This window comes from Rhipicephalus microplus, chromosome 3 (genome assembly GCF_043290135.1).
Source record: "Rhipicephalus microplus isolate Deutch F79 chromosome 3, USDA_Rmic, whole genome shotgun sequence".
Classification (NCBI taxonomy): domain Eukaryota; kingdom Metazoa; phylum Arthropoda; class Arachnida; order Ixodida; family Ixodidae; genus Rhipicephalus; species Rhipicephalus microplus.
Genome location: NC_134702.1, coordinates 16,220,213 through 16,356,078, shown reverse-complemented (window position 1 = coordinate 16,356,078; position 135,866 = coordinate 16,220,213). Strand labels below are relative to the sequence as shown.

Genomic DNA, 135,866 nt, shown 5'->3' with positions numbered 1-135,866 from the left:
CACCACGACATGGCGAACGACCCGGGCGACATAGCCAGTGTCGGCCGCCGGAGCCAATTTCGACAAACTTCCAGCGTGGTCGGGGACGACGATGCAGCCAACCCCGCCCACCTGAAGCAATGTCAACTGCTGCAGCTAGCCTCACGCACATGAACATTGTCGTGTGGCCCATCGACAATGCTTGCAGTCATGGCCGAGTGTGACGACGAAGACCGAAACTGGCACTCTGGCACAGACGCGCATGCTAGGCGAGCGAGGAAGAAGAGGCAGAATAAGAACAGCTGGCCCAGGATCGGGTGTTGTCTCTTGTTCTCTGTCTCGCTCATCACAATATATATATATATATATATATATATATATATATATATATATATATATATATATATATATATATATATATATATATATCATCATCATCATCATCAGCCTGACTACGTCCACTGCAGGACAAAGGCCTCTCCCATGTTCCGCCAGTTAACCCGGTCCTGTGCTTGCTGCTGCCAATTTATACCCGCAAACTTCTTAATCTCATCTGCCCACCTAACCTTCTGTCTCCCCCTAACCCGCTTCCCTTCTCTGGGAATCCAGTTAGTTACCCTTAATGACCAGCGGTTATCCTGTCTACGCGCTACATGCCCGGCCCATGTCCATTTCCTCTTCTTTATTTCAACTATGATATCCTTAACCCCTGTTTGTACCCTAATCCACTTTGCTCTCTTCTTGTCTCTTAAGGTTACACCTACCATTTTTCTTTCCATTGCTCGCTGCGTCGTCCTCAATTTAAGCTGAACCCTCTTTGTAAGTCTCCAGGTTTCTGCTCCGTAGCTAAGTACCGGCAAGATACAGCTGTTATATACCTTCCTCTTGAGGGATAGTGGCAATCTACCTGTCATAATTTGAGAGTGCTTGCCAAATGTGCTCCACCCCATTCTTATTCTTCTAGTTACTTCAATCTCGTGGTTAGGCTCTGCGGTTATTACCTGCCCTAAGTAGACATAGTCTTTTACAACTTCAAGTGCACTATTACCTATCTCGAAGCGCTGCTCCTTTCCGAGGTTGTTGTACATTACTTTCGTTTTCTGCAGATTAATTTTAAGACCCACCTTTCTGCTCTCCTTGTCTAACTCCGTAATCATGAGTTGCAATTCGTCCCCTGAGTTACGCAGCAATGCAATGTCATCGGCGAAGCGCAGGTTACTAAGGTATTCTCCATTAACTCTTATCCCTAACTGTTCCCATTCTAGGCTTCTGAAAACCTCCTGTAAGCACGCGGTAAATAGCATTGGGGAGATTGTGTCCCCCTGCCTTACACCCTTTTTGATTGGTATTCTGTTGCTTTCTTTATGAAGCACTATGGTAGCAGTTGATCCCTTGTAGATTTCTTCCAGAATGTTTATATATACTTCATCTACGCCCTGATTCCGCAGTGTCTGCATGACGGCTGATATTTCTACTGAATCAAACGCCTTCTCGTAATCTATGAAGGCTATGTATAGTGGTTGGTTATACTCTGAGCATTTCTCTATTACCTGATTGATAGTATGAATGTGGTCAATTGTTGAGTAGCCTGTTCGAAATCCTGCTTGTTCCTTTGGTTGATTGAATTCTAATGTTTTCTTTACTCTGTTAGCAATTACCTTTGTAAATAGCTTGTATACTACAGAGAGCAAGCTGATCGGCCTGTAATTATTCAAGTCCTTGTCATCTCCTTTCTTATGTATTAAGATGATGTTAGCGTTCTTCCAAGACTCTGGTACCCTTCCCGTCAGGAGACGCCTCGTAAACAGGGTGGCTAGTTTTTCTAACACAATCTGTCCTCCATCTTTCAGCAGATCTGATGTTACCTGATCCTCACCAGCAGCTTTGCCTCTTTGCATGCTCCCCAAAGCTTTTCTGACTTCTTCTATCATTACTGGTGAGGTGTCATCTGGGTTACTGCTAGTTCTTATAGTATTAAGGTCGTGGTTGTCTCGGCTACTGTACAGATCTCTGTAAAACTCCTCCGCTATTTTAACTATCCTATCCATATTGGTAGTTATTTTGCCTTCTTTGTCCCTTAGTGCATACATCCGACTTTTTCCTATCCCAAGTTTCCTCTTCACTGCTTTGACGCTTCCTCCGTTTTTCAGAGCGTGTTCAATTCTCTCCATGTTACACCTTCTTACATCGCATACTTAACGTCTATTAATCAACTTCGAAAGCTCTGTCAGTTCTATTTTGTCTGTTGTACTTGACACTTTCATGCTTTGACGCTTCTTAATTAGGTTCTTCGTTTCCTGGGAAAGCTTGCCAGTGTCCTGTCTAACTACCCTGCCTCCAACTTCCACTGCACACTCCGTAATGATACTCGTCAGATTATCATTCATTGTATCTACGCTAAGGTTGGTTTCCTCACTAAGAGCCGAGTACCTGTTCTGCAGCGACACTCTGAATTCCTGTACTTTCCCTCTCAGTGCTAGCTCATTGATTGGCTTCTTGCGTATCAGTTTCTGTCGTTCCTTCTTCAAGTCTAGGCGAATTCGAGACCGTACCATTCTATGGTCACTGCATCGTACCTTGCCAACCACTTCCACATCCTGCACGATTCCTGGGTGTGCAGTCATTATAAAGTCTATTTCGTTCTTATTTTTTTGCCATTAGGGCTCCTCCATGTCCACTTGCGGTTTTCTCGTTTTCGGTAGAAGGTATTCAAAATCCGCAAATTATTGCGTTCTGCGAATTCTACTAGTAGCTCTCCCCTGGCGTTTCTAGTGCCGATGCCATAATCTCCTACTTCCTGGTCTCCAGCCTGCTTCTTCCCTACCTTTGCATTAAAGTCGCCCATCACTATAGTATACTGTGTTTTTACCTTACTCATTGCCGATTCCACGTCTTCATATAAGCTTTCAACTGAAGCGTCATCATGGCTGGATGTAGGCGCGTAAGCCTGTACTACCTTCATCTTGTTTCTTTTATTCAGTTTAATTACAACACCTACCACCCTTTCATTAATGCTATAGTATTCCTCTATGTTGCCAGCTATGTTTCTGTGAATTAGGAGCCCCACTCCCAGTTCTCTTCTGTCTGCTAAGCCCCGATAGCAAAGGACGTGCCCATTTTGTAGCACAGTATAGGCCTCATCTGTCCTCCTAACCTCACTGAGCCCTATTATATCCCATTTAACACCCTCTAGCTCCTCGAATAGTACAGCTAGACTTCCCTCACTAGATAAGGTTCTAGCGTTAAACGTTGCCAAGTTCAGGTTCCAATGGTGGCCTGTAGTCCAGAGATTCTTAGCACCCTCTGCTGCGTTGCAGATCTGACCGCCGCCATGGTCAGTTGCTTCGCAGCTGCTGGGGACTGAGGGCCGTGAGTTATTTGACGTATGCATGTGGGAGGTAGTGGCCAGATACTGCACCAGGGTGGCCAATCCTTCTCTGGTGAGGGAGTGCGTTCCCGGCGGTGGTTACCGGTGAGGCCGCACCCCAGGCCTCTTAATGCAGTTCCATCAACACGCGGATTTTTTTTTTCCAGTTGGGAACTGCGCGGCACCGGGATTTGAACCACGGACCTCTTGCATGCGAGGCGGATGCTCTAACCACTACGCCATCGCCGCACGATATATATATATATATATATATATATATATATATATATATATATATATATATATATATATATATATATATATATATACTGCATTTAAGATGGCTGCATTTAAAATGAAGGTGAAACTGCTGTGGGCCCGTGTGTTGGGTGCACGTAAAACCCCAGGCGGTCAAAATTTCCGGATTCCTCAACTATGGCGTCTCTCATAACAACGTGGTGGCTTTAGGACGTTAAACCCCACATATCAATCGATTAGTACACTGCAAGACGAATGCCTCCCCCAATGATGTCCTGCTTACCCTATTGTCATTGGGTCGTGACCTGAACAAAGGGGGCAGGCTGTAGGTAGAAGAGAAACTGTTTATTTGGGCCGAACCTGTGGCCGGTAAAGTTACCGTCACATTACTGCGATACATAGTGGCACTGATAGCGGCGAACGGAACGTCGGCTGTCGATGAACCGACAAGCGGTGAAGCGCGTAGGCATTTATACACGTGCCGTTGAATATTTTATAGCGTTATCGCTGGCTGCCACGTAGTTTTGTGAATAATCTGCAGTGTTTGCGAAGTGGGCGTAATTTTAACAAAACAATCTACTACAGCTCTGAGGCTTCACGAACACTGCAGACGCGGTTTGCGCTGAGGATTACTGACAGTGCAATGGAGCGGTAACACATCTTAGAAAGGAATGGGGCACTACTCTGTGTGAGCCGATTTTATATTTATTTGTTGAACGTCTTTCGTCACTCCATCTCACCCTGCTTTTCTCGACTGCGCTTTCCATCCCCTTGGTAGCCATTCCGCTTCTATACTCTCCATTGGCTATCCGTCCCAGCACAGCTGCGTTTTTCTCACTCGATGTAAACAAGGATATCCGCCACTCCTGTTCCCTGACCCATTCTGCCGTCCTCTGGTCTCTCAATCTTACTGCTATGAATTTTATTTCCACTCCGTGCTACGTAGTCCTCGACTTTATTCGTCTAGTGAACCCGTACCGTTGAAATAATTGGCCACACCTCAATCCTTCACAAAGGCTATGCAACAAGCGTCAGGCTAAGCACGTAATGTCACAAAACAAGGAGTGTCATACTCTTTCCTTTTTCTATTACCGCGGCCTCGCAAGGTCACTTCGTTAGCATGCGCATACAATGAACGCCCGCAGGAAGAGGTCAACCTTGGAAGCCCTTAGCAACTGCCGGTTGACGTCTTTCGTTTGCGGAGCACGTGACCGACGTCTGTTCCTAAGCCACCTCGTCCGTCATTGTCGGAAGCGTCTCAAGATACCGAGAAACGCACTGCAAGTGACAGCGCAGACGGAATTGCACGGTAAAAAGCGGCGAGTATTTGACGGTGGCACCAATTATTAGCGTCTTCGTCTCATAGATTTCTCGACGTCCTAACAGTGGCAAAAAAGAGGAAAGAAAAATATTTTGCGAGGTGATTCGCACTAACAGTGCGTCTTTGTTTTCTACCTGCATAACCGACCTGTACTACTTGCTTTCTTGCATATTGTATGGGACCGGCCACCAGCCACGTTAGGCTATCGACCCAAAGAATTTTTGTATACGTAATTTTCTGTCCATGAAAATGAAGTTACATTGATTGATTGATTGATATGTGCTATCGTACAATGCGGTAACGTTTGCGAGCTGTAGCATACTTCACCGACTATGATTACGACTGCTCAAAGCATGAGTATACTTGCTTTCTCACTTTACGTGTTCAAGTGGATTGCCGTTCATCCAACCACCGAAGTGTTCAGAAGCCACAAATATGTTTGAACCATCAATGACTATCAGGGATACATTTGTCTTTTGCTTCTTCTTTACTATAATCTAAGCCAACCCCTTCTGGAGGAGTCATAAATGATGGTATTTGCAGGAGCTACCTCCACCTAATGTAAGTAGTCCTGACAACATATATTCAATCAACATATATGACAACATATATTTAATATATATATATATATATATATATATATATATATATATATATTGAATCAAAGTCAGCAGAAGTCACGGTGGACTTACGCAAGCAAATGTGGCTGACGGAAAAATGACCAATATGATGGAGGACATTTCATACTAGAGAAGAGAAGAAACGATGAAACAAGGGGAATACGACTTGAGAAGCTCTAAATTTAAACTAACGTGTTTTTTTTCTAAGAAATCGCCGCCTCTCCATCCTTCTAATCATATCGCAAAAAAAAAAAAAAACGCTAGGCCTGCACGGAACGCCTTGTACTGCCACAGCGAAAACTTTGAGAACGGCCTTTCGTATAACCCCCTTTTTTAACACTCTTTCGGTACCTGCTGCTAGCATACTTGCTGGGTACCCACTACGCCATTAATCATTGTGTAGCAGGCAGCCATTCATTATGTTATCCTTCGACATTTTTCGGAGAAGCTTGGTACCCGATGCACACTTTAAAGAAATTTTGTGCATTTTGTTTGTGGTGCTGATGACGAAGAATTATGCCATCATTTTTTCTAATCCCCGCAATCTCACACAGTGGGCATGCATCACAGTTAATGGGTGGGCAAGATCAAGCTTTTGCAAAGAGTTCGAGCATTCGGCGGCCCACTCGTTGCTCAATTCGCATTATGTGACACCTGATTGTCCATATGCTGTTGTAAGAGGCTTTATTACTCATACTAACGCGTTTTTTTCCCGACATCAAGCCTGCCTAAGACCAGTTTTCAAAGGAGTTCGAAGCACCGGCATGGCTCGATAGTTTGGTGAGGCCCTACCAATTCTTTGATTACCCCTTGAAGTCGCCGTGCTAGTACTTTCATTAAAATTTTGTAATCACAATTAGTTAGTGATATAGGTCTATACAAAGAAACTGATTTTAACTTCTCCGAGTGTTCTGTCTCAGGTATCAAAGCTGTATGTGCTTCACTAAAGGACCTAGGGAGGCCATTAAGTTTATCTGGTTAAGCCATCTGCGAGTACTTGGGATAAGTAATTTTTAAACTCCTTATAAAACGAAGCACAAAGCCCGTCCGGCCCCGGAGATTTACCAGGATTCATTTTATCTATAGCCCTTTCTACTTCCGTTGGCATTATAGATAGCTCTAAAGCTGATTTGGTGTCATCTGACAACTTCGGCATTCTGCTAAGAAACTCTTGCTTAAATGCCTCTGAATCAATGGGCGTGGCAGCGAAGAGTCCCTCGTAGTGTTTGCCAAGCGCTCGTCCTATGTTCTCATTGTCTGAAACTTCGATACCGTTGACTTCAATGGCATCTATATGATTTCGTCTAGCATGACTCTTCTCTAATCCAAGCGCTCGCTTCGTCGGGCGATCATCCACAGTCATTGATGTTGCTCTGGCTCGCACTAGCGCTCCGCGATAGCGTTCCTCCTCATATACCTCTATCCTCTGTTTGATACTCCGCAAATCGTCAACATATACTCCAGGTTTTTCACATTCAAGAGCTGTTAGTCTCTCAAGTGTTCGTCTAAGCTCTTTGTCATTCTTCTTAGATTCAAAAGATAAAACGCTAGATCTCTCAATTGCTTTCACTTTGATTCGCTGCTTGAATAGCTCCCATTATTCTCCTATTTTGTCGCCACACTCTATGTTAATATTACTTATTTCTTTAATAACTGATGCGCTAAACGACTCATCTTTTAAGAGGTTAGAGTTCATTTTCCACTGTTCCCAAGAAAACGCGTTCCTTTCTTTTTTTGACCCGATATTGCATTTTACAAGACAGTGATCAGAAAAGAAAACAGGGACAACATAACTGCTACACTGGGCTATCGCATCTGCAGTAAGGTAAAGTCGATCCAATCGCGCATTACTTGTGCCCTGAAAGTGGGTATACTTCACATTTCGGGAGCTATACAGACACTCCGCTACATCTACTAATTCGTGTTCAATAATCACCTGTGCCAGGACATCACTGCTTCTGTCTTTAACGTTGCGACTGCTTGATCTATCACTTTCATTCAAGACACAGTTGAAATCACCCACCAATAAGAGTTTCCTACCAGTACACATATGTTGTCGTAAATTGAAAAAAAAAAAACCCGATCTTTCCTGGCCAATACTTGGAACATAAACACATATAATGCGTCATTCAGTGTCACAATAAACAATATCACACCATACTACTCGGCCTGACGAGCAAGAAAAGACATTTTCTATGACTAATCCTGGCAGTTTTCTAACAAAAAGAACACATACCCCAGACGTGCCTATGGCCTGGCTCACAGTGGCAAAATACCGTGATGTAAACTTCAGCACCATGCTCCCAGTCTCCTCCTCGCCTTCAACTTTCGTCTCCTGCACTGCAAGTACATCCAGATTTTCTTCCAACAACAACCGATAGACTTGGCTTTGCTTCTTCTTTGAAGCCAAGCCCCTAACATTCAGCGTGGCAAAGCTAAATGATACTAGAGGCGCCATTTCAACCATGTGGAGGAGTTTTAGGCCCGGAGCATGGCGCTTACCTTGCACGTCTAGCGCTACGCTAGACGCCTCCAGGACCGGCCGACCGCCCGGTTTCACTGCACAGTAGAATTGATTTGTTCACAGCTTTCTTGTCCGTGGTGCCAGCAGCTCTTGCTCTAATGCTGGTGCGTCTGCCAGTCGGCGTCTTTGCCGGTGGTTCTTCCACGCTACTAGCACTGTTCTTGTCTCCCGTCTTCACAGGTTTTTCCAATGGTCTTTTAATGGCCGGTACGGCACCGCTAGGCCAAGAGACGCAGCTGGCGTTGCACGCGTTTCCGCCCATCTTCATGTCCAAATCAACGCTACAAGAGGCTCCATCGACTACTTGGCCTTGATCCGACGCGTGGGCAGACGCTCCGGTTACTTCCCTGCCTGCGTCTGTCACTGCATTGTCAGCTGTCTCGGTCGATACAACTGCAGAACCTGGTCGAGTGTCCACAGGTGCCGGTGTAGATTTGTCCACTGGGGGGGGGGGGGCGCTGCGAGCGCTCGATGGTGATGGACGCACTCCACATCGCCTCCGTAGATTTTCTGCTATTTCTGCGGACATCCACCCTGGCACCCCTGAAACTTGGGTTTATCGTCACCGCCAAGTTCTCCGCTTCGCCTAGACATCACCTTCGTCCAGGTGGGCCCAGTTTTGACAACTTGAGGGACGTCCTTCACTCCCGGCTGTAACGCCGCCTCGCTAAGGGCTCTCAGCCCGGCGATGGCGGCCGCTAACGTGGTTACGGGCTATGATCCTACGTCAAGCCAAGTACTGTCCATGGAGATTTCATCCTCCGTAAACACTATGCCATCAGAAGACGAGTACCTCGACGACATGGTGAGACTGTGGCAGCGCAAGCAAGCGAAATCGAAGTCTGCGTCTCAACAACAACGAGACGCCACAGCTGGCCGCCATTCCCCAGCCTTGCAAGAAACGCCGGCGCGCCATCCCTCCGGTGGTTCGCCTACCTCTGCTCCGTCCTTGCAGCCAGCGAAGCAACGCAAGTGGCGTCCGCGTCAGACTCCTCGCCTCTCTCGCGACGACTACATCGTAGTGGTGAAACCTCGCGTTCCCTGCGAGCTACGCACATTCGTCCCGGCTGATCGCGCGGGCGACGTCATCCGCAGCTACCTCGGCGACCGGATTACCACGCAAATTCAAGTGTGGCCGATCTGGGAACAAAACATCTTGGTCTGTAGCACCACCATATTGTCAATGGCACAGCGACTCCTCGGGGACTTCCAGCTGCAAGTGGGGGATCAGCAGCTGCCCGTTCGAGGCCACGCCAAGGCACCAGGGGATACATGCAAGGGCGTAATCAACATAAACCGTGCTGAAAGCCTGGAGAAGGTAAAGTCAGAACTGCATTGGCCTCGAGGTACTATCCTCGCGGTCCGCAAACTCGGAGATTCCGCGGCGGCGGTGGTGACTTTCGAGGGCACGAAGTTACCCCACTTCCTCTTCTACCACTGCGTGGCGACGTATATCCGCGCCTACAAGAAAACGGTCCCTGTTTGCACCAAGTGTGGTACCATCGGTCATCGACCACCTCAGTGTCCTCACCCCGCTCCAACCCAGTGTGCCAAATGTGGAATCCCCGCACCTGCAGGTCTCAATGCCCACGACTGCCACCCCAAGTGCCTCCTCTGCCACGGCGCCCTCGAGACTGGGACCAGTGGCTGCACGGCAAAATACCGGAAACGCAAGCAGCCCTCAACATCTCCTCGAGGGAACACCTCATATTCGTCACAACCAGACAGCAGCACCAACCCGCATCAGTCGGCTCCACCACTCCACGCCGACACTCAGGCATTCCCACCGCTCGAAGCACCAGCGGTGGTACCTCAGGTGAGCAGTTGGGCAGGGAATACTGCTTCTAAGCCTCTCTCACCTCCTTCTGTCAATCCTCCTTCTCCCGAACTTGCGGCCCTTCGCCAGCAAGTTGCGGCACTTCAAAGTCAAAATTCTCATTTAACTAAACAACTCGAACTCTTAAATAAGCGACTTCAACCCCAACAACAGTGTACTGCAAGACCATCTGGTATTGCCGCCTCTCTCCAGGCGGCTACGCCAGCTACGTCCAAGCTTAGTCCTTGCGCTAAGTCTACTCCCAATAAACCGCCGGTTCAAGCAGCCATGTGAACTCCAGCACTCGGAACCGGTGCCGCATCGACTCCAGAAGCTCTTGAGGCTCCTGGGGCACCTCAGGTTCTCTTGCCCGCTAACCAAACTCTCCCCAGCGAGGAGCGCGCCCCGCGCATAGAGGAACGCCTTACGCGCGTCGAAGCTTCGATTAATCACATCCTCACCAGCTTCTCTGTCCAACGCATAGTAGTAGAGGTTACCCAGGCAATTCAAGCCTGGGCAATCGCCCAGTTTCAACCCAAGGCATCGCGTTCCCGCTCCTGCTCGGTGAGCAGTGAGGGTGCAGCTCCACGGCGTCGTCGTAAGGTGGCTACCACCACCCCGCCGTCGGACAATCCGGCCTCCGTGCCCCTCCCTGCCTCTGAAGGCTCCGAGCGGGACATGGAGGACCAAATATAAAACCTAAGACAGTCACGATGGCTACCAACCGTACGTCCCGTTCAAATATTGCGTCTAAATTTGGAGATCATACAGTGGAACCCTGGAGGCTTCGGGAACAGGCCAAAGCGTTCACATCTTTCCCTTTTCCTCAGCTCACTTGGCTCTCAGCCGGCCGTCTTGGCACTCCAAGAATCTGGCCCTGCTCCATCCCTTTCTGGATACTGCTCCTATGTAGGCGGCACCACCACATGCCTCCTCGTGCATAAAGCTTACACGGCGATACAGATTGATCTCGATCTGGATCTTCCTTACGACTACTGCATGATATCAGTGCTGTCTCAGCAGAGGGGCCAACCATCAAAACATATCCTAAACGTGTAATGTCCCCCTCGCCTTGCGAGGGCTTCGTTTGCGCATCTCTTCCATCGGGCGCTGCGTATAGCGGCCCGACAACCACTGGTGATTGTCGGGGACTTTAATGCCCCCAGCCCTCACTGGGGTTACCACTACGAGAAGGCCCGGGGCAGAGAGCTCAAGGAGCTCATTTCCTCGCTGAGCCTCACGCTTCTTACCGATCCGGCACAACCCACACGTTCCGGCAACTCGGTCACGCGAGACACATGCCCTGACCTCTCCCTCACCCGTCACATCCGCGATGCTACATGGGAAAATTTAGGCGAAACCCTAGGCAGCGATCACTTTTTACTCCGCATTTCGTTCACACCGCGGCAGAAAATGCGCCAACACTGGGGCCAAGCCCGTCTCACCGATTGGACTCAGTTCAGAATGCAACCATTCCCCGCCGTCCTCTCCTCGACCGAATATGCAGCGTAGGCATCATACGGCCTCCATATGAAACAAGCGAACACTCGCACCCTTGCAACCTCTAATTTGACTCCTGCAATCGATCCACACCTCCTACATCTTTGGCACGCTCGCCGCGGGCTCGTAAGGCGCTGGAAACGCAACAAACTTAATCGGAAACTTCGCGCTCGCATTGAGGCGCTCACTGAAGAGGCGGCCGCATACTCTGCACAACTTTCCGATGCTAACTGGGCAGACACCTGTTCGAAGGCTGCAAACCAGATGAGCTCTAAGAGCGCGTGGCGACTCTTTCGAAGCCTTCTCGATCTCTCCACCACCACACCAGGGGAGAAACACAACGCCAGCTCCGCCGTGCTCTGCATGCATGCCTTTCAGGGCACTACGGATCAACTCGCGCGAGAACTTTGTAACCGCTACATCTGCCGCACAATTGATCCCGCAGGCCCAGCATATACGTATTCCGGCGCCCCTAACACCGACCTCGACGCCCCATACACGCTTTCCGATTTACGATTTGCACTCACGAAAATGCGACGGGGCACGGCCCCTGGACGCGACGGAATCACAGTATCGCTCCTGGCAAATCTTCCCGACCAAGCACACCTCTCGTTACTCCACCTTATAAATTCGATATGGGACGGCTCTCCGCTTCCAACGGAATGGACCACATCGGTCGTGACATTCATACCCAAATCGGCAAAGTCCGTTAGTATCGAGGCACTGAGACCCATCTCACTTACGTCTTGCGCAGGCAAACTCATGGAAACCATGGTTCGCGAACGCCTTTCAGCCTACTTGGAGGCCAGGAGGACCTTTGCCGACACGATGTTTGGCTTTCGCCCGCATCTGTCGGCGCAGGACGTCCTGCTCCAGCTTCAACACGATATCATAGAGCCGACTACTATGCGCCATAACGATAAAGCCGTGCTCGCTCTCGATCTCCGCGGTGCGTTCGACAACGTCAAACACAGCACTATACTGACTAACCTGTCTACCACAAACTGTGGGCAGAACACTTTCAACTACATTCGCGCCTTTCTATCACATCGCACCACCTTCATTCGCCTCAATTCTACCGAACACGGCCCGTACTTATTAGGCACACGGGGTACACCTCAAGGGGCAGTCCTGTCTCCTCTGCTTTTTAACCTGGCGATGATGAACCTCCCCTCTGTTCTAAGCGAGGTCGAGGGAATACAACACGCACTATATGCGGACGATATCACAATCTGGACCAACACCGGCTCCTTAGCGCAAATCGAAGAACGCCTGCAAAAGGCTGCCCTTCTGGTTGACACCTACGCTGGTTCATGCGGCCTGGAGCGCTCTCCAGCTAAATCGGCTCTTCTTTCAGTCTCTCCGCTACCGCCGCCTCAAATTTTTCTTCCGTCCGGGCCCGTCCCGTCAGTTCAAAATATTCGGGTTCTTGGCCTTCACCTCACATCGTCCTTGGATCCCAAGGGCACAATAGCAGGCCTCAGACGCACCAGCGAACAGGTGAGCCGCATGATACGGCGAGTGTCTACCAAGCACAGCGGCCTCTGTGGGTCTCAGTCCCTTGATTGGCCCACGCGTTTGTGGCCAGTCGCGTCCTCTACGCCTTGCCTTACCTTCGCCCGCGTCGTCGACACAAGCACCAGCTGGACGTCCTTCTTCGTTCAGTATATAAACGCGCTCTGGACCTACCTATTGCAACTTCCAACAGCCGATTCGCGGCTCTGGGGGTACACAACACCTTTGCAGAGATGCTCATCGCGTTAACCAAATCAATTGACTGTCGCAGACGCCTTCAGGGCGCCGTCTTCTACACAGACTTGGCCTTAACCCAATATCTGACCAAGACCCTCTGCAGCCGGTACCAGAGCTCTGGCGTCAAAAGCTATGGGTGGAACCTCTACCCCGTAATATGAACCTTGACCTCCATCGAGAACTGGCTAACCTCCCTGTCCTTCCTCATTTATTCCTCCTCCTCCTCCTTGACCTCCATCCTGGCCGTAGACAAGCACGCGCCGCGGCCCTTCATACGCGACACTCCGATCGTCCTGGTGTTTTCTACGTGGACGTCTCGGGTCCCTCTCCCTCGGGTCACTTCACGGCGGCCGTGATTACAGAGGGCAAACACGTCGATGGCCTCTCCTTTCGAGCAGACACAGTAACGCACGCTGAAGAGGTTGCCATAGCTTTGGCCGCCTCTCACCCTGCCTCACGCACCATCCTGACGGACTCACGCTCGGCCTGTTCTCAGTACCTTCAGGGTTCCATTGCCCCGCTGGCGGCTCGCCTACTACAGGTAGCTTCTTGGCGCTTTAACCCTCATCCCATTCGTATAGTCTGGACCCCAGGCCACTCGGGCCTGCCCAGCAACGAGGCGCAAATGCCGCTGCCCGCGCTTCTCCTATCCGGGCCGTTGCCCCTCCATGTCCCGAGACGGAATCTGGCAACACCAACCTGACGCGCTTTCGCGAAAATTTGGCTTATTACCGGGCTTCGCCCCGCCTCTACCCGGACCCCGCACGCTGTTTGGAGAAAGCGGACGAACGACTGCTACGCCGCCTGCAGACGAACACCTTTATCAGTCCGGCGGTCGCCAGGCACTTTTTGCCGGAAATCAATGGCACCTGCTCAACCTGTCATGTCCTCGCCGACACATATCACGTCGTAGCATCGTGCCCAGTTAATCCCGTCCCTTTTTCATCCCCTTTCCCTATCCCAACTAGAGAGGCTTGGGAGGAGCACCTGCTCGGCTGCTCTACCTTGGCTGCGCAACGCTCCTTGGTGGAGCGCGCACGGGCAGCTTCCAGCTCCACTGGCGTCCCGGAATAGGGTCTGGCCACTCTAGCACGCCGATGGGCCACGTCGGCACTCTCTAGTAGACTTTTTCTGAAATAAATGTTTTTTACCACCACCACCACCATCGTCCACTGATGTTGCAGATGTGCAGTTCAAATTTGCTGCGACTCCGCAACCTTCAGCCACGTCCTCCGCGTCTGGCACGTCCATAATGTGTTCCGACGCCTCCTCGGCCTCCGCTGACGCGGTCACTGCGGCGTACGAACGGACGCATTCCGCGTCCCCGTGCCCGAAACGCCGGCAGAGAGAGCACCGTGGCACCTTACACTCGCGACGCACATGTCCTGTTCCGCTGCAACGCAGGCATTGCATAGGCCAACCTGGGGCAACCACTAAGGCTAATCACCGGCGACTCGTATATGATGAGGCAGGTCCTCAACTTTCATACCACTTTTCAGCTTAATGAAAACAGTGCGGGTCGTAGAATTCTTCTCATTTACTCCTTCCACATGCCAGCGTTCTCGGGTCACTTCTGTAACTTTCCAGAACGCTGCCAACGCCGTGCGGACATCTTCGTCCGAAACGCCGTGTAACAGCCAGTGAAGCCGCAGCCTCACCTTCTGCTCCTGAGGGTCGATAGCGAGGCAGCGGCGTCCCTTGACCTGGAGTTCTTTCAGTTCAGTCAACCTCTTCGTCACCTCCTGGCTGGTAAAGGTGACGGCCCACACATGGTTGATCTGGTAGGCGCCCAATGCAATTACGTCGGGAAGCAGTCGTTCCTTGTCCAGGGCATCCCGGAAATCTTCGACCTTGAAAGGCCTCACTCGAATATCACCGTGCAAAAACACTGTGTTCAAAACAATACGCCCTGTTGGCAGATTCGGCAAGATGATCTTAAAATCCTTGTCACTTTCGTCTGTTCTCCTGTTTCGTCTGTAATCCTGGGACGCTCCATTGTGACCAATATACACAAGATGCGCTGCGTGCTCGAGTGTAGCGATGCCAATCAAGTAGGGGTAGCCATTCTACAGATTGATCTCGAGAAAGCTTTTGATTGTGTTTCCCACAACCTTCTGCTTGCCATGCTTGACCATGTCAACGTTGGTTTTGTAATCAGAGATGGAGTATCTATGGCATACCGGAACTGCACGACCCGACAGGTAATCAATAAGACGCTAGGAGATACAATTAACATAAAGCGTTCTGTCCTTTAGGGCTGCCCGCTGAGTCCCCTACTTTTCAGTTTATATATAGAATCGCTGTGCTTAGCAATAAATCAAAACAGTTGCATTCGTGGCTTTAGATTACAAGAATCCGAAGTTAAAATTTTGGCATATGCCAACGATGTGGCTGTTTGTTGTATCGATCAAGATAGTGTTACCACTACCATCAGTGTGGTTAAAAGGTTCGGCAATGCAACTGGCAGTCTAGTAAACTGGGGAAAGTGTCTGGGTTTCTGGCATGGAGAGTGGTCGTCAAGACCAGACTATTTTTCCAATGTTAAATGGGTGACCACACCTGTCAAGTACCTTGGGGTGCCACTGGAATTTTATAAAGATAATGAGAACTACTGGCAAGAACAAGCGAAAGAAATCCGGACGAAAGCCAACAGATGCAACGGTAATCATCTGTCAGTGTTTTCTAGGGCGACTGTCTGTAATCTTTTCTTTGCCTCAAAACTTTGGTATGTGATGCAAGTATTGCATTGTTCAAGGGCAAACATACAGAAGGTCCATCGCATCTTCGCAGTGTTCGTGTGGGCTTCGAACTGGGAGAAATGCAGTCGAACTGTTTCGAAAAGTGAAACACGGAGGGTTGGGTTTAACACATCTTTTCATACGCCAAGTCGTAAATAGGTTCTTTTTTTTTCACTACACAAGGGACCCTTTCTTATGTACAGTGTGCCAAATGAGACTGATGCGGGCTTTACCTGGATATGTGGTTAGCACGAATGACATGACCGGTGCTGTGCGCGGGTATCTTAAGGAGGTTATTCTAAGTGTACGGTTTTTATGTGTTAGATTTTCCAATAAATATTTGTTTTCAGTGACTCGAAAGAAGTTGTACAAAGATGTATGTGATGTTGTTTTACCTGAACCCCTGTACCGTGCCATGTACGCTAGAGGTGAAGGGAAAGATGTGCTTAAACGAGTGAAGAGAATGCAAGTGGGTCCTGCCACGAAGTCTTTCTTTTTCAAGCTGCACACAGGTACATTATCTGTCAGGACATTTGAAGCAGACCGTGGTTTTTACTCACCTTGGGGGACGAATTGCCTTATCTGTGAAAAACCGGAAACTATTGACCATGTTTTCTTACATTGTTGGGAGGGAGTATATTTTTGGGATGTACTTCAAAGGACGTTACAGGAAGAATTACCTTTAAATTCATATGGTATAAGATTTCTGCCAATAGTGGACGAAGAGGGAATGTCTTTTGATTTGATTATGCTATGTGGACTTCACTGTTTATGGCGGGCCCGTATGGCGGGTTTCTATCGCGATCAGGATGCACGGCCTGCACGAATGTATTTCCGTGAATGTATGGCCAAGTTTGTTGAACTGCAGAAAACTCAGGAGATTTTACCTGAGTGGTTGTCGAGGGTAGAGCCCTTGGCAGAACTTAGGGAATTTTAATTTCTGTCGGACTGTTACTGCTTGTTTTTGTTGTGCTTGTGGTTTGATGTACGCACCTATAAACAGGCAATAAAGCAAAAAAAAAAAACCGGCATGGCTCGATGGTTGAGTACTGGGCTGACATGCAGGGGAGCCGGGTTCAAATCTCATAGTGTCCTTGGTATTTTTATTTACAGAGTTTTTTTTTCTTTCGTGCGATAGCGGTTACGGACACCAATGGCGGCGGCGGACAACTACGGCGCACCCATAGCAGCTTTCGCTGTAAAAAATATGCGTCATCACGCAAGAACAACCCATCGCTCTCTTGTGATTAGATTTGATTGGTAAATAGGCGTTCATTTGTGAGAATGAACTTCAGTTTGAAGTTAGCGCTCTCCTAACCTTCGTGTTCCTTCATGTGTCGTTGTTTTGTCGCTCATCTTGTTGAACTATGAAGACCTACGAGCTCGCTAAAATTTCAGTTCTTAGATAATATTTGATTTTATACTAGTGTAAAATGAAATAGATATAAAAGAATGTTCGAACTGTGGCATGATTGCGTACATCTGGTTAAAGCTTCGACTTATGAGACTTCCAGTGATCACTTATATGTGCGTATGGTCGACCTTTTTTGTTTTTGTTTTGCGCAGAGTATTGAAAATTTCGCGGACTGAGAGAAGGGCCGCATTATCGGTCACAAGGGAGGACAGTGCCCACTGTTTACTTCAAGCGACTGTCCTGACACTGAAGATTTCATGTTCATGTTCAACAGCTCCCGTTGTGTTGTTGTTCATGCCTTCATTTGTAACCAATTGTTTCCATTGCATCTATTGCATCGTTGTACCTTTGTATTCATTGTATGATGACATTCCATCCCGTTCTTTTGTACATGCATGCCACGTCTGCCATGTATATTGTAGTAATTATGTGCTTAATACAGCATAGTGCTGCACAACTTGTGTGTGAGCCCTTATTAGTGAAAAAGTATGAGTTTCTTTTTTGTAGCTGGTGTAAATAAAGGAGTTGTAAGCTACCGACTTTGTTGGAAATTAATGGTAGCCAAGTGAGAGGCGAGAGAGACGCAGTATAGATGAATTACCATATGGCTACATTCCTCAGGCGAAAGCGATTAGTCCCAGTGGTGTTAAAAAAACTTGCATATAATGAATTTTTTAGCAATTGGATTGGATTGGATTTGATAAACATTTATTTGGTCCTCCGAAACACAGATCACTGTGTTGCGGGCAGCTCCCACGTGGGGACTGAGATGCCGAGCTCCTCAGCCACCTCGCGGGCTTGGTGGACAGCCCAGAGCTGATCTGCCAAGGACGTGCTGCGGATTGCCGCCTCCCATCTGGCAGAGGTGATGTTCGATAAATGAGCGAATTCGGTACACTGCCAGAGCATGTGTCCTAATGAAGCTATTTCCCCACAATGTGGACAAAGATTACTTGGGTATAGGTCAGGGTACATGATGTGTAACATTTTCAAAGTAGGGTACATCCGCGTTTGCAAAGGATGAAGGAAGGAGCACAAACTGTGCGAAGCTTTACTCGCGCAAAGTGGCTAAAAGATGAATTAATTCCAACTACGCCGGCTAGGAGTGTTGCTTTATTAAATTTGACCATTGTTAGTGCACCCATGACGTTCCTAGAAACTTACGTTAGCTTGATTACACTCAACAACAAGATTGCAGATTTTAAAAATACAACACTTGTCGGGATATAACGTCTCAAAACCACAATATGATCGTGAGGGACGCCGTTGCGGAGAGTTACGGAAATTTCTGTCATAAGGTGTTCTTTGACACGCACCAAAATCTACGTACTTACAATGAGCTCTACCACTTTGCCTCCACCAAATTGCAGTCGCCGTGGCCAGGATTAGGCTAAACGTCTTTTTTTTTTTTTACAATCTCGCATGAACAGCACAACGAAGAGATTTGGTAGTAAGCTTTTTTCCGTCTGTCAGATATTATAATCCGCCAGCTGAGTGACGGAAGTTGAGAAGTTCGTACTAACCATTCTTCGCCGTACAAGTCACTAACTAGCCGACGGCAATGCAGACGGAGCCCGTTTGACTTCCCACAATAGAATGACGAAAGGCCGTCTGCAGTCACTGTCAAGACGCGAGTAAGTGGCGTACGTGTTAGCTCGCGAAGTTGCTCGTGACTTCCAAGTATGCAAACTGATCCGGTATCCCGCTGCTATTTCTCCTCCTTTTCTGCCAAAGATTCCACTGCTAACCGCCGCACGTCGCTTGCTGCTTCCAAGCATGAAGAAACTTTTTTTTTACGTTACGCAAGCTTACTTCGTGCAGAGCGTTCTCAGCCCACAGCAGAGTGCTTCGGAGCTCGAAGTGGTACGGATGCCGTCGAAGATCGTACTCCGGACGCCCACCACAGAAAATGCGAAGAAGGTCGTGGCTGGGGCCCTTAAAATATGGAGACAGATCGCGATGGTCCTGGTTCCTCTTTTCCTGCTGCCTTTGATTTTCCTCGAAGATGCTCAGGTATGACGTTGCGGAAGTCGTACGCTAAATGAACCAGCGCCCTTCACGCGCAAACTGCCTCAGGGCAGCGCCATCGCAGAATGTTGCTGTTAATTAGAGATGCAAGTATCGATAAGGGGTGCACAGCAGAGGCAGCGATGATTATCTTTGTACAAGCTAGGTTAGTCTGAGAGAACAGCCAGCCATTTGGTGGGCATGAACGTCTCTTTTCACGCATGGTGTACTTCACCTTGCGTCCCTTAAGCTAGTTACTCATGGAGAAGTCAGAATAGCCTGAGAGGCTTTCTTGGGTACAATGCCCCTCGGCAAAGGGAAGGCTATCCTTCGGGAGAAGAATTTCTTTCTCATGCACTGAGCAGTAAAAATCTTCTAATTTCTGAGAAGTCAAAAATCTTCCTAATTTCAAGAGCATAAATGCGTCTCTGCAGCGTCTGATTAAGTACTTTTTACCATAGGTCGGCACTCTGAGGGACTACTCACTCATACTCACTCACCACAATTTTTTCAGCCTTCATCCTCACTCACGTTCATACTCACGTCTACTCCCACTCATAGGCCCTCACTCACGTTCATACTCACTCCTTCTCACACTCAAAGTACTCACTCACGTTCATACTTCTTGTCACACTCAGAGTACTCACTCACGTTCATACTCACTCCTACTCACACTCATGAGTACTCACTCACGTTCAAACTCACTTCTACTCACACTGAAAGTACTCATTCACGTTCATACTCACTCTTACTCATACTCATGAGAACTCACTCACGTTCATACTCACTTATACTCCTACTGAGAGTACTCACTCACGTTCATACTCCCTCCTACTCACACTTATGAGGACTCACTCACGTTCAAACTTACGCCAACTCACACTCTAGGCCCTCACTCACGTTCATACTCACGACTACTCACACTGATGAGTACTCACTCATTTCATACTCGCGACTACTCACACTTGTGAGTACTCACTCACATTCCCACTCACGCCAGCTAGCACTCATAGGACCTCACTCACGTTCATACTCACGACAACTCACACTGATGAGTACTCACTCATGTTCATACTCACGCCTACTTACAGTCACTCACGTTCATACTCACGCCTACTCACACTCATTGTTCATGGCTCACGTTCATACTCACGACTACTCACATTCTTAGAGAAACACGGACTGCTGGGCGAGTTGGTAATTCATATTAACTGAGGTGCGCGAAAAATTGAAGTACAGAAGGAAGACTCCTCGAGACAGCGCGCCGTGTCCTGGTGTCTCCTTTTTGTACTTCAATTTTTCGTGCACCTCAATTGAGACTCATAGTTACTCACTCACCTTCATACTCACGCCTGCTCAAGATCATAGGCCCTCACTCACCTCCGCACTCACATAAGAATTCACCTTCATATTTACGCCTACCCATACTCAGGCGCACTCACCCACGTACTTTTACATTCACATACTCGTCATCCTCACAGCAGGACAAAGGCCTCTCCCCTGTTCCGCCAGTCAACTCGGTCCTTTGCTTGCTGTTGCCACTTCATACCCGCAAACTTCCTAATCTCATCTGCCCACCAAACTATGTCTCCCCTTTTCCCGCTTTCCTTCTCTTGGAATCTACAAAATAACCGACAGAAAACGAAAGTAATGAACAACAACCTCGAAAGAAAACAGCACTTCGAGATAGGTGGCAGTGCACAAGTTGGAAAATGTATATACGTCTACTTAGGCCAGGTAGTACCTGGAGAGCCGAGCCACGAGACTGAAGTAACTAGAAGAATAAGAGTGGGGTGGAGAAGATTCGGCAAGCATTCTCAGCTCATGGCTGGTAGATTGTCACTATCCCCTCAAGACGAAGGTATATAACAGCTGCATCTTGCCGGTACTTACCTGCTGAGCAAAAACCTGGAGGCTTACGCAAAGGGTTCAGCTTAAATTGAGGACGACGCAGAGAGCGATGGAAAGGAAAATAGTAGTTGTAACCTTAAGAGTCAAGAAGAGAGCAGAGTGGATCAGAACGAACCGGGGTAAAGGATATCATAGTTGAAATCAAGAAGAAGAAACGGACATGGGCCGGGCATGTAGCACGTAGGCAGGATAACTGCTGGTCATTAAGCATAACTGACCGGATTTCCAGAGAAAGCAAACGGGTTAGGGGGAGACAGTAAGTTAGGTGGGCAGATGAGATTAGGAAGTTCGCGGGTACATAATGGCAGCAGCAAGCACAGGACGGAGTTGAGTGGCGGATCATGGGAGAGACCTTTGTTCTGCAGTGGACGTTGTCAGGCCGATGATGAATATTAACATTGAGGTAGCGTTACGTGTACTCAGGTTACTCAAGAAACAATCGAGCTGAACAATTGTCGCTTTCTTTAAGGGTAGGTAGGCTCCACAAAAAGGCAATGACTCAGCGCAATTACGACGCACCTGCACATTCATTTGTGTGCCATGACGCGTAGGAGACGCTGAGACATCGTTTAGAATCTCAGTAATGTGTTACAAGCACTCAAAACGCGCTTTCGTAGGCTACGACGCACGCGCGCGAAACAGAGACGCTCTCGACAGCTTCAGTATACTACACGGCCGCCGCTATGATTACCCGCCAGAACCCAAGACGTTGCCATGCCATCCGGCTCGGCCACTTCGTTTGTTCCACTGCCCTATATAGCCCCTTCTGACTGCACTAGCGGGACAGGCGGGCGCCGGGGCCTCGCCGCCACGTCGGCGCCGCGGCGCCGCGGCCACCCCGGCCGCACGGCCACTGGTAGGTGTTCTGTGGCCCGGCGCGACCGTCGAGACGGCGCCTCCCCTCTGCCTCGCCTTCAGATGGAATTCGTTGCGTACGGCAGTTTTGCATTCGAGAAATTGTGCGCATCTTCGGAGATGTTTTCCTTCCTCTGTGGGTCGCGCTCACGCGGAGACTTCGTTGGCTCCGTGCCCGCACTGACGATTGCAGGGGGCCTTATTTATGGATCTGCGGACGCGGTTAACGTTCTTTGGCAGTGTGCGTACGCAGGGTTATCGCGGACAGCCGAATGAAACGGTAATTAACGAGTTGCGTTATGTGTGTTTTAGATGCGGAGCATCTTATACTCGCGCCTTGTAGTGCGCCGTCCGCGCCGTCCGCGCCGTCCGCACCGCTTCTCGAACATTCGACAGCTGACGCGCGCGCATGCGCCGTCGCGCCGTCGCCCACTCTTCCACCATCTGTGCATCCCTTCCTCCTCTACACACCGCGCGCGCTTCACTCCTCCACCATCTGTGCACCCTTCCTCCTCTACACACCGCGTTCGACATCTACAATTCTCCTGATTCTCCAGTGGACGCGCATGTGGCGTCGCGCTTCGAGAACATTCAACAGCTGACAGTGCATGCGCCGTCGAGCTGTATATATACTCAAGGTCGGCGCTCGCTCGCTCAGTTGCCGCTCGTCGGTTGGTTTGTACGGCGCGTCGACGTCCAAGGTCGCGGTGAAATGAATTCCAACGAATCCACAAACACAATGATCGACGTCCCTTCGACCAGCGCCGCCCTTTCGCATACGTGTGTACGTGTTCACTCATTTAACACCCCCTCCTACAACCACGTTAACCAATTTAGCCATCGACCCAAGTAAGTCGCAATTTAACACCCCATTTCACAACCACGTTAACCAATTTAGCCATCGACCCAAGTAAGTCGCACTTTAACACCCCGTTAACCAATTATATGGTCCGCATCCTCCTCAGTGTTCCCCCGAGGGAAGCTGCGGGCAATTTTTTTGTACTAGCCCGCGTTAGGTGAATGATAGCATAAATTATCAAGGGTGATTGGGCGCTTATTGCACATTGTATCTGCACTGTTGAAGGCATAATAAGCCGCCGAAAAGTGAAACGAGGTTAGAGAATGAAACGGTGATGCGAACAGGGTCCGATTACGCTATCGCATACTATACTATTGACGGCGAAGCTCAACCGTCCTCCAAGCTTTCCTTTTTTTTTTTCTTAATGGGGCACTGAGAAGGCGAAGTTTGCACACAGCTTCGCGCTTGAGAGGTCATGAGATCAGTTAAGGTTTTCGTTCAAGGCAACCTTCACTTGAGGGACTACGCAGAGATAGAAACTGCAAAATCGCTGCGCACAATGTGCGTAGCGCACACGATGTGCTTTCTCTCGCGGGCCACTTCAGCGTGTTTTTTTTCGTCGCTCTCGCAGTGCATTTCTTTTTTCTGAACCGGATCACGCGGAGATTTTCGTTAAAGGGCTTCTCAAGACCTTGTTGTTTTACATGTATTATCAGCGCGTAGCGTAGATTGAAGGCGCAAGAGGTAAGTGCAGCAAGAACGGTAGCTATAGGAACAGGCAGTTCAAAGTTATGCAGCCTAGAAAATTCAAGTTACAATAAAATAGACGGCTACCCTCAACTCGAGTTTTGCGCGGTCACCTCGCCCCCTCCCCCCATCTGATGTAAGATGGCTCGCCCAGTTTCCAAGCTAACTGAAGGCTTTTACGTACAGGAAGCTTGCATGCCATAGTGCCCGTTATTTCCAACGTATTGAGGACGCCTTTGCGGTGGTTACAAATATTTATCACACTCATAGTAACTCACTCATGTTCCTAGTCGTTGCTACTCACACTCACAGCAACTCACTCACCTTCGCAGAAAAGTCTACTCACACTCATGAGTACTCACCCACGTTCGTACTTATTCCTACTCACATTCATGAGCTCTCACTCACTCCTAATCACACTCATGAATACTCACTCACATTCATACTAACGAATACTCACACTCATCAGTACTCACTCATGTTCAAACTCCTACTCACACTCATGAGTACTCACTAACGTTCATACTCTCTCCTTCTAAGACTCAGAGTACTCACTCACGTTCATACTCACTCCTACTCACACTCACAAGCTCTCACTCATTCCTACTCACACTCACAAGCTCTCACTCATTCCTACTCACACTGATGAATACTCACTCACGTTCATATTTAGGGATACTCACACTGATTAGTACTCACTCACGTTCAAATTCACATCTACTCACACTCATGAGTGCTCACTCACGTTCATACTCACTCATACTCACACTCAAAGTACTCACTCACGTTCATACTCACTCTTACTCACTCTCACAATGCTCACTATTCCTAACTATTCCTACCTATTCCTAACCTATTCCTAACTTATCCTTTGGAAAGAAATATAGAAAAGACGGTAAAATCACCAAGGTCAACCGCACATGCCTCCAGTTTTTCATGGTCCAGAAAGAAAATAGTTATTGGACAAAAAAAATCAGAGGGGGAGCTACGAGTGTGTCGTTTCCGTCGCATGTTCCCGTCGTCACTCGCGAAGCTGGTCACTGGAACGTGGAGCTTGAAAACATCAGAAAATGTGCCCGTATCTGAGTATTGGACGTACTGGCCCTCGTCATATCGACCTCCATCACGTAGACAACAGAGATGAAGTGCGTATCTAGAGAAATGTGCTTGACAAGCTCGCCCCGAATTGAAAGGAGGAATTTGATTAATTGATAAATCGTATGGAGCATGTGAGCGCTTATCTAGTCCAGTATCCGCTAAGAAATATTTTAAGGTGTTTGCCTTCTGCTGGGTGAGCGAAAAAAAAAAGAACAACCTTATTTATTATGTCCTAATGAACAATGGTGGCGAAAGGAAGGCGAGGGATCCTTTTCGCAGCAGGTCAACTCAGCCCTTTTCAGGACAGCCGCCTGAACGGCACGGTTGCAGCTGCGCACAGCAGCCTCCCACAACTGCTGACCACGAGCAAGTGCAGAGTTCTTCAGCGGTGGCGAAAGTTCGTCGCAGCACCATCTCCTTCCTATATTGTCAATGTTAAGAAAAGTAAAAAAAAAAAACAACCACCCGTTTGTAGCACGAAGCCACATGGAAATCCATACGGATTTCTCAGAAATAAAAGCTTCTCAGTTGCCGAAAAATTCGTCCTGGTACGGCGTTCGAACCCGGGACCAACGCCTTTTCGGGGCGGTCGCTCTGGCAATAGCAATATTGTCATCGCAATTTACAGTATTGTCAATATATGGGGGTTGGCGTTGTGCCCCCCTGCCTACCGTTAATATTATTATTATTATTATTATTATTATTATTATTATTATTATTATTATTATTGAGCTGAAGATTTCGCTATGTGTATATAAACCTCAACCTTACCACGCCAATCAAGCCAGAACAAAACGTACGTATGGTTCATGCCGATATAGATTACCGTTTTGCTGTGTTCGCCCGGGGGAGTCTACGGATTTGTTTTAACGAGACCAGTGCTCTGCAGAAAGCTCGTTGCGCCTACGTGGTGGCTGTTGTGGGGTTCTACTGGATCACGGAGCCCATTCCACTGGGAGCTACGTCGTTGATTCCCATCGTACTATTCCCGATGCTCGGAGTCCTTACAACGGAGCAGACGTGTGTGCTCTACATGAATGTGAGTATGCCAGTGAAAAAATAAATTCTTCTCGCGTCTTTTCGCCACGTATAACGAAATTACAGCGTATTACCGAGAGAATCGCGAGACACATATACGCGGCCCCGCAGGCAGATATGTCAAGAGAACAGGCCACGATGTGGAGGCAAATCCAAACAGATTCTTTGCCCAGCCCTCGTCGGCCGTCGAAAATTTATCTACTAGAGATTACACCAAACTGCCGACGTTGCAGCTGCGTGAAAGCTACCCAAAATCACATTCTTTGGGAATGCCAGAGTAACCCTTCACCAAGAACAATACTGCCAGCTTCCTCCCTCGAGGCGTGGAAGTCGCTCCTGTCGTCAGCCGACTACCGTCTTCAGGCAGAAGTGGTTAACTGGGCCGAAACGGTGGTGGCAAGCTTTTGGCCACCCCCCTTGGAACCACCGGCAAATTAAGTTTACCGATCTTGCTATGCCATCAATAAAGTTGTTTTTCTCTATTTCGTCTTTCATACCGTGAAAAACGTGCGAAAGAAATCTTGTTCTTCGTTTGAGACATCAATTCATTCAATAATCTTTTTCGTTTTATTCTGAAAATGAATGAATGAATGAATACTACTGAGAGACTAATCAGACATTACTTTTTGCGCGTAGGCATCTTACAAAGTCGATTTTTGAAAACTTCATTCTCTACACTTTTTCGGATTAAATTCCAATCAATGTACGTAGGCTTGTGCTTAAACTCTAAACTGTAAAACGTTTCACTTGTTGAAGTATGTTTTGTTTCTTTTTTTGTAGTCATCTGTTGAGCAAGGTTTTTCAATGTTATAATTTTTAATCTTTCTTGAAAACAATTTATTATTTCTGTAGATGGACAAAACAATATAATCATTCGCATATGCCACTCTTGCATGACGGCCTACACCTAAAGAATTCAATCAATAAATGAGAGAGTGGGCTGAACTGTTTACTCCTGTTGGAAAACATATTTTCCCCATTGATGATCAGTGCATCGGCTCAAAACAATGTGCCATTTGAAAAGTCTGGAATGGTACAAATTCACAGAATTCCCGCAGTAGCCTCCATGAATGCCAGGTATATTTCACGCCTCAACCACCTCCTCGTTCATTTACTTCTTACATATTATGGGAAATAGAAGTATGTAAATAACTCGTCCAAAATCACGCACGGGCGGCTTCAATAACTGCCACTAAAGTAAGCACCAAGAAAATGATACTCGATCGTTTTGTTTTCAATCTATGAACGGCTTGATTGCGTGTTGTGCTATACAAGATAACATACCTGTCTGTTTGGAATCGATACATCGATCAGACAAGGTCTAGACGATGTTGTGGTATTTCGACAAATTCGCATGAAATATCATGAAATGCGGGTACCAGTGCGTGCACTCTTTCTTGATAGTAAACATAACTTTACGGTGTGTCACGATATCGATAAGTTAGGAAAACTACGTTCACCTATATTAATGTTTTTTTTTTACTCCAGGAAACAAATATCATGTTTGTCGGAACTCTTATAATGGCTATCGCCATTGAACATTCTCACCTGCATCAAAGAATAGCCCTCAAGACACTTTGCCTGCTGGGCACTGGCATCAAAATGTGAGCTCCTTTTCACTTCCTCGACACCGTTAGAATAGGACAATGCGGCCGTTTGCAGGGGGTCCTCGCAAGAAGCCTATGTAGATACAACTTGATGCTGAAAGCACGACAACACACGACCCGTTAGCGCAGTTTTCGGTTTCAGGAGGCTTGCTTTGTAAATTGCGCTACAGCAAACTTTTAAAGCGGCATCACCATAATAATGATGCTTAATGCACGGCGTGGGTGCCAATATGAAACTATAAAGCGACTTGAAAAAGGTATATGTCGTACTACTATAGCGTTTGCGTTACACTTCAAACCGATCAGCGATCTGAAATACGTTCTCGTCGACAACATAGAACGCTTAAGAGTGCCAGAATACTACTTAAAAAGTTATAATAGTTCTTTATGCCGATATTTATTATGCTGAAGATTTCTTGCAATGCAAGAAACCCATTCATCATGCACCTTGCAATTTTTTTCCCGCCACAATACAGGCTCGTGTTTGGCATCATGTTCATCTCCATGTTCCTGTCCATATGGATCAACAACGTGGCAATCACCGCAATGATGATGCCGGTAATCAACTCGCTCTCACACGAGCTGCTGCAGGAAAGACGCAGAAGCCTGTCGAGGGGCAACATCGATGTCGAGGGCATAGCAGGTGTGTATGAAGTTTTTTTCTTTTGTTTCTGTTCCTGGGAGTGTTATTCAGCACCCGCTACTCGTGACGAACGCGAGCGACTTGAGTTACATGGACGTGAGTTGCATGGACATAAGTCAAAACATAAATTGAACTGGAGGCAACACCACAAGTTTTTATTGAAGAATATAGGTATACATAGGTACATTACAATGTAAACAGACAGCACAGGTAAAACGTGAATACAATAAAACCTCGTTCATCTGAATTTCACGGGATCGAAGGAACTGCCCGAATCAAACGAATATCGAAAGCATCAAGAAAACTATCAGAACTGTTTCATCAATGCATCTTCGGTTTGTCGAGGAATGCCTAATTACAGTAATTATTTTGTGTAAATTATACAGTACAAAAGATACGATTCATCTATGTGCGGCTTCGTTCACAATGTGAACATGACCAAGACCACGTTCGTTGAGTCGAAGGGTGCTCTGAACCCACGCCTTATTAGGTACCGACAACGTAGTTGCAGATGATGACGTTTTCCTGAACGCCCGAAGACGTTCCGGCTGTCAGCAAATGCCATTTTCGCTGCTTCGGGTAGCATATTGGTAGTTCTTGATCCCTGGTGCTCTCCGACGATCGATCGGATTAACGACTGTTTCACGGCATTGGGCAAAATATGTATGCTGACCGGGAGACATCTTAATTATACGAGATTTGTGTTTAGAAAAAAAGTGTTCAACAATTCACAGTACTTAGTACTCCACTACGTGAAAGCGGAAAGCTATCCTAGAAACAGACAATATTGACAGGATTGATTCCTCGATCCTGTCTCCCACGCCATAGCATCGATAAAGCCTGTGTTTAGAAACATATATTGTCACAGACGTGAATAACATTTCACCAGAACATTTTCTTCTTGACATACAATAACGATGACAAAACATACTTCAATTACATGAACATGGATATGAGAAGACGTGGATAAAACATGTACATTCGATGGTTCACACAAACACAGCCACACAAAAATGTATCAAAAAAGGACAGATACGCATTAGAATATTGCAAAGTAAACAAGAGGCACAAATAAAACCTGATTATGCACATTTCGCATATATACATGTTGGCATGTCATTCTGCCATCACGTGAACACATCAGCCTAGCAATACCAGGCCGGCCGAAAGACGTTTCACTCGTCCGTCATAGACCGACACGAAAGGGCAAAATCAGTGCCGAAGGGATTCCTCTTCACCGAAGAAAAAGAGCTCCTTCGACAAAACAGACAGCAGGTCCGAGTACAATCGCTCTAGGATCGGGAAGAGCGCTGGTTCTTTCTGCCAGGAGCAGAAAGAACCAGCAACAATGAGAAGACAAGCGAAGCGGCCTCGAGAACAACGCCCAGAATAAACGAAGCGATTTAATCTAAAGCGGCGAAATCCAGCATGTACGGATCTAAAAAAAACAATAAAAACACGAGCAGTGACACAATGCCTCAGAAAATGCTGATTTGTTTCCCGAAGGGAGCAGTTAGGGCATGTTGCTGACTGGACCATTCTACACCTTTCGAGGCGGTCGAGGGTGAGAAGCACACCCCCGCCCAGGCGCCCCATGAAGTCTCGGAGGTGTCCAGGCAGAAAAGAAGCCGTTAACCTGCTCCAAGGCACCCGACTAGAGCGAGCACGGCGGGCTGGGGGAGCCGACGGAAGCAACAAAGCAGAAGCTGTCTCAACTATGTGGTTGTTCAACACATCTATGCCAAGACAGGTCGACTGGACATGGTGAAAAAATGCAACAGTTGTTGCATAAAACGCAGGAAGTGTTATTGACTGTGGCCCCCTGTTAAAGTGCACATTAGGCATCAAATGCCGGAGTTGGGTACCCAGAAAGTAATATGCAAGCGTTCGTGCGGGAGATTCCCCCCTTGCACTAAGCGCAAAAGGAAGCGAAGTGCCAGCAAAGCCTCCCTGAGAACGCTGCTGCCCCTGTGCCGCACGAGAGACCAACTCAGTGCCGCCTGACCAAAAAAAAAAAAAAGGAACACAAAGCCAACTGCAGTGATCGCAAGCTACGTAAAGACGGTTGCAAGACGTGAGAAGTGTACGAAGTGCGACCGCAAAATACAGTCTTCGCAAGCTACCTCCGCTCAAGAAGCGGAAAGTCAAAACCCCGTGCGTCTTGAATTTTTAGTCTTACTTCTTCAAGAGCGTTTAACCAAACGAATTCGCAAATGCCGTTCTGGGCTGTATAAAATACCCAAAATACGAAGGGACGTGGCCGGCTGAATAGGAAAAACGGCGATAGGCCTGGAGTTTCGAGATCTAATGAAGAAATACCGGGATTTGGAGATGTTCAACGCTGCACCTGAAATATCGCTATACTAGAAAAATACACGTAGGCTGCGTGAAAGGCTATCTTCATCTGAAACGTACAAGGTTATGTCATCAGCAAAAGCTGTGACTTTCACGACACTGCTACCAGGAAGCGCAAGACTCCGAACGCGTGAATCCACGTCAAGAGCGCGCAAATATGGCTCAAAGCTGAGAATAAACAGCACAGGAGACAATGGACATCCCTGACGGACCCCACCAGTATAATGGAGAAGACGGCACTCTCTCAGTGATCCAGAACTAGTGTGTTTTTTAGGGGCGAAGCTCCTTATAGCAACACCCATTTGTCTCTCGTAGCCGTTGTAATAGATAACAACTATAAAACTATAACATTTTGACCTCCAAGGTGGTGCCGGTGAGAGATTTTTTCTGTGCGTTGTTTAACAATAAAAAATAGTGCTCAATGTACATGCCAATGGCTGCTAATGGGGAATGAGAGACATGGGCATTCGGCTTTTAGTCAACGCGCACGCTGCGATCCCCATTAGCAGCCATTGGCATGTACATTGAGCACTATCGGACAAGAAAGGGATGCTACATTATACTCGCTGGGTGTAACCTCCTTAGCTTTAGAAAGGTTTAGCGAGCGTTGAGCCGCAGTGCCATGAATACAATGAACTTGTATATACCATGAATGAACTCAAGGTGGTTAAAAATGAGAAGCAGATACGAAGCGCAAGCCGTAAGAAAGTAAAAGCCGAATTCTCCGCCTCTCATTTCCCATTAGCAGCCATTGGCATGTACATTGAGCACTATCTGACTGAAAAAGTTTGCTACGTCATACTCGCTGGGCGTAACCTCCTTGGTTTTAGAAAGGTTTAGCGAGTGCTGGGCCACCATGCCATGAATACAGTGAACTAGTATATGCCATGAACTCGAGGTGGTTAAAGGTGGGAAGTAGACCCGAAGCGCAAGCCGTAAGAAGTGTGCGTGTGCCACCTCTTGTTTAGGCTTTGGAATGTCCACTGGATGGCGGTGCTTCTATACGGGGAATATATGATGAAAAGATGCGAGATGGTAGTACTTGGAGTGTTGAATGGATGGACGCACGGACACACAGACAGATGCATGGATGGACGCATGAACGGACGCAGGGGCGGATGCATGGACGAACGCAGGGATGGACGAACGAACAGACACACGAACGGACGGGCGGATGAAAGCATGGACGGTCACACAGACGGACGCATGGACGGACGGAAGCAAGAACGAATGGACGGACGAATGCTTCGCCCTACTCTCCATCATTCACTCCGTGGATATGCTGCCAATTTTTTTTAGACCAGTGTAGGCATTTCTGTTTGCTTCCACAAACGAATGAGGAAAGCCAAAGGCTGTGAGCACACTAAAGATATAGACCCATTGCATGTTCGTAAACACAGGTAGGTTGATGTCGACATTATGGGTAAAATTATGGCGACGTCCGCTCGTAACTTCCACCATAAGCGCCCAGGGCGGCGATGTGTGCCAACAAACAAAACTAAGTTGTGAGACGCGACTCACATCCAAAGGCGACGCAGCTCATCGGCATATCGTTTTTAAATGCGAAGCATTTCTTAGCGAACTTCGGCGACATTGAGCGTATCTATCTATCTATCTATCTATCTATCTATCTATCTATCTATCTATCTATCTATCTATCTATCTATCTATCTATCTATCTATCTATCTATCTATCTATCTATCTATCTATCTATCTATCTATCTATCTATCTATCTATCTATCTATCTATCTATCTATCTATCTATCTATCTATCTATCTATCTATCTATCTATCTATCTATCTATCTATCTATCTATCTATCTATCTATCTATCTATCTATCTATCTATCTATCTATCTATCTATCTGGCCGCCTTTTAGCTCTCCTGGCCGTTTCGATAATGGTATTAATACCAAACTTGGTATGGCATAACATGACCATATGAAGAACATATTTCACTAGTCATAACATCAAAATCATGACATGTATGTCATGGACGTCATGATTTACATTTCATGGTCCTGCAGCACTTGCGGTGGTTCCGTTTGCATGGCATGGCATGATTGCATGGCGAACACAAGCATCAGACCCTAACATGAAAATCATGACATTTGTGTCATGTAGCAACATGACTACATGCCACGCTGATGTGCGCTCGCGGCCGTTTCGCTAGCGTCACATATACCAAATTTGGCATTACAGTGCGTGAATGGGTGATGAAGGTATGTGGCTGGTGCAAACATGATTATCATGAGACGCGTTTCATGTAACAACATGACTACATGCCAAACTCATGGTGCGTTGGCGGCCATTTCGCCAGCTTCACTTATACCAAACTTGGTATTACGCGACGCGAACGGACGACATAGGTAAATGACACATCCAAACATGATAATCACGGCATGCGTGTCATGTAAGAACATGACTACATGCCATAGTCAAGGTGCCAATACATTTATACGTGACGCGGTGCGCGTGCTCGCCGGCGATCATTTCGTTGCGTCACGCCGGCGTTGCCAAGCCAGGCGCCGGTCCTGCCATATACTCGCAGGTGCGCGCCGTGCGGCGCTGCTTTGACGCTTGCGCGTTTCAGCGCGTCCGGCATCCCTCCGTCACAAAAAGAGGGAGACACAGTGTTGTCGGGGTAACGCATTGGCGCGAAATGCAGCATGTGGCATTTCGCGCAGGTTGCCGTTCGGCCGCGCCGACGGACGCTGGTCGCGCCGGTCGCGCCGGGCGTCAGACTATAGAGTGCTCGCGTTTTGCTAACGTAGCGTAACTGTGCCCCGCGTGCGCGTGCGTCCACGCTACATCGGAATATATTGGGCCCTTCATGATGCGCTCGCGGCTGTTTTGCTAGCTCCACATATACCAAATTTGGTGTTACGTGACGTCAATAGAGGACCAAATATACGACTGGTGCAAACTTGATAATCCTGACACGTGTGCCATGTAAGAACATGACAACGTACCCCTCTCATAGCGTGCTCGCGGCCGTTTCGCGATCTCCAAATAAACTAAATTTGGTATCACGTGACGTGAATAGATGATGAAGGTAAACGACACATACAAACATGATGGTCATGACACAGAAGTCATGTACGGCATCATTTACCTCCACCTCGTAACGTTGTGCTGATTTTAAAGTGACATATTAACCTTTATCATTCGTGCTTCACATATCATCGATTCCCACTGTAGGCGGGATCTGCAAATTTTTTCCCCACTGTTTTCCGAAATAACAGGTGTCGTAGGGTCAACTCCAACAGCAGCAGCCTGAAAACTGGCCTCATTTGTGCACTGAACATCAAGTGGCGTCTGAGAAGGCACGCCGACGGTGTTTGCAAAGCAGTGCGCTGCGCCTTTCGAAGCACCCGGTACCTGCACCAGCGGGAATGCCAACGCGCATAGCGTCGCATCGACAATCGAGCTTTTCTTGTGCGCTTCGTCCGAAGTAACTTGAAGGGGCGGGGCCAGCACAGCGTCCGTGACTTCCTCCACGTCCCTCGAGTCGGTTGTTGGTTCCGTTGCCGGGGTCAGTTGCGGAAAGGCACCAGCGGCGGCGTCTGAGTAAGAGCGCCGAACATGGCAAACCGCAGTTGGGTGGCCTTCCCCGCATTGTCGGCACGGGCAGTCACATCCTTCGTCAACGTGACCAAGCACACCACAGCGACCACAATACAGTGAGCTGTCGCAGTTAGCAAGTGGAACTTAAAAAAAAAGTATAACGAATTTGAGTACTTGGTACTCAACTATGAGAGCCACTGTGTGTTTAAAAAAATGTGGTTAACGATTTTGTGTACTTGGTACTCTACTATGGGAGAGCATAAAGCCGTCCCTTCTGAGATGACCTCAATGATTCACCTGGATCTACTCAGCACTAACAATTAATTACTGCATACATGTTTTCCAAGTGTTTTGGATAGTTGGTGTTACCATTCAGACACATTGTCATGTAACCTGTTTTAAGTGGAAAACATAAACGTCCTGGCAAAGCTTATGAGAGACTATGATGTCACTGCTTAGCCAAAGACCATATTTTAGGCAGGAGCGACGAACCTTTAGTTTTCTATGTGCTTGGTACTTACGTTAGCAAAGAAAACGTATTTACTAGTTCAAAGGAAACAAGCTTGCATGACAATCAACCGTAGTGACAAGCACACCGCGATATTGCTGCCTCGCTTGTATATATTATCAGGTTGTACCCGACCGGTAGAGATACGAAAAGTAATGAACCTGTGATGACGCCACTCTAAGCCGTCATCATGGCGTCAGACATTATATATATATATATATATATATATATATATATATATATATATATATATATATATATATATATATATATATATATATATATATATATATATATATATATAGGCAGGCCTGGTGGTTGACTGGCCGTAGCGTTGCATATAGACAAGTAGATCCTCCGTGAGCGGCCACAACGTGCTTTATTTCGACTTTTCAGCCTAGAGTCTGGCCTTCATCAGGATGAAGGCCAGACTATGGGCCGAAACGTCGAAATAAACTACGTTGTGACCGCTCACGGAGGATCTGCTTGACTAATATATATATATATATATATATATATATATATATATATATATATATATATATATATATATATATATATATATATATATATATATATATATATATATATATATATATATATATATTGTCAGCGGCACTCGAGTTCGCACAGCTGAATTCTCCGGCAGCGTCTCATTCTCCGGCAGCGCCTCCTTCTCCGGCAGCGTCTCTGTGCTTGCTCGGGAAACGCTGCACTGCGTTAACGTGGACTCCGAGCCCTGAGCGCGTCCACTCGACGCGGTTGCCCATTAGTTCAACGAACATCCAAAAAACAAAATTGAGCCTTCGAGCCGGGACCGCATAGCAACGCATCGCCAGAGAGAGGAGAACGAGCCGAGACCGCAGAGCAACGCATCTCAGAGTGAGCCGAGACGCGAGTGGCGTCGGACGTAGCCGATCGAGCTCCTGCACCGAGTCCAGTTTCCTTATACATGTAACCACTGCCGATTCACCTGTAACTTAGCACAATACAGTTTTTCTTAAAATTTGAACCTTGCCTTGACTACATTCATTCGGACATCGCTGACATGGCGCAGCCGACAGGATGTGAATCGACCGAGCTGCATGCGGAGGAGGAAACGACGCCACGAGAAGGAGTGACGCCGCGCCGTACATCGTCTCGGGACTCCGAAACGACCATCGTCGAAAGCGTGTTCACGACCCTCGACCACAACACGATGGCCAATGCAACGAAAAAGCAAATTGTCGACGAGCTGAGAGCACGAGGTCTACGGTGCTCCGGACGAAAGGACGAGCTCATCGCAAGAATCATCCGCGACAACATCACTCGCCAAGCCCTAGAGCCGACGGACTCGTCAACGAAGGACCAGGCTGCCTACGACGACGACAGGCAGGCGCACCTGGAGACACTGTCCGCCGACAACGCGAGGCTTAGCGCTGAACTGAGCAGCCTGCGAGCCCAGCTTAACCGTGCGACCACGAGTGAACGTGAGACATTGCACGAAGCCCATCAGAACGCTTCACTGCCAACAGAACGGGTGACAACTCCAACCCTCGGGCTGCACCATTCCGTCCCTGCTGACATAACAATGTCCTCGGGTTCGACGCGGCCACCGTCACTGAACGACGGCACCAACCAAGAAGCGGCACGCCCCGCCGCGCCGACCGTTTCAACGCACGAGGGAGAACCTTCCATGGCCCAGATCCTCGCCGCGCTCGTGAACACACAAGCCCTGCTCGCCAACACGCTGTCGAGAGGTCCACCGACGACGAGCCCGATCCAGATTCATTCCACAAGCGACACGTTTTCCTCAATCCCCTTGTTCGATGGGACGCCGCAACAAAGTGCTCACAAATGGATTACGCAAGTGGAGAGAATCGCAGCGCTCGCCCACTGGACGCCATCGCTGACGTTGGTGACAGCAGCAAGCCGCTTGACGGGATCTGCCAAGGATTGGCACAGCGCCTACGGCTCACAGTATGACACCTGGGAGCAATGGAAAGAAGCGCTCCTTCTCCGATTCAAACGAAAGCTGACAATGCAGGAGTTCCTCGAACTGCAGACGAAGCGACGCCTTCAGAGCCACGAGACCATTGTCGAGTACATGTACTCGAAGAACGCTATTCTGAACAAGGCGCCGTACCGTTTAGCAGAGGAAGAACGAATTTCCCTCATTCTCAGCGGCATCGAGGACGACACATGGGCCAACCCACTCGCAGCGCAGCTGTGTGGCACAGTAACCGAACTGATTGACAGAGCGGCTTTTCTCGACGCGAGGCGTCGCACGACCGTGTGTGCCGAGAACGACAAGAAACCGCTATCGTCTACAGCGAGCCGTGGTCAGGGTTCAAGCCAGCGGGTGCCAGCCAGCAGCTCTGCCAACTTGCCGAAGGCCAACCCGCGCAGCGATTTCTCGGGAGCTCCACACCCGCGGCCCATCTCTGCTCGTTCGTGCTTCAACTGCGGCGACATCGGTCACCTGTCCCGTGATTGTAGAAAGCCGAAAACGCCAGCAACGATCAGAGCGGACGAGAAACGAGCGAAGAGGGACAATAGCAGCCACGAAACAGAGACTACGTCACCTAGGTAAGCGAACTGTTTTTTGCATTCGACGGGCGGCACATTACCAATAGTGTCCGGTACTGCTAACAACCGACCCGTCCGCGTGTGCATTGACAGTGGCGCCAACTTATCCATCATGAGTGCCAATGCCTTGACGGACGACATTCCCACGCACGCATGGGTATCGCGCGAGAACATTGAAGTTCTCAACCGCAGCATATGCCTAACTCTCGCTGCAACGCTTGATGTGACACTGGGCACCACGAATGTGCGACTCGAAGACGTCGTGATAACGGAACTGCGCAGTGGCATCGACCTGATTCTGTGATCAGACTGGCGACGAGTCGCGAACGTCGACGTAACGTTTCACACGTCAAACGATGTGACTATCGTTCCAGTCGAGCCCTCCGGAAAATTTTCATCGTCCGAAGTGCCACCCCCGAAACAAGGCACACCACACCGCACCGGGGAAACGCTTATTGCGACGTTCTCCTGGCAATCGGACGAGAGTGTTTCCAAAGACGAAGGGTACGTGCGTCTCAGCACGAAATGTCGCGCACCCGACGAAGATTTCACGAGTCTAGTCGAAGACGCCACACGGAAGATAACGAAGGATGCCACCGAGGCAGAGAGGGAACAACTTCACGCAATTCTGTTAAGGCATCACCAAGCGTTCACTTCTAAAGGCGTTACTTTGGGCGTGTGTCCTCACACCGAACACAGCATCGAACTCGGAGACAATATACCAGTGTCATCGAGGCCGTACAGGTGCTCACCGGCTGATCGCAAGTTCATCCGAGAACAGGTGAATGACTACCCCTCCAAGGGCATCATAAGGCCGAGCGAAAGCGAGCACGGTGCCCCAACGATAGTCGTCGACCAACCGCACCACCGGACGACTCCACGAAGAATAGTACACGACTATCGCAAGCTCAACGAGAAAACCATCAACCCTTCTTATCCAATGCCCGTCATGGAAGACGTTATTGACGATGTCATGCGCGACGGATCGGCTTACTTCACTGTGTTGGACGTGAAGACGGCATTTCTGACTATACGAATGAAGCCGGACGACGTACACAAGACCGCATTCGTCACTCCAGACGGAAAGTACGAATACCTTCGAATGGCCTTTGGGTTTTGCAAGGCCCCTCAGACCATGCAAAGAGTCATGCGTCGCACGTTCGATGGCTTACCTAGGACAGCTACGTACATGGACGATGTCGGCCAGGGAGCCACAACAGTGAGGGAGGCTTTGGATTTGCTGAACGAAGCACTCAGGAGAGTCGTGATCAATGGCTTGAAGATGGATCTCCGGAAATGCCAGTTGATTCAAGACAAAGTATCTTTCCTGGGTTACGTGATCTTCGCCGAAGGACGAACACTGGACGAATCCAGAGTTGCCGCTGTCGAGAAGTTCTAGCCGCATCGCAACGCAAAGAAGCTGTACTCCTTCCTGCAGTTCGCTAACCTATACCGAAAGTTCATACCGGAGTTTGCAAAGGTCACGCACAAGCTACGGCACCTTCTGGCGAAGGACGTTCCTTTCGTATGGACTGACGCTCATGAAGCAACTGTCAACGCCATAAAACACGCCTTGAAGAACCCGCCGATTTTGGCGAGCTTCCGCCCAGACTGCCCGACTAACGTTGACGTCGACGCTTCGCAAACCGGGCTGGGTGCGGTGCTTTCTCAAACTCAAGACGGAAAGGAGCGAATCATAGAGTACGCAAGCAGATCACTAAACGAGCACGATCGTGGTCTACACTCTAATATGCTCGAGTGCATGGCGCTCCACTGGGCGATCACTGAGAAGTTTTCGGTCTACCTGAGAGGAGGTCCTCGTTTTACAGTGTTTACGGACAACTTCAGCTTGTCATACCTCGTCCAGAAGGGAGCCAGCAACCGCAGATTTGCGAGGTGGACGCTCGACTTAGCAGAGTACACCTTCGACGTCAAGCACAAGCCAGGACGCCAGAACTCCGCTGCTGACGCACTCTCGAGGCAGTCGGAATCTGCAGAGGCTTTCGACCAGGGCGTTTCGACCCGAGACCTCCACTGCTACGCAGTAGTGGTCGGCAAACAGAGTCGCCTACGCGAGTTTCAGGAGAGGGATACTGAATGCAAAAGATTTCGGGAGGAGGCCAAGCACAAATCTTCAGACTACGAGATCGAAAACGACATACTGGTGAAGAAATCTCTCGAGGGAGGGCGGGTTCGTCGGAGGGTGATCATTCCCGCTGCCCTCCGAAGCAGTGTGATGATCGTTTTCCACGACAACAACGGCCACCTAGGCGTCGAGAAGACAAGAGACCTGATCCAGCGAAAGTACTGGTGGCCATCGATGAGAAAGGACATACGCGAGTATGTTGACTCCTGCCACACGTGCCAGACTATCAACGCCCGCACGACACGGAATGAAGGTTGCCTCATCCCACGCGATATTCCTACTGAGCCAAACGCGGTGATATCGCTGGATCACATGGGTCAGCTAAACGAGAAGGGAGACCACATCCTCGTGTGTATCGACCATGCCACGAGATACATGGACGCCGTGACCGTACCGAGCACTTCGTCGACGCACTACCTTGACTTCATGACATACCGGTGGATTCCGCGATTTGGAGTTCCCAGCGTCATTATTACGGACCAAGCCAAGGGATTCGTGAACAAGAAAACCAACCAATTCCATCACAGACCAGGAATTGCTCATCAGAACTCCCCACCGTACTGGCCACAATCAAACGGACTGATTGAGCGAATGGTAGGAACATTGAAACAGGTGCTACGCAAAATGCTAAACAACAAGGACAAATGGCAGAAGGAACTACCCCGAGCAACGCTAGCAATCAACGCCACGAAGCACCGTCACAGTGGCCACAGCCCATTTCGACTCATGCACGGCTACGACCCAAAACTGCCAGGAGAGCTCAACCTCGCCTCCATCGAGGGAGACATCGACGAGTCTCATAGACCACACGACTTGGCAAGGGGACGTGCGGAGACAAGAGAGAGGCTACTGCAGAGTCAGCGCAAAACAACGGTCCGATACGACAAGAAGCGGCGGACTCCGAGGTTCATAGCGGGGGACCTCGTCCTGCTTGAGTTGAGCGCTCGAGGCACGTTAGACCCTCGCTATGAAGGTCCGTTCGAGATAACGGCCCTCGTCGGAGGAAACAGGGCCGAGATCCAAAGAGTACCCCACACACCGGGCATGATCAACCAAAAAATCGTCAACGTGGAGCAGCTTCGTAGATATAAGGAGCCGCTCCTAGAAGTTACGGATTCATCGCCATCTAACGACACGCACGCCTGAGGACAGGCACAATTTTCGGGAGGGCCGTGTCAGCGGCACTCGAGTTCGCACAGCTGAATTCTCCGGCAGCGTCTCATTCTCCGGCAGCGCCTCCATCTCCGGCAGCGTCTCTGTGCTTGCTCTGGAAACGCTGCACTGCGTTAACGTGGACTCCGAGCCCTGAGCGCGTCCACTCGACGCGGTTGCCCATTAGTTCAACGAACATCCAAAAAACAAAAGTGAGCCTTCGAGCCGGGACCGCATAGCAACGCATCACCAGAGAGAGGAGAACGAGCCGAGACCGCAGAGCAACGCATCGCAGAGTGAGCCGAGACGCGAGTGGCGTCGGACGTAGCCGATCGAGCTCCTGCACCGAGTCCAGTTTCCTTATACATGTAACCACTGCCGATTCACCTGTAACTTAGCACAATACAGTTTTTCTTAAAATTTGAACCTTGCCTTGACTACATTCATTCGGACATCGCTGACAATATAGATAGATAGATAGATAGATAGATAGATAGATAGATAGATAGATAGATAGATAGATAGATAGATAGATAGATAGATAGACAGACAGCACGGGTGCTAGAAAGAGGAAGGGGGTAGAACAAGAGAGCAAGACAGATATCATTTGCGACTGCAGACTCTTCGGTGCCCCATAATGACATACATAGCTGTGCATACTGAAGTGCTGGGCTCAATATCACAGCGAAAGCTCTTATGAGATCCAAACTCGGGTCACGAGCGGTGCCGTAGTTGTACGCCACCGCCGCCGCCACCGCCAGTGTCCGTAACCACTATTGCGAGATAAGAAAAAAAATCTCGCACCAAAAACACAGTGGGGCTAGAACCAGGGTCCGTTGCGTGCCAGCGCAGTATTCTACCACGGAACAACGCCTGTGCTTGGAACTTGTTCGCTAACTTGTCTTAGGCAGGCTTGATGTCGGGAAATGAATAGCGTTATTATGAGTAATAAAGCGTTTTATAACAGCACAACAACAACGAGGCGTCGCACAATTCGAATAGCGTAACGAGTTTGTTGTTTAATGCTCCAACCCATTACATAGGCTTGCTTTTGATCACCTATTAACTGTGACTCATATCCACTCCAGACACAATTTCCTCATCGTCGTCAGCCACTGCATGAACAATTGGCACAAACTTCCTTGAAAGTGTTAAGCGAGCACAATGCTTCTCAGAAGAATGACAGAAAATAGTATAGTGAATGCTGGTCTACTACCCCGAAATTATTATTATTATTAATTCCGTAGTGGGGACACAGCAAGTGTGCTTGCTGCAGTTACCCAATGAGTGTTTAGAAAAGGCTCTGATAGGCCACTCTTCTAGCTTTCGCTGTGACTGTGCGGCGCCTTCGGCGCAGGCCTGGCGTTTTTAATGGGAACATAGAATTCTTCGGTTGTGTTGTAATATTATTCTGTAATAAAATTATTACTGCTTTATTATAATAATATTCTTCCTTTTTTATCGTATTGTAATACTGTAATATTAGTTCTAAGTATTGCGTCTTACAAAGAAAATGAGCCCCTAAATTTCTACATTTTTCCCTTCATACTGAAAAATTTAAATTAATGCGATAATAGTATTGTAGAAGTTTTATTCGAGTGTTTCACACATGAATTTAGTTGAGTATAGACGTTTATTTCCACCGCTTCTACCACGTGCCCTCACTTTCCCTGGGTCACTGACATCTACTTTCTGTCTTTTGTTTGCAGCACTCAGGGAGCGTGCCGAGAAAGCTGCTGCCGCCAATGGAAACATCAAACTGGTACCACGTGATCACGTGTACGCTTCACTGTAGTCTCGCGAATTTAATTTCATTTACAAACTTTTTATCGTGGATATTCTTGGTAGCAAGTTGTGGTGTACACGTATCCCGAAGGAGTACGGCCACCAGCGTGGGTCCGGTCTTAGCGAGCCGCAGGGCACGCGTTAACCGTCGCCGTGGCGAGAACACCATACTGATCAAAGTCGCAACACTTTATTGTGGCAACACCAAACGCAGTACAGCCCGTTGCAAAGGCGTGGCGGGAAAGCAAATAGGCTTATCCACGCCACGGGCATAAAAGTACTACACAGGGTGCCACGAGCACGTCTCCGCGGTAAAGGTGATCCACGGAGACACCGGGACCAAGGCCCGGTTGCTCTAGCGAGGGCAAAGGCGCTCGCGTTGGCTTCGGAGGGAGACGGGTCGGCGTAGCTAGGCCACGCACTAGGACACCGTACCACTCTTCGGCCTAGCGTTCGGAAGGGGGGGGCGACACAAGGTAAGCGTTCGCCGTGGGCGCAAGGCGCTGTTGGCGAAGTCCGAACGAGCCCCGCAGGGGGCTGATGGACAGAAAAGAAAAGCGTGCTTACCCCAATGTCGTCCCCGCAGAGGTCTCTCTCGCTTCCGACACAGCGCGCGAAAACCTCTCGGGAGACTCCGCGCGCGGCGCCATAGTCAACATCCGCTACCGGGTGAGGGGGTTAAACGTCACTCCGCTCCCCCAGCGCGGCAGACAGCGGAGGAGGGGAGACATGTCCGGACATGAGAACGGAGAAAGAGGCGGCAAAGCCCGCGCAAAGGCAGCGGGCTAGCCTCAATTCCCACAAAGTTTATTGATAGTTACGGTCTGTCGTCGACCAATGAGGTAGGCATATTTTGGTGGCAGACAAAAAAGAAATATCACAAAATCATGCATGCTGTTATTTACGTACCACATAAGCCGGTGAAAAGGTAAGACTCTTCAAACAAAACATTTACTTTCACGTTGGAAACATGTTTAGTAAATTGAAGAAGAAACAAACAATGCAATTCCTTTTAGCGTTTAACACGACAGTGTGAAAAAGTTTGTTTTGAAACTCATCCAGGTTTCTAGTAATAGGTTCGTGACAGACTTAGGGTGAGGTTCCGCCGATTTAATAGCGGCATGCGGCAGACTCGCAGACTACCAATTTACGCTTCGACCGGCGACGCCTGAAAGGACTCCAAGTGGCACATTTCTTATTTATTTGCGAGCCAGTCTACCCGTGCGGCGTTGCACGTGTCGTGATTTTTGGGTATGACTAACGCACTCATGGAGCAGACACGGACATTTCATTAGACACAGACAAGCATTTAATTGAATTTAGGGCAAGGGAAGGGCTTACAAAAATTAAGAGGACAAACACAAATAAGCGCGATGAAAAGAATAGCTTCAAAAGCCATCCATGCTCTAAGAAAACAGTACAACAGGTACAATCAAACACAACGCGGAATGTTAATAAAATAACGACGTGATGAAAATCAAAAATAGACAAGAAAATAAATTACAAAAAAGTTGTGCTCACGCTTCTGAGTTCGTACGTGCGACGCAGCGCTAATAACTCAATCATCTAATTGCTGGGGATAATAAAATAGCAGTTGAAAAAATAACAAGAAGTTCCATGTGAACCGGTCCAGCTCTTGGCACACGTAGGGGAGTTGACGGGGTTCTACTGAAAGTCTCGCCAGCTTACTAGGAGGCGACGAGGGTGCCCGGAGTTGCAGCCGTCTCAATACGTTGCGCGGGACACTCCGTGCTCGCCGCCTACGTGAGACGCGCGCGACACCGACGACCGCGCTTCTCGATGGTTGAACGTCAACTGCCGAGGCAGTCAAATTCTCTCCGGGCCGTGCGCTTCCCCCTCGAGGTCATTTTACCCGAACACATCCGTGCTTCCTTCGCTGCAGGTGTAGGAAAGACGTGACGGCGCCGTTTGCCGGGTGGTTAGTTGCAGGTAGTCTTTTCCCAACACAAAGGCGAACGGTTGCGCGGACGAGAATGCTAGGCGTTTGTGATAACTTAAGGTTGCACTCACTTAGCCAGACGATTCTGTGCTAACCTGAGCACTGGGGGGTCAGGACCTCTGAAGAGGTTCCTACAGCTTTTACAAGTCCTTCTCATAACGTTGCTGTTTTGCAGTTACAATGCAATTACAATTTCAATTACGATTCAATTTCAACACAGAAAGCAACGCGCTGCTTGCGGAGCATGAGCGTCACGACGACATTCAGGGCTTCAAATTGAGCTGCCTGAATTATGCCCGTCCGAGGGGAATATGAAAGGCGGGTATACACGTTGTATAGACGGTGTATAGTGTTTGTGCTGAACGAATAATTTAACGAACAAATGGGCGAATCTTCTCGACGAAATGAATTGAAACGCATCTTTTGTATGTGTGCAGTGATGAAGAAGAGCCCAACGTGGTTATTCCGATAAAGTCGAAGAAGGAGTATTCGCAGATCGACAGGGCAACCGAACATCGAGTTCGCGTGCTTCTGTACCTGAGCGTTCTGTACGGTGCCAACATTGGGACCATCACGACCATCACCAGTGGAGCTTCCAACGTGGTCTTCAAGTTCGTCATTGAAGAGTAGGTTAACACAACATATCTATGGCATCTTTGTTCAAAGAGCTCATAGACAATGCAAATTTGTTGAATAGACAAGTAAAAAAGCTATCCAACACAGTAGCCCACTGCAGGTCGAATTTCTTTGGAGCATCGGTTGTAGGCAATGGTATGCGTATGGAGTTGTGGTAAGATTAGATATTCGTCTGCTGTTGCAGCCTATACAAGGAACGAGCACCCGTTGACTATGCACTGTGGATGTTCTTTGCCCTGCCAATCGCCCTGATTGGAACTGTCCTAGTATTTATAATCGTGGTGCCGTTATTCTTCGCTTGCAAGAGGTAAGTACATCGGAATTTCATAAAAATGCCCATTGAAAGTTAACATTTTTGCAAAAAAAAAAAGAAAAAGAATGGTATACAACTCGTATCATTTCGGTCACTTGCATCTGATGTACAAGGCGCTTCAAGAAATGTGTACAATATTATTTAAAAATTACAGAAATAGGGCAGCTGTACGCCACCTGCGGCGTTCCCTTTATCTTAGCAGAAGCCATCTTCAGATGAGTACGAACGTTAATTGCGGTAGTAATTAGAGAAATTGAGGCTATTAACATTTAACCAGTGGAAATCGCCCATAAGGTCCATTGGGCAAATCAAAGTCCTTCCTACAAGTAATCAATAGCCACTTTGGAAATCTGGAAAGGTGGCCACAGGTAATTACAGCGGAGCGATGAAGTCCGCCTAATTTAGCTGTCGAAACCAAAACCAACGCACCAAACATCGCATCTACCACTACCTTCGACAGCGCCCTCAAAGACGACCTTGATCGCTCGCGTTGGGAGAGCCGAATAAACGAGCGTCGATAAGTGGCCACGAAGCGAAGTACTTCGATTGACGGTTTGTAAAGTGAAGGGAAACAGTGCCGTCATTGAGGGCGTTGTCGAAGTGAATGTTCGTTGCGCTGTTTGGTGCGTCTGTCTCGGTTTCGCAAGCTCAATTTGCTAGATTTCATCTCTCCGCGGTAACTACCAGTAGCCACCTTTCCAAAATTCCAAAGCAGCTATGGAATACTTGTAGGAAGGACTTTGATTCATCCTTTGGACTCTATGGACTATTTATACTGGGTAACAAGTTAATTGCTTAAATTTCTGTAATTCGTACCACAATTAACGTTTGTACACATGGGAAGATGCACTCTGGCAAAGTAAAGGGAACGCCACAGGTAGCACGCAGCTGCCTTCTTCCTGTAATTGAAATTATATATATATATATATATATATATATATATATATATATATATATATATATATATATATATATAGAAGAATAACTTCGGTTGCCGCAAGGTTATAAATATGAAAGTAGATGCGCTTTCACATAACAACTGTTTATTGTGCCGACGTTTCGACGGGAACCCTGTCTTTTTCAAGGCATTATGCCTTGAAAAAGACAGGGTTCCTGTCGAAACGTCGGCACAATAAACAGTTGTTATGTGAAAGCGCATCTACTTTCATATATATATATATATATATATATATATATATATATATATATATTGTGACGCGCTGTATGTGGAGCGTGTTATCTCATGCGAAGCTGCATTCACGCAACTTGACTAATTTCAGCCCAAACCTCGGGAAAGATAGCAGTAACTACGCAATGGCAGCAATTCGTCGCAACTACATGGCACTCGGACCAATCAGGTAAGCTGTAGAACTGTTCCAAGTGTTCAAAGAGATATATCAGAGCTAAGTGACTTCTACATTAAAAGAGTGCTTTTCTCTAATTGATAAGATCAATAAAGTGACTTTCATAGAGTGAAAATCGCAATCGTAAGGCTTTAATTTATTTAGCTGTGTACAAACTGAATCGTAACATATATATATATATATATATATATATATATATATATATATATATATATATATATATATATATATATATATATATATATATAGGTATGGGATATGGCACAACGGGAGCGTTGTCAACAAGGATAAATATATTTATTTCCCAACAGTTTCGGGAGGGGTCCTCTCTTCATCAGGGGATGAGTTATACTGACATGAACCTCGAAACTTCGTTGCTGCCGCGTCCCTCTCGCCTTGAAATATATATATATATATATATATATATATATATATATATATATTCTGTGTACTAGTGAACTAACGACATATCGTAGTTTATTTTTCTCATGTATGGAAATTAATAAGTCTTCCTTGAAAAGAAAAAAATACCTCTTACCATGTTTTTTTGGAGTACTGAATAGTAGTATGGTAGGTTATAGAAACGTATCCCTTAAAAGTAAAGCGTATTTCTCAAACGATAGTACAGAAGTAAGTTTGTTGAATATGCCAGAACAGATCAAGGTCACCTATTTTCCTTTGTTTTTCACTAAGTCCTCACAGCATGTTTGAGCAGTTCACAGTAGCGTTCTCACTCTTAGGTGTTTTCTAATGAATACCACAGATTCCACGAAGTGGCAGTTCTGCTACTTTTCATATTGCTGGTCTTTCTCTGGCTCTTCCGCGACCCTATGTTTGCCAGGGGATGGGCGACGTACTTCGGAGTCATGTGAGTACGCCGGTAAATTACGCACTCATTCAATATCTTAGCTTACGATCCGATGAATGGGCAGTGATTATTTAGTTCATGCACAGATCACACGTAATATTCTAGTGATAACCCCGTTTCTCATACGCACTTCTCATGTTACATTGCACCAAGTTTGAATGTAATACAAAAGAGAGCAGATGAGGTTGCCGTGCAAGTATTCCGAATTTTATGTACGTGCTGCATGAAATTATGCGTCATTCTATAACAAAGTAAACACGACAGGTACGATGAAAAATATTTTGTTATATGCAGACTCGTTGTGTTATGGGGCATCGTGCCACGCACAGGCTACATACTCACACGTTTCCGTCAGTTTTGTATCAGATTAAATATGAAAACCAGGATCTTTGCCAGAAATATCTTTCAGGCTGGGAAGGAAGGGGGTTCAGTCGTACTCTAGGTATGTTTGTACGTGTGTTTGTATGTGAGCATGGATATAAACGCAAGCAAAACTGAAAATTTTCGGAATGGGAGAGTTAAACTCCCCCACCAACCCTTTGGCTACGCCCACGATGGAAACCAATACATATACGACTTATTCACACACCTTTGGTGATAACGTATATTTTCCTTACTCGATGGCTCAGTATTCTCTTCTTTGAGTATAAAAATGTTTTCTTGCCACTATACAACGTGCTCATCAAAACGTCAATCTTACGATGGCACGATGAAGTTAAACTGATTCGAAAAAAAAAAAACAGCCCAGTGAACGAAAGCAGTGGTCATTAAAAAAAAACATAACTCAATATCATTCTTCAATGCAAGCGTCTATGCAGAATCGGTCCCCTTTTCCCACCGCAGAAAGCCAAAGGACGCCACCGCAGTGATGATACCGGTTATTCTGCTGTTTATGATTCCTTCGAGGCCTCGGGAGGGCTTGAGAGGCCCAGTCCTGTTGACATGGAAAATGGTTCAGGCCAAGCTGCAGTGGAGCGTCATTCTTCTCATAGGAAGCGGCTTCGCCATTGCTGAAGCCATGCGCGTAAGCAAGAAGTATTGGGTGTTAGCACATACGAACCTAACTTCAAGACAGAGCGCCATAGTGTATACGTTGTGCAAAAACGACTGATCTTTCCTCGTCTCACGCTTAAAGGGACCCTAACCCCCCCCCTCCCCCCCGAGCTCAAGAACGAAAGAGGTTTCCTTCTCACCTGCACTGATCTTCCTCCAAATGCAATGTCAACCTCACCGCTCATTTCTTAGTAAAATACAATGACAATGTCAGCACTAAGCGTTCAAGATGTCATGACTTCGTGCTTTTCGGATACACAGCTATCTCCATTTGCACAGTTGAAAACGCATGAAACGAAGTGAAGTCAGTTTATCATGTACTACAGGGATGCGAGACAAGGCAGAATGGACGTGTAAGTGCATGCCGCAACAGCGTATTGAAAACCGATACCTCGTATATGAATCAATAGAGAACGCACTTGCTAATAACGTCATGTGAACAATGCCTACATCACGATTTGCATCGAAAAGACGGGAAGCACCAGGAGAGAAGGAATCGTTCGTTTTCTGTATTTTCCGAGGTTCTTTAGGGGCCCTTTGGGTTTATTTTGTTGTGGCGAAATGGGCACTTACGCTACCGATACATGGATTAGGGAACGCAAGCGATTTGTCCCCATTTATTTAAACTTCTCTCTATACACTCTTGATCCCATCAAAGTGAACTCACTTTGGCAGTGAACTCAAAGGCCGACGAATGAGAGGAGGGGAACGAAACTATACAGGTGGCGTTAGCTTTGCAGACCAGGACTGCGGTCTCTGCTTGAGTGAATCATCCGCCTAAGCGTATCTTTCTGAGGCGTTTCATTAACCTGGATAAAATTCGGGACCTCGCGCAGAAGGATTTCAGTAACAGTCAGCGGCTTCCACCACACTTATTTACCCGAAAATCAAGCTAGTTTTACTGTTATGATACAACGTAAAGTGAAATTTTGTGAGGGTAACGGTTGCGTAAAGGCCACTCACACTTTTACTACGAAAATAGCTCAATCGGTAGGTTATAAAAAACAACAGTGAAGAACTTAAAAGAATGTTAATTTCTTTCTTTGAAATAAGGTTCTCAACTTCATTGCGACTTCTCTACTGCAGTCGATATAAGTACAATAAATGTCAAAGTTAAACTAAGGCAGTGATGATATTTTTCTACGGGCTAACATGCATTTTGTAATCTGGGTATTATCCACTGTATACTGCGTTCAGCGGCTTAAGTGCGAATGCAATCGCCATCCTGAGTTCTCTCAATTGTTTTTACATTTGTATAAGTTGTGCAATGATTCACAGCGACATCCCAGGTGCTATTAGTAATGAAAATTTTATGGATCCCAAAAAATGTCCTGAAAAAAAGGCTCAGTAAGTTTCTGGATCGAGAAGGCCATGTGAAAGATTATTATCTCCAGTTGATTCCTTAGAAGCAACCGGAAATATTAGGCGGGCGGATAAGCAGCGGACCAAGAATTTTGTCCTGATCCTTGAATATAATCCGTCCTATTTTTTATTTCCTTCGTCCCTTCCCTCCATACCCGTCTTTCTTTCTTTCTTTCTTTCTTTCTTTCTTTCTTTCTTTCTTTCTTTCTTTCTTTCTTTCTTTCTTTCTTTCTTTCTTTCTTTCTTTCTTTCTTTCTTTCCTTCTTTCTTTCTTTCCGTCCACCTTTCCTTATTTCCGTCGTCCTTTCCTTTTTTTCCGTCAGTCCTTTCCTTTTTTTCCGTCAGTCCTTTCCTTCTAGCCGTCTGCCTTTCCTTTTTTCCGTCCGTCCTTTCCTTTTTTCCGTCCGTCCTTTCCTTCGTTCCGTCCGTCTTTTCCTTCTTTCCGTTCATCCGTCCATCCGTTCCTTCCTTCCCTTTCTTCCATTTCCTCCCTTTCTTCCATTTTTCGTACTTTCTTTCTTTCTTTCTTTCTTCCTTTCTTCTTTCTTTCCTTTCTTCCTTCCTTTCTTCCTTTCTACACCAAGTATACACAACAGCAGACTTCGTAAATTTCCAGGTTCGTCTCGCGAACCCTTGCAAGTACAAGGACTTGCGTTTTCCCACGCATCAAATAATAATAAAAAAAAACCCGGCAGATCCCACTTACCTTCAAAATCGATGTTATGCGAAGCATGCGGGTAGATGGTAATTGAGTTGTATTTTAAATGCGAAGCATTTCTTGGCGAACTTCGGCGGCTTTGAGCGTATCTGTCTAGCCGCTTACGTTTGGATGTTCTCGTGGTCACCCCCTTAACTTGGCGTGAACAAAAATTAGCATGGGAGGGTAAGATGGTTCTACGAATATTAAGCGCTGGTCAAGACATGAGTAATATCACAATCCCGTCGCGTACGTCGTCAAACACTTCCTGCCAGACAGTGGCACATACTTACCGGCAAGTATGTGCCGCTTGTATGTATGTGCCACAGGTGATAGACACTTAGCATCCACCCAGGAACGACGAGAACACACATCGGCAATTTTAAAGCGCGAGCGTTAAGAAATACCTGATATCGGTTGCGTATAGACCCGACGAATGCAAAGAATAAATGCCAGGGTCCCAGCTGGAATCTAACCCAAGCATTCTGCGTGGCAATGAAGCATTCTACCACAGAGCTACTCCAGGTCTCGGAACTAATTTTCAAATAGACGCTAATCTTCGTGAAACATCAATAGTGGTTGCAGTGCTGCCTACCCAATTTTATAAACATTACATACTGTTGTGATCCACCTCCCTGGCATGGCGCCGCTTAGACGTGAGACGGTTGCTGGACAGCGCTCTCAGAGGTGAACCAAAAGCGACAACGGCACGCTAACCGTACTTGGATTTTTGCGGCGGTGACGTCTCCCCTCGTAGAACCCTCTGAACTTACCCGCCCGACTGACAGCCTATGAAGGGCTGTTTACAATCGAAGCGGCTTAAAAAGGGTGGTTATCTTTGTACGTCTTTGCTCGTCGGAGTGCCGCGGACAATGGGCCAAGCGACTGAGGTCCATGTTCGAGTGCGTTCTCACGTTCTCTGTGGTGCCGCCATGTCAACGTTTCTACAAACCGCGGATTGCGTCGCGCCATTGACTCCTCACTGCAACGGATTACGGACTCGATTTCTACGTAGAACCCAACATCTTCGTGCTGTGCTGTGTCGTGCGCTTGGTGCAGTGTTTGTGCAGTATTTTCTCCCTCACCATAGTACGAACTGGGCGTGCCTCTCCCCTCTTTCCCTGGGTTGGGAAGGAGGCGTTGTTTCACCCTCCCCTTTCGAGGGCGGAGGTGAAGAGGCCAATTCGATTGCACCATCTTGGGTTTCAATGTTTCCCTTGCAAGGGATCCTGGGAAGACATGGACTTTAAAAACACGAGCGCCGAGATGCTCGAGGCATGCTACCAAAACATCGTAGTATCACGCTACCTGCATATAATGTAAATAAATGTTCCTGTCAACCACACCGGCTCCTCTCCTCGACATCTCCCCGGGACATTGACTGGCTCAGGTCTTGTGGGCGGACCCCCGACTACATCAATATGTACTCCTTTGATAAAGCCGTCACGTCAGGTTAACGTCAATTGTAGTTAGTTGCCTCGCGCTAAAGTTGATTTATGTAGCAGTGTCCAGGACCAGCATCCTTGCGAGCATCAGCACTTCATATCAGCTTCTGGCATTGCTAATACACATGTTCCAGCTGGCATCGTTGCGCAAGTGCAAACAGCTGGTTATATAAACATCTGCAACTCTTCAACTTATGTCTGTGCGTGCAACATTTGTATATACATTTAGCGTCATATCATGACGTGTCGCTCTATAAAAACATTGCAACACGATCACCTCCGTACTCTTCGCATAACGACGATTCCCAGGTACGTGGGATCTGTCGAATTTTTTTTTATTGGGTGAAATGTTACACAGTGACGCTAAATATGTGTACAAATACATGCACAGACACACGTGAAACAGCCGTGTATGATTTATACAACGAGTTAACAGTTGCGTAGCGATGTCGACAGCAACATGAATATTAGCAACACCAGAAGCGGTAAGCTGATATGAAGCGCCGGTGCTTGCGAGGATGGTAGCCTGGACACTGCTACAAAAATTAACTTAAGCAGATGATCCTTAACTATTTTGACGTTAACCAGAAGCGACGGCTGTATCACAGGAGTACATACTAAATGTTTATAAGATTGGATAGCCGGTACTGCAAGTATACAATTGACGTTTCACGAACATTTGGGTCTCAGTTGAAAAGTAGTTTTGAGACCTGGTGTTTCTTTGTAGTAGAATACCTGATTGTCACTAATAAAGCTTGGGTTTCACTTCTTCCGGGACCTTTACATTTATTCTTCGAGTTTGTCGAGCAAGCGCTGCCGGTGCAAGCTTTTTCTTAACGCTCTCGCGTTAAAATTACGCCAGTCTATTCTAGCCGTTCCGGAGTAGTTATAAACTGTCAATCACCTGTGGTGCGTAGCCACCCGCTCGTATGTGGCCCACGTCTGTGCGATACGGTTTGACGAAGTACGCAACGGGATTGTCACATCTGCCTTGGCCAGCGCGTCGTATTCGTGAAACCATTTTACCCTAGCATATTATTTTGGTTTGCCCTAACTTAAGATCACGAGAGCACCCAGTCGGGGACGGACGGACGGACAGACAGACAGACAGACAGACAGACAGACAGACAGACAGACAGACAGACAGACAGACAGACAGACAGACAGACAGACAGACAGACAGACAGACAGACAGACAGACAGACAGACAGACATACAGACAGACAGACAGAGACTGGAAGTTCCTGCAGTGTGCAAAGAAATTATTCGCATTTAATTAACAAACAACTAAGACGCTTTGTCCTTCGCTTTGGACACGCAGGTGTCGGGCCTGTCAGAGCAGCTGGGACTGAAACTCGCGGAACTGGGCCACTTGTCTCCCGGACCACTCATGATTTGCCTCAGCATCATCTGCTCCTTCATGTCCGAACTCATCAGCAACTGCGGAACGTGCACCGTCCTTTTGCCCGTCTTCGCTGTTCTGGTGAGTGAACTGGAGTGTCATGTGTTCGCCGATTATCTTATTGGCCTTGAGGGCATGCCGTGGCGCCACCTACGCGACGACGTCACTCATAGGATGCCGGGTTGTGTTGTCTGCTAGAACACCGCCATTTTCTGCACTTTTGCTGTGGACACCGTGCGTGTTTCCCCTGGTTTTGTGGCTCACTGCTTAAAGACGCGGTAATACCTGATAATACGGGCAAGCAAACTATGAATCGGTGCCCCCGGTGGCACTCTCGTGTCTAATTTGCATCATAAAATGGCGACTAAGAACCGGTGCAGCCATGGGGGACGATGTAAGTGGTGTCGAGAATGCAAAGTTGTCGTATTCCACAACTGCTATCCTATCTGTGACCTCAAAACGATCGGCCTCTGTAGTGGAGGCCCTCGCAGGCAATAATGCGGCATCAGTTGCTAACCTACTTTTTTTTTAAATAGACAATGTGATGATGAATACTTTTTCCGTGTTCGACTAAAATTCATGGTAATATAGTAGAAAAGCTATGGGGACAACGCACTGTCACTTCTGGTTTCTCTTACCTTTGTTTTCTAATGTAAAGGAATAAACGAGACAGAGACCTTGCTGCGGGCCGGCTTTTATATTCTGAGCCTCTTCTTCTTTCTTGTTAGCCTAGCTATCCGTCCGCCTGAGTCCCAGTGTCTTAATTGGTCATGACACTAATTATAAAAATAATAAAAATTAATCAGTCATCAATAATTTTTTTATGTAATATGACCACGAACATCCATAAGGTAGGTGCACGCAAAAATAAAACGATATAAGTAAACAATGCAACACACTCTAGAGGAAAAAAATTCAGATAAAAACAGCGAGAACGTACAGAAGAAATCAGCGCAAAATGGGAAGAATAAAAGTCCCGACGAGAATCATGGAATGTCTATGAAAAATAAAGGAGAATATACACAACTATATGAAAGGCTTCTTGAAAAACGGCAAAGAGAAGAATCGGTCGTTGTGAAAAATTATGTTAAGACCATTCAGAGCTGGAATAAAAACAATGAAAGTGGACTGTGGAAAACATCAAGATCATGGAAGTTAACATTATATTGACTGTATTCTTTGATTACTAAAGTGTTGAAAAATTTTGACAGGTACATGAAATGGTCCATTCTCTCTAATTATCTTACGCGAAATATGAAGATTCACACAGTTGAGAAGCAAAGCGCAGAATATCTAACCGTGAACTGTTTGTGAAAAAAAAGAGGTCAGTGCGATTTCATCAGCAGTGAAGCGATGACAATGATAATTATCTGGCAGTGTTAGAACGACACTCAGGGTCGTTTCTATTAAAGCGATGGTGTTAAATGCTTATGCTTTTTTTCTAGACTCGCTCAATGGTGTCACTGCCAGACTTAGGGATGCCATTTCTGATCACAGAAGCGTTTTCAAGTTGAGGAAGACATATTGTGGTGCACAATTTCTGGGAGGCTTTAGGAGAACTGGACTTTCGAGAGATTCTGCAAACACAGCCGAGAGACTGAAGGCCTCGCGCGGCAGTGCGTTTAGTATCAGAAGAAAAATTGAGCATTCTATCAGAAAGAACGCCAAGATCACTGAACTCATAAACCTTACATGACACGTTATTGATGGAATATAGAAAAGGCTCGATGATTACTTTGCGAGATATACTCATGAATTTAGTCTTTGAGGTATTTAGAGAAAGGTTATTGTTGTCACACCGTTCAGAGAAAGAACACATATCTTACTACAGCAAGTGACAGTGGTTAACTGAATGAATTTCCTTTATTATCCTGACGTCATTGGCATACAAGAGAAAAGAATAATGAATTGCAAAAGAAACTTTGTTAAGGTACAATGAAAATAAGAGTGGGCCTAATACCGATCCTTGAGAGACTCCATTAGTCACTTTGCAAAAGGAAGGCGTTTGGTCATTTGCTGCAACATAACACAATCAATTAGGCACATAGCTATGCAAGAGACTCAAAACAGACGAAAGAGAAAAACTTTATTATTTATATGTATACAGGGAGTAGGAGGGAGATGGCCTGGAGTGGGCCATCCCTCACACACACTAGGTAAGCTCCTCGTTACAGGAGTCCATTGGCAGACAACGCGACTCGAGTTCAGTTGATTAGGCCCTTCTGGCTCGCAAGATCGGAACAGCTGAGCAGGGCTGCCTCACAGCTCTGTTTGGTGGTGTTAGGTTTTGGTGTGAGGTGTGGAGTTTACTGGCATGCCCACACCATGTGGAAGATGTCAGAGGACTTCTCCGCACAGTGCGGGCATTTTCCTGTACACGCAAGACCAAGATATTTGAAAACTGCTAGGCACAGCAGTGTTTTGGTGTAAAGATGTAGGAGTAAGCGTTCCTCTGCCTTTGTAAGGCCCTTACAGGGTTTATGATAAATCGCGTGGCCGAATCGATGGAATTCAGTGATTTCTCGAAATGTTAAGGCTGGTTTAGGTTCGGGATTCAATCCGGAAAGGTTTGAAGGCGTTACCCGGCAAGTTAGCGCACGGGCAGCGGCCTCTGCCGTTTTATTGCCTTCGAGGTCCGTGTGAGCTGGAGCCCATATGACGCTACGGGACGCGGGGTCCCCGACCCAATTACTCTTTTGTAAGATGCGGTACGCTAGGTATGGGACGTACCTGCGTTTAATATTTCTGCAGGCCCCTCTCGAGTCCGTAATGATGACGCGCGAGACCTGGTCTGCGGCAGCTAGCGTGATGGCGACTTCCTCCGCACGTGTTAAGTCCTGTGCTCTGAATGTGAGACCATACACCGCGATGTTTTGGTGGACGAGTGCAGCCGTTTACCACCCCCCATGGTGAGAGCCGGAGGCGTCCACGTAAAATATGCCGTGTTTGTTCCCATAGTGGCGGGCTATTGCCTCCACCCGCGCAAGGTGCCTGCCATTGTGGTCGTCACGTGTCATGTTGACCCGAAGAGGGCGCACGTGCAGGGCGTATCTCCAGACTTCTGGGATGCGTACGCACTCTGCCGTATCTGTTGTGTGGTGGATGTGTAGTCGGGCTAATAGGCGGCGACCAGACGGAGTATTCGAAAGTCTCGTGTATTGGTTAATAAAATGTGCCTTCCAGAGCTCTTCGAAAGTGTTTACCATCCCCAGGCCCATAAGACGCTGATTGGACGCGGTTATTGGAAGATCGAGGGCACGCTTGTACATCTTCCTGAGAATCACCTCAGGGGAGTTCTCGTCAAACCTGCGCAGGTGGAGGTAAGGAGCCTAGTAGAGGACTCGACTGGTTACAAATGCATGCGCAGCCGCAAGGCATCTTTGCAACGTAACCCCCCGCGCTTGTTGGAAACCCGGTGGACCATACGGCCCACCTGGTCCCCCACCTTACGCAGTTTTGTCAATGTTGTATTGACTCAGCGATGTTTATGAATAAATAGACTCTGATCTCATCGTGTTCTGGGATGCGTCCGCTTCGTCCGCTCTTTGCCGAGGGGAGTGCACAAATTCCGATTTGGTCGGAGAGAACTTGAGGCCGCGGCGGTGGGCGTAGGCGTCCAAGATCTCCACCGCTTGCTGCAGGTTGACTTCTATGTCTCCTACCGAGCCGTGTTTAGCCCATATGGTAATATCGTCAGCATACAGCGCGTGCTGTATGCCTTCAAAATTTGAGGCCGCAGCGGCGGGCGTAGGCGTCCAAGATCTCCACCGCTTGCTGCAGGTTGACTTCTATGTCTCCTACCGAGCCGTGTTTAGCCCATATGGTAATATCGTCAGCATACAGCGCGTGCTGTATGCCTTCAAAATTTGAGGCCGCAGCGGCGGGCGTAGGCGTCCAATATCTCCACCGCTTGCTGCAGGTTGACTTCTATGTCTCCTACCGAGCCGTGTTTAGCCCATATGGTAATATCGTCAGCATACAGCGCGTGCTGTATGCCTTCAAAATTTGAGGCCGCGGCGGTGGGCGTAGGCGTCCAAGATCTCCACCGCTTGCTGCAGGTTGACTTTTATGTCTCCTACCGAGCCGTGTTTAGCCCATATGGTAATATCGTCAGCATACAGCGCGTGCTGTATGCCTTCAAAATTTGAGGCCGCGGCGGCGGGCGTAGGCGTCCAAGATCTCCACCGCTTGCTGCAGGTTGACTTCTATGTCTCCTACCGAGCCGTGTTTAGCCCATATGGTAATATCGTCAGCATACAGCGCGTGCTGTATGCCTTCAAAATTTGAGGCCGCGGTGGCGGGCGTAGGCGTCCAAGATCTCCACCGCTTGCTGCAGGTTGACTTCTATGTCTCCTACCGAGCCGTGTTTAGCCCATATGGTAATATCGTCAGCATACAGCGCGTGCTGTATGCCTTCAAAATTTGAGGCCGCGGCGGTGGGCGTAGGCGTCCAAGATCTCCACCGCTTGCTGCAGGTTGACTTCTATGTCTCCTATCGAGCCGTATTTAGCCCATATGGTAATATCGTCAGCATACAGCGCGTACTGTATGCCTTCAAAATTTGAGGCCGCAGCGGCGGGCGTAGGCGTCCAAGATCTCCACCGCTTGCTGCAGGTTGACTTCTATGTCTCCTACCGAGCCGTGTTTAGCCCATATGGTAATATCGTCAGCATACAGCGCGTGCTGTATGCCTTCAACATTATCCAGCTGAGCCGGGAATTCATCATAGCCAGATTAAACAATAGGGCTGAGAGGACCACACCCTGTGGGATGCCTCTCGTACCTATTTGGTAGGGGCCGTGTTCTTCATCTTGTATTCGGATGTATGACTGTAGGTCAGGGAGAAATTGTCGAATGTATTGAAACATGTTAGGTTTGCAGTTGGTTTGGGAAGGTGCTTCAGTATTATGCCATGTGTGACGTTGTCAAAAGCCCCCTTCAAGTCAAGGGCGAGTACTGCCTTGTCATTAAAAGGGTATTCGACAGGATTTAAAATTTCGCGGTCTAATTGAAGCAGGACATCCTGTGCGGACAGGTGTGGGCGGAACCCGAACATTTTGTCTGCAAATATGTGTTGGTTTTCCAAAAACTCGAACAAGCGATCTCGCACCATAGTCTTCATCAGCTTTCCCGCACAAGACGTGAGAGAGATGGGGCGAAGGTTGTCAGTGTTGATGGTTTTGCCGGTTTTTTGGAATTAAAGTGACCAGGGCAGTCTTCCATTTGATTGGAAGGGGTGCCCCCCCAAGCCATATTGAGTTTTATGTACCCGAGGAGTGCGTCGTAGGCCGGGTTGGGAAGGTTGGCTAGTAATTTCACTGTTACTTTGTGTCTCCCCGGCGCCGTTCCTCGCTTCATTTTAGTCAGGGGCGCCTTCAGGTCATGGAGGTGGAACGGTTGATCCAGCTGCGCGTTCTCGGAACCTGCATACGAGTACGCTGGCCCTTGGGTGTCATGTAGGACACATAGGTATTGATCGCGTAGTTTGCATGCTGATTTTGAGGTGTCTCCGTCAAAGGCATGGATTGCCCGTTGGGGATGTTTTTGTGTCTCGGCTCTGGTTTGGGCCGGATTAATCAAGGCGCGAAAGAGACGCCAAGTGTTCCGGCTGGACATTTGTCTACCAGCTGTGTTGCATCGGTCTACCCAATTCGAGTCGGCTAGCTGGGCCGCGTACTCTGCCGCTCGTTGGGCGAGCTCAGCAATGCAAATTTTGAGTTCCCGATTGTGTTTTTGGCGGCGCCATCTGCGGAGGAGGCTGTGCCGCGCCTCCCAGGGGTGAAGGAGGCGATACTCCACCCCCGGCGTAGCCACCGGTAGTTGAACTTGAGTTTCCGTCAAACGAAGGTGTGTGGCCAATTCTTGTGACCATGCGGGGTTACCTGTTTGGACAATAGGTGCCAGATTAGTGTAGGTTTTTCGAAACTTTGTCCAGTCGGGTATGCGGGCTTCGGCGTAGGATCTTGCCATTGGTTTGGTTGTGACGGTGGTATTGAGTCTGCAGTGGTCACTGCCGAGGGTTTCCTCTGTGTTGGCCCAGTCTGCATGTCTAATGTCTTTAGTGAAAGTAAGGTCCGGACAGGTGTCCCGAGTCACGGAGTTACCTACCCGCGCTATATGTGCAGGGTCAGCGTGAAAAGTGAGGCCCAGCGTAGACACAAGCTCCGATAGCAAGCGCCAACGCTTCTCATCCCGCACATATCCCCATAGTGTGCTGTGAGCGTTGAAATCACCCACGATCACCAGGGTATCTCTGCCGGCAGCCTTCAAGGCGCGACTGAAGAGTGCTGCGAATGTTACATCCCTAAGTCTGGGGGAACAATATATGTTAAGTACGTGGAGTGGCACACGTTGTTTCTTGAGCGGAAGAAGTTTCAACATCCCGTAGGAATACACAGTTTGAAGTTCCATGACGACAAGGTTAGATGTATAATTTTTATGCACACAGACGCAGGAAGAAGGGTCCTGCTGGAAAGTGATACAATTTGTAAGGGTGGCGCCACTCCCTGGCTCCTGGAGGGCAACCACCACCGGAAGTTAGTCAAGAGTTGATAGGAAAAGTCGAAGATGTGCCCGCTTCGTGCGAGACCAAAAGCCTCGACAATTTCACTGAACAATCCTAATGGGGACGGCCGAACTGATTTTCGGGAAGCGCCTGAGCTTAAAGCTGCTCACCATGGTTAGTTAGACTGAGGTGAGACTGTTGTGGCGCTGCTCCGGGGCCAGCAATAAAATTCGTAGTTTTTAATGCAATACAGTAAATTTAGGTTGAATTGACAAGCGAGGCACCACACTTGGCCTTTACTCTAATGCAGTGAGCGCAAGCGATAACAAAACGATGTCACTGCTTTCAGAGAATTCCTGCAACCACAAAAATTTTGCCAATGTAGGTTCTCAAGACACGTCAAGACTACTAATGCAAAGAAAAACCTTGATGAGTTCAATGTTTTTTTTTTTTTTGCTTTTTCAAGGCAGAGGACTTGAACCTGAACCCCTTGCTGTTCATGATTCCGACGACGATTGCAAGCAACTACGCCTTCATGCTGCCAGTGGGGACGCCGGCGAACGCTATGGTTTACGAACACGGTCGGCTCACAATAATGGAGATGGTATGACCTCAGGTTACTGAATGAACAGAAAATGTTTAGTGCTCCGTGTTGCTGTTGAAGTTGACGACTATCGCCACTAACCAGACCTCTACGTAAGGGGTTACAGGCAATGAATTGCTTGTAATCGATTGCGTTTTACTGAGATTTTGTAAAGCTTCAATTAGTTTAAAAAGTACTGATCACATTATTATGTATTAACGTTTTTCCTGTAATTAATCACGAGGTAACAAAATATGACCAATTCTGTAAAAATTGGCACCTCCTCGTGCATACCTCGAATTTTCGTGTAAACTTTCAAGGTGCGCTTTCAAATTGAATCCGGTAGCGTGCACTACTATAGAAAATTTTCACTAAAATTTAAATTTATCATTTTCCGAGTCCGAGATGTGTATATTTTTCAAGATGTGTATATTTGCTGCTCTAATGAAACAGAGATATGAAAAGTAACGTTACAAGTAATTGACTAGAATATAGTAATTTTGAATTACTTTTTCGAAGTTGTAATAATAGTTAGTTGTTTTTTGTAGTGAAGTAATTATAGTTAGTTACATTTTTATCTGTAGCGTGTACAAGACTGGTAGAAGCACGAAAAGGCCGGAATACGTTTCGTCATATCGCCACTGATACGCGATTCACGTCTCCAAACTCGCAGGTTGTTCCTGGACTTTTGGCAAAGGTCATCACCATGGCTGTGACGGTGGTGGTCACGTACGTACTGGGAGACCCGATCTTCGGCATGTTTCAAGAAGCCGACTGGTTATCCGCTATAACCACCACAGGAGACGCCAACGCTACCCTCGTTCCTCTGCAACCCTAGTTTTTTTTTTTTTTTTTACGATGCCGTACGTCGTGAATGCCTGTAAGATTATGCCTTCGAAAAATGGTGTGCCCGTCTCACACATTCCACATGACGGCGTAGTTACGTAGTGTGAACAAAACCTGAATGGACTGTCGGCCACAGTGATCACGTCACAAACAAGGCACATCGCATCGCTTAGTTTCTCCCAAGACCATCGTTTTTTAATTGTACAAGTTCAGGAAAAGAATACGGGTAAAAGGAAGGCCGGTAGGTTAACGAGGGCTGAACCAGGTAGCTCACTCGGCCCTGTTGAAGTGGGAGGAAGAAGATAAGTTAGAGATAAGGAGAGAAAAGTCCCGGTTGGAGTCGACGTAACAATTACACGTCGGATATCACATACGGCTAATCAGCCCGGTATCCTTAATAAAGAAAACGAAGCAGCCCTTTCGTTGCCTTTTGGAACTCTGATCGTCAATGCTGTACTCTCAATATCTCTTCGAAAGGGGAGGAGTATCCGTCCAGGTGATTTAGAGTAGTGCGGAGGTGAAGCCTCTCATCTGCGTAAGTCGGCCAGTAACACAAGTGCTCGATAGTTTCTCGCACCTCTCAGACTCATCAAATTCGGTGTCCCGGCCTGAAGTAACTCACATAGCACAAGTCTGCTCTTTGTCTTTTTTTAATACAGACTGTTATCATCAAGCAATCGACAAATTTCTCTCGCAAAGTGAGTTTGACTATCAAAAGGTAGTAACCCAGTTTTGCGCCACTTGCAGCGGGGCCGCTCTTGACGTGTTTGAATAAATATTGACACAAATAAAATGTCACGTTCACAGCTCTTCCCTGTTTATTCTCTTACCCCGTTCATTTATTACCAAAAAGCTTTCGTAATTGCATGTTCAGTCAAGTTCAACAGCTATATCTCTTCTACGAACAAGGAATATTGGGGATGACTTGGTAGCGTTCCCCTTTTTTGCTATATGCAAGGCTAATAATGATGAGCGCAACGGCGACACCAATAATAAAACTGATAAACACGTTCCGCATCATGAAAACCGTAGGACACCGAAGCTGTCAGTGAGCGAGGGTGCGTGATTGGCGAACGAGATCACATGCGTCATAATTTATCATCATCATCATCAGCATCATGCACGCCTATAGCAATGAGGCGTGCGTGCATCACTGCTAAGCGCCTGCTCCTGCATGACACCGGACAGGCATGCACACAGCGCAGGCTCGACTTACAATAGCTCGGTGGTTAACTAATATTAATAATTGATTGATATGTGGGGTTTAATGTCCCAAAACCACCATATGATTATAAGAGACGCCGTAGTGGAGGGCTCCGGAAATTTCGACCACCTGGGGTTCTTTAACGTGCGCCCAAATCTGAGCACACTGGCCTACAACATTTCCGCCTCCATCGGAAATGGAGCCACCGCAGCCGGGATTCAATCCCGCGACCTGCGGGTCAGCAGCCGAGTACCTTAGCCACTAGACCACCACGGCGGGGCAACTAATATTAATAAGACTAACTATGAAACCACGTACAAAAAGACTGATATATCTGAATCATTACGGCCACAAGGAAGTTTTTATGATGTCAAGTCAGCAACCTTAAATATTTTAGGTTACTTCATGAATGGTAATTCACGTTATAGGCCAAATACGACAGACCCATCGTTCTCAAAAAGTGCAAGAGTGCCTCTACTGCTCTGTAGGCCGACGAGTGATGGAATCAGTGTTCCAGCAACATCTGCACTATAAGCGGCCAATCTCCCAGTTGTTTAACGCATCATAAATCATTAGCATGTTAACGTGATTGCGCTAAAAAGATCGTTTCGCAAACATTCTGGCGTCAGCGTTGTTGGTTGTGAGCGAAAAATTACCAGCTTTGCGTGACCGAAAAATCGAGAAGACGAAAATAACATAAATAATAAAACATTCTTGGTCTGATTGGGGACCGAACTCGGGTCGTTTGCGTGGCAAGTGGGTGTTCTACCACACAATCACGCCTCTGCATGAGAATACCGTGAAAAAAAACCTTCCTTTTCTTGGAAATGCAGTGAAAGTAACTTTCATGTTTTACAAACACACGCGTCCTGTACACATGCTTCACAAAACAACATGAAAAATGGCCTAATTATGCCTGATACAAGCGTACATTGCCATTGTGCATCAGAACATAGGATTATCATAATGACTTCATATTTTAAAGCCAGTGACTTACTACAAAAGGCACACGTGCCACTGCACCCTTAAGGCCTTGAAGGGAGTGCATAGCAAGTTCGAAGAGATTGTATACACTAAGTGTTTGAACTACGCACTATAGGGACAGAGTGTCGCTATTGCGTCAGCTCTTAAAGGCGAAGCTTAAGCCCCCAACCCCAATTTTTCAAATCTGGTGGGGCACAGTGGCATGAAAAGTGGCTCACGCGTTTGGTTTTCGTTTTAAATGCGAAGCATTTCTTAGCGAACTTCGGCGACTTTGAGCGTATCTATCTATCTATCTATCTATCTATCTATCTATCTATCTATCTATCTATCTATCTATCTATCTATCTATCTATCTATCTATCTATCTATCTATCTATCTATCTATCTATCTATCTAGCCACTTACGTTTGGGTGCTCTCAAGGTCACCCCTTTCACTTGGCGTGAACCATAATTAGCATGGGAGGGTAAGATGGTTTGACGAATATGACGCTCTGGTCAAGACATGAATAATGTCACAATCCCGTCACATACGTCGTCAAACACTTCCTTCCAAACAGTGGCACATACCCGCAGGCGAGTATGTGCCGCTGGTATGCGGGTATGTGCCACAGGTGATTGACACTTAGTATCTACCCAGGAACGGCGAAAACACACAGGACAATTTTAACGCGTGAGCGTTAAGGAATACCCGACATCAGTAGCGTCGACCCAACGAAGGTATAGAATAAATGTCAGTGTTAAGAAAAACCTGACATAGGCAGCGTTGACCGCCCGACGAATTCAAATAATAAATTTCAGGGTCCCAGCAGGAATCGAAACCAAGCATTCTGCGTGGCAGTCAAACATTCTACCAGAGAGCTACGAAAGGTTTCGGAAATACTGTGCAAATAGACAGTAATCTTCGTGAAACGTCAATAGTGGTTGCAGTGCTGCCTACCCAATTTTCTAAACATTACATATGCATTCCTTTGATACGGCCGTCACGCCAGGTTAATATAAATTGTCGTTAGTTGCTATGCGCTGAAGTTGATTTATGTAGCAGTGGTCAGGGACAGCATCTTCGCGAGCATCAGCGCTCCATATCAGCTTCCGGTGTTGCAATACGCATGTTCCAGTTGGCATCGTTGCACAAGTGCAAACAACTGGTTATATGAACATCTGCAACTCTTGAGCATATGTCTGTGCGTGCAACATTTGTACATATATTTAGCGTCATTTCATGACGTGTTACTCAATAAAAAAAATTGCAACATGGTCACCTTCCCTCCGCATGCTTCGCATAACGTTGATTCCCAGGTACGTGGGATCTGCCGAATTTTAGAATACGGCATCACGTGCCTCGAATGCCACATTCTCAGCTGTTCTAATATATTTAGCGTATAAATTCGTGAAAGGGACAAAAAATTGTGAAAGAACCAAAGCAGACAGGGGAGCAGGGCTTCACGTCGATCGGGTCCGGATGGAACAAGACAAAAATGCAGCCGCTTCCACACTGTGGCAGCAACCGATGGTACACTCTACCGCCGGATGCTAGCAATGACGATAATGATGGTGTTAAGTACAAATGGCGTTAGCACATCGTCATCACATTGGGCATCATCGTCGTCATAATCGTTTCGAGCATCATAATCATCATCACTTCGTTATATTTACATGTTTCTGTTATCTTACCCAAGTTCGAGTATCTGAATATATATGTCTGTACAATGCCTAACCTTCTTTACTATATCCGCAATGTTTAGCATTTTGTATCCTGGTTCAATGTCTTGTTATATTGTTTTGCTACATGTGCTATTGTTGCCTTGTGCTATCGTTTGGATACTGTGCCATTTTTTATCGCATCATTGGACCCTATTCCAGCCTTTGGCTATGGGTACAAACAGTTTTTTTTATCTATTCTGTTGGAATTGAAAATAACGTGAAATGAAATGAAATGAAATATTTGATGAACGAGCGTTATTACCATTATTTCGATAATCATCATGATATCGTTGTATTTATTTATTTATTTATTTATTTATTTATTTATTTATTTATTTATTTATTTATTTACACCGCCTCTGAATATGTCACCTGCGTGAGGGCTGCTACTACTACTGCTTCTGTTGTTGATACCACCAGGATGGCACGGGGTAGAAAAACATAGCTTTGCTTAGTAGTATAGTGGCGCGATGAGCACTGGTCGTTGAAGCAGCAGAATATTCATTCTAGGAGCCGACCCTTCATACGATGCGGTGAACTGTATCAGATGACACACGACTTGCATTACGCAAATCTTCGGTAATCAAACAAAAACTCACTGGTCTCCTTATTCATTCACCCTGTACAGCACGAAGGCGAGAGCCATCTGGAGTTTCCTCTCAGTCGATGTATTCTCACGCTCCCGTCGGAACGCCTTCTGCAGCTAACGTGATGCTGCACTGCCTCCGACCTCCGGGGGAGGCAGTGCAAAGCGACGACGCCATGTGATGGTGCCATAATGACTCCACAAGTTCTGGGCGCTCTGCGACATCGCAATGAAGTCATGCGGTTACATCATCACGTGATAACTTTTTGCATCCCTCTTGACGTCGCCGACGGTCAATATTCGTGTCTGATGAGGCGTCTAATGCTTTCTCCTTAAACACAATGTTCAGAGTGGATGAACGAACAAATGACAACCGTGGCGACTGTGCCTCTGCGGCGCAGCCGTGGCTGTACGCAAGGTTCCCTATAGGAAGGGGGAGGGAAGAGGCGGTATTTTTTAGCGCAGCACCCCCCTCTCCAGTTGGTCGAGTGTGAAAGAAGCCGACCTCTCCGCAATCAATGCAAAACTGAAAATGAAGCAATGACGTGCTTCGCGCAAACCTGCCATTGGACCCTAGCTTTGCAGGGTCCAATGGCAGGTGGGAAGTGCACATATCTTTCAATGCAACAACTGGGTCTGATGACCGCCATTATCGTCAAAGTACATGCGAAGCCGTAGCCGTGGGTATTGAATAATGACGAGAAGGGTCCGACCGAGTAACGGTATGGGTTTGAATTTGGCCCCCAACATGACCGCAGCCGTAGGCGTGCGAAAGGGGGGGGGGAGGGCCTGAGAGAGCCAATGGTGCAATGTCAACCCCGTACATTGACATCATAGGGAGGGGTGCGCTGTGAATAACCTTCACCCCCCCCCCCCCTTCTTGAAGGGCAACCTTGCGCACCCCTATGGTCTCAGCGCTCGTTGGCGCGCGTGAAGAAAGGCCAGCGCGCGCAGTCCAGCGCAGTCGGCAGCGTTGCGCGGTCAATGAGACGCGCACGGTCGCCTCGATCAAGTGCAGCTCTCTTGAGAAGGCGGGGGCGGAGCCGACGGCAGCCACGAAAGACACGCGACCCGAGCGCCCCTCGGGTGTCCGGTGTCGCCGCCGGCTGCGACCGAAGAGACCGCCGCCACTCGGACCCGGACTACCACCACCGTGGACCCCCTTGAGCGCGCGCTGTGGACCGCGCGTCCGGACCCACGCAGTCGACCGCATCGCCTGCCACGAAAGGCGAGTCCCCGCGGAGTTGCCCTTTGACCCCTTAGGCTGATAAATCTTTCGCAGAGAGCGATAGTGTCAGGCGACGAGCCTCTGTCAGACTCGGATATTACTTAATAAAATGCTTTGCTTGGAGAGTTGGTTCATTCTGGAATAGATTTGAGCTCGAAAGGACGCGACACAAGGCGACGACTGACTACAACAGTGGTCACGTAGCAAGTGGGATTTTGGAGGTTTCTTACGTAAAAATGTAAGGCACTGACGATATTATAGAAACATCGGTATGTTTCAAGGCTGCCAGTTATTGCAGTTGATTGACCGTTGTTTATTATAAGCCTTTGTCATATATCTCACTTGATGTGTCCGCACGTGAGCCTGTGGCGTACTCAGCTTCATATTTTTATGTTTTCTTTTCAAATAAAACCGGTTCGCTGTGAGCGCTCAAGTAGTCTTCTTTTCCTTTAGTGTAGCATCCTTTAGCTCTCGAATCTATTCTCAGATCTGACTTTTATATGTGGGACACAACATTAACCAACATTCCCTATATCTATAACAGGTAGAAAGAGCGCATAATAGTCAGAAATTATCGAAACCGCACGCTGTCGAATAAGAGGTGAAGAAGCCGGTCGCAAGAAAAAAAAATAACATTGAGACGTTAGAGCTCGGATCAGCCTGGTTCGCAATTTTGTCAACAAGGCTCGCGTTCCGAGTGCAAAAACGTCAATACATTGTTTTATCTTTCCCCGTTTTGGTGGTCGTCCTCGTCTTTCATTCAATGAATCTGCTTTATCAGACGGGTATACGTCGAAACCCTGATTTCATGCAGTAAATGACGTGGTTACGACCGAAAATTATCAAAAACGCACCTAAATATGTAATTTATAAATCGCAACACACTGTTGCTGTGCGATGACAGTCAGTGACGGAAACTGTCCACTGAAATCCCAAGCAACCGGGTGTCAAGCAAATACTTGGACTTGTCATATCGACGTTGATCTCCGGTTGGCACAAAGCTATATCGCCGATTTCTGTTTGTAAATTTTCTATTTCTGACTATATTATCAGTAATTGAGCAAACTTCTCGCGACCCTATCAGTTATGAAGCAATCGACAATCAAAACTGACAATCCCAAACCATGTCATTTCTGGTAACGAGAGTAACACGTCGTGTACCAAACCTCGTTCATGCGTTCGTTTAGGACTTTCAGGGAGAGTGACATTGAAAGGAGAGTAAAACAAATCTCTGTCTTCTCAATTCTATTCGTTAGGCCACCTTCTCCTCCCCGTGCATAAACTCTTTTTAGACGCAGTTCGCACATGCGATGGACTGCCTCATACGTCTTTGACTGGGGAGCAAGCCTTCATCTCTTGCGTGCGCGTCAGTCAAGGGCAATGATTATTTCTTTGTTCGACATGTTTTGCAACTCGTACCACCTCCTTTGATAGCTTTGAAGTGTGGCGGTTTGGGCTAGTTGGTATGGCATGACGGTAGATATAGCGCGAGAACAGAACGACGACAGAGCGACTTCATGGAGATGTAGCCGCAGAGCTAGACTCCCTTCATTTAGATTTCTTATTGTGGGGTTTGAACTTTGTTATTATCGTTGGATTTTAAGCGTCGTTCTTGTCTCTGTCATCGTTCTGTTCTCGAGCTATATCTACCGTCCTTTGGTAGGTCGCTTTTGGCGTCTTGTTCACTAAGAGTCAATCACTTCAAGGTGAACTAAACTGCAACTTCGGAGGAGTAAGCAGCAAATTAGTTAATTAGTTGATTCTGAACCACGAAAAAGCATCCGTGCTAATTAAATCGTCACGATTTCCCTGCGTAGTTTTGTATTTTAATGCAAAATGTTGCATTCGTTCGTGTGGCCAAATGTATTGAAAGGAAATAGAAAGATAGAGAAAGAGAGAGAAAGAAATCACTCTTCATCTTGCGTACTCGAGACCATGTTTAACACAATTAAGTGAAAAGTAACGTCATCCCTTTCATAAGCGAGGTTCACGAGCGCGACTCCTATGGTTGGTGCCTGCTTTGTTCTCGGATACCTTTTGCGGGTCCGATCACGGCCGCGGCTGGCGAATTTCGATGGAGACGAAATGGCACATGCCAGTGAACTGTGCAATGACAGTGCACGTTAGGTAAATGCACGCGGTCGAAATTATTCGGATCCTTCAACTGTGCTGTGTCTCATCATTATGTCGTGCTTTTGCACTAAGAACCCCATATATCATTATAAAAGATGTTATCACCAGATTACTAACTTGCAGTAATAATAAATCTCTAACAACCTCAGCACAATATGTTATCTCTTATCTCACTTCTTATTTATGGAGAAGTGGATACAGAGTCTAATGCAGGAGAGTGTAGCCCTTGTCTAACAGATAGTGCTTGGCCGCCGAAGGAAACCAAACCGAAGGAAAGTTCCGCGGACTCACGCGTGGATGGAAAACCAATCCGCGTGTTTTGTTCGGCTGATGGCCGCTCGTTCTGCGTCTGTTCGTTTACAAGCGCCGTACTCACATGTACGCATGATGTATCTGGATAAATCATTACTTTCAAGTGATTTTTTTTAATCCGATCAGTGTTTGATCAGCGCTTTCGTCTTGCTAGTGATTTGAAATAAAAAGTTAACTTACTGGAAGTTTTATTTATACAGTATGCAGGTGAAGTGAAGACAAAGCTAAGTACACGTGTCATTGAATTTGTGAAGTACCTTTCCGTGTAAAGCACATCAAAGTTATTACATTGCGAATGCAACGTCACTGTACGTTAGCATGTTCGTACTGTTGTCGAAGTGCTTTATCCGAAGGGCCTATGAATGTTTTTTTTCGTAAGTGTGTTGAGTAATGTCAACAATTTCACAGAAGAAGTCAACAGATTCCACGTACCTTGTCAATCGATGATATGCGAAGAATGTGGAGGGAACGTGACTATTTTGTAATTTTTTTATTGAACGAAACGTTGCGAAATGACACTAAAGATATCTACAAATGTACGCACAGACATATATTAAACAGTCGCATGTTTACTGTTGCCTAACGATGCCAAAGGCGGCATGGGTATTAGAAACCTCAGAAGCAGCAAGCTTATATGTAGCACCTGTGCCAGCAAGGATGGTGGCCCTGGACACTGCTAGATAATTAAATCTTACTGCTAGACAAACGAGTTTCAGTGGATGGATTAGCGCCTACCTTTCATTACGCCTGTGTCGTCTTTCCTTCTTATGTGTGCCACGCTAATACAAGCTAAGCTCAGTGGATGGAGCTTCACTACAATTGTCGTTAACTCGATGTGACAGCTGTTTATTAGGAATGTGTACGTACTGTTTAAAAGATTGACAATTGACGTTTCACGAACATTACGGTCTACTTGAAAAGCAGTTTCGAGACCTGGCGCTGCTGTGATAGAATTATTTATTGCCACACTGTATATTGGGATTCAATTCCTGCTAGGACCATCATACTTTTTCCTATGCCTTCATTGGGTCAACGCTGCCGATGACACCTACTAGAGGTGAAGCTCCGCAGGGATCACCTCGTTGACGCCCATCACGCCCCACAACATCCACTCCGAAACTGAACACCTGCGCTACAAAAACGAAAACATATCTTTAAACAACCTATTTTTTTGTGTAATGAACTATACGACAGCCCAATAGGTGATCGCCCGCCTTATCCATCAGTCCATACGTCCATCCACCCATCCATTCATCCCTGCGTCCTACCATCCGTGCATGTATTCACCTGTCTGTATATGCATGCACACGTCCGCCTGTCAGTCCGTCCGTGTGTCCATCCATCCGTCCATTTGTCCGTGCTTTACAAAAGTCGGCGACTCCAACGTAGACATTATGGAAACTTAAGACCTATTGATTCGCCCACTCGTCGTCATTCACTTCATGAAGAGGCGCCAATATTTCTTAACGCTTTCCAATCAAAATTGCCGATGTCTGTTCTCACCGTTTCTCGGTTGGTATGAACTGTCAATCATCCTCAGTGCATTGCACTTAACTACAGTAGATCTTAACCCGACGTGACGGCTGTATCGTAGGAGTACATATGTGATGTTCATAAAATTGGATAGCCATCCCTGTATTCCCAAATGACGCTTCACGAACATTACGGTGTATTTGAAAAGCAGTCGTGAGATCTGATGGGGCTATGTGGTAGAATATTTGGTTGCCACGCAGAACGCCGGAGTTTGATTCCTGCTAAAACCCCGGCATTTTTTGCTTTACATTCGGCGGGTCAACGCAGCCAACGTCCTCTTTTCTTGACACTCACGCGTTAAAATTACCAACGCATGTGTGTTGTAGCCCTTCCTTGGAAAACATAAAGGGTCAGTCACCTTAGCACATATCGGCCCACGGGTATGTGTCTGGCGGAAAGTATTTGAAGACGTAGGCGAGAGGATCGTGACATTATTCATGTGATTACCACCGAGCCGCATTCGTCCAACCATCTTATCCTCACGTACCAATTTTGGCTTACCCCAAGTTAAGGGGCTGATCACGAGAGCACTCAGGCGTAGGCGGCTAGATAGATAAATATATAGACGGCAAAACTGCTTGCAGTATGCAAAGAAATGAATCGCACTTATAGACGACAGGGCAAGGTGATATGGCTCCGTTTTGACGATTTGGTAACGCTATTTTCCTATCTGTTATTGTTACGCTGCCAAATAATCGAAGTAGAACAATTAGATCCTTTGCAGTAAAGACGTGAGCAGACTGAATTGACGCTTCAGTGGAAACCATAATTCTAGCTACAGATAAGGGGATGTTGTTGTAAAACATTCGAAATAAAAAAAAAGTCCCAGCTTTGCCGCGAAGGCGAAGCAATGAACGGGATAGCCACAAATTGGAAGGTCTCGCGCAGAATGGAAATCAGATGTAAACGTGCCCCGCGTTTCTCACGCACAGATGACGCACGAAACGTACTCACAGGTACAGATGCACGCGAATAAGCGTCTCAGTTGTTACTTTGCTGTGTCTGAAAAGCGCGCGCTTTTCAAAAACGGAGACTGCAATGATTGCAGCGACCTTTGTGTGCCCATTAACTCCAACAGAAACGTTCCAGGTAAAGCCCTAGGCCAGCCAAAAGATGCGATTCTCCCCACCACGAGATAAGGGCGCGCGAAGGAGCGTCGCCCCCACCCCTCCTCAGTGGGGCAAAGTACGCGCGCTCATCGCGCCATCTTGCTGGTATTGCTGAAAACACGATACTTCCCCCAGAGATGCCCGTCAGTAGCGGTAAGTGGTAGATATAAATAGCTTGCCGTTTCAACTAAAGAAACAACATTTAATGGAACTAAAGCACATATAGGTCGAGACACACGGAACGTGCACACGCACACACACACGAACACACTCACGCACGATCCGTGCTTGGTGTTTCCGTGTGCATGCATTAAAGCGTTATTGGAAGTTGTAATGCAAAGAAAACCGTCATTGTTAAACTCGTTGAGTAATGAGTGCCCGAATGCAGGCTTGGAAGCCACGTGGCCTGAACAGGGCATGCTGCGACGCCTGTGTTGTTCTGCCGGAACCTGGGTACCGACTTGCCGAGCTCTGGTGCTCGCTGCCGGTAAGTTACGACGCGGGCTGATGCTCACGAAAAAAAAAAACTGAAAAAGAGTGACTTGCACGTAGAAGTAGCCACAGAGCTAAACTAACTTCATTTGGATTTATTATTGTTGAGTTTTAACTGGCCGCGCTCTAACATGGAGCAAGTAAGTGACCTTAGCCAATCGCCCAAATTAGGCGTACTAATAGGCGTGCTCTTCTAATTGTCCCACCACTTTCTTTGGTTCTGCTCTCAGCGATAACTATACAAGAGCTATACCACAGGCATCCATGACCACAAGGGCGTATGTTCTCATTAATCAGTCATTAATCATTTACGTTAGTTGTCGGGATAGAGAAGTATTGTTAAGCGTCAACGTAGATGAATTCGCGAAAAACGGTGCTTAAATTTAGCTGTCAAACACCAACAGACATTGTATAAGCTCTCTTATGTCAATGTACAGTAAGCACTGAACTACTTCTGTAGGGAGACGTTTTACATTCGTGTTATAGCGATTCCTAAAAAGAAGGGACCAACCATGCTTTTTTTCCTGCATTTTTTCTACATTAAATCTCTCTACTTGGGGTGCAGAGGCTGACGCATACGCTTTAATCAACAATAATCACAATTCATGTATTGAATTCGCTCATAACGAGTACAAAATTCACATTTCCCCTTCCCCGTTCCCCTGTACTGTAGGGTAGCAAACAAGATTGTCTACACTAGCGTGCACACTTATTTAGTCCAGTTGGTACATGTTCAATAAAACAGGAAATGGCGCGAAGCACAGGACAATGGCAAAGACGAACAAGGCGCTGTACCACAACAAAGCTTTATTCCGTACAAGAAAGTATATACGCCCATAGATTATGAAAGGGTGTGAGGAAGAGGAGAATGGGTGACAAGGTGTCTGTAAACTCTGCGTAATTTTATTTTAAAAAATGAAAAAAAAAAGCCATCACCCAGGTGAAAGATACGCAAGTTCCTTGATGAGCAGCGTTCTCGGCTGCATACACACACATATAAGCTTTTTTGTCAATGCAGTATAGGCCTCGTACATTTCAAGTGCTGTTTGACCACCATAGCGCCTTAGTATTTTGCACTAATCATATAAAGTATCAGTCCCACATGCGGAGCTGTGCGCCTATAGGTGGAGGTCACCTAGCCGAACGGTCCATCTCTGTCATGGTCCAGTGTTTAGCACAGTTTCCTTTTGTTTTGAATGTGCTCTGATTTCGGTTAACTTTTTAGTCCTCCCTCTCTCATATTTGTCTCTACAAAACAGATGCTGGATGAGTAACGTCTACTATACTTTACAATTAGTACCTGTTACAACACATCCCCGTTAAACTACAGCTAATGTCGTGGCTGTTATAAGTTCTTTCATAAACAACAGGTAACCGATGATAACGACTGCCTGCTACAGTGTTTTTTTTAACAGTTCCGGAGAGGAGGGGAAGTTAGGGTAGGGTGTTCAGTTATGTTTATTTTATTTTTGTTTGTTTCTCAATGGTTTCATGTGAAATGTCATGCATGAACATGCGTGTACTTGAATGTGTATTTGAAAAACCTTCGCTAATATTGCTCCCTCCCCCTTAGCTACGCGGATGCCTTGCTGTCGTATACCACCTGCAGCACCCACAAATGACAAAACACGAGGAACGACGTGGTGTCCACATCGCGCTTAAACGCATTGTCTTTTCTGCGCCTACTGGTGGTAAGATCGAATACCAACATTTCCAAGAGCACATATTTGCACAGCGCAAGACTACAAGCAGTTACGACGTAACTACAAAAGAAGAGACAAGGACATAAAGAGCGCTCTTTCTGTACTTGTCTCGTCTTCTGTAGTTACGTCGTGACTACTCGTAGTCTTGCGCTGTGCAAATATGTTGATTCCCAATCACCAACTACCCCAAGCATCATTCTTCCTAAGCGCACGTTCTTTCAATATCTGCAAGCGGCAGTGACGTAGTACATTCCCGACGACGTCAACCATTTCTCAAAGAACTCCCCATCTTGCATCCGGTCAGCAATCAGACCCTTATTGAGCAATCCACACGTGAGGCCTCCCTCTATGGCATGGCCGGATACGCCCCGAGGAGGCCCTTCATGTCCGCACTGCTCTGGGGAATAGGGGTGACGCTGGGAGCAGAAGCCAATGCAATGCGCGGTGTTTCCGCTTCCGGGAAACCACCCCGAGTTGCGAAGGCAGCAGGGCCCCTCTCGCCCGCAACGATCGGCAATCACGCGCCGATGAAGCCGCCCGTGGTGAGCCCGTAGCGTCACACTTGGAAGTACGCTTGTTTACGCGTTCACCAGCTGACGCTGTCGTCAGCCCGGGAGTAATAGGGAAACGCGCTCGGCCGCGGCGATCCACGGTCACTGCGGTGTGTTTCGGGACAACCGTTAGTTCCATCGCGATTAGCGCACGGGTTCGGGAAGGTCAGCAACTTAAGGAGACCAGCAGTGCGTACAAGGACACAGGGGATGTTTATTTCTGGCACCAAGCACCCGAGAAGAGCCCCATCGCGTCATGCGCGGTGCAGCAAGCATTTGGCGAGAGCTGTTGTCTTCCGCAGACTTCAAAGCACGTAGCAGCTGGGGAAGGCTTTTAAGAATCGTTGAAAGCAGTTGCCCAAACGGAACTATGGTACTTGAAAGCAGTGTCGGAAATGGAGAATGGAAAGGTCAGAGGCTCAAAGAGTTAACGCCGTGACTATATGACTAAATATAAAGTTAACAGTGACGAACTTATAGCGCTTTAAATTTCAAAACATGGCGCTTGTAATACACATGGAATGCTTCAAAAGGTGGTCGCGGCGTCTTGGTGGTCGCGCCTCTTAAAGACGCCGCAACCAAAGAATATAAAGCGCAGCCTACATGAACGAGAAACAACAAGACGCTTAAGCATGTGTTTGGGTTCTGTATACTGCGGTGTATATGTGTACAAGAAATAAACGTGCGCTAATCGTCTGATTGATAGCGAAATATCGGAACAGGTCCTGAGGCGAAGACGTGCAGCAGTTGTGGTACATGAATAGCTTCTCTTCAGTGCCCTTACGAGCTTGTCTTAAACGTGTAAATCACTCAAATTTCGTAGAAAGTCACCAGTCCTTGACCTACAAGCCCACCATAAAAGATCTCTAGGCGCGAAAACACGTTGGTGGATTAACAAAGCTTAGCGACTATATACTGTTTCGTGTACGGGTTACAACAGTCAACGCACGAGTGTGTTAACTCAGGCGCACTGCCTAACATCACTTTATTCTGACATTGGCATCTACGTAACAGTGAGCGTCAGCCGTATTCGACCACCATGTATACATGTCAGCAGCCTCTAAGGCTCAGCTGGAAGTAAGGACGCTGTGTCATGATAATACTGCAGTGACGCGTCGCTGAACTTATTCGAGGGGATCCCGATCTTGATCTTGCTGCCGAACTAGACGTATAGCGGCGTGCACTGGAGTGGCAGGCAGACACGGACACACAAAGACATCCACGCGCATCTCCCGAGCACGGTGTTGGTTACGGCGCAGTATATATGCTCCGCGTGCCACGCTTTTGGTCGGGAATCTGACGAGCGATTCTCAGTGTGCGGCCACGCAATTACTTCGGGCACCCGGGGAGGGCGCGCAGGCCGCCTGTCCCTCGCTCTCGGTGCGGGGGCAATCGTGTTTCACCAGGGCGGAAATCTGATTCGTGCCACCGATGGGCCGCAATGGGCGCCACTTGGGCAGTTCCCTGCACGACTACGGAGGCTACGCAACGCGCTCGCCTCCCTTGGAAGCGCTAGCAGCGGGCTGCACGCCGTCGACCGTCCCTGCCGAGGCGCACAATCGCGAAGGCTGTCGTCGCGCAAGTCGCCTCAAAAAAATAATGACGCCCGCCGTATACCACGCTGTTTGTTAGACGAAACTGCAGCGTCGGTATAACGACAGAGCCTGCACCAAGTCGGACGCCGGTGAGAAATAAAGCTGGTGATAATTCATTAACACGAACACCAGTGTTCGCGTTAATAAATTTCAGTGGGAAGTCAGCGCTAGTCCTCGTCGGTATCATGTCCGTGTTCACGTCGCCATGGAATGCAAGCTAGCCCGGTCACTCATCTCGCCGGAGAAAGAAAAGTTGTGTAGTTTCGTGATACAAATTCTGTATTGTAAAATTAATCTCGTTCTCCCACCCTAAAAGGTGCACGTGTGACTATGCTCATACTTTACCGACAGCGTGTGTGCCAAGGGTAGCCAGAAGTGGTGGAAAGGGGTGGGTGGAGGGTAATTATACTTTATGTACGATCGTTAATGCATTTTAACTTTCTTGGCTCGTACAGAAACACATGGAAGAGAACTTTTTTTTTGGGGGGTGGGGGGAGGAGTCGAGGCCCTCCACTCCTCTTGTTTATTATAGTGGTGCCAACGTACCCAAATCTTTTCACGGTGCTAAAGCACATACATCGTCTTGTGGTCGTCGGTCACAGAACAAGCTAATTCACCCCTAAACCCATATAAACATATATTGAAATGTTTAAGCCTGGTGCTACAACTTCATTCGCATGTCCTTGCTCCGTTTGGAAAGGCATCTACCACCGCACCCCCCTCCCCCACAAAAAAAAAAAATGTCCGCTGGCTTGGCTCCTTGGTCGTAGCTTTATAAATCAGTAAACGATTAAGCATGCGGGATCTTGTTGCACCACAGCGCTATACGCATGCATGCTCAACTCAAAAAAAAAAAAAAAAGATTAAACGCTGAGAATTGAACCAGAGGGTAAGGCGAAGCAGACGGATGGAGGTAAACGTTGTTTTATGTGAGGTGCAAGCGTCACAAACATTTGGCAGGCCGAAGCAATGACCTTCCGCATAGAGGGAGTGTTGGCCGGGCAACTCCATCTACCGATAGCATTATGGTTGCGCTATTGAAGCAACATTTTTTTCCTGGCAGCATTGAGTGATATCAGTAACAGTGACGCCGACGCGCTCGTAGACTTCAGGCACCTTCGCTTATTGCGTCACTTACTGCGCGAAAGGTACACGACTGTCCTCTTCGGTTACGGCCCCTCAGACTCCACAGGAAGGAGCTAGAACGACGAAGAAAAGGAGGGAGCGAAGGAAAAAAAAATCACAGCGTATTCACGGAGTGAATGATGATGAGTTGGGCAAAGCGTCCGTCCGTTTGTCTCTGTCCGTGCGTCTGTCCACCCCCATATCATCATTCACTCTGTGGATATGCTGTGAATATGTTACTAACGACATCTAGTGATATTTGCAAGAACATATACACACATCTCCGTCTAGTGAGCAATTCTTAAAGCTAACTACAAGTGGCTACCACAACATACTACGAGGGAACGACCCACACCCTAAGGCGCTTCGCCCCTAAAAGAAAATTTGGGGTGGGGAAAGTGATGCTCATCCAGCTTAATTGGCAACATGCACACAACAAGGGGGCTAAGGTATTACAAAGAAAGCAAGGAACACGAATGTCACTTCATCAGAAAGTGCAGATTGAGACCATCAGCGATTGATGTATTCAGTCATTTATGCCTCACAGATAATCAGTGGAGAAAGCCACACAAGCCCTCTTGCAGTACTTGAAGGCAACATCACTGACCGACCTCCTGGAAAACCCTTGCTCTGGGCATGTGGCGTGCAAAATGTCTCCACCTCTCTCTCTCTTTTCCGCACACTTTACTCCCTCGTTCTCCTCCCCATGCGAAGGGTAGCAAACAGGACATAGTCTAGCTAACCACCCTACCTTTCTTGTATTCCTTCTCTTCCTCTATGCCCATCAGCGTTGTCATGTCGACAGAGCAATAACAGCTTTCTGTGCTATGGAGCTAAACGTCACAGGACAGAATCACAATCACTGTAGCCGCTGCGATCTACGTATAAGCTATACCTGTGAATTGTAATCGCTCATAGATACGGTGAAACTACCTAATGCGTGGGTCTCCTGCGTGTGTACAGCCACCGCCGCGCTGGCGTGGCGTCCCGTGTGTTCGGGTGGCAGCGGCGGCGTGGCGGGCTGGCCCATCCAGCGCATGACGAACTTCAGCGGCGACATCCTGCTGGGCGCGCTGTTCCCCGTGCACGAGCGCAACGCCACGTACGAGTGCGGCCGCATCCAGGACGAAGGCGTCGAGCAGCTCGAGGCGCTGCTCTTCACGCTGCACAAGATCAACAACGACTCGGCGCTGCTGCCCGGCGTGTCGCTGGGCGTGCTCGCGCTCGACTCGTGCGACTCCACCGAGTACGCTCTCGAGCAGTCCCTGGACTTCGTCAAGGTGACCACCCGCACAGGGTCCCTCCCATAATCATCTAAGGAGGGCGCCATGTCCACCACATAAGGAACCTGTTCTGTCATTGTTCAAAGTGCAGAGTTATGGCTATGGGCGCTGGCTGGGGGGTGTGACGGGTGTGCATGCACCCATCCCATCTTCCCAAGCAGCACCAACACTTGCCTCTAGGCCAAGTCACGCCAGCGCTTCACACGCCCTCCACATTGCGTTGCAAGATGGTGTTACAGCCCCCCCCCCCCTTCCTTGCAGACAAAATGCCGCTGGCGCCTATGATTTGTCACGAGGCTAGTCAACCCACAAGCTCTCGTGTAGGTTCTTGTGCATACAAACCGATGAGAAAACCCACATCGGTAAAGAGAACACGAGACCGTTTATGCACACAAGAAAAACAACTAAATATATTTTCAATAAACTAGATAAAGAGAAAGAAATAAGAGGAAAAACAAACAAAGCACACAAATTCGAGGAGAAATTAACCTAATGACCGCGAAATGCTAAGGATGCGTAAGTTCCGCAATAGCAAAAGCGACTGTCACCGTTCGGTCGCGGCACTCTTGTAGACGGCGAGGGTTGATGCGATGGGGTGCAGACAAGGTAGATCAGAGGTCCAAGCGTTGCTCGGGTTGAAGGTAGCTCCGGGCGCACCAAGGTCAGTGACCTCTCAGCGTTCGTCCTCCGACGCTGGGACGTAGCCCCGGAAACGAGACGAGCCTGGCCAAAGCCAGATGGTGAGAAGCCTGGCCAACGCCAAACGACGAGCAGCCTGGCCAACGCCAGACGACGAGCGGCCTGGCCAACGCCAGACGACGAGCGGCCTGGCCAACGCCAGACGACGAGCGGCCTGGCCAACGCCAGACGATAGATGATGCTCGGGTGCCCGACCAGGTGGAAGCCCGCAGCAGCCTTGCCTCAGGAACTCGGCCGCCACCCCCGCGCCCTGGTAGCCTGCTTGCCTCCGTCGCGTCCCGGCCACGTCTGCCCCGTTCTTCGTTCGGGCTTCTTCCCAACCAGCGTGGGGGCCTCTCATTCGTCCGAACTTCACGCGCCTCGTCTCCCCATCCTCTTCCTCACCGAATACATCGCGAAAGCGCGCGTCCACACCATCCGTCGTCGTCGTCTTCTTTCCTATGCCGGTGCACTCGCGCACATTTTAAACCAAACACTGGTTGCACTCGCGCACTTCACGAAACGCGCACTTCACTTATCACATGGTTACGGGTCCCAGCCTGGACTGACGAGATACTCTCTTGTCACCTAATCACACCTTCTAGATATCTTCTCTCCTTCTTTCTATGAACTATATACTTACCCGTTTCCCACCCCGAAAGCACTCCTTTCCACGAAAACAGCGTCCTTTTATTTTCTTCGTTCTCAAATCACTCTCACTCTCGTAGGTTGTTGACAGTGATGGCGGCCGAGGACCCCTAATATTGTACTCCAAAAACTATATCTGACACCTTTACCTCGTTGTGGGCAACACGTCGTCGCTTCATTTTTGCCTCCATGACAAACATCGTTTTTATTGAAGGGTGGGGTATAGGGGCAAAACTTGGCCCTTTTTACACAATCCTGCACAAACAAACTAAGGTGTGCCTGGTCTTCGGAGATTTTCAAAAAAAGCAGTAAATGAGGTAAGTGCTCACCGGCTTTACGTAAGGCTTCATTCTAGGCAAACTTCGCTGGAAACTGCTACGAAATATGCAGAACAGACACGGATACAGAACAGAAACGGATGGATCTCATCAACTCACTTGAGGCAGTTCAAAACCGTGCTACTAGGTTCATTCATTCTTCGTATTCGTATAATATTAGTGTATCATCCCTCAAAAAAGAATCTGCTCTTTTAAACCTTGACGTTCGCCGTCGCATTTCCAGCCTCTGCCTGTTTCAGAAAATTTTTCACAGCCCATTCCGTCATCCCTACATTGTTCCACCAGCCAAAATATATCACCGCACTAGACATCCACTTCAAGTTGCCCGTCCACGCATTAGAACGACCACTTTTTCTATGTCCTTTTTTGTACGGACTGCAAACGACTGGAATGATCTTCCCCACGACGTCGTGGCCATTTTCTGTCCATCAACATTTTTCGACCAACTGTCTGCACGTCTTTCGCAATGAAAACCCGTGTCAATAAAAAAAAAATAACAGAACTTTATTTGTTAACCAACCCTTTATGTAATACCCCCTCGGGGGTCTTTAAGGAAATGAAGTGAAGAGAAGTGGATGTATCCACGCGTTTGACCATATCATTAGCCGCATGACAAACGTAACCTTCCAGTAGAGTTGCATGCTGAACAGTGACTGTAGACCCATGGAAAGATCCATGAAAAGAGCGTTGAAAGACGCACCAAATCATCTCTAACAATGGCAAAACAACCACATAGATATGTTTAGCCAGGAGAAGCAATTATTTACTTAGCGGCCGTTGTTTAAAGACTGCACTCTATCCAGAGAATTACTGCAAGCATCGGCGCCACATTCTCTTCGCAGGGTTTCATCGCGCGAAGCAGCGTCGGCTTCGCGTGCGCAGATGGATCGTCTCCGGCTTACCGGCACGGAGCCTTCGACCGTGTCGTCGGCGTCATCGGCGGACAATCCAGCGCAGTCTCCATACAACTGGCGAACCTGCTCAGGTTGTTTCGCGTGCCACAGGTCAGAGCCCACCCATATATAGCACTAAAAAATTGGGCTACTGAATCCAGTACGTCCTCCACATGCGACTACATAGCTCGTCTTCATTCTCACGCAACCAGCGTGCATTCCGGCAGCGTCTAGCACATCTAGGCAGCTTTATTGGTCCAGGCTTAGAGCGAAATTTTTACTCTGAAATCTCGAGTGACGTTAACTTTGCCACGGATTTATGGTATGGTACGGTATGTTAAACTTTATCCGGGTTCTATGGATCAACCCTTAAGTTCACGCAGGTGCCTCCCTCGTAAAAACAGTAAGGTTTAACTTTGCCACCATATGGTTTTTTGGATGGCCTGTACTTGATTCGAAAGAGCTCCACCGTGAAGGACTTGCACAATTAACACTATCCTAATCACTCCAAAACACTGCAACTTTTCACTCGTCACTTAGCTTCTGCTGCCCTGCCATCGGCGATTATTGCCTTCTCTCACAAAGAAACAAAGAATGCTGCAACACCTCACGTGTGTTCACTCTTTCAGTGATGATGATGATGATGATGATGATGATGATATATGGTGGTTTGCGGTGAAAAGATGATTTAGTGGTAGGGAAAAAGCGCTAAGACAATATTTGGTGAGTAATGAATGATAGTGTATATAGGTTGTATAAGAACCTATGCATCATAAAAGTGTATAAGACATCAAAAATGCACGTAAGTGTATAAAACCTCCTCAGTGAAACCGACTGCTGAGTTCTTCGGACGTGCCGCTCAGGTGAGCTACCAGTCAACAAGCCCGACGCTGAGCAACAAGCACCGGTTTGGTTACTTCTTCCGGACGGTGCCGTCCGACGTGAACCAGGCGCACGCCATCCTGGAGCTCCTGCGTGCCTTCCACTGGACGTACGTGTCGGTGGTCTACTCGGACACCGACTACGGGAACAAGGGATATGACAAGCTGCAGGAGCTGGCTGCCCGGTACCGCATATGCCTCTCCAATCCGCAGGTTCGTCTCTAGAAGCCTACTGCGTCAGTATTCTCGAACACACTTCTCGTCTACCCGTCGTGGTGGTCTATTGGTTTAAAAAGGTATGAACTTGAGCTTGTTGGCATGGCATCATCGCAAGAAATTCAACCACGGAAACCGGGATACGATCACGCGATCTGCTGGTCAGCAGTCCTGCAGCACCAGACCATGCACAGCGGTGGGCCATAGAAGACAAATAAAATATCTGGGACTTTGTGTCCCAAAACTATATAGAAAAATCGAAGTCGAGTGGTTTCGAGACCAAGGTCTCGAGATCGAAACCCTACCGCGGCGGTCGAATTTCGATGAAGGCAAAATTGTATAGGATAGTGGGCTTATATTTATGCGCACGACTAAAGAAATATAACAAAAAAAAAGATTGGTGATCGAAATTTTCGGAACCTCCACTACAGCGTCCCTTATAATCACATTGTGGATTTGGAACGTGGAACCACAACGATTATTATTATCATTACTAGACTTCTATTCCTTTCAGCTTTCAGAGGTAGACGCAGATACACGCGAACGTTCTCTATAACATGGTTATAAGCTAACTCTGCTGCAACTGCCATGAAACCGTAGTATGCACCAATCGGTTCTGCTGACCCAGTGATAGTTGGAAGCACCGAAACCGTACTCCATGCAAGGGACATCATATTGGACCCATGGCACATGGTATCCAGCAAATTCGGATGGCGTGCTAGTCGCTCCATGGGCAGTCTTTCTAGATGTATTCGACTGTGATCACGTTATCTTGTTTTGTTTCTGAGAAACCTTAAGATGATGGGCACTTAAGAGGACTGAGATTACCTGTTTACAGTTGATGTAAAAAAAACAAAAACATGTCACACAGTCCCGTATACTGTTCTCAAAGATGACTCGAGAGCAAAAGGAGTATTTTTCTACGTCGATATACTCGATAACGTCAAACGATAGAATAATAGCGATCAGGAAAGGCAACGGCGGCTGCAAGCAGACCCTGATGCATTGGGAAGCCTACGCCAACGACGAGGTACCAAAGTCGTGTCTGTGACCTCGAACCTCAATGCGCTGAGAATCGTAGTATAAAAAGAACCTAGCATCACATCTAGCTTAAGCCTAGCAACGACCTAGCAACAACCTAGAAACAACCTGAGCTACCTAGCTAAGGCCCTATAACCAAAAAGCAACAAGACTGGTCTTCAGAATCGTCCAGGTTTGTTGCCTCAAGCCTTGCGTGGCTTAATGTAAGCTAGCTCCCCCTCTTTTTTCAAGACGATACTCTTTCTTTGGATACTTTAACGCATTAATTTTGGCTCGTCTGTCTTTTTTTTTGTTTGTCACATGATTCAGCCAACCAGCCAAAGTGTAAGCACTTGATCAAAGCCCAGCCATCTTGAACTGGTGGCTGTGTTTATACTTGTGAACATTGTCTGTCAAAAAGCAAATAGTACGCATAGCTGAGGCAGAACGTGAATACTTAAGTATTAGGCGGTGTGTTCCTTTACTAGAATATATATAGTTACCCCATTCTAAAAACTCTAGGGCTCCTTAGTCTGCGCTGAAAATGTGACGCTATGCACGAAAAAAGGCCGGCAGAATATTATCGTCTTTCGACATTTGCAGCGAAACACGCAGATACGCTGTCAATTTTTAATATTTTTCCCCCCCGAACGTGCCCCTTTCGCAGAGCATCGCGGCGGACCACTACACCGATCCGGACTACGACGCGGTGATCCGCAGCCTGACGCACCGCAGCAGCGCCCGGGTGGTGGTGGTGTTCGCCGACAAGGGCGCCGCGCGGAGCCTGATGCGAGCCGCGTGGCGCCGTCGGGCGCGCTTCGTGTGGATCGGCTCGGACGCCTGGAGCGGCCTCGAGAGCGTCGCCGAGGGACACGAGGAAGTGGTCGAAGGAGCCATCACCGTGTCGCCCATGGTGCAGGAGCTGAGCGGCTTCGACCGACACTTCAGTCAACTGACGCCCGACAACAACGCGCTCAACCCGTGGTTCCCGGAGTACTGGGAGGCGAAGTTCCAGTGCCGACTGCCGGACTTCCAGGTCGGCCTGTCATTTGTCTTCGTAGCTAGCGCCAAGTGTGACGTATAAGCACAGGTCGGCAAGAAATGTAGAGTTACGTTCAGAGTCACTCATGAGATGGGTTTTTTTGTTTTTTGCTCATAGGGCTCACTCGGCCTAGCTGAACTTCCTTTGTCGACCGAACTCACTACGACTCAAACTCGCAAAAAAACTCACTTGGATTCAAACTTACGGCGTGATGCGAGTTTGGGTGAGCCAACTCATGAGCCTGTTAGCGTCAACTTTTTTTTTTTTTTTCGACCATGGTGTCAATGCTTTAAACATGTTTTCCTTTAAGGATATCCTGTACTGCACCTCCAATCACGAGTTATCAGTGGTTGAAATCAAATAATTACATTTCCATTGAAAGAGATGACTCATGCGAGGTAGTTTTATCACGAAGTTTCTGGGAAGACATTCGCAGTGTTGGGGGGTGTCAGAACTAATGACTCTGGTCTATATATATTTAGTTGCCGTATACGATTGCTATTGCGCGCAACTTTTTGTGAGTAGATTTAATTACACACGAGCACATTCGTGAGGTGACATATGGTTAATTGTAACGCTGAAGTGGAGTAGAGAGGAGTCTACAAGTGCATTTTGCATGCACGGTTCATGCTCCTCTACTGCAGTGAGCCAAGGTACACGGTAATACACAAAATGGCTGACCGGACGTGTTGGTGGCTCGTGTTACTTGGAAACACGAGTGCGCAACAAAACAAAGATTATACGAGAAGACAAGCAGAAGCTTTTTCGTATGCATTTGTCCTTGTATTGTTGTAGTCCTTCTTTAGTTAAGTGCTTGTATACTTTCGAGTCCATTCTATGTAGTACCAGCTTATGGTAGCTGTCGAAAGCGGTAGCAAAAGCAGTTTGAAGACGGAGACTGAAGATTAAACATGATTTGAAGCAGCCACGTACCACAACAGTGACGTGGACAGCGGCAAGCTAGCCCTGAAGCTGCATCTATAAGCACCTAATTCTCTGTAAGGCTTCTAGTCACCCGTAAAGCTCGATGGATCGTTCGAAACTTACGCCGCTTTCCAGGGCAAAAGCAACTCATTTCCCTATGTGATACTCCCGCCAATACGGCAAGGCGAGGCAGTGACTGACCCCGTGCGCCGTGCAGGAGACCCCCTTCAACAACCACTTCAGGCTGTGGTGCCCCAGCGGCGGCAAGCGCCTTCGACCGGGCTACCGCGGCTTACAGTTCGTACGCGATGCGGCGTACGCGTTCGCGCACGCGCTACACGACATGCAACGCGACCGGTGCGGCTCGCAGCACCAGGGCCTGTGCGCCGCCATGGCGCGGGAGATGCAGGGCGATGCGCTGAAGCGGTACCTCGAAAAGGTATCCTTCAAAGGTGGGACACCGTTAGATATATATTTGTTTATGTTATTTGTCTTTGTCTATAAGGACCCTCTGAACCAAAGGCATTAAAAATTGATTGATTGATTGATTGATTGGTTTGGAAGGTTTAACGTCCCAAAACCACTATTTGATTATGAGAGACGCCGTAGTGGAGGGCTCCGGAAATTTAGACTACCTGGGGTTCTTTAACGTGCACCCAAATCTGAGCACACGGGCCTACAACATTTCCGCCTCCATCGGAAATGCAGCCGCCCCAGCCGGGATTAAAGGCATTAAAAAGGGGAGTAGCTATACCAAACTATGGAATAGCAAACAAAACAAATAGAACTTCTTATACAAAGGCTTGTGATTGTACAGCTAGAGTCAGCAAAGGCTCATAACGCGTAAAAAATGATAAAAAATAAAAAAATAAAATATGCACCAAAGATACAAACATGTACGTAATAAAAAAATTTAGTCCTGGATAACCACTTGCGATCGCGTTACACAAGCATAGTGAAAACAAAAAGAGAAGAATCCGTTTATAAAAAAATAGTTAAAGCTGCTCTAAACAAATGATTACCATGAACTTATGCGATTAAATCAGGAAGGTGGTTTCTAAACAAATTATTACCATGAACTCATACGATTCAAAGGGTGATCCCAAAATAAATGGCCGAAAGAAGATTTTATTGTGAAGGCCTACCATATAACGATGCTAGATTCGAGGCGATATGTGTTGAGGCTGAGAGATAAGTTCGTTTCGGATAGTGAGTTTTTGAAAAAAAAAAAACAGGCGCCATATTACGACGAGAATATAGAGATATTAGTGAAGGATTGCTCTGCATAGCAGACACACATTGGCAGTTTGGTTGTAATTACACAAGATGCGTGGGTCCCACATACCGACATGCCATGCTCCTAAGTGGGCACAGCGCGGTTTGTTGCATGCACGCGTGCTCTCTGCTTTTATCTCGTATTGATAATAAAGCACGATAACGAGTCACGTGACCGCAGACGAAGGAGGCAAGACATTCCGGTTCCTACCGAGTGGAGATGCGCCTCCACGCTACAGCATCCTCAACTTCCAGCGTCTGGATAACGACAGCGGTGCTGCCGACGATGGACGGCCTCCGTACGCCTGGAGGAACGTGGGCAGCTACTCGCGTGAGTACTTTTCTTTCTCTACATATACAATGGATCTCCCGAAAAAGAAAGAAACTGATGAGCAGCTTCAACTAACTTAACGTCGCGAAGACTGATTATACAGGATGATTCCACGAGATATCAACAATGCATGTCCGGATAATACATTTATTCTGTCTGGTTTTTTTATACGTTCTGTGAACACATCCAAAGAGCACAAAACCGAAAATGTAATTCCCCCCAAAAATGCTTCCAGTACTGAAAAAAAAGTTGGCATCACGAGGGTCAAGTTTTTGCCCACGACAATATTTTCCAATTTTACGGGCGAATTTAAAGCGATCTATGAACGCAGTGACAAAAATTTTTTACTACTGCTTTTAGTAAGCATCACTGCCAAATATATCCACGATTTCGTTATGCTGTCATCAAAAGATAAAGAAATAAAAAAAGCAGCGCCTATATTTAAAAAAAATGCTTTGCTACTTCGATGCATGTTGGCGCCTTTTCTATTTGACAGAGAAACTTAAAAAAAACAAGTAATTACAGCAAAAACATTAAAAGATTTCTTCGAAAGATCATTTTCTTACAGGCCACGCAAAGGGAAAAAAAAAACGTTAAACAAGCGAGTTTTTTTTTTTAAAGACTCCTTTTCAAAAAACAATAAAAAACAACCGCCTAAGCTCTGACCAAATTTATACCTCCTCATTTGCTTTGTTCAGAAACTCGCTTGAAACAAATAAAAGCAGAGAATACACTTTTCTTGATTGACAATGCAACAGAGTGAAGTCGAAGTTTTGCTGCAGCAAAAATAATTGAAACTACAGTTCCCAACAATGCAAGTTGATAATAACCAGCAAATGGGCCATAGTGAGCACGCACAGCCTGGGCCATTTTGGTCAGTTATATATAGTGAATAAAGCAAATGAAGACATTTAATATTAAAACCGCGTCCCGACAGACACGAGCACTTTTCGATAAAAAAAATTAAAAAATGACATGGGTTTTGTGCACCTTGAATGTGCGCACACAGCATAGAAATAAACCAGACAAAGAAAGAATATTCATCAAACAAGCATGTTTTATTCTTCGTGGAATCACCCTACATCGGGCCTGATAACATTGGTAGGCAGAGTCTCCACAAAAAAAAAAAAAAGACTTTACAAGAAGGTGTATTGCCAGTTATGAAAACTACTCAAACAGAGGCATAATTTATTCATAATCAGTGTCGCGAATACCTATAAAGCTATGAAAAAAATCAAGCGCGACCGTTCTACCCGAGAAAAAAAAAAGACGTTAAGTAATCGGCTCCTATCACGGATTATTTTCGAAAAAAAGAAATGAAATACGTCAGCCTTGAACACGATTTCTCGTATCTCGAAGCTATGATCTACGCAGTCTCCGACCACGTGACTCATTTTGGAGACGTGGAATGCACAGAAATAAAGTGACCGAGAGCGTTCAAGGTGTGTCTCGGGCTTGCTTTCATGCATTGATTGATTTGTGGGGTTTAACGTCCCAAAACCACCGTATGATTATGGGAGACGCCGTAGTGGAGGGCTCCGGAAATTTCGACCCCCTGCGGTTCTTTAACGTGCACCCAAATCTGAGCACACGGGCCTACAACATTTCCGCCCTTATCGGAAATGCAGCCACCGCAGCCGGGATTCGAACCCGCGACCTGCGGGTCAGCAGCCGAGTACCTTAGCCACTAGACCACCACGGCGGGGCGTTGTTTTCACGCAGTTGGTGACGATGGCGAGGCCAAGCTGGACCTGAACCTGGAGACGCTTCGCTTCAAAGCGGATGAACCACGATTCCCGCACTCCTTCTGCAGCGCCCCTTGTCGCCGAGGACAGGCTAAACTACAGCTCGAAGGAGACACCTGCTGCTGGCTGTGCAGCAACTGCTCGCAGTACCAGGTACATCCCATGCTCCGTTTCGGTCAATATGGTCTACACAGAGCCTGTCATTACGCGGGGAGGTGTAACGCATAAAAGATTGGCCACGCATCTGCGCGCTTCGCTGCAAGTGTCACCCAAAGATAGTTTTTTCTGCCGGCCATACTACACTATAGTCCTGGTGGCACGCTTGGGTTGTTGTTCTCTCCTCCTGTCCATGTTACGTACTGTGTCCCACTTCTATCTTCCATAATGATCCTGGTCGCATCCGCGGCCACCCGTGATGCCTCAGACAGCGCATTCTCTGTGTTGAATCGGCCGCACCTGGCTGGCATTGATGAAATAGAGCAGGCGCTGCGTAAAATTGGCGCCATCTGGCAGTGCTGTCGAGTAACATGAGCTTGCGCAGAACCCAAGGCCACTGCCAGATAGCAGTACCATACCGTCGGCAGAGTGCCTTTTTATGCACAGTGTCGCATATTCAGCACAGCGTAAGAAGCAATATGTTCTTTAGAATCACGTATCTTTGCATTTTCTAGAAAAGGAACACACTACCTAATACCTATATATTGATTTCGCGCCTCATATATGCGTAATACTTGTTTTTTTTTATTCGACAATGTTCACAAGTATGAACGCAGCCACCAATTCAAGATGGCTGGGCTTTCAGCAAGTGATTAAACTTTAATTGGTTGGCCGCATCGTGTGACAGACAGACGGAAAGACAGATGGACCAATATTTCTGCATTATAGTATCCCAAGAAAGACTATACTTTTTAAAAATTATTCTGGCAAGGGAATTCTCTCGAGGACCAGCGGTGACTCGTGGAGCGGGCGCGAATTGCAGCTCAATCCAACGTAGTCGCGGAATAGGGATACGCCCAGTCCTTTCTTTCTTTCTTTCTTTCTTTCTTTCTTTCTTTCTTTCTTTCTTTCTTTCTTTCTTTCTTTCTTTCTTTCTTTCTTTCTTTCTTTCTTTCTTTCTTTCTTTCTTTCTTTCTTTCTTTCTTTCTTTTTTCTTTCTTTCTTTCTTTCTTTCTTTCTCTTTCTTTCTTTCTTTCTTTCTTTCTTTCTTTCTTTCTTTGCCAGTACAGGAAATCTACATTTCCTGCAACAGATGTTTTATTCATTTATTCCCGGCGAAGGTGAAGCCCTCAGTTCAAGAACCATGCGGCATCTGCAGAGTTGCCAGTTCTGCTTACAATATGCAGATTTGGGCTTTCTTTTGACGCCGAGTAGCATGTAGAACTTTCAAGTCGCTTGTTTTTTTTTTGTTATAATTCGCACTTTCCAAGCAAAATGAGTTATTTTTGTGATCATCGCGTTCACCAATAGCGCGTTGTCGTCCACTTATAGCGCATTTATTAATGACTGAGCAGCTGAGTGTTGAAACCAAATGTACGATTGGGAAATCAACAAGTAACGTTAATCAAGCGCTTGCAAGCGTGCCTACACAGGTTATAGACTGCCCTGGATACGATGTTAAAAAGTAAACGTGTGCTTTCGTTCATAATTCCACGTATTCTCGTTGTACAACATAACTCGAGTGATTTTTCAATTGCCCTTCGTACTTGAGTCACATTTACTTGATACAATTAAAAAGTATTTTTGAAGAATGGGAAAATTTATTACATTTTTGCTTCTTTGGCCTTCGCGAAACTCGTACCGCTTTTTTTTTGGGGGGGGGGGATGTGTAAAGATTATTTGCTTGTTAGCTTGGCAGCATATGGAAACTTCGGTTGTATTGTAGCAACAGCACGACAACGGTAGGAAGAGACAAAATGGACATTTATTGATTGGTTGATTGATTGATGTGGGGGATTTAACGTCCCAAAAAACACCATATGATTATGAGTGACGCCGTAGTGGAGGGCTCCGGAAATTTCGACCACCTGCATTTTCGCCTCCATCGAAAATGCTGCCGCCGTAGTCGGGATTCGATCCCGCGACCTACGGGTCAGCAGCCAATTACCTCGGTCACTATACCACCGCGGCGTGGCGACAAAATGGACAGTAATTCTGTCCATACTGTATACATTTTCGTATACCATTGTCGACTAGAATACAACCACGATAAACCAACTCACTCAAATTAAGTTCTTGTTGGCAAATCTGGACCTTTTCGACCTTGCGAGCTCTGTCGATCAGCTTGAGCTGTTTTTCAGGCTTCGGGCAGGACCGCGTTGCCTCCCACTAGACGTACATAAACTGCAACGCTGTGGGAGCTACGCGAGATCGTCGGCCAGCGAAATGTGTAAGACGGCGACTTGGGCTTCGTAATTGTAAACGAAGCATCCAGGACGGGTTCTAACAGTGCGCTACCGTAACTAATCACGGCGGCTACGATCCGAAAACAAGGAGATGGGAAGCAATCCAAATTTACCTATTGACCACCGTCGATAAGCGGGGTAGTTTATTTTGAAGGCACAGCACATCATTCATTACTCAGCCTAAAAACTATTCACTCGTGCGAACGCATCTACTCGCTAGCTTCTATAATAACGTTGCACGTTATGCACGAACGTAGTATAGTCGTCCAAAACTCTCCACGAATATTTTAGCCTTGAGCGGGTAACTGACATTTGTTATAATATTTGATATTACTAACCTTCTGCTATTTTAGTAGTTTATTTTTTAAAATATTCAAAACGAAAGAAAATGCGTATTTTTTTTTTTACGCACAAGGCCACTTACTCGAAAAGAATGCTTCACCGCAGTATGACGCATGCTGCCGTGAAACCACCTTTTCCGGCAACACCTCCACGGGAAGCTTGTGTGTCACCCGCACCTCGATATTTACTTCAACATTTAGAGCGGATTTACGAATGGATATATGATTACCTCTCGTCGTAATTTATGTGTGTTAGTCAGCCTGTACATGTACGCTATCATCCACCACTTCACTAAGAGGATGTGACAACTTACTCTAACTCATTCGGAAATTTACTTGAATTATTTTCTCCTCCTCCTCTGACCTGCTATAGCATTGCACATCGACACAAAGAAGAACTTGGAGAGTAACAATGATTCGCGTATAGTTGACTAGTGCTTGCTGTGGGATGAAAACAGCGTCCCAGTAAGTGTGGAAATTCGGACAGTGCATTCTTTTTTTCCGTATAGTATAGAAGTGTGGAATAGACTTCCAGAATACGCTGTTACTAGCGCAAATGTCAAAGCGTTTGAGTGTTCGCTAGAATTGTACTACCGGCAACATGAAACGTAATGTCTGTTTTGTAATTGTGTATTGTTTTTGTTTTGTGTTTATATTCCTCCCTGTAATGACCCTCAAGTGAGGGTTACAGTATTAATAAATAAAAAAAATAAAAAAAGATGTTCAATAAGCCACATTTTCAGGATCAAAGCTCTCGGTCGAGCTGTAAAAACGTCCCGTGTAGGTCACCCGCTATTCAACTAGGGCGTCTGAACCATTCGCCGAAGTCTTGGTTTCGCGTTGCCTCCAACCAGTCTTGTTCCGGACCTTTCTGAGCCACATCTTCGAATAAAATTGGAACAGCTGCACAACGGTGGCGCGAAGACTCACGTAACAGCGGAGCTGGTGACCTATACGTCTCCTCCTTTCTTTCTCATCACCCATTCTAACTTCCCTTTCCCATCAACTTACTGTACAAAGCTTTACTATGCTAATTTCTTTCCAATCTCCCCTCCTCCTCAACTTCCTTTCTCCCCCTCTGGCTATACTATAGAACGTAAAGCTATGCTTCACCCTTTCTCTTTTCATTCATCTCCACCATCACCTTTACTTTCCTTTCCCACTCCTGGCTAAACCATACCACGCTTACGCCATCTGCCCCTCCTCCTCACTCACATTCTTCCTCCCTGCCCTCACTTCCTACTCCTACCCCTTGTTGTATGTACTACCCTTGCTTCATAATGTAATTTACTGTATTGTGCTATACTGTACTACCCTTGCTGTACTGCATGCTTTCACTTGGCTTTGCACAGCTCAGCCGAGTTTTCCCCGGTCGCGGACCCCGGTCACAACTCAAGCAAACAGCTTCGTCGTCAATACCTATTTGTGTGCAGTACCTGGCGGACGAATTCCACTGTCGCGACTGCCCCATGGGGACTGTGCCAGACCCCGAGTCCAAGGCACGCTGCCTGCCGCTGCCCGAAGAGTTCCTCAGTTACGGCGACCCGTGGGCCATCGCTGCTCTGGCCGTCGCTGCGCTGGGCGCCGCGGCCGTGGTGTTCGTGGCGCTCGTGTTCCGTTCGTACGCCGACACTCCCGTCGTGAAGGCGTCGGGACGAGAGCTCAGCAGCATGCTGCTCCTCGGGCTGCTCATGTCGTACGCACTGACGCCGGTCATCGTGGCCAAGCCATCGGCGTGGAGCTGCGCGCTCACGCGCTTCTTTCTGGGCCTCTGCTACGCCGTGTGCTACGCGGCGTTGCTCTGCAAGACCATTCGCACTGCGCGGATCTTCGGAGGAGGACGCCGAAGGTCAGTGCAAGTGTAGACGAAGTAGTCATTCCCAACATACTGTTGCGTACCACCAGACTTCTCGGTACATGTTTTGTTTCCCCACCCAGGGAAACTAGACCCTGTCCTGCCCATGTGTAGACGAAGTAGTCATTCCCAACACACTGTTGCGTACCACCATACTTTTCGGTACATGTTTTGTTTCGCCGCCTAGGGAAACTAGACCCTGTCCTGCCCATGTGTAGACAAAGTAGTCATTCCCAACATACTGTTGCGTACCAGCAGACTTCTTGGTACATGTTTTGTTTCGCCGCCTAGGCAAACTAGACCCTGTCCTGCACGCGCCTGTTCCTTGTTATTCATTTCGACTAAGACGTCCTTACCATGCATTTGTTTCTTTAACCCCTCTCTTCCCTCCTTGTCCCGAGGCAGGATAACAGCTGGTCAGTAAACGTAACAGAGCGGATTCCATGACAAAGCAAGCACGCGACGGGGAAGCCAGATACTAATTGGACGAAGGAGATTAAGAAGTTTGCGCTGATAAGGCCACTGCAAGCACAGAACTAAGTTGACTTGCACAGAAAACAAGCATATGCGAAAAATACGGTCACACACGAAACAACAAATTTCCTAAACCGCTTGCTTATATAAACGAAACTATACTCTTCACATAGGGAAGCCAGAATATTGACAAGAATGCACACGTTCTAAATAATGGTGTACTCACATAGGAGAATTAGGTTTTCGAGAGATAACTGATTAGAACAAACTACCACAGTATCTGTCACCTTCTTTGCAATTCGCAAAATCCCGAGTTGCGCCATTCTCCATCGCGCATCGTCTACATCCTTCGAGAACTATGCGTTGCCATCTTTCCACCATGATGCCACGCGCTCCAGCACACTTCAATGTTCTTTGGACATCGCTTTATTATTTTTTCGGGATAATGCACGTGGCATGGGGAAAATAATGGAACTAGGCGGCCGCTTCTGAACGCGCGCAACGTGGCGACATATCTCCTTTCAAGGTTGACCCTGTTAGCGCCGTTTCCAGGCGCGGCCGCTAGGTGGCGGGCTCTTAGTTATAGTCAGTATGCAGTGCGTGTGGAGAGGAAGAAGAAACTGCCGAACACTTGATAATGTTCTGTAAAGGGCTTCACCCTATAGTTCAGGATGATGGCGCAGAGTTTTTCAAAGCACTGGGATTTAGGGACAGCGAGGGCAAAATAGACTTTAAGCGGGTAGACTTAACTAGAAGGAGGTTATCTGATTGGTGGCTAAAGTCAAGGCACGAGTGAAAATTAAACCCTTCACTGCGAAGTACGAATCCTCAACTTCATTATTTAAAGGAAAAAAAAAGATAAATGTAATGGTTAGTTCACTAAGTATTACGGCTAGGTGGCGTTAGCCGCCGCCCGATCTAAAGGGTACAGCCACATCCATCCATCCATCCATCCATCACTTCAGTTCAGTTCAGGCTGTCAAGGTGGATGGACGTGTTTTTTGAGCGCTCCGGATCGACTGCGCAGATAAGTGTTTTTGCATGTTTTGAGCTTGTCTCTATAATTATAAGGCAGCGGTTGAAATCTTCGTAGCACTTATTTTATGGTACGGCTTTTTCGGGGCCAGTCACCAGGTATTTATTAGTTAGTGCGGGTGTGTGGGTTTGAATTTTTTTTGTTGTTGTTTTTTTTTGCCACCCCGTTGGGGAGGTGCGCGTACATTGAACACGCAAATTTTTGTAGTAGAGCTTGGACTTTTTTTTTTCGTAGTGCAGGGCTTGAGTTTAGTAATTATCGAGTATAGGGACAATTGGTGTCAGAAAGGCATGGTTAAAAAGACTGTAAAGTGTTCAGGATGTGGAGTGGGTTTGAAAGTGGACCCAAGCGTAGAAGCGGATGGAGAAGAGGCTGACGCGAAGTGTAGGCAATGTGAGGTCGAGGAAAAAATGGAGAAAATGATGGTTGCCCAGAGTGAACTGCTGATGAGAATCGCCAAACTCGAGACTGCGTTGGCGACAGAGCAAGAAAAAACGAGGGCAATGGGAGAAAGACTGAAGTCCGCCGAGGAAGTGCTAGCGAAGCTGAACAAAGAAGCGACCTACCGAGAGAACAGTAGGGAACCGGCAACCAGAACGGTGGAGAAGGAAAAGCAAGCAAGCTTGGAAAAAACAGGTTTAGCCGGTTCAACTGTCGCAAGGCCCAGCTTCAGCGAGGTAGTGGTGGGGCTGGAAGGGAACAAAGCAGCCAGCGTCACAGGTGCAAGTAGCCCCCAGGTGCAGAACGCTCCAGCGGAAAAGTCACAGCATGTGATAATCGCCGGGTACTCAAATTTAAATCGATGCACAGAAGCCATCAAAGAGAGGGTAAGAGGTGACAAGATGGTTGCAGTAGGGGCGTTCCCAGGACGCAAGCTGGAAGCAGTCATGAAGCAAGCAAGCGCAAAGCTCAAAACGACAGCTGATAGACGCAACCTCGTGATAATTTCAGGCGGTTTAAACGATGTCCTAAATGAAGATGCAGCAGGACTAGCAGCCACACTGGCGAAAGGCGTCGATGACATGCGCGCCACTTCTCCTAAGGTGCAGGTAGTGATATGCACGATACCGGAGGTACCGGTGCGCGATAGCAACCTGCAAAGAGCGGTGGTCAACGCAAACCAAGAGATATGGTGAATGAGTCGAGAGAAAGGCTTTGAGGTGGTGGAAATAAACAGAGAGGTGCATAGGTGGGGGAGTTTTCAACGAGACAGAATTCACTTCGATGGGCGGCTAGGTCATGAGGTGGGTTGGCGACTTGCAGGACGCGCAGTAGCTTTTTTGGGGGGCAAGCGAGCCCTTCGGGGTGCAGGATAGCTAGTAACGAGGAAAACAACCAGGGAGACTCTTCGACAGGTGGTATGGACAGATACGATTCCAAAGTGGCACCAATATCTAAGATACGTAGAGTCCGGGGCATAAATAGACGTAGCCACGAGCGCCGAGCCAATTCAGACATAGGGTATATTAACATGCAGGGTGGTAGGAACAGGCTGAAGTGGGAAGAGATAGAAGAACAGCTAAGGGAAGAGAGGCCGATAGTATACGGTTTTGTAGAAACACATCTCAGGGACATGGAACAACCTCCGAACAATCCGGACTACGCGTGGGAGTATTGTAATAGAACAGAAGGCAGCAGAAAGGGGGGTGGTATTGGGGCATTCATTCATAAAAGTACAGACTGGCAAAGGGTCAAGCAGGAGTGCAAGGAACATTTATGGCTAAAAGGGAAAGTGGCAGGTCAAATGACACTCCTTGGTTTCGTGTACTTGTGGACGGGAGCAAAGGCCAGAGAGGAAAACCAGGCAATGGTAGAGTGTATATCAAAGGACATTCAGGAGTTAGGAAGAGAGTGCGAGATAATTATACTAGGAGACATGAATGCGCACATAGAAGATATAGATGGGTATACCGACCCGACAGGCAAAATGATCATGGATATGTGTGAAAGGCTTGATTTGATCATTTGCAACAGTACCGAGAAGTGTGAAGGGCAAATAACATGGGAGGTAGGAAGGCTTCAGTCGACGATAGATTATGCACTGATGTCACATAGGATGTATGATAAGCTCAGGGAAATGCACATAGATGAAGGTGGCTCCAGAAGTCTGGGTAGCGATCACAAACGTATCAAGCTAAGTTTTGGAAGAGCAGTGAAAGTGGGAAGGAGACAAGATGAGCAACTACAGAAAAATTTTTATCCAGAAAGGCAAATTGAAATAGCCACTAAACAAATTGACAAAGTAATCACGGAGGATAATAAGACAGTGTGGACATACACGAATCTAATTAGACTCTTTGAGATAGAGCTTGCTAAGACGCGTGACAAGTCACCCCGGAAAAGAAGACACAAGCCCAAAAGTTGGTGGGATGAGGAAGTTAAGAGAGCCATAGCAAAACGCCAGGAAGCCTCTAAGGAACACAGACATGCTAAGCAGCGGGGTGAACCGACAGATGATGTGGAAAGAAAATGGGCAACCTTTCTAAGCTGTAGAATGGATGCATCCCTTCTGATCAATGAAAAGATTAGAAGGAAGGGAGCTGAGTGGCTGGCAGAAGTACATAAAAAAGATAGAAAAGCAGCTGCGAAATTTTGGAACCATCTAAACTCCCTAAGAAATGAGACGAGCCTAGAGCAGAACTTTATAACTACAGCCCAAGGTGCTAGGCTAGAAGGGGGCGAAGCTATTGAATATATAAGAACAAGGGTGACAGAAAAATTTCAACAAAGAAGTACTTTATGCACCACAATAGACAAAGACGAATCAAGTGGTGCAATGGCTCCATTTTCACAACAAGAGTGGGAAAGGGCTGAGAAAAGGGTTCCTAGTAGTACATCAACAGGCCCAGATGGCATTCCAATTAGGCTGATTAAAACATTAGGCCCGAAGTCTAAGCAGGCTTTGAGAGAGGCAGTGAGTACAATAATAATCGATGGTGAAGTTCCCGATGGATGGAAACTTAGCAGGATGAGCATGATCTATAAAGGAAAGGGGGACAAAGCTGACATAAACAACTACCGTCCTATAACAGTGACATCAGTGGTCTACAGGCTGGCGATGCAGATTATAAAGGAAAGACTGCAGGCGTGGATAGAGGATGAGGGGGTGCTGGGGGAACTGCAGAATGGGTTTCGGAAACACAGGAGGTTGGAAGACAATCTGTTCTCACTGACGCAGTGCATCGAAATAGCAGAAAAAGAACACAGGCCCCTGTGGCTAGCATTTTTGGATATCAAGGGAGCGTATGATAGCGTGGTTCAAGAGGAATTGTGCGGAATACTGGACACACTAGGCGTGGAACATGTAGTCACTAATCTTTTAAAGGGTGTCTATAAAGGTAACAAGGTAGTTATAAAGTGGGAAAAACAGGTATTCAAGCCTGCAGAGGTAAAACGGGGGCTTAGGCAGGGGTGCCCCCTGTCACCCTTATTATTCATGATGTACCTACAAGGATTAGAGGCAAAATTAGAGGGAAGTGGACTGGGCTTCAACCTCTCTTTAGTCAAACAAGGAAATCTTATTGATCAGGCACTACCAGCATTAATGTACGCAGATGATATAGTGCTAATGGCCAACAACAAGGAAGATTTGCAGAGATTGATGGACATCTGCGGTAATGAGGGAGATAGGTTAGATTTTAGATTCAGTAGGGAAAAATCAGCAGTCATGATTTTCAATGACAACGAAGGTAGTGAGCTTAGAATACAGGAGGTCACGCTAGAGATAACAGATAAATACAAATATCTGGGCGTATGGATAAGCAATGGGACCGAGTATCTGAGGGAACACGAAATATACGTGACGACTAAAGGTAACAGTAATGCAGCAGTCATGAAAAATAGGGCACTGTGGAATTACAATAGGTATGATGTTGTGAGAGGAATATGGAAAGGGGTCATGGTTCCTGGGCTGACGTTCAGCAATGCGGTCTTGTGCATGAGATCAGAAGTTCAAGCAAGATTAGAAATTAAGCAACGTGGAATAGGTAGGCTTGCTTTAGGAGCTCACGGGAATACACCAAATCAGGGAGTACAAGGTGATATGGGATGGACATCATTTGAGGGCAGGGAAGCTAGCAGCAAGATAAAACTTGAGAAGCGATTGAGAGAAATGGGGGAAGAGCGTTGGGCTAGGAAGGTTTTCAGCTACTTGTACATGAAGAATGTCGATACAAAATGGAGGAAGCGAACCAGGAAGTTGACTGGTAAATACTTAGAAAACAGCAGGTGGCCAAACCAAAAAGAGCTATCGGTTAAGAAAAAAGTGAAGGAAACGGAGACTGACATGTGGAGAATGGGCATGATTAAGAAGCCCGCACTAGAGATCTATCGAACTTTTAAGCAGGAAATTGCCAAGGAAAGGATCTATGATAATACTCGGGGTAGTTCTCTACTGTTTGAGGCCAGGACGGGAGTACTGCGAACCAAGACATATCGGGCCAAATACGAAGGGGTCGACACAGTATGCAATGCGTGTGGAGAGGAAGAAGAAACTGCCGAACACTTGATAATGTTCTATAAAGGGCTTCACCCTATAGTTCAGGATGATGGCGCAGAGTTTTTCAAAGCACTGGGATTTAGGGACAGCGAGGGCAAAATAGACTTTAAGCGGGTAGACTTAACTAGAAGGAGGTTATCTGATTGGTGGCTAAAGTCAAGGCACGAGTGAAAATTAAACCCCTCACTGCGAAGTACGAATCCTCAACTTCATTATTTAAAGGAAAAAAAAGATAAATGTAATGGTTAGTTCACTAAGTATTACGGCTAGGTGGCGTTAGCCGCCGCCCGATCTAAAGGGTACAGCCACATCCATCCATCCATCCATCCATCACTAATAGGCTTTTCTTTTAAAGACGATAGTCTTTCTTGGGGACCTTCGACGCAAAAATTGTGGTCTGTTTATCTCTGTACATTTGTCTGTTTGTCCGCCCTTAATGGCACCAAAGTGGCCAAACGATACTCTAAACGGCCGACCCCATCCGCAGCACCCATCAATATTGCTCGAGATACAGCATTCATACTTGTGCGATTGTCAATTAAAAAGCAAGTATTGCGCATATATGAGGCACCATAACAACACGTCAATCTTCTGTATGTGTGTCTCTTACTAGAAAAGGAATACATAAGTAATTCTAAGGACCGTATAGCGTTTATCACGCGGCGCTGACCATGCAACGCTTGCGCGAAAAGGCAAGTGTTTCCAACGCTTTGCTAAGACGACACGGTTGTGGCACTTACCCGTCGCCTTGCGTTCTACTCCTTATCGCCTCCGAGACTGGCGCACAAAGCGCGCACGCTTCGTTTTCCAAGATAACTGCCAGATAGCGCTCATGGCTCACGTGTGACGTGACTTGATGCGCTCGTTCGCCTCCACTGCACGCTCGGGGCACTCTAACGCAGCACCTCCAGAATACCATTAACCAATTTTCTTGCACAGAACATCAAATAAACGTTTTGTTCACTCTCCCCAGACGCCATTTGCAGTCTTTCGACGACATTTGCAGTGTAACATGCAGATAGCTGGCCAATTTGTTCTCCTTCAAGTCGTCTGAAGAACCTCAGTTTTTCTCTTTTTTTTTTCTAAGGCTGCGCTACACGAGCCCTCGGTCCCAGCTGCTGTTGGCCGGCCTGCTGATCAGCGTGCAGGCCACCCTGGCAGCGGCGTGGCTCATGCTCGAGCCTCCGTCCGTGGCGCACGTGTACCCGAGCAGGGCGCGAAACGTGCTCGTCTGCCAGGGCTCGGACCGTGCCTCGTACCTGCTGGGACTCGTCTACCCGTCGCTACTCATCGGCGTCTGCACCGTGTACGCCTTCAAGACGCGCAAGTGTCCCGAGGGCTTCAACGAGGCCCGCCACCTGGCGTTCGCAAACTACACCACGTGCGTCATCTGGCTCGCCTTCCTGCCGCTCTTCCTGCTCTCCGGGTCGCCGACCATACGCACGCTGGCACTCAGCTTCCTGCTCAGCCTGTCCGGCGCTGTCCAGACCGCTTGCCTCTTCGCGCCTAAGGTATCAACAATCAATTGCTAGTGTTGTACGTTCCGAAACCACGATATTAATCCGCGGGACACCGTATATAGTGGAGAGATACGGAAACCCGGGGTTCTTTAACCTAAATCTAAAAACGTGGGCCGCGGATAATGCGGCAACGCGGCATGAATTCAATCCTGTGACCGTCGGATCAGCAGTGAAGCGCCATGATCACTAGACCGCTGCGGCGGGTGCGGTATGAAACGGCTCTGCCAGAAGACCAACGCCGGCTCAAGCGCGCGGCGGAAGCTGCGTCCAAAGGGATCCCCGCCGACGTCCTCAACCGGTCTTCGTACTGGTCCCCTCTTTTTTTTTATGTGATAAAAGAACACCGCCACCGTCATAACAAATTGCCACGCAGGGCATGTAGCGCGAAGCCAAGATAACGGTTGGTTGGAGGGAGGCAGAAGGTTAGGTGTGCATATGAAATGAGCAAGTTCGCGACAATAACATAGCCGCTGCAAGCATAGGACTAAATTGATTGGTGTTACTTGGTAGAGACATTTGCCCTGCAGTGGGTATAATTAGGCTGGTGATATTCAATTGTCAAAGATATTCAATTCTCAATTCCAATGCTTTGAATGGGTATGGCACTTTTCCCACCGACAGTGACTCAGGCAGATATACCATTTACGGCAGACAATTAAGCTCCCTCAGACATATTTTCAGAATGAATCCTTCATAACCGTAGTTTACTCGATTGTGGCTCCCAATTCATCACACTAAGGTAAACTGGGAATAAGTCACCTAGTTTCAGATGTGAACTGCATTAAATTTGGCTTACCTGCTCCGCCATTTTCTCTGGACGTTCGATTTTGCGGCAACCCGGGCCGATACCTGTAGGTATCTTACTATCGTGAGCAGTATACATGAGCGGGAACACACGAACACTTGGCAAATGGCCTGGAACCTGACTGCCCCGTGGGCGATCTGCGGCGGCCGCTGTCGGAAACAAAAAGGCGAGGGCGTCGCGGTACCACCGACTTTCGGCCCTTCCGCCTCGGTATAGTGCTGTCGATAAACAGTAGCCGATCGTGCGTCACCGATCGCTCGCGATGAGATGGCGGGTAGGCCACGCACAATGCGACAGAGCTGTCTGAAGTCACTTACCGCGTTTACAATCGCCTGTGTGCGCGACACAAAAAATCAAGATACAGCAAACAGAATAAAGAGACACAGTCGTGCTTTTATCTGCACGTGGGCACTATCACAGGCGCTACAATACCAAGTTGCTGTCCGCTAATGTGGATCAGTGAATACGGTGCGCGTCTACTGACCCTAAGGTCATGCATTCGATCACAGTAGCGGTGGTTGTATTTCGGTGTAGACGAAAGGGGTACAGAGATTCGTGTGATGCTCGAAATTTCCAGAGCCCTCCACTGAGGCGTCCCACATAATCCTGCTATAGTCTATTGGGGCGTAAAACTCCAGACACAATCAATACAAAGCTGTTGTGTCATCCATTTGGCACATCGCAATAACAGACGCGTGTTGGTATAAATGTGCTCATGTGACCGTGGGGCTTATCACACTCCAGTTTCCACATTAACGCACGAATGTCTTTGTACATCTTCAAGCAGCGGAACTCAGATGTTCGATGGCAGCGCCATTTATATATTCACGAAGTGTCAATGAAGTGACGGTGAAGAAGGCTGTAGAGACCAAGGTATGTTTCATTTGGCCTTAGTAGAGACGGAACTCTTACTGGGCCAGTCTGTGTCCAGATCTGTAACGCAAAGTACAAGTACAGGTGCGCGCAGTTGCGGCGACCACAGTTGTCGGCCGTCTCTAATCTGATGGCTGGCGCGACGCGTCGTCGTTAGTATACATAAATAGTCTCAATTTCTAGAATTATTACTGGCACTGTTATGCCTGCGAGTCCGCAGCGAACGTCCGTGCCTCGGAAAAAGGAAATCTGTGTCAAGGCCAGCCCGCCTGACGCGAACAACTCAACGGCGTCAACACTCGACGGCGCCTTTCTGGCGTGCACGTGCAGTGAGTCACCTCTGTCCGCGAGCCCGTCGAGTAAACAACCGGCGTCTTCCTGTCTGGCGGCTGACGCAATGCCTAGCGACGTCACTCGTCCTTGGGTGCAGCCACCTACAGCGCAGCCTCTCCAGATTCGATGAGAAAGAATGACGCGGCCCAGCGGCGACCCCATTGGAGGAGTCTGACCTCATGACCAGCGGCGCTTCTGGTCGGACATTTGAATTGGACCCGGTGCATATAAAGGAAGCCCTGCGGCGCGTCGCGATCAGCGGTCCTAGGTGAAAGCAGACATGTGTGTCGCAGCGGACCCCTTTGACAGCAGACCCATTTGAGAGCAGACCTATGTGTTAGAGAGAAGAGCTCGGCTCTTCGCGTCTCTGTCGGCCCCAGTGCCGAATTTGTAACGCCTCTGTATAAATGCTGTACATAAACCTTGTTTACTCACCGTCGTCTCGTCCGCTCGTCTATCAGCTCAGCGCAGAATCAGTCGCGAGCTGAGAAACCTACGCTACCAAACGGCAGGTGACCTTCCCTGCGGAGTTCGAAGCAGTGGCGCCTTCGGGACCGTGTAGGCGTCGCTGTCTTTCGAAACAGTGGTTGCAGCGGTGAGATTTCGAGGCGCCCTTCGTAACGTCGTCGGAGGTGCGCGTCGTAACAGCACTCACGTTAGCTGCAGAATGAACTCGGCTGCTCGCGTTTATGCGCGTATGTCTTATCGGAACCGCCTAAAAGTTTCTCAAGCAATAGAACGCAGCCTGCGTCGGGCGGAGGTGACAGTATTTTTTGAGGCGCACCCAGATAACAGTAAGGGTGAACAACTGCTCTACGTATTGGTATTGCGTGATCTGGGGTAGAAAAACGCGATGGCGATGGACGACAAAGACACACACACACACACACACACACACACACACACACACACACGCGCACACACACACACACACACACACACACACACACACACACACAGGGCACCTTTTCTCCAACACGGTTTATTTCAAGAAAAAAAAAAGGTGCACTATATTTTTTTTTAATGTTTACCCAGACAGCATTATCACGTTTCGTCGCTGCTCAGCCGCATTCAGATATTACAATTCTTTCTGCGATAAAGATATGAAAACCCCACTCGCGCAACGATCGCATGCTTCAAAAAGGTCTCAGTTTCGCCACAAGTGCGAATGAATGAACACGGTAGCAACGTATCCGAATCTTTTACGAAGCGAGACTTGCATTTTTAAAAGCAATATCAATTGTATAGTAAAACATGCGCTTGCTAACTAACCAAGTTTCTTGCGGCGCAGCCACATATATGACCACAAGGTTCTGCGTTGTGACGGCGTTGATCAGAAGCGCCTCCCGTGGGAAGCGTATGCTGGTATTACTAAGGGCTATACGTCGTGTGTCACCGCTGGTGGCAGTTATGTGTGCGGCGCATCTATATGTGGACGGCCGCTCCAGGTACACTTCTGGCACTATTTTTTTTTTTTCGTCTTGAGAGCGCAGCCCGTAGAAGCTCCCGCCTGCTGTGGGGGCAACAGCCGTGCGTCGATCATTGCCGCAATAACCTGGCAATCGTAAGCAACCCCCCCCCCTCCTCCCCTATTGTTAGCTCACGAGAAAACGATAGTTATCAGCGCGAGAACAAAACGACGACACAGAGACAAGGACACTCTGTGACGTCGTTTTGTTCTTGCGCTATAACATCGTCATGCCTTACCACCTAGCCCAAGCTGCCTCACGAGATAAGTCGAGATAAGTGCGCGCGCAGATGACGCCAGCCGGAAAAGCGATGTTCACTCCGCAGAAAGAGGAGGCTAACGCATCCGTCCCATATATATACGTGAACGAAGGCGGCGGCAAAAACTAGCGGGGACTGTCTATATAATTGCTATCACAATGAAATCTCTGATGTCTAAATTATTAAACTGTCCCACTTGTTGATGGCGCCCCGTGTGTGTGTGTGTCGGTCGTCGTCTTCACGCCTTTTAGCTGAGGACAGTAAATAAGCACGCGGAACAATATGCCGCTTCCGATCTCTATTTTCAAAATGATATACAATTTTCCAATGCGCAGGTGTACATCGCGCTGTGCAAGCCGGCCAAGAACACGCGCGAGGGTGTCATGAGTCACCATCACGGCGGACGCTGTGCCGCGGTTGGCTGCGCCATGCACCCGCCTTTAGCGCTAAACAACCTGGCCAAGGCTGACAACCTCGACAACATGGCCGCCGAGGCTGCTGCCGCCACCGCCGCCATCGTCGCCACCGTGAAGCCTCACCGTGGTCAGAGCAAGACTCTGTGACGCCCCACGCGCAAAGAAGTTACAGTAAATGGCTGTGCTTGCAAATTCTTGCTGTATTTTCGTTCTCGTCAACAGGTCTCTTCGCACTGATGGGGGAGGGGGGGCACCTGAAGGAGCGTGAATCCATAAAAATCACAAGAGGGTGCACAAACCTTGTCATGGCAGCCATTTTGTTTTCGGAAATTTATGCACTAAAACTAAAATCACGCTTTGAAAGCAAATAAAAAAAATCATGGGATATCGACAAAGTTTACGAGTGGGCGAAGCAGTGAAATCATTCAGTGTTATAGTAAAACACCCGTTACATTGACCACTCACGCATGTAGATGAGTGCCAAGCGGCGTACAGTTATTCGCAATGCCCGCAAACCATAGGTGGCGCGCTGTAAGATTTATGATGTCGCCCGGAGGAGGGTGAACCCTTTAGTTTTTTTGTTAGCATAGGTATATAGCATAAGAACAGATAGGACGTGCAGGCCGTGTCACTTTCACCGAATAAAGTAATGCACTGCACTTTTTGACCAAGATACTTTTCGAAACCATGAAAGCTCGCCGCCTATATTTGCGGGCGGTGTAAAATGTTATATTTCAGCTCCGTTACCGTGCATGAACAATGCTTTGAGAAGTCCTGAGCGTGTTGCAGAAAGCTGCCCTAACTAGAATTGACGTATGAACAGATCGGCATTCCGACATCATATGTACAGAGCCTGCCTGACAAATCTGCCACGGCAATAGGTCGGTAGAAAGTAGTGTCATCGCTACTGCACAGGACCGAATGTTTAACGTGGGGATGGTCTGCAAACACATTACACCGTCATCATTACCTGCACTGTCAGGAACATAAGTTGCTTCTTCAAAGGAAGAGAAACATTAAACATCCCATTAAGTAGCACTTGTGTCACAGCCACGCTCAGACTCTAGCCGTGTGCCACTCACTGCACTCGGATGTTGCAAGTTCGATTAGGGCAATTGAAATAAGAATACCTGAAAGAATACACATGTATGCTTTTTGCAACTTCGAGTTCAGACTCCCGATAACACGCAAGCCAAATATTATAAGGCGGCACGTGGCCTGAAATTTACAATTAGAAATTCTCAGAGTCGGCTAGAAACCTCTTCCGCTTCTATCTGTGATGCCATATACCCAAATTACTTCGCCACACAGCCAAAGTGCACGGCTGTTTGCTGATTGCAGCATCGCAAGCTGTATAGTTACCTTGAGGCCACTGCGGGATAGCTTTATGTGCCCGCTTGCTAACTCGCAATCACACTGAAAGGAAGACATGCGTTAAAAGAGAAGAAAAACTGCTCAAGGTGGCGAGGGATGCTGAGGGAAGATTTCTTTGCCCTCTTGTCGTTCCCCTGCCTGTGTAACTTTCGGCGTGCATGCCAGTGGGGAAAAAAAAGAGAAAGTGCTTAAGGGCCTGCAAAAACTCCTGTAACTCTACTCGTGTTTAATGAATTCTAAAAATCTTTGTGGCATGTGATCCACAAAGTGCCCCGCACTAATAGTGAGACTATTTAGTTATACCTCACACGTTATTACATGTCGCAGGAGATTACTATTATTTGCATCCATTGTGACGCTTGTTTTCTTTCGGACTAGACTGTTTTTTGGGGGGGGTATGAGGGTGTGGCGGCAGTGGAGAAAGTTCCGCATCAGGAGGACAGCTGTTCGACAAATGACCATGCCTGAAGAAAAACATCTTGCCTTCACTTACCCTGCAATTGTTCCTGTAAAGGCAGTGTCTGTTACAGCCCTGCTTTAATGTTTGTCGACCAGAGACAATATTGCTGTGTTACGCAAGTTAAAAGCCACAGACACAAAGTGAAACCATACTTTCTGGACTGAACTCGTTGTTTTCTACTTGACCTTATCTTATATAAAAATAAATGCATACAGTGTCTTTGGCAAAGATATACCAGCTTTCGGCCAACAAAACATTTATTTAATGTGGAAGTGCTCCTAAACTTATGTGCCGTTCTCTTAATTTCTTATCTGCACAAAAGCACAGCACTAGTAGCAATCGTGATGCCATAAGTAGGTAAGTGACCTTGCTTAAAGATGTGCATATGTGAAAATGGCTTGAAGATAATCCACCACTCACCGTTAAAAAATAAGAAAGCTTGGTGCTCAGACGTAGCCTGACTCATGCAAATTAAATTACATCGCACTAGCGAAGAGTATCTCAATGTTGCCGTAGAAAGTCCATGGTCGCTTGCAATGAGCAGCTAGACGAATGGCTCGATGTTGATTTCTACAACTGAACACGGAAGACTGAGGTCGAATGCTGTAATCACTTCGGGATGCAGGACACCGATAGTTCCCACGGCTTTGCCCTGAACTACAACTTCGGCGCATCGGCCTGGAAAGAAGGTGGAATCTGAAAAGCGTGTTTTGAGGAAAAATAAGACAAACGTTTTACATGAAAGCTCAACTACCAACCAACTCATGGCACTTGTAGAAAATACACACACACAGACACACACACAAATATAATAAATCTAATTAAAATGAAACAATGCAGGTAATCCAAAATGAAAGAGCACAGAATCCTCATAGTATACTGCAAAAAGTGAAAACACCCGTTAATGCATAGTTGAAATATTGTGTCACTCAATAAAAGATATACTATGATGTCACCAGATCGATCATAATGAAAAGACAGTTTCAAATGAATTATCCTAAACTGCATTGCAAAATAGTGCATAACAAAAAACATGTAGACAGCACCTATTTTGTCTTCTTGCTGTGTCCACGTGTTTTTTGAGCTATTTTAAGATGCATTAACAACCAGCTTGGCTTTCTGTTCTACTGCTGTACTAAACTGGCTCAGTGTTTGAATTTACGTATGGCATTACCACATTTTTAATTGTATATAAGCAATGTGTAGTGGCTACAGAAATATTGGATGTCGCAAGGCGTCTTGCTCAAGTTTTCTGAAAACATCGGAGCATATGATGTTACAAACACTGTGCCCATTCAGGTTGTCTCCCTTAAACCACTTTTGTTGATGTAATATTACAGTCTCAGAATGTCATATGTGGGTTAATTAATGAGTGTTATTCAATAAGTGATGTGAAGCGACCACTAAGATAGGGAGCACACAGAATTTATCAGTCCAAATTATGTATGTCAGCGGAAAGCAGAAGCACCCAGTGGAAATTATCTTAAAAGGAGTTGTTGTGCAACACACTGAATAAACTGGTAATGAAAGTAGCACTCAATTACCACTTTGTTTGCTTCTTCTGAAACCAATGTCACTATCTCATTTGGTTCACAATAGTTTTACATAAAGTAATTCACATAAAGATGGGAGAGATGTGTGACTTTCATTCGAATGCATCCATTTTTCAGCACGAAAACAAGTAGGAACAATCTAGTGAAGAGCGGGCTGATCTCAAGCAATTTGTGCCCGTGAAAAGCATGAACCCTCTTCAGATGAAGCAGTAGAAAAACAATTGTACACTGCATAATGAGAAACTCAATTCCAGACTGAGCAGTAAAAAAACACCCAGTTGAAGCTTTCTTCAACCAGACACTAATGGTGTATTCGATTGGCGGCTCCAGTCCTCTGGCTCCAAGTCGCCAGATGAGGAGGCAGCTTGCAATTAAAGCACGAGAAGCAGTGTACCAACTGAATATGTCGGCGAGTTCAGAGCAGCGCGCCTGTAGAGCCACTGTGCAGTCAGCACAGTAAGCCACCTAGTACATAAACATTCCTGCGCCGCATTGACAAATGGCGCCGATCAGTCGAGTAGCCCTTTTCGACACATCTGGACGCAGCGACAGCCTTCTGAGCTAAGTACATCATCAATATGGCAACCGTCATTGTCTAGGCTGCTATCTTCAGTTCAAATCACATAGCTGTCTGCGAGCTGCTTTAACAACAGTATCCAAGTTTTCTCTGCCTTCGCTAGCCACCTCCTTATTGACATGGTGCATTCATGGTTTCGTAAATGTGAACTCGCCACACACACGCTCAAAAACACCCCTGACAACGCATGTGCACGAAGTATTACATGCCCGCGCCGGTGTCCCTTTCCGAAACGCGCGCTCGTACTGTAGGCACTCTTCACCTGCCGGCAGCCACGTGATTTGCCAGCTTGAGTTACGTGATCTGTCCTCCTGGTCAGCTCTCACCACACTCTCACTTCGAAGTCAGAGCGGTCGGGAGCGCTCCGAGTCAGAGACTGACGCTCCAAAATAACCAACTGAAGGTAGTCTGAGCACTTGAATTATACCAAACAACGGTCAGCCACTCTTCAGAGCGCTCCAGAGTGCTCGTAAACACCCAACCGAATACGTCATAATATTACAAATCTAACAGCCAGCTCCTGAAGAAATGGTGCTGCTTAAGCCTCGCCATGCGAGAAGTAAGGCAGCATGAGGCAAGTTGTCATGTCAGGCTCAGCACCAGTACGAAGTATTCATAACAGTAGACCCCTTCAGCGACTGGGCATCAGACTGTGATATTATACTACGTTGCAGATATGAAAATCACTGCGTAATCTAATTAACACCTCTACATGTCTGCCTGCAGTGCTAAAATCTGGTGGGAGTTTTTTCATAGTAGAGGAAAGGGATATGTACTGCAAACAGGATGCCATGAAAGTTTGGATTCCTCAGGTAGCATTTTCACTCCACAGTACCGATAAAGCCTAATGCTCCTCAGCAATGAGTATCTCATAGCAGGTCTGTTGAGCACAACGTAGATGAGAAATGGGTTGAGATGAATGAAAGGCACGCATCCCTTTCATCTCTGTGTAAAATCAGAACTATGGCTTGGCGTCAATACAAACCGAGAGAGCGAAAGTTTGGTACAGTTATTACAACCAGCAGGTAAAAAGAAACAAACAGAAAAAGCTTGTGGAGTGATGATTTGATTGATACGTGGGGTTTAACGTCCCAAAACCACCATATGATTATTAGAGACACCATAGTGAAGGGCTCCGGAAATTTCAACCACCTGGGTTTTTTTAACGTGCACCCAAATCTGAGCACGCGGGCCTACAACATTTTCGCCTCCACCGGAAATGCAGCCGGGATTCGATCCCGCGTCCTGCGGGTCAGCAGCCGAGTACTTTAGCCACTAGACCACCGCGGCTGGGCTGCTTGCGGAGTGTGGAACTCACCCTCAATGGGTTTTAGGTGGTACTGTTCAGGCCCATCACCAAAGGGAATGCTCAGTAACTGCATGGTGCGATCAAGAAGTCCATGTACAATCTCAAAACCTGTCGTCTTGCCGCAGTACAAGGCACACAGGCGGCGCTGGTTCACGGCTCCAATTTCTGGAAGAAGTGTTTAAGAGGTCAAGAGAAGCAAGTTTGCAATAATCATACAGGGGATATCAAGTTTTACAGAAAATTCTCGCACCCTTCACATGATTATGTTAAAGTATATGTCCGCGAAATTTCATCCTGGTTGAGCTATCGGAAGTGCCAAAAACTCGAGATGTTGGCCGAAAATGGACCTAAAGAAAAATGCATTTTAAGGTACTATAAGTGAAAGCTTACCGAAGCAAAAAAGCTGTGTTCTTTTGAGATCATTTCTTCCATTACGAGAGCTTGGAAAGCATGGGTATTTTAAGCATGTGGCTTTAGTGAACTCCTCATGCGAAACGCAATCAGCAAGCAACTAGGTGAAAATTTTGAGGCGACTCTAGACAGTGAGCTCTTCTTAGCTTTTACCTAGTAGCCATATTGGGCTGTTTAAAAACAATTTTAACCTGCTTCAAGTTTATTTACAATCTTTCAAATTTTTTGTTGTGGAAGCAAATAAAAACAAAAAGATATAATTTTGAAAACAAAAAACTGGCATTTTTTTTCATCTCATATCTCTCCTTAAATCACACTTACACAATGTTACATGAGTATGATTTGGTAAGCGTCTACTTCAGAGGCATCATGCATGTTAAACCAGGCAGTGAATGACACAGCTAACGTTCAAAAATTAAAAAAAAAAAAAAAACAGGGTTAGTTACTGTCCGTTCATTATGGCCTAGCACTGCGCAATGCGCCGCACACTTCTACTTGATAACATGTATTGCATCGTAACCATGAATGTAGCCAATGCGCAACTATGATTCGTGAGAAGCATTACCATCACTGTCATCCTTCAGTACTACATCCGAGATTTCAAACAGCTTGAGGGGTAGAGGCATTTTCTTGTTGGCATTCAGTGTTTTCAACAGTCCTGGTAGCAGTGTAGTCCTAGCCACCTGTGTTGAGTTGAAGCAGTTGTAATTTTGAACCCAGACTGAAAGCAAATTATAGCTAACAGAAACAACTCAAGGCTATTATGCAGCATCAGCCACGTGTAAACATTTCCTCAATCGTGGCCTGATGTGTAGAATTTAATGCACATGTAATCACTCAAGGATCCAGCCTTATCAAATAATGGCATTAAATGTCATAAGCAAGGAGTACTAGAAAAATTGCCAAGTAGAATTGATGTTGCAAAAGTGATGTCATTGCTGTCATGTTCTCATTATGACAATGAAATATTAGCGCATCACAAAAAAATTAAGTCCATTCTTTACATTGAGTGCAATATCCAAGGTCAATAATTTTGTCACATAGATAATACTCGACTTGTATATGTGCTATTTGTTTCAGCTACAGATGAATCCCACTATAATGAAGTCTGCTACAACAAACTTTCCGCCACAACAAATAATTTTCAATTCGCCATCAGCCGCCCATAGAAAACAATGTGAAAAATTCTCATCGCAATGAATACTTTTCCTGAATATTTCCATTTTAACGAAGTTTTCCCGAGTGCTACCCTATAAGAAAAAGGAATTTGCCTAGAACTGCAGCAAATTCTGCTACCAACTTGCCCATTTCTCGACGGCTTGTGACATTCAAAGTGCACAGCCGTATGACAACAACCGTGTCTTTATCGGAGACACGCTTTCTGCCACCATATGCACATATCGCTAAATTTATCGCCATTGAGATGTTCCGCCACAGCTCGGCCATCTACCATGATGTTGCCGGTGGACTTGATGCAAGTGCGGGCCGCAGCAGAATCGCGATCTTCAAGACGCCCGCCATATGCTTTTGACGTCGCGCTGAAAACAAAACTATTGCTTGTTGTCACTAGCCGTGCAATCATGAATGACAACCATGCGTCGCGAAGGTGCACGCACGGCAGTGCACGTAGTCCCAGCATAACTGCATTCTGCCGCAACCGCTGCGAACTCAAATGCAGTCATGTCAAACGCGATCATGGCCGACTGCGAAAGTACTACCATAGCGCATTCAAGACGCACCGACTCAACCCAATTTTTCTTGCCATAATGATGCCAACAAAGATAGCAAAGCTGGAATTCTTAACATGCACAGCCAGCGAAGAGTGCACGGAATGAAAATGGAACTATTTGCCGCAGCCACTACACAGGAAACCGCGGTCGCTATCGTCTTGTTCATCAGTAGCAAACAAAATCAGAACGTGTGCAGCTAATGCAGCTGTAGATTAAATGTAATAAAGCCATAAAACTACAGAAAGTGTAACGGTTTTCCTGTCGTTCACTTACGGCCATGGTAGTGCGGAGCTTCTTCATATTCAGCTCCAGTTATCAACTGGCCTCTAGCAAAGCTTGGGCATGCTGGTTCGCAACGCTGTGCACTCGGCATGCCCCAAGGATAATCTGAATATCGTATTTAATTTTGTATCACCCACCCCTACATATAACCGGGCTCCTCTGACCACAAACCACGGGAGGAAAACAAAAAAAACTACTTGCACATTGACGCAAAGCTGCCTTTGCATTGCCGTACAGCCGTGCCGTGAAGCCAACATGCGCACTAAAGATTTTTGTATAACTTGCACGCTGACTTCAGCTCAAAATGTCGTCTATATTTAGGTGAGAAAATACATGACACACGAGAAAATACGCTCAGTGTTCGGCCAGCCCGGCCGAGTTAGCACGAGCTCAAAGCATGCGCATGCTGGGACTAAAAGACGAGCCATAATCATCAGATCTTACCAAGTTTTGAGGTCTATAGATGAAATTTTCCTACAACGAAATTCCCCGACAACAAATTTTTTCACACGTCCCGTAAATTTCGTTGTAGCGGGATTTGACTTAGCATGAAGCCCGCCCATATTAGCAAGGTATAATGGAGACCGCATTACCAATAATGCAATAGTGTTTTTTTTTATAAGTATGTTCATGAGTCGCACAAACAAGTCTTGTCTCAAGTGTTGTTTTTCTAGTGAAGAACCCCATGCAATGACTATGCGTGGAAAAATAACCGTAAAACAAAAACTTCACGTTTCAGAATTCACAAATGAATTTTAGTCACTTTAAAGATCACTACTAACATGTTTCCGACACTTAATCCCCTTCAAAAATTACCATGCATAAAGCATAGGAAAGTCCTTTCAAATGGCAACACTGCCTGACATTTTGTCACTGCCTCCCATCTTCACTGTTCTTCACTGAGCTGACCCTTACGGGAGACTAACTTTTGCGACAACAACCTGCTACATGAGGTGAGTTTGAGACCCCGGCTCTGGAAGATGCAGCAGCATAAACATTAAGTACAAGACACCACACAGATAAAATCAATTAGATATAGGAGTGGTGCCACGGGAAGAGTGGCACCAAGTTTGTGTGGTAGTAAGAACAACAGCTACCTACCTGGAATTCGAGTGTCTTTGGGTTCGAAATGTGTACAGCATTTTTGCTGCCATCGGGCTTGCGAATCTTCTCAGCAATGTCCTGCTCTGAGCACTAGAAACAAGTAACATGCATTATGACGCTTTAACGTATAAATTATATGCACAATAAGGCAGAAAATTCATTATTGTAACACCAGTTTTTTATGATGAACGTTAAAAATCCACAAAAAAGTAAACATCAAGAATTTGTTAAACCAGGGGGAGTGTTCTTTTACATGGAAAGCACAAACAAAGAATTAACGTAACTTGACACACTTTATCATGAGTAAACATGCAACTAATCATAAGAAACAACAATTTATAATAAATGGTGGGGCTTTATGTTCCAACTTTATTTGATTATAAGGGATGCCTCTTTGGAGGGCTCCAGAAATTTTGACTACCTGGGCTGCATCTATATCTGAGAACATGGGCCTCTCCCATCTAAATGTGGCCACTGTGGCTGGGATTCTATTCCACGAACTTTCGGTCAGCACTCGAGCACAATAACCAGCAGACCACCACTGCGGTTAGGAAACAACCACTGCACATTAGAAATGTGTAAAGGAAGTAGGGGCTTGTAAAGATGAGCTGGCACAATAGAGATTATGTTGAACACTGCTGATGTGAAAAATGTAGGAATAGTTAATGCAGAAACAATGCAACAACAAGAACAGCGGGAAGAACAATGGTGGAGAAAGTACAACTACTAAGAAAAGTCGCTAGTTTCAAAACTGGTCAAACAGTCACCCCCTGAAAAAAAGACTAAACGGGTCTCAAAAATGTGGCGTCAGTTTTTAAATTTAATATTAAAAACTAGACTAAAAGTGACTGGAGAGCTTGCTTTATTTTTGCAGAAGAAAAAATATTCAATGAAAATCAATGTCCCAACCTCGGGATTTATATGATTAGTGGGACAACCGGCCAACCTATGGTCACCAAGAAAAAAGTTTTCTCACCAAGGCAAAAGTCAATGCCTCGGTGAATCCTGCATGCGCCATTTCCATTCGTAGTTGTTCGGTGAGCTTGTTAATGGGCAGCTGCTGCCCAACGGTGCAAGTGGGAGGCATTTCTCGAGGCAGGTTGTCATAGCCGTACGAGACGGCTACATCTTCATAAACATCAGCAGCATGAAGCACATCATGGCGTGTAGGGGGCACTTCCACCTGCAGCTTCTCTCCTTCAGCCACCGTGGTCTTCAGGCTCATCCGCCCCAGTAGGTCACATAGTTGCTGCTCGCTCTGGCTGCAAAGAGCAATGCTTATGCAGTAGTTGACACTTTCATTTTTAGCCACAGGGTCAAGAACTACAAAGCACACGATTGGCATCCCTATGTATGATACAAAGTGAGCATATTGACGCGTGTGTACTGGTGGACCAAAACGACGATAAGGGGATTTGGCGAGCACCAGGTAGTGGAGCTCTGGCTGATCGAAGATAAAGGTGATCTTGCTGTTCGGCTGCTGAGAGTCGCTGTGTCAACGTTTATCTGCCTCTGGTTCGCGCTGTACCGCGACACTGGTGGAGGTGCTGGGGCACAACCCTACCTAATGCTCCATACTCCCACTGGGAGCCGTTCATCTAGATCGGTCGCATTGTCACCCATTGCATGTTGCACCCTTGCATCGGTTCAGTCGGCGGCTGATACGCCTCGCTCCAGAGTTCACTCCTTCCACGAAACCTCGCAAGTGCCGATTACCTCTCCAAATGGCCAACGCCAGTCCGCAACCGACGCCCTAAGGCCCCCCGCCAACACAGCCTTCTCAGGTAACCATCTTTCAACCGCTGGTTCCCGATCACTTAAGTGGCGGCGCCCATGAAGACGTGGACGACTGCCTTGAGCGCTATGAGCGTGTCGCCAAGATTAATCTGCGGCCTGAACAAGAAAAGCTCTCACGCGCCTATTTCTACCTTGACGGTGGTGCGAAAATTTGGTATGAGAACAGAGAAGCCAATCTGTTAACTTGGGGCAACTTCCGACAACATCTTGTTGATACGTTCACCAATGTCGATAGACGCGACCGTGCGCAGCACCTGTTGGAGCTACGGGTTCAAAAACCCAATGAAATCGTTACTATGTGTTGCTGAAGATATGACTCCTCTTTTTCGTCGAGCTGACCCGAACATGAGTGAAGATAGGAAGTTGAGCTACCTCATGCGCGTCAAGGAGCAACTTTTCGCCGGGCTACTGCGCCACCCTCCAAGTACCGTAGTTGACTTTATCAAGGAGGCTACGGCTATCGAGCGGGCCCTCCATCAACGATGCAGGCAGCTATCATCGAATGTCTAGCAGCGCCCCAATAAATGCTGCCGCCATACCTGAGGATCTAAGCTCCCTGCGAGACCTCATTAGGGAGATAGTTCGCGAAGAACTGCAAAAGTTTCGGAATCCAGTTGCTCAAACCCCCGTTGCGTCCGTCGCTGAACTGGGACGGGACGAAATCCACCACGCATTTTCTACCGCTGGTACTGGTGATGAGCACCGTCTTATGAGCTATGCCGATGCTCTGCGACGTTCACCATCTGGTAAATCGCCACCATATCACCCAGTGCCGACGGCCCCTTGGTCACCGCCGCAAGAGCAGACCTTGAGCCGACCGCCAAGCCAACCGACGTACCACCAGGCGTCCACAGCAGCACCATGGGCATCGTCGCAAGGGGGGCTCAGACGTCCATTGCTCCGAAGAACAGACGCATGGCGCACAATCGATCGACGTCCACTATGCTTTAACTGTGGAGGTGCAGGTCGTATTGCCCGTCATTGTTGGCATCGCAGTGATTCGTTCCGCCCTCTTCGAACATGGTCTGACAATCCACGTGCGAACGAAGAATACATACCACGCTGGGAGGACGCCTCTTTTCATGGAGCCCGTTCTCACTTTTACGAATACCGTACTTCTGACAAGGAGGCAATACCTACTCGCCAGCCAAGTTTGGGACGTCAATCCCGCTATCCTTCTCCCGCTTATTCACCTTCGTCACACCAACGTACCTCCGCGGACCTCAACGCAAGAAGGTCACCCAGCCCGACGCAGGGGAAACTGAAGGCGGCGACCTCCGGGGGTAAGGTTGCAGGCCATGAAGATGACGACGAAAAGCCCCCATTACACGACGCTGTAAATCCGACAAGACGTGAGAGCGACGACATTGTGACCGCCGACCTGAGTATTTTTCTTGACGGCCAGAAAGTAACAGCCTTAGTCGACACCGGTGCCGACTTTTATATTATCAGTCAGGACCTCGCCACCCGCCTCAAGAAAGTGAAAATGCCGTGGACAGGCCCTCAAATAAGGACGGCAGGTGGTCAGTTATTAATGCCCTCTGAAAGATGCACAGCGAGAATTGACATAGGAGGTTCTTCTTTCGTTGCGTCGTTCGTCGTTCTCGCCGCATGCTGCAAGGATCTAATTATTGGTATGGACTTCTTACGAGAGTACGGCGCCGTCATCAATATCGCAGACAGTTTGATTACATTCCGCAACAGTTCGGGCGCACCTGATTGTACACAGGCACGACCAAACCAATTGCGTCTAACTGATGACGATGTGGTTCTCCCTCCTCGGTCATGCACGCTTGTTTCTGTGGCAGCCGCTGTCCAGTTTGGCGGCGAAGGAGTAGCAGAACGAATAACTTCGCTCCTCCTCACGCACGGCATTTCTGTCGCAAGAGGTATCGTCAGTGTTGCCGCTACACGCACGAACTTGCTTCTGACAAATTTTAGTGATGAGCGCCGGCACCTTCCAAAAGGCATGGCCGTCGCTTACTTCGACGATATCACAGACACAGAAGGCTGCTTGGCAGTAGTCGACGAGGCGCCAAAACTTGATTCAACACCATTTCTCGACATTAGCACTACTTTGCCTGAGAACGAGCGAAAGAGGCTTCTTGAGCTACTGGCCGAATTCAAAGACTGCTTTTCGACAACATCAAGAGTTGGCCGCACGCCTCTAACCAAGCATAGGATAATTACCGAGGACATGGCGAGACCAATTCACCAAAACCCCTATCGCGTGGCTGCAAAGGAACGCGAAGTGATACAAGAGCAAGTCGACAAAATGCTAGAAGATGACGTCATTCAGCTCTCAAAAAGCCCCTGGACGTCACCTGTAGTCCTCGTTAAAAAAAAAAAAAAAAGACGGCAGCCTGCGCTTCTGTGTAGATTACCGAAAACTCAATCAGGTGACAAAGAGAGATGTGTATCCACTTCCTCGTATAGATGACTCTATCGACAGAATTCGACATGCTCGTTACTTTTCATCGATGGACTTAAGGAGTGGGTATTGGCAAATCGAGGTAGACCCAAGAGACCGCGAGAAGACTGCTTTTGTGACACCAGATGGCTTATATGAATTTAAAGTCTTGCCCTTTGGTTTATGCTCAGCGCCTGCTACCTTTCAAAGACTTATGGATACCGTACTTTCTGGGTTGAAGTGGAAAACCTGCTTGGTCTACCTTGATGATGTCGTAGTTTTCGCCGCAACATTTGACCAGCACCTTAAAAGACTTGAGGTAGTTTTACAAGCCATACGGTCTGCGGGCTTGACGTTGAAACCTGAAAAGCGCCACTTTTGCTATGAAGAGCTGCAATTTCTTGGCCACGTTGTCAGTCACGCAGGCGTTTGTCCTGATCCTGAAAAGATCACAGCTGTTTCACAGTTCCCGGTGCCGACTGATAAGAAGGCTGCCCGACGATTCCTCGGACTATGCGTGTATTATAGGCGATTCATCGCGGACTTCGCATGCATCGCATCACCGTTAACCCGCCTCACGATAGAAGACGTTGCTTTCCAATGGAGCAACGAAGAGGAAGCTGCTTTTAAGTACCTCCGCCAGCGACTACAGACGCCTCCAGTGCTTGCCCACTTTGATGAGAAAGCCCCAACTATGCTACACACTGATGCCAGCAATATTGGTTTGGGAGCTGTGCTTGTGCAGCTGCAAGAGAGCACAGAAACAGTAATCGCCTATGCAAGCCGAACACTAACACGCGCCGAGGCTATTTACTCCACGACAGAGAAGGAATGCCTCGCCGTGGTATGGGCGGTCCCAAAATTTCGCCCGTATTTATACGGCCCCCTTTCAAAGTCATCAGCGACCCCCATTCACTGTGTTGGTTGACAAATTTTAAAGATCCTACCGAGAGATTAGCGCGTTGGAGTCTCAGGCTGCAGGAGTACAACATGACTGTCATACACAAGTCAGGAAAGCGCCACATGGATGCCGACTGTCTATCCCGCTCACCCATTGAATCGGCAACTCTATCCGATGAGGAGGAAACAGCATTTCTCGGCGTGCTTGACTCAACCGCTATTGCACAGCAACAACGTGACGACCCTGAGTTACTTGCCCTAATTAATTACCTGGAGGGAAGATCTCAGAAGGCACCAACTGTTTTCGTAAGAGTGCTGTCATCATTTTGCTTACGGGGCAGTGTACTATACAAAAGAAACTTCTCTTCGACAGGATCTGCGTATTTGCTCGTCATCCCAGTAGCCCTTCGCTCCGAAGTACTCGAACCATGCCACAACGAGGTGACTTCAGGCCACTTAGGTTACACAAGAACGTTGGCCAGAGTACGGCAGCGCTACTTCTGGCCAAGACTGAGCATAGCCGTAAAACACCATGTTCGTACTTGCCTCGACTGCCAGCGACGGAAGTCACCGCCGACTAAACCAGCTGGCCTCCTGCAGCCCGTGCAGGTCCTAAGAACACCATTCGACCAGATTGGCATGGATATTTTGGGCCCACTTCCTACTTCTACTGCTGGGAACCGCTGGGTTATTGTCGCGACTGATTACCTCACCCGTTATGCTGAAACAAAGGCTATCCAGAGAGGTACAGCAGGGGAGGTGGCACAATTTTTCATCGAGAACGTTGTCTTGCGGCATGGTGCACCAAGCGTCGTAATCACAGACAGAGGAACCGCATTTACGGCAGCTCTTTTGAAACAAGTCATCATGCTGAGTGGAACAACCTATCGTAAGACCACCGCCTACCACCCGCAAGTGAAGGGGCTTACAGAGCGTCTGAACAAAACAATTGAAGACATGCTTTCAATGTACGTAGACGTCAAACACAAAAATTGGGACGAAATCTTGCCATATATCACGTTTGCATACATCACTGCCAAGCAAGAAACAACCCGGATGACCCCGTTCAGCCTAATTCACGGAAGGGAAGTACGAACCATGTTAGATGCGATGCTAGCGCACGAATGCGACGACATCGAACCGGACGCCGAGATGTTTACACAACGAGCGGAAGAAGCAAGGCAACTAGCACGCCTGCGAATCCAGCAACAACATGAGTACGACGCGAGCCGCTACAATTCTCGCCGCAGAACAGTCGTTTACCAGACCGGCGACAGAGTATGGGTTTGGACGCCCATACGGAAATGAGGACTCTCTGAAAAGCTTCTAAGGGGATACTTTGGGCCATATCTAGTACTGCGACGACTGAGTGATGTTACTTACGAGGTCGTCCCCGACAGTTCATGTGGTACGAGGCTTCGCCAGCACCGTCCTGAACTAGTTCATGTTGTGCGCATGAAGCCTTATGAAAGGTAGTGACTGCGCAAGACACTTCTTAAAGAACAGACAAAAAGAAACTGCACTACTGGTTTAGCATCGGGGCGATGCTCATTAAGAGGGGGGCAAATGACGCGTGTGTACTGGTGGACCAAACCGACGATAAGGGGATTTGGCGGACACCAAGTAGTGGAGCTCTGGCTGATTGAAGATAAAGAAGGTGATCTTGCTGTTCGGCTGCTGAGAGTCCCTGTGTCAACGTTTATCTGCCTTTGGTTCGCGCTGTACCGCGGCAATGTTCAATAAATTCATAGACATCGTAATTTCAGACAAGCCATGGCTCTTTGCGAACCTGTGGTAGAATTGTGCAAGCATGTGTCGTGAGTAAAGGAGAGGCATGAAGCATGTGTGGAACGCGGAAGTGCGCCGACGGTGCATGAGGAGAGGAGAGTCACCCGAGTGCACGCGCACTAGCCACGTAGACACAAGAGATTGGTCGGAGAAAGGCTCGTGGCACGCGACCCAAGCCGAGAAGACATACCCCAGAGGATGCGTTGGCACTGTGCTGTGGGGCTTCGAGTTGCGAAGACATGGCCAATGAGCACTGCTACAGCGATGAGGGCAGCATGACCGCCCGGTTCTGAGGATGTCAACGTGAGAGGCCCGAGAGTGGCCGTCGACCTTGGAGGTTCTGAGTAAGGTTGCCCGGACTAGCCGCACCCTTGCACAGCAGCTCCTGACTGACTTGCAGCTCTCCCACTTCGTGGCAGGACGGCAACAGCCCACACCAGTCAGCATAGTGGACTCGCATGCAAGGGAGTCCATGACAAAGCTAAGCCTAGCCTAGCGAGGTCGAAGAAGACAGTCCGGGACACCGGCGACAACGACAAGTGACTCGTTCAACAGGACTCGCCAACGGCGACAGTAGGAGGTTGAGGAGAATGTCAACGATGCACTTGACAAACCTCGACACAGCAACGGAGAGAAACCGACGTGAACTGTAAGATAGTTCGATTGTTGAGACGCCATATTGGATTAAGAGCAGCAGCTAGAGTTAAAAATAGATTTTGAATGGTTTACAGGCTGTTTTGCTTGTGCTGTTGTTGGGGTAATTTTGTGTCCGCGTGTGTTGGTTTCATTTTTTCTTTCAGTTTTTTGCCTTTTATCTTTTGGGTTATAAAGTGTGTTTTTTCTCATGCCCATTTCCTGACTCTCTCAATTCCATCCGATGCATGCGCTCTAGAGATAAATCCGTGACAGCATGCAAACTGAAATCTCTACAGTTGACACATGGTATAAACCAATCTTATTGCAGTTACAGGACAAGAATATCTTGCAGTGGAAGAGCATTTGAAACTGAAATGCACAATGACCGTTATTTGCCACATACCACTTGGGAAAAAGAAACTGCTACGGACATTCTCAGGTCTTCATTAGTGTGCTTTAGATGGCTAAGGTGATCAAAACCGAAACCATAAGCTACAAGTGCTTGCATGAAGAACTAATTTGTATGTCTGAGCAAGTGTGCAAAAGTGTACACTCTTATAATGTAAAGTTTTCATTGGAAATGCACCCTCTGCCTGCTAGTATTCTCTACAACGTGTACAACAAGAGCCAGCAGCAGTACTAGCTTATCTTCACCTAGCTACTCAATCCACATGAACACGGTTCACTATAAAGCCACGGGGTGTAGTGCAGCTCAGTTAGTTACTTTTTGGTTACTGAAAGAAAAGAAGTCAAACGTGCCAAATCACCCAATACTATCTTCCATTCAAGTTATAAAACTTTTTTTCCAAGTATAACAGAACCATTCTTTCAATTCATTGGTGCTCCTTTTCTCTCTAATCGTGTATAAAAACATAACTCGAAGGTGGCTGCACCACATGGCAATGCTATGAAAGTTGTCAAATAAGATGAAAGCGGAGACACAAATGTCCCAACAAGGACAAGTGTGCTGATCTAGTGTCAAGAAACGCAAGTACAATGAGTACCGTCTTCATTGGTTTTGCACAGGACCAATAGTCGTCATCGGCCACTTTGTTAGAAAATTTCGTGACAACTACTATATTCATCAATGGTCATGGAAGTGGTAAGCACTACTCTATTGTGGCTACTGAGACATTACTCTGGTCCTTCAGAAGTCAATAAAACAGCTGAATGCTGTAGTACCTACTTTAGTCCAAGCAGCCCGTTGATGTCCCTGGTTTCTACATCCAGAGTCCAGTATTTCAGCTCCTGCATACAAGCAACCATGATTGTAGCAAAGCAGGCAATTTAGGAACAAAGTCCTTGCAATTCAAACTACAGATGACGTACATGCAACGTGCATGCATCGGTAAAACACAAAGCAGTACATGTGCCCCTGGACGATAGAGTTTTAAGATACAGACAGGTGCACTGTGTGTGTGTGCCATTAAGTGAGTTACTGATCTCTCAAATTCATGAAAAGAAAAGGCCTCATACGATTCATTTTTGTTGCATATATCTAAACAGGACTGATGGAATTGAACAAGTTTTTCAGTAGGAAGACTCAAAGGAGAAGCTGAAGAGAGATTTGAACACGCTGTTACTTCAAGTGGCGGCAGTAATCTAACCTTTGCATGACCCAGGTTATACAAGTTTGAAATTTTAATACTAAAAACGATGGACATTCAAACGTATTCTGGATCTGAATTTATAACAGGCAGAAAATCTAGAAATAAATTCCTCTCGGTCTATTCTTTCCTGTGTTCGTTTTTTCACCTCGTGCTACATAAATTTCTTTCAAATGTTTCACCAATAAGCCCACATCGCCACTCTTGTAGAAAATCTAGCATGCACATAATTCTCACAATCAGAAAAAGTATTAAACCTTTGCCAAACGGAAACCTGTTTACATTCATAGTCTATTCCCGTCACAGATCGTTATTCTTTGCTACTGGTCACGTGTGACCTGGATGTACAGTGTGCACGATTTTCCCCATTTCATAAAAGCTTGATAATCATCATTAATGCTATGGTGGCGCCCAATAAACTGCCTAATCATTTTGCCTATTTGTCAGGATACAGACATACTCCATGACCATGTAGGCATATACTATGTGGCATTGTTTCACTGCCCCAAACTTAGGTACATGTCATCCACACATTCCCTTTCCTAGTAAGCACCATGAATGGAGACAATTGAATCATTCGGTTGGGCTATGTTTTAATAAAATGAACTTCAACTGTGGCAATCTAACCTTCATAACAACACTATAAAAAAAAAGAAAAGTAGGATGACCTTACTGCTGGCGAGAAACTTACAGGATACAATGTCGATGTCCCATCAGGCATGATGACTTGTACCTTTTCTGCACTGCGAAACCCAGAAGTAAAAGACATCAACAAATGCTTTTAATAACAATGAACGAATAAGTGTCGCCTTAGGATCTTGTTTTCTTTGAAAGACACAATTTAAAAAACAGACAATTATGCCAGAAAAGTGTAGGGGATGTTATAAGAAGTGTAAAGTATTTTATGACACAAGTTAGCAACAGTTCTAATTACTCTTATTAGTATTGTTTAATGATGATCCCATTCCTGCTTCAGCCAGAGTAGGGCCAGCAGTATTTGTAAATAAAAAAAATAAATTTAAATGTGAAGGAAGAAAGAGGACGAAAAGATAACTTGCCCCCAGCAGGGACCCAACCTGCGGCCTTCGAATAATGCGTTTGACGCTCTAACAACTGAGCTAAAGCGGCAGTCATCCCTCCTTGAACCTCACAGAGTATATATGTGCATTTAAACATGACAGTGTCATTGGCACCACCAGTAGCCATTACAGCGAGTGTGGAACACTGTTTCTTACCTGCTGGCGTTATTCAAAGGTCGCAGGTTCGTTCGTTACCGGCGGCAAGTTATCTTTTCGTATACTTTTCTTCATTCACATTCACATTGCAGTTTCTTCTACTAACATCCCCTATACTTTCCTTGGCATCACTGTCTGTTAGTTCTCATCATTATTGTGTCTAACAAAAAAAAAAAAGAGCCCTTAACTTTACGCTTTTTTCCTTCATTTATAGCGAGGGTCTTGTTCTGGCACACTTGATGCCTTGTGGTAGTATGTGAAGGATTATTAGTCAGCTGCCAGCTCGTAATCATATCACATGCTACGTGACGCCAGCTGGCAAAAAAAAGCTTCCAAACTCGGCATAATGATTACTGGTAGCACTGACTGACGCTCCAACATTTAAGTGCACATATACACCCCATGAAGTACAAGGAGGGATACCTGCCCCCGTAGCTCAGTGGTAGAGCATGCGATGCGTTATTCACACGTCACAGGTGTGGCCACTGCCGGGCGCAAGTTATCTTTTCATTTACTTCTCTTTTTTGACATTTATATTACAGTTATACTTCTAATAACATCTCCTATACTTTTCCTGGCATCATTGTCTGTTAGTTTTATTTTAATAACAAATTTATACAGTTGTTTCATTGTGATAGGTGGACTTATGAACACTAGGCTAAACATGCACTGTTTTTTATGGAAATTTTTGGCAATAAAACAGCAAGATAATTACAATTTAAACATCCCATGGCTAACTCAGGACGCTTTCGTGGTGCACGCACATGTTCCGATTATCATGCAGAGGAGAGCTTCAGAAAAAAGAAATCAGAAGAAAATCACAATGGCATTCAATACAACCTTACAGAATGCCTCTATTACTCTAAGCCAGTGGTTTTCAGGCATGAATGTGTCGGAAACCCCTTGCGGACTAGTGGAAGTGATAAGGGACACCTCAACGGAAGGGACGGTGGGGGGTAGCTAGTTAAATAACACAAATGGAGCGTGAAACAGGTGCCTTGTATTGGTACCATAAACATCAAACAAACGTGCCTCATCAATTGATTTTGGACAGTTCATCAATACGTGGCACTGTCACGCTTAAAAAAAAATGCAGGTGAGATTTTCGCAGATCATATAAATGGCTTCGCGGATCCCCTATAGTCCGCGAATCCTTATTTGAGAACCACTGCATAAGGCAATATTGGCAATAAGTGGTATTGCTCCAACATCACACTAAAACTCAGCGGAGCGCTGTGACAGAGTACAGCGAAATATTGGCAAATGAAAGTTGCTTCAGTGGAATAGGTGCCCAAATGATACAACTCTCATTAATTTGGTTTTTTACTTGACAGCTGAACACTTGTACATTTCTGTCACTCAAACAAATTCAGGGTGGAGTGTATTCCCCTGATCTCTTTCAGTATACAGTCAATCCCAGGTATATCGGGCTCGAAGGGGATAACAAAATAGTAGCATATGTCAATAATTTGAAATACAAAGTATGCATTTTTAAGGCCTAAATTAACACATTTAAGGCCTCAAAAACCGAGAGAAGTGCTAAAATAACGATTCACTCATAGTATAATGAAGAAAAAGGTGTAAACTAGAAGTTACCACACTTTGTTATGAATGAAAACAGTCTGAAAGCTTGTCTTTGTGCGCCGTCATGTTGCAGTCATCCTCAATATCATTGAAGCTTTTCAAATAAGCAAATTCAGCTGCTTCAGCCATGAGACGTCCCCCGCTATGCCACCGATTACCAAAGAGAGGAAAGACCACTCAACCCCTTGTCTATCCGATTCCCTCTGGGCTATGTGTCTCAATCACTTCCCACATACAGTGATTCGTGCTGGGGCCGGGAAGTAAGAGACGCTACGACCTGTTCCTGTTTACTGGTTCATTTAATTTATTACTAACTGCAAACATCGTATACCCGCGTACATCAAACACTACACAAAATTATAACACATGATTCAGACACTCGCGACGTTCGACACAGGGCAGGCACATAAAGAAAGTAACTGCAACAATACAAGGGTATGCATATATAAAGAGAACACACGACGGCACAAATGATGAAGTTATCAATGAATAAAACCATGCAATGTCTCAACGCGCCGCTTCCCTGCCTGCAAAGCTCGTCTAAATAGGGTAAGTAAAGTTCGTCTCACAATGGTCCGTGTTGTCAGTCATCATCGTCTTCGTTGTCTCTCTCAGCGATTTCCATCTTAATCTTCTTTCATAACGTTCCGCAATCACTCGCTTCCTCGTTTCTCATCTCTAACTTTCATTCCTCGTCATATCATCTCTGTCTCAGTAATCATCTCATCGACTCTCATTGCTATCTCTTCACACCGTTATCTTCGTCATTCAACGCCGCAGGTGGCCATCCGCGCAGAATGCAGTAATGAGCCCTGGAGCCACGGAGGCTGACGGAAAGTCAGGCCGGACCCAGCACAGGCGCTGCAGCAGGGTCGCATTCCCCAAACCAACAAAAGGTGCTCTGCTGCTCCCCCATGCCACAAATCTGAAGGGTGCACGTGGATTATTGCCACCGTACACTGTCAGACTGTCTGTAGACAACAAGGCGCCACCCGGTCCTCGTGCTTGCGCGGTGGGGCCCGCGAGAACAGTAGAAATAATCTTTCCAGGTAGTCCACTCCGAATGCCCATTCGTTACACCGAAGGTTTTCTTTTTCCCCTTTTTTTTATGCGTGGGTTTAAGAAACGAGCGTAAACATCTTGAAAGGACCGGGGTTCAGTCCGTGTTAGTGGGGACGTCACAGCCACAACAGTGTTGATTAACGCAGAATGGCCACGACAGCAGTGATTAACGCAGAACGCCGATGCAAGTTTTGTAGCACAGCGAAAGGCTGGTTAGCAGCGGCAGCGAAGGCGTTGGCATATTATAACCACATGGGTGTACTTCTGCGGCACCAGGGACGGCAGCCCCGATTTCAGAATCGATGCAATCAGAAACAGCTACGTCCTCATCTGAACTGAAGTTTCTCACTGTCCGAGATGGTGCCCACAAACGCAGATAAGTAGCAGAATTCACTGAGGCACCGTACTTCATTGTCAGTGGTCATGACGCACCTGAAGTCGTCATCTGGCCTCCCTGGTTCGCAAGGAAAGTTTACGATGGTGCTTTACTTGACTTCGCTTCAAGCGCCAGTCGTAATTTTTATCGCTAAATGCGAGTCATTGTTCTGTTCAACTCCCGAATGAGGATTTATCAGGAACGAGGCAAGAAGTACACAAGTCCACGAGGCACAAAAGATGAGACCATGCAGGGTTCTCACAGTGAACATGTTGGCGATATTGATGTTACTTGTGGCTTTGCAGCTGGCAGCCACTCTTTTCAGCTGCTTTGTTAAGGCTATAAAAGGGGTAGCCTCCGACACATGCATTTTAAAACCAAAAATACTAAACATACATCATGATAATTTGGAAGACCATGCTTTTCAGGCTTGCATGCCACCATGCGCTAGCAAACAAGGAAGAGAGTGCGAGATCGCCGAGTCACTTCGCATTCTCATTTTGGTGTCTTCGGCAATAGGGTCTGTTTGAAAAACACTATGCCCGAGCGTTAAGACCCAAAGATCGCAGATAAAACATACCGGTGTGCTTTGCAACGAAGCCGATCAGTGCAATAGAATGTTCGTCACCTGCACGCGAAAACAGATCGGAACTTACGAGAACGTGGCTGAAAATTGGTCGATATTTGCAAAAGAAAGTGCACTGTCTTGGCTTCGGTGTGGTGCAGCATTCAATATAGCAGATGTTCCACAGTGCGCAAGGTCGATATACGGGTGCACCGGCCCTCTACTTTTGCATGGAATATTCAAGGGGATTTTTCATATGTTAGATATAGCCAATAATTCAATATATCCGGGATCAAATGCAAATCTAACTGCACACACAAAAGCTAAAAAGTCTGCTCACGTGAAAGGCTCTTTGCAGTACTCGCTGAACATGGTGACCATGGTGTCCAGAACAACTTTCGACTTGTGCAGATCGGTAGACGTCACCTCAATCAGAACATTACGTGTTGATAATGTGATTTTCGAGTGGTTGCCTGCAAAGAGAAATACCCTTATCTAAACTAGCAGCACTTCATTTGGAGTACACTGTTCAGACGACATCAATACAGAAGCAAAACACTACCTCTTATTACTATTTCTTATTGCCTCGGACTAATCCTGAACTTAGTTATACATACCTAATATTCAAACTTAGCTGTTCCTCGAGAAGGTTGCGAAACGAATTAACGGTGGAAAAAGTTCAGTCTGACATACTTAACACCATACTGTGATCTTTCTACATTAATCAATACAACTGTTTCAAGCCTTTCACATTTTCATCAAAGCACATCTGCTAGCAGATTCGCCTAGGTCTCTACAATGGTTGTAGCATATTCATGACACGGTTAATAAAAAAATGTTGATCTTGTCCAGAATGAAGTTAGCTTACTTGATGAGTAAAGTTGTACATGTTGTCAAAAACTTAATTAGCTGGGCCATTACACCAACCTTCATATACCCTGAATGCACCCACTTACAGAGCCTCTTTCTCACCATTGATAATTGGAGGCAGTGAAAGTACAGTGCCATTGGCATCTTCAATGACTGGATAGACAGGTTTGTCTTTGATAATGTGTAGGTAGTGCCGAAGGTGGCTGTCTTTCTGCAATGAACAATGCCATGAGTGATAGAAAGCCAACCATTTTACAAAGAAAATGCCAGCCAAATGCAAACATCAATACTCCTTCAGAAACAGATAATGAAAAAACTATTTAGAGGTCTTCACAACTATACATTAGTGCTGTACTACTGTGAAACTGACAAGCAACACATTTGTGAATTTCAAACCCCCAAATATTGCAAGTGGCAATCCACAATTGACAAAATAAAAATTCTGAACAGATTTGAAGAAACTTAGGAGACAGTAAGTGTAAAATATTGCCATCAAACAAAAAAAAAATAACCGGGTGATCTGAAATTTGCTCCATTATGCCTTATTTGCTATATTCATGTTTGCTATGATGCAGTTCAATTATAACATTCTATCTAATGATAACATTCTATCTAGCCCCGCCGCGGTGGTCTAGTGGCTAAGGTACTCGGCTGCTGACCCGCAGGTCGCAGGTTCAAATCCCGGCTGCGGCGGCTACATTTCCGAGGGAGGCGGAAAAGTTGTAGGCCCGTGTGCTCAGATTTGGGTGCATGTTAAAGAACCCCAGGTGGTCGAAATTTCTAGAGCCCTCCACTACGGCGTCTCTCATAATCATATGGTGGTTTTGAGATGTTAAACCCCACAAATCAATAACATTCTATCTAATCATAACTTATAGGCATTGCAGCACTTTTCTGACAGTCAGCAAATGCTGCCAATCTGTATGTTGTCCAGGTTCCTGTAAACATTTGAGCTGAATACTATTATTGTATTACATGCAATAGAGAAATTACAATTTGGTGTCAGAAACAGCCGAAATCGATTGCTCTTTCCGAAGAAACGTTGCCGCGAACTATGTAGTAAGTGTTCCCAACTAGACAGCAAGCAGATAGAAAGAGTGATGGCTGATTTCATGAACAGTGCGCTGATTCCGTGTCAAGTCGTGTAGAAATGCAAAAGCCACAGGGTGTCGCTGCACCTTGGTGCTGCACATATCTAAACCAGAGGTAGCGGATACGTTAAAAAAAAAGGGGGGGAAAAAGTTATGGAAGCCATTACATGCACGGGCGCAGCTTCTGCGCAATTACGACCCCTTTACATACGGTTTTCATGGGCATTAGCAGGGGGTGCAAAGGGGCACTTAGAGTGCCTCGATGCTTGCTCCTCCACTTAGAGCGAAAACATATGCATCGTCTGCTACGGCAGCAGCCATTATCCCTCCCGCTGCATAACTCTTTTGCTCTGGAAGGAAATGGCCCACTAGCTCAACGCAAATGATTGTAGCACTGAGGAACGCAACATCCAGGCATACCACGCTGCTTGAACGCAGCAGCAGTTCACACATGTGAGCCCTACAGCTTGGCGAATAGACTGCAGGCACTACAATAGCGAAGGGAGCAGTCCAGAGGGTGGCAGCTCCCTAAGAGAGGGTGTGCACATCGAGGCATGCTGGGGGCACTTGGGCCCGTGTCCAAGCCAAAGCCGCATCAGTGCTTCCTCCTCCTCTGCGTCACTGAGCCTAGCTTTGCACCCCCACCCCCCCCTCCACCCACCAAGAAAAAAATCATGAGGATACCCATCTCCTTCTGGGTAGCTTTCAGCACACATGCCTCATGTGATAGCTTTGCTTGTACTTGATGGATTTTTTTGTGGCAGGAAATTCGTGAAACAACAGAGCCAAACTGTAAGATATAGTTGAACTCGCATCAAAGATAACTGTGACAAATTATTGTTTATATGTATCAAACAATTGAAAAATCCTCTTGGACATATTTTCCAAACATAAAATGATATATATTGATATATATTAAATAACTGATACACTGAAGTCTTCAGCGAACTGAAGAGCTCAGTATATCGTAATAGAGTTCATACTGAACTCTATTACGATGCACTTCAATATAACCAGGTTCAGCTGTAATTATGTCATAGCTGAGAAAGGTGTTGCAGGGCCCCTTTGCACTCTAGCATGCAGGAACAATAAAAGCGGATTGACGTACTGCGTAAAGGTCCATCAGTTCCTCAGCTGAGCGCTCAACAGTGTCATTGAGTGGCACAAAGCGAATGTCCTTAGGGCTTCGTGCATCGTAGACAAAAGGTCCCTGGACAGTGTCCAAGTCATGGGTTCCTATGGATACAATAGTACGCCTCCTGCAAGGAAAAAGAAGCGAGAAGGTGGTTGTATATGGGCAAAGCAGTGCTATCAGCATCCCTGAAAAAACTGTCCGCACATGTTAGCATATTGTCATATCACCCAGATGGTTAAGAAAGCAAGGCTGCCAGAATGGCGAGTTAAGAATCTGCTCCTTTATCGGGTAAACTTATCCCACGAAATGTAACCAATACTAAAATCCAAACACCAGCTTGAGCAGTGAACAATATTTGAAGCTAACCCAACAAGTCAGATTACCAGCACCAGGGTTCACAATTCTTGCATGTAAAATCACTGTACATTCCAGAAGGAGTGGTGACAGGATACATTCGTAAAATGGGCAAGGCTACTTGTGTCACATATACCACCCAGTTAGACAAGGCCCTCTCACCGTTATGCCATCATCTTTTAAGAAACTCACTGTAGAATTCTGCAGAGCATTCTAATAACTTTGGATACAATACACAAGCCCTGTGCCAAAGGGCAAGTGAACACCACAAGTTCTGCTAAAAAATGCCATGCACGACTGTGGGAGACCATGACCGGCTGAAAGTATATAGTTTCTTGGATTCATGGAGACTAACCTCTTGTACACCTCCAGACAGGCATATTCCCTGTGAATTTATACCAACTAGCCCAGTTTTCTACTTTGTTGCCCCCTTCATACACCTTTTTTATGACACAGACTCCCAGCATTTTTTCTCCCTGATAAAGCTGTGATCGTCGTCCACTTTGGACACCGTCAATATTACGTGGAATGTACGACATGCATAGCGATGTTATGGATTTGGATATGAAATCTCAAGGTAGCAGCGATCGCAAAGGTGAGCTTGGAATATCGATATTTGCTACCGCAATAACACAACCTAAGGTGGCACTCGATAGTTGAGTCAACTATGACCATACCTGCCAATGTTCTGATGCAGCTTGTCTTGGAGGTCAATGAAGCTGTTGTATCGGTCCTGGTTGAAGGTTACATCTCGCAGTAAAGCAGCGACTACGTACGGCCGCACCGACGCAGTACTAGGCTTGACGTGCAGAGTATGCAGAGAATCCGCAGCAGGATGCAGGGCTCGGTAACGGGGCGGTTGAATCCTGCAAGCATTACTCTAATCGTTTGCAGCACAACAGAAAACAGTGGATGTCTGAGGTGCGCTGTAGTTTACAAATGTGCTTTCTCAAATGACGACGATTACCATTACAGTAAGAAGTAACATGCGCGCTCCTGATTACACACTGCAGTTATGCTGATTTTAGCCAAATATTGCCTGTGAAATGTCATGATGAGCGGGATGCAGTTAAGAGCAAATGTGTATCGAAATCAAGAAAAGCGTTATGTAAAAACAAGTTTCTTTAGTGATAGCTAATGCACACAGTGTTAGTGTTTCGAGGAACTAACTCTGCAGACTTACTTTCCCTTGAATATGAGCAGTGCTCTTGCAAGCCCTTCGAGACAGAGCAAGTCATATCTGTTAAAAAAAAGGAACACGAGAAAAGTATTTTTATTAATTAGTTGATTAGAAAAATGTACGCAGAAGATTCAGGGACTCACCTATTTGCAGGAATTTCAACACGAAAGATGACTTCCTCCGACGCACCTTCAGCTTTCCCGCTACCTTGTTCTTTCGAGAGCATCTGTTTTTCACTCGTCTGTATGAACAAAACACAATGTATTCAACAGTTTTCTCTTTCAGAATGAAAGTTATTGGCAGGTTAAAGCTGTCGCTGCGGTGAGCATCTACTTTCATGCTTACAATAGCGTCCAGACAACCATTAGTAATCATTTCGGGGGTTCTTACGTTCCAAAACCACGACATGATAATGAGGGAAGCAGCAGTAAAAAGCATCGCAAATGTTGACCACCTCGAGTTATTTAACGTGCATCTAAATATAAACACAGGGGCCTCCTAGCGTATCAACTCGGCAGAAATTCGATCCCCACAGCAAAGATAGCATAACCAGTGAAACAGTCATCGAAGCCACCGTTGACAGCTAGCAGTTCAGCGAGTGACATTAAACACGCTAAATATAGTTTGCGTGTGGCACGATAAGGAAGCATGCACTACGTAAATATATGAAACTAGAGTACGTACTACTTCGTCCAGTTCCAGTCCATACTCGAAACACAGGTCTGCAAACTCTTCTTCGGCTGCAGGTAGCAAGAAATCGCCCAAACTGAGGCAAACATCTGCGTACTATCGAAACATCTGCTGGCATAACCGCATCGAAGGCAAGATTGTGCCTGTGCGCTTTGAATGAATGACAGATACCGGCGAAACCAAAGAAGCTTGAACACCGTATAATATATACCTGCGACTGTTCAGAATACGAATCCCCCAACCTCGACGCACCAAATCACCACTTGTATTCAATAGGATGACGCAAGGTACAAAATTGAGTAAGCATTTCAACATGCGCCAAGCAAAACGCGTGGCAAGCAAGCTGACATGTGTTACTCACTGTATGTTCTCCCCAAGGCTTCGAACAGCAGAGCTGCTTTAACGCCTACAGTCGGCATTGCGACGAGGTAAAATCTTTCGCGGACGCACTACGTCAACAAATGGAACGGAAGCACGATCGGACAAATTAAACTTTCGCCTGTCTTCGAATCAACGTGCTGGCTGCACACTTAGTTTGTATGCTTATTTCGACGGGTAAAAAAGGAACGAACGTTATTGTCAAGTCTTGCCGAGAAGAGTAGTTTTAAAACTATTCGACAGATGGCGACACAATTTTCAGCTGCGCGCGATGCACTTTGTTTTATGAACGGGAGAAAAATCTACACACCACCATCGTAGCCAGGGAAAGAATTAACACCCCCCCCCCCCCCTATCATTAAATATTTCTGGCTGCACTACTGCTACAAGAGCAAAGATAATTTACAATTGGCACTTAAGCATGGCACCAAGCACGCATAATGAGAGTAATAAAAGAGTCAAGTCGCCGACATACATTCTGCAGCAAGATTTGAATAAAGCAGAGTCAGGCAGAGTTCTGGGCTTGGTTCTGGATAGAGCACGGAGGAAAGAAACCTTTCCTTCCTCCGTGGGATAAAGTGTACCAGAAGTCTAGTTCTGGAATACGCTTAAATACAAGGAGGTCTGCTTAGATAGATAGATAGATAGATAGATAGATAGATAGATAGATAGATAGATAGATAGATAGATAGATAGATAGATAGATAGATAGATAGATAGATAGATAGATAGATAGATAGATAGATAGATAGATAGATAGATAGATAGACTTTAGTTTTTAGTTAGCGGCTGTACTATGTACGTGTTCTTTGCTGTGTCCCGTTTTCCTCGCACTACGCGTTGACTATTCAGTTTTCCACTTCACCTAGAAGCAAAAAATAATGAAATAAAATAAATAACACTCACACATGCCATGTTCCAAGAGGCCTTGCAGGAGACTGGCAGGTGGGCCATGAACCCGTTCCCGTGTAGTGCGCGAGAATCGATTGTCGTGGACACAGGGAATAAACGGCAAATTTAATAAACTAACTCAAATTGAATTTACCAATGAAATGGTTCCGCATATGTTTATGTTTACCAATTAGGCCACTCGGATACTGATATAAAGGGTGTACGTAATGGTCAGCAGTCGGGCACTGTTGTAAAAGAAATTTAACTCTGTACCTATGATTGTAACTTTACCACTAGAAAGAAAAAAAGAAGAAAAGTGGCTCTTTGGGGGGTAGAGAACGGGGATGTTTATGATGAAAAAACGAAACAAAACAACATGTCATGTTAAGTCTTTCACATGAAATTTCATGTACATTGTAACCTTGTTTGTTTAGTCAGACGTCAACATTCCATATTTGCACAAAAACAGAGCCAAATGAAGCCGCAACTAGGGGGAGGGAGGAATTCTGAGGAAGTTCTTCACACCCTTGAACTTGTTTTGACGCTTTACCTTTTCAAGGGATACTAATTTAAAGTATTTGCCCGCCCCCACTGCCTAAGTTAGCTGTTCTGCACATAAACACCCACTGAAAAACAAATTCCTTGGTATATGGCCCTGGGGCTGTCAGATTACTCTGCTGACTTCAAATAAATACCGCGCCAGTAATTATTATTAAATTCCGTCCACGGGAGACACCAGATGTCGTTCTCAGGCTCAGATATCCAGTACTTCTGAACGGACACTGACGTAATTTTAGATACCTCGATGGTGGATAACTTACGCTCACGATGCAAGCACGTAACTACTGTAGCTTATGTTAGTTTACCACTATATAGCTAAATAATCGCCATAAACATAAGCTAGCTACCGATCAATTACTTCGCGATTTTGTGGACACAAGATAGAAAATGATTTAAGGATGCGCAAAAGTTTTGGTGACTGACGAAAAATATGTAGTGTCATCAAAGTTGCTCAATTTATCCTTAGAGAGTGTAAAATTAAATAAATAGATAAATCAGTAAACAATCATGATAGGATAGCCGAAAAACCGGCCAATTATGGCCCGCCTCGGTTGCGGACCGGCAATCGTTCCAACCAGCAGGATTGGTCTAAAACCGGGTAGGTGGCAACCTTGCAGCTGAGCTAATTCTATATGAGAGTAGAACATTCATATTTAATGATACGTTGGCCTCGTGGGTTGTAAGGAATGGTTCCGGTTGGTTGGTGCGCCTGGTGAGACGTGAAGATGACGTTATTCAAATAGGTCGTACCGCATTATCGTTTTCGCTGGCAATATATCCTTACTACGAATAGATATGCGTTTGTACAGCACTGATCTATGTATAACTTAATTTTGTGCCTGATACGCAGTGAAGCAGCACTGGTTAGGTTTAACACGCCTAATCTGACAGGTGCCGCTGTAGACGGCAGATATATTTTGCATGGGATGTGTACCGGGCGGAGATCACGCACGTGAGATAATGTTGAATTCCAATGCAGATCCAGATGAAGTTTTTCTGCTTGGAATCACATTCCAATGGCGGATCGGGAGCG

General features: G+C 46.8%; 3 protein-coding genes and 1 pseudogene across 4 annotated transcripts; 2 read left to right on the top strand and 2 right to left on the bottom strand.

The window, feature by feature from the left end:
* The first annotated feature begins 19,043 nt into the window (after positions 1-19,043).
* LOC119181479 (Na(+)/citrate cotransporter) lies at positions 19,044-61,121 on the top strand. Its single transcript, XM_037432736.2, has 13 exons — positions 19,044-19,302; positions 25,596-25,745; positions 27,233-27,348; positions 27,828-27,994; positions 42,002-42,071; positions 44,475-44,663; positions 44,858-44,980; positions 46,267-46,344; positions 47,114-47,218; positions 48,062-48,242; positions 53,097-53,258; positions 60,149-60,286; positions 60,939-61,121. Exons 1-13 carry the CDS (start codon positions 19,066-19,068, stop codon positions 61,101-61,103), a joined length of 1,881 nt encoding a protein of 626 aa, XP_037288633.2. The 5' UTR covers positions 19,044-19,065; the 3' UTR covers positions 61,104-61,121.
* LOC142803607 (uncharacterized) lies at positions 55,346-56,194 on the bottom strand (annotated as a pseudogene).
* A 5,557-nt stretch (positions 61,122-66,678) lies between the features above and the next one.
* Positions 66,679-105,115, top strand: LOC119181489 (metabotropic glutamate receptor 2). The gene is made up of 12 exons (XM_037432747.2): positions 66,679-66,815; positions 72,291-72,389; positions 78,332-78,648; positions 81,158-81,319; positions 82,072-82,302; positions 83,993-84,361; positions 85,509-85,743; positions 86,748-86,897; positions 88,620-88,795; positions 92,819-93,234; positions 100,336-100,759; positions 104,843-105,115. Exons 2-12 carry the CDS (start codon positions 72,320-72,322, stop codon positions 105,068-105,070), a joined length of 2,778 nt encoding a protein of 925 aa, XP_037288644.1. The 5' UTR covers positions 66,679-66,815; positions 72,291-72,319; the 3' UTR covers positions 105,071-105,115.
* Positions 105,116-106,996: 1,881 nt separating this feature from the next.
* beta-PheRS (phenylalanine--tRNA ligase beta subunit) lies at positions 106,997-133,550 on the bottom strand. Of its 2 annotated transcripts, none has more exons than XM_037432758.2 (15): positions 133,365-133,550; positions 132,998-133,053; positions 132,457-132,554; positions 132,317-132,373; positions 131,811-131,999; positions 130,753-130,903; positions 128,656-128,764; positions 128,024-128,156; positions 123,553-123,604; positions 122,441-122,502; positions 114,700-114,985; positions 113,721-113,813; positions 111,173-111,290; positions 110,206-110,361; positions 106,997-107,453 (listed from the first exon to the last, which is right to left on the bottom strand). In XM_037432758.2, exons 1-15 carry the CDS (start codon positions 133,420-133,422, stop codon positions 107,302-107,304), a joined length of 1,770 nt encoding a protein of 589 aa, XP_037288655.2. In that variant the 5' UTR covers positions 133,423-133,550; the 3' UTR covers positions 106,997-107,301. The 2 variants fall into 2 exon arrangements, with proteins under 2 accessions (XP_037288655.2, XP_075745073.1); XM_075888958.1 differs by lacking the exon at positions 133,365-133,550 and adding an exon at positions 133,215-133,233.
* Positions 133,551-135,866: the final 2,316 nt, after the last annotated feature.

What these genes read in the sequence shown, in the direction of transcription:
- LOC119181479 (XM_037432736.2), top strand. Translation starts at nt 19,066, where the DNA reads ATGAAGAAACTTTTTTTTTACGTTACGCAAGCTTACTTCGTGCAGAGC. An exon ending in CGTGTGTGCTCTACATGAAT is followed by an intron (nt 25,746 to 27,232) that starts GTGAGTATGCCA and finishes TTTTTACTCCAG; the next exon opens with GAAACAAATATCATGTTTGT. An exon ending in CGATGTCGAGGGCATAGCAG is followed by an intron (nt 27,995 to 42,001) that starts GTGTGTATGAAG and finishes TTTTGTTTGCAG; the next exon opens with CACTCAGGGAGCGTGCCGAG.
- LOC119181489 (XM_037432747.2), top strand. Translation starts at nt 72,320, where the DNA reads ATGCTGCGACGCCTGTGTTGTTCTGCCGGAACCTGGGTACCGACTTGC. An exon ending in AGCTCTGGTGCTCGCTGCCG is followed by an intron (nt 72,390 to 78,331) that starts GTAAGTTACGAC and finishes GCGTGTGTACAG; the next exon opens with CCACCGCCGCGCTGGCGTGG. An exon ending in CTTGCCTCTTCGCGCCTAAG is followed by an intron (nt 100,760 to 104,842) that starts GTATCAACAATC and finishes TCCAATGCGCAG; the next exon opens with GTGTACATCGCGCTGTGCAA.
- beta-PheRS (XM_037432758.2), bottom strand. Translation starts at nt 133,422, where the DNA reads ATGCCGACTGTAGGCGTTAAAGCAGCTCTGCTGTTCGAAGCCTTGGGG. An exon ending in AGCCTTGGGGAGAACATACA is followed by an intron (nt 133,054 to 133,364) that starts GTGAGTAACACA and finishes TGCTACCTGCAG; the next exon opens with CCGAAGAAGAGTTTGCAGAC. An exon ending in TACTGCAAAGAGCCTTTCAC is followed by an intron (nt 123,605 to 128,023) that starts GTGAGCAGACTT and finishes TGGGTTTCGCAG; the next exon opens with TGCAGAAAAGGTACAAGTCA.